The sequence below is a fragment of the Daucus carota genome, chromosome 1, assembly GCF_001625215.2.
Source record: "Daucus carota subsp. sativus chromosome 1, DH1 v3.0, whole genome shotgun sequence".
Taxonomy (NCBI): Eukaryota; Viridiplantae; Streptophyta; class Magnoliopsida; order Apiales; family Apiaceae; genus Daucus; species Daucus carota.
In genome coordinates, this window is record NC_030381.2 from 49,300,258 (window position 1) to 49,442,073 (window position 141,816).

The following is a 141,816-nucleotide window of genomic DNA, read 5'->3' on the forward strand; positions in this document are numbered from 1 at the left end:
TCGGAGTCTTTATCATATAATTATATATTATATTTATAATTGTTCAATTATATATATATATATATATATATATATATATATCTAATTTTATTAAATCATAATAATTAAATATTCTAAAAATCGGTCGATTAACCGAATAACCGATAATCAGACGGATTTTTAATCCGATTTGGCAAACTTCGCTTAAGTCGATGGTTAATTGGTCAAAACTGGATTAGTCAGTCAAAAATCGGGTAGAATATTAAAATTTACAAAATTTGCGGGGAAAGTTTAAAATTTTAAAAATGATTAGATATATTATTTATATATATAATATTAAATTAATAAAACTATTTAAAATTTATATTTATTTGTATTTTAAGTCATATTATCTTGATGTCTAAATGTACATATATCCTCGCTATTAAGATATTTACTAAAATATAAATAAAAAATATACACTATTTAAAATTTTATTATATAATTAAATTATCTCTCACCTACAATTATTGAATGTTTGATATAAAAAATGAGATTCTTGTCGAATCAGAGTCTTTGCCGTATATTTATATATTATATTTAAAATTATTCTAATATATATATATATATATAATTTTATTAAATCATAATAATTTAAATATTCTAAAAATCGGTCGATTAACCGAATAATCGATAAATAGACGGATTTTTAATATGATTTGGTAAAATTCGGTTAAATCGATGACTGAAATTACAGATTTTCTGATTTATGCTTTTTACACATTGGATATTTATTTATTTATTATTAAATCGTGATTATAAATATAATATACATATATATATATATATTGAAGTTTTAATTATAAGGTAATTAATGTATATTAATGATTAGACATTAATGGATATTAAATACGCGTTAGGATTAAAAGTCAATAATAACCTTTTATGTATATATATGTATATAAATATGTGTATGGGCAAAGGGCAAATTTGGCATTTCGAATTAAATTCTCAACCTTGCTCTATTAGATATATAATAAATTTTTTTAATACACATAACGATGCAAAAATATATATATTTAGATTTAGATCTGAAAAATCAATTAAAATTTAAGAGTTTGCAATGATTCTGAAGTTCTATTTTAAGAATATGATCTTTGTTGAGCAGATCATTATAATATACTTTTTTTGGCAAGAGAAATTTTTTGAAATAATTATTTTGAGTATTCCATCACAATATTTTGAAATCTATACTATACTATAATAAGTCAACATGGGTGTAATTTGTATTTCAAGATTTTAGTTATATTTTTTGGTTTCGTACTCTACTTTTGGTACCACAAGTCTACAAATGTGGAGTCTATTTCTATTAGTATTATATTGTTAAACAGTTTCGAATACTAAAAACACTCATAACAATCCATTAGCATATATTATTTCATTAAAAAAATTATAATAATGTTATAAATAAAATTATAAATATACAAGATATTTAACAAGAACCTTCATATAACTCTTTTTAACTAACACGAACCATTACATAACCCTTTTTGACTCTAATCTTAAAAGTTATTGTTGTCAAAAAAATCAAGATTACAAAATTATGTTGAAATTCGATTGATTAGATTACTGAATTTTTCAAAAGTATTACACGATCCGTCATATTTATTAGGTTTGTCCAAGAAAATATTGTCAGTTGAATAATATAATTTAATTAAAATTCACCCATTAATACTAAAATGATTTTAAAATCTAAATTATAAATAATAAATTACGAATTATATACTCGCCCATAGTACATGTAAGAAGTCAAATGTACTTCATATTGTGTAACCTATTTATGGTACCGTGAGAGAGCAAAATTTTCCCATATGATCACTATTTGACATTTTATGGGCCGAGACAAAGAAGTTGTTCTTCTTTATCCGTTTGTAAATAAGTACAAATATTGAGAATGCTAGCTTTTATAACATTTTATTTTTAGACACTTTATTAACTTATTTACTTCTTTTCTGCTTCACTTCTTTAGTTTAATTTAAGTAAAAACTCATTTTTCTTAAGCTAACCCAAATGACGTCTATATATATGGAAAGAAAGAATTATATATATTATATTTTAAGATACATTTTAACAGCTACTCCTATATGTTTAAAATACATATTATTTACTTACATGCAATATTATAAAAATATGTGTACATATGCTAATAATTTATGAATCTCATATGAAAAAAAGTAATATACATATTTTCATCACAAAATTTATTGTTTAAATATAAATTTATCTACTTAGTGTTGTATATCCACTAAACTCCAACCCTAAATCATAATAATATATTTACTGTTGGTTTATTTTCATTCAGATTTTCCTTATCTTGTATTGATTTTGTTATAATTTTCTAATAATATTTGTTCTTGTCCGTAGGGTCTTCCTCATAATCGTTCCCACGGTGTCATCGCTGTTAACAGACAACATTGAGATGATGAAGAAGTAGAAACTGGCACCAAGACACAAGTGTCTGCCAGAGTACAAGCATTCTTATTTCTAACATTTTAAGCACACTCAGAACACAGAAGCTACACCCTCGTTTTTCTGAATTACTGTTGTCAAACCTACTCAAAAATAGTGAAGAAACATGTGCTATTTCAAAAATACAAACATTCAAAATATAAAAAGAATTATCAAGAAACGGATGGAGAGAGTAAGAATGTGCAAATTTTTATATGATGCAATTATAAAATATGATATAATTAATCTTAATTACCTTGATTATTTCAATTAATCTGCATACTTTTTTTTTTGAATAATTAATCTGCATACTTAAAGAGGCGTTTGATTCATGATTAATAAAATCGGTTAACAGAATCGTAATCTCAAAATATATGTATCTGAATAATTTTGTATTTTGTATATGAACCGCCACCAATCTCATTTGGAGGATAAAACATTTCTTAATATTTACTCCCTCCGTCCCGAAAAGATTGAACTGCTTTGACTTTCACGGAGATTAAGAAAAAGGTAGTAAAAGAAATTAAATTAGTTGAAAAGTTGGTAAAGTGGTGGGACCCATCAAAATTTTAATAATAGATTTGAGATAGTTGAGAAAAGTAGTGGGGGTAATAGTGTTTGTATTATTATAGTATAGAGATAGTGGAAGAAAGTAATGGACGTAATAGTGAAAAATAGTGTTCAAAAATAGTAAGTTTAATAGATTCATTGTTTTTGGGGCGTCCCAAAAAGGAATAAGTGTCAATTAAAATGGGACGGAGGGAGTAATTATTTGAGACACCTGTTCTCACAATCTTCCTTCTCATTCCCGCGGGATGGCAATATCCGACACGACCCGAAACCCGACACGAACTCGACACGAACCCGACCCAACCCGAAACCTGATTTACTGAGACAGAAACCCGAAAGTGACCCGAAAATCACTCGCTGGACCCGAAATGATCCGAAATTAGAATTTCATTTCTAATAACTTCAAATTTCAGTTTTATTCAATTTTAAGTGATTTTAGCTTGACCCGAAATCGATCTGATTGCTGACACGAACACGACCCGTTACCCGAAATTGCCACCCAATCCCGCTCATGATTCAATTGCCCTTAATATATTAATTTTTTCCGTAATATTATCAAAGTTTCAAATCTTGAGGGTGGATACAACTTACAAGTGTAATCATAGAAAAGTATTTACTCTATTTTATGAATTCATAGTCATGATCTTACGCGTCCAATTACCCAGCCAGTCAACCACCCACTCAAGTTGCAGATAAACTGGTACAAAACGTACGAAAGAGCAGTGGAGTATTTGAATCAGTATCAGGTTTGTGGCAATAACAATAATGCATGCTTGATGCTTCACTATCTTCACCACTCACTCTCTGGCTAGCCTCACACGTTCACGTCTCTCAAGCGAGGGCCCTCTCCTTCTAGAAACGTATCATCACCTTTATACGTGCAATATGGGAACACTGGTGAATCAAGTTTAGTATAGTTTGTGTGCGGAACCTTAATCTGTTCGAACAAATTAAATATCGTAGGATATTTAACACTTGTCATCATACTATTATATTCTTGCAAATGTTAAAAAATTCGAGGATACGGAATCAGGTCATGACATTCCTCTGCATGTGGTCATCAGTTGCTATGTTTAAAAAATAACACTTCTACTATAATATAGTATTATGCCATTCCTGAACATAATACTTAACCATGGCAATCTCGTTAAGAGAAGAAAAGGGTAGATTTACACACTGTTTTCCACGTAAGTAGGATTGTTCAACAAAAGCTGCCAGCGGGAACGAATAAAGTTTGTGAAGATAAAGGGATAAAGACGGTGCTACTAATTGAGTGGCCAAAGGGGAGACCGGAATTTTGATATAGGATTATGCTATGGTAGATTACTAGATTGGTGGTAGTCCCTTCATAATATATTATATAAGTATGCCGATAATTCGGCTGACGGACCAAACTTTTATATGGATGTATATATACACCCAAAAATAAAAAAAATAATATTTTAAAATAGATAAGAAGTGTTTTTTCAACAATTATATCATTGCTTCAAATATATAATATATATACATTTCAGTTAAATAACTAATTACAAATCATAGAGGAGCCGAAGTAATACAATTTAAATCCTAAGCATAATTAATAATTAATATTGATTTTTATAAGACAGATATGCTGGCACCATTTCAATCGCCTTATTACATTTGCACATTTTGTTTTGTCTATCCTTAAATTTTTATTAGCTTAAACCAATAACTACCATAAATACTACCATAAATAAATGAATAATAGTCACTTCATTTGTTAATCATTTAATTTAGTATTATATATGTTTTTTATTAGTTGTCCGGCCAATTTAATTTGGATGATTAAATTGATTAACATTTGATTAAAATTTTATATTATACTGATAACAGATAAAAATTGAAAGTTACATCTGATTCATAGCATGTAATTTTTAATTTTGTAAAATGAAAAACGTAAACTATAACTTTGATCGAAAATATGAATTTGAAGGAGCAAGTAATTAGAACGGAGGAGCATCTCCGATCATAAAAAACTATTAGCTAAAATGCGAGTTGATAAAATAAAAATATAATCAGCCTTTACAATTGTCGAACCTCAGATTTCTAGGAAGATTACACATAATTTATTACCATATTGAACTCATATATTATATTTTAACAATTTAAAATATTAACAATACATTATTTTTAAATTATAACCAACCAATATAACCAATATCATTGAAACAAAATATCTTACAAATTTTGCAAATTTTACATAATTTATTATATATCCGAATATTTAACCAATAATTATGTTCAAGTCTACTCGAGATGCTCTAACCTTACAAATATCTCACGCCCAATGACCAAGCATCCCCGCAGAGTGTACATTAAAATTATACTCGAACATATTCATGTGCTAAGGTCCAACCAGAAAAGTGTAAAAACAAAACAAATACTTACTGCTATAATATTTCACTTCAAGTCACCATCAAAGTTTTTGTCTCTATTTTTTGAGTTTCAGTACAGGTAAAGACAAGACGAGCATGGATCCATTCACCTTTTTTGGGCATCAAATTGCACTCAAAAATGGAACAATTTTGAGGGAATCTTTTTCAACCGTTCATCAAAATTCAGCCCTTCATTTGTCATAAATTTCTGTGATTGTTTTATATAGTACTAGGCTGAATTGTTACATCTCACGCACATATTCTGAGTAGTGCATTCAAGTACCTTCACTTTTCTTGAACATAAGTAATCATGTTGATGATAATTATACATCGGTTTGACTTATTTTACAGATTTTTCATAGATTCCAATATATGTATTTTGCAATTTAGTAGCTTTAGTACATAACATTAAGCAAATTGATCTCCTGAGCTAGTATAAGTGTTTTGATCAATATTCTCTTGTAATTATCGAGTATTAAATTCGCAATCGCATGAAATTTATTGCGTTGCAAAACCTGGGGACGTGGTTTGAGATACTCCATCTGTCCCATTTAATTATATACGTTTTGTTCGACACGCATTTTGATGTTCTTATAAAATATAGTTCCATAACTTATTTTTCAGATTTTCTTTTTCTGAATAAAAATAGAACATCCAAACTTTAATTCAGAAAAAGAAAATTTTAAAAATAAATTACACAACTATATTTTACAGGAGCATTAAAGTCCGTGCCGCGTCCCCGTCCCAATGTATACAATTGAGGGGAACGGAGGGAGTATATATCTAGAAGATGTGCATAAATTTCAAAGAAAGAAATGATGAAAGCAAAAGGAATTAAACATCACTGCAAGTGAATAAAGCTGCTGTTGCTCATGCAGTCACGTTAAATTTAAGTGATGGTCAAAAAAAGACTGTTAAAGCAGCTTCCCAGCTCATCGGCCATGTTAGCATATAGATCTCATAAATGGTTAGGATTATGATGTAAACATTTGGTTAGCATATATAAATGGTTAGGATTATGATGTAAACGTAAACCTCATAAATATATAGATCTCAATTTTAGATTATTTATAACTTTTGCTAGCTAGCTTGCAGTTGCAGGTGTCAGCAAACGCTTCTCGTCTTAGAGTGAAGACCGAACTACGGGGATGATGGGGGTTGTTTGGTTTTAACTTAAGCCTCGACGTGAGAGAGGGTTGGTTTGGTTGGAATTTGAAGTCCAATTTCTGGGTTATAAGTCGGAACCAGCTGTATATAAAAAATTTATAAATCAATTCTTGATTTATAAGATAGAATTGGACAAATTGAAAATCCTCATTTTTTTATGTTTATTTTAATTTTTGAAATTTGATTTCACAAAAATGTAGAGGATCATTCTAAAAATAATCTATAATAATTTATTATTATATATATTAATAATTTTTATACATAATAAATTGTAAATAAAAAAATTTATCCGAACACATAAATTAAAAATTACTTCTCATCCGTAAGTAATAAGCACTTTTTATAAATTAAGTCAAACGGGCCTAATACTTGTTGGCTTTTTATATTGGCTATTAGTATAGTTAAATTAAAAATTTCACAATTCATTTTAAGTTGATATATACTATTAACACTAACTTATATAAAATTAATAATGCTTATATTTAATAACCATCAATAAATTTTTAAATTGATATATCAAAATTTATCTTTCATTTATTAATGACTTCTTACTTGTTTATTAAAAAAATGAATGATTTTAAGAGCAATACTCCTTCCGTCTCTTAATATTTTTCCTATTTGTTTTTATCACGTTTGTCAAAACACATTTCTGATTGTTAATTTCATATTAATATTAAATATAAAATTTTGCCGCTTATTAAAGTACTCATTAAATCCAATCATCAAATCCAATAAGATCACTCACGACTATAGAGCACTTCTACTCCTAACTTCTACTTTGCTTGGTATGTTTATGTAAATAATCAAAAGTATTTAAAAAAATTGAGAATGCGAGTTTTTCTCTTAGAGCTTACATTTTTTTTCTAAACAAATTATAAACTTGTTTACTTCTAATTTTTAATCTGTTCTTTTATTTTAAGCAAAGCCCAAACCATCCCATGATAAAGATCTGTCGACTCTGTATCTGATCTGTGTGATGAATTGATGGCTGCAAAGGAAATCTAGGACCCAGTTAATTATTTTCAGCTAATAACGCCATCACCCATCAGCTGGTAGAAAGACAATACAATGTGCTTGTCCTCCCAATAATAGATGCAATAATACCTACTATGAGGTTATACAATTGACCGGGACAGAGGGAGTACTTAATTACGTCCATATCCGGTGACTTGAGGTGAGCTGTCACTGTATTTTAGATTAGTTAAAAAAAATAGAATGTTGGTCATTGGTGTTAAGTTTCGCCACAAAGTAAATTAATTTATTAAATTTAAAACACGTAATTTTCTTTCGGTATCATTTATTCATCCTAATCATTCCGATAAGGAGAAACCTGGAACATATCAATATTAAATTTTTAAGTAGATCTCATGTTATTTTTCTAATTATTGAAAATATTATTAAATAAATACTTGAACAAGATTAAATAAAAATCATTCAACTTCCATTTTTCACAGATATTATATTTTCAGAAAATATTTTTAATTCAATTTGTGATCCTTAATAATAATAATTATTCATTAACCTCTTAGGTGTTCATTCAACACCATTCTCAACTAGCTAGTTATTAAGTTATGGAATTGTTTTTCGAGTAAATTCAATTGGGGTTTATTGTTTGTGCAGTGACTAACGTGTTTTGGTTGTTCATTGTTTGAGTCTACATACTAGTATACTACATACTGATTATTAGTATTCTCAGATGATATTGTTATGGTCGTTGCAGAAAATTTAAAAAAAAACACAGAAATACCTCTCCCTCCGTTAGATTCGTTAATGTGGACTTGACGGCAGCCACATTTTTAAAAGACGGAGCTCGAGCCACGTTTTTGCTATTTTTAAAATTTGGCCACAAAAATACGAATTGATGTAAGATGTAACTACACGTTTGAAATTTACTCTTGTTTTTCCGTGACAGTTTTGTATTTTACCATTAAACAGATTTTATATGTAAAATCTTTATAATATATATAATAGCAAGTCCAATAATGTCCAACAAATGCCTTATAAATATAATAAAAAATAGCGTCTTAGTGATTTAGGTTATCATTTCAATATATCAACTCTAACAGCATGTCTTATTATTAAAATAGTAATGTATTTGAATTATTGATGGAGGAAAATGAAAAGAATAAAGGAGATGAGAGATGTCTTGAAATGAGAAAAAACTAATTTGTTATTAATAGAAATGATTTGAAGCATGCATACTTGTACCTAAAAATATGACATTTGTTAGATGTCCTAATGTTTTAGGGTACCACTAAAATATTGTTGAAACACGTATTTGCTCCAAATGACTGGAATTATGATGTATGACATCTAGATCTAGGGCATCAATTTATGACGCTTTGCTCTTACTATTAAAAAATAAGTTGGTGCACAGAGATCATCGTCACGTTATCTACATTGTCTGAATGGAAGCCCAGCCCCTCGACGTCATACTGTTGTGACGAGAAAAAGTTTAAAAAGTTACTCTTTTTTTTTTACATGACATTTTTGACTTGGGTACATAATTTAGGTGGGTTGATCGGATAGTAAAAATTATTATTTTTGATTGATTTTTTTTGTGAATTAAAATTTTTGATTGCATACTTTTATTTAGAAAAAGAAAAATTCAAAAATAATACTTTTAACTACCCGATCAAAGCACTTAAAAATGTGTACCAAAAAGTCAAACGTCATATATTAAAAAAACAGAGAGGGTATCATTTTAACTCAAATAGGTCTTAATGTTTTTTTTTAAAAATGACCTCAACTGTCACTTCAAAACATTACTTGAAGTTGCGTTTTGATTTTTCTATAAGAAAACATGATTTAAAGTTGTATTTTCAGCTGAAAACATGATTCGAAATTGCGTTTTCAACTAGAAAACACGATTTGAAGTTGCGTGTTTTTTTGTTTTGTTTTTAGAGAAGATGTGTTTCTGTTAGCACAACATGAAGTTGCGTTTTAAAGTGACAACTGAGAATATTGTCTCAAAAATTGATAATTAAGTACATTTGCTACTAAATAATGATATTTGGGACCAACATCTCCATTGTGATCGTGCGGAGTGAAACCACGAAAAAAAACGAGTTCATCTTAATTTAGGGACTGGAGTCAGTTGTAGCTGTGAGTAAATGGAGGCTCGTAGCTCATATATGGTGTGGTTTGTTCAGACCAATTGCATTTGCAACAAGGTGGTGGACATTGGACAATGGGATTTCCATTTTAATTTTCATTCTTTGTCCAGAGGTTTGGAGACATGCACATTCACCAAGTGGAGACGTGGCGTAGAAGAAAATTAGGAGTAGCTGTGGGACAAACTGAAAATGGATAACCCGCACTCCCGCACTCAGGAGGAAGGGCAGCTCCTCGACTCGTACACAGTACCCCATTTTACTAAAATTTATTTTTGAATTTTTAATATATTTTTACACAAAAATTATTGATCATATAGATTTTTCTTTCTCGAGGGATTTTCAGATAAATTGTGCAGCTTAATCTATTTTTTTTAAATGACGTGGCAAATTTATGAATAATTTAATTTAGTAGTTGATATGCATACATAAATTATATTATTATTAGTGTCAATCGAATGATTGTTGCCAACTAGATTTTGAGAAAAAAAATATTGAAAACACTCTTAAATTTGCACAGTGCGCGGAGAGCTATAGTACTGTAGTAAAAATGTGGGGGTGCTGGCCTGCTGGGGGTAATTAGATTTTATCGACTACTTACAAGATCAGCCTTGAGCCGTATCTTTGGGCCACCTGATTTGGGCTATAAAAACTCAGAAAAATCCCAACCCAGTTTGAGCCTCGGATAGCCCTGGTTGGCTAAGTCATCTGCAACGCGCTAACTTTTCAACTAATTGATCGACAAAAGGCTCGGGAACTAATTAAATATAGCCGTTGGGGTTAACTTACTAAGTGGTTCTTGCTTAAAAAAAAAAATGAAATAAAAATTAGAAGCAAATTAAGACTTATAAATTATAAGTGATAAAAGTGTTTGGGAAAGAAGTAGATGTCATAAAACAAAAGTTAGTTTTCTTAGCATTTCATTTCTTAACATTTCACACAAACAGTACAAACAAGTGTTTCTAACTTATAACTCAAGAAGCCGAACTTAAAAAACCGAGAAAACACCAACATAATCCCCAAATTAATATAGTTAGAAAAAAATAGTCCCGATATCATTTATTAATATAAGATGATCTCGTGTTTCTAATTTTGAAGGAAAATGATAGATCGCTTAGTGTTTTGTTCTTTTAATGACAATTACAAAATGCTACATGAAATAGCGTTTTGTTTTCTTAACCTCAACAAAACGCTACATCGTATAGCGTTCTTTAAATATCACACTTTACATGATCTTACAAGTCCAATTTAATTATCAGGGCCGATTTTAGACATGTACTGTTGCATTGCAGGTGCACCAGCACAGGCCCATAATTTTGAACAATATTTAAAGACCCCTTTTTATAGCTATTCACTTATATTTTGTAGTATATTGATGTAAAATATAACATAGTATCCCTACCTAATTTTTATTTTGTCACCCCTATTTTAATACAGGTGCATGGAAGTATGTAATAGTTAACTTTCACTTTTATATCATTTTTTTGAACACTCATCAGATCCCCTGTATGTCTCTTCTAATTCCCTCTCCCCTAGAGTCCAAGATTGGCGATTTCGGGTTCGGATTGGATTCTGGGTCAGATTTTTTACCCAATCCGAATCTGATCCAAAATTTTAATGGGTCAGAATATTTCGAACTCAACCCACTTTATACGTGGGTAACCCGAACCTGACCTGATGCATAATATATATTAATAACAATATTTTTTTAATATTAAATAAATGCTATTTTAATTTAAATAAATTAATGTTCAATAAATTAAATAGTATTTGATTAAATTTAACTTAAAAGTATTTTAAAAATAATATAAATATATGCATTTTATATAAATATGTATGATTTTTAACAAATATATTCATTTATAAACGGGGATTTAATATGTGCATAGCGGGGATTTAATTATTATTAACGTGAATAAAAACCAATTAATTATTAACAAATAAAATTTATAAAATAATTTGAGATAGCTAATATTTTCTTACTAATGTAAATAGAATCAATCAAACATCGTAAAAAAATTCGATTTTCCTTTTTTCAAATCTCTAACATTTTTTTTTCATATGAAAACTTTTTGGTTACATCATAAAGTTCATCCACATATTACTTGCAGAAACTGTAATCAGAATACCAATCAATTTTTTTCCCGTGATTAATAATATGATCCTCATTGAAATTCTTTCTGTGACATCTTAAAGACCTTAGATGATTTTATTATTCAACGAATCAACATCATATCACCTCTCAGATTCAGATTGGTTATAATAAATTTCGACTCTTTACATCCTGATTTTCTTATAATTTATCCCAAAATGCACTCATATTTTATTATTTGACACCAAAAAATATATTTTTATATTAAACTTTTTTAGTAGAATTGGCCGTTTTTAAATTATATTTGATTTTTTGATACATATTTTTAAATGTATTGATCTAATAGTTAGAATTATTATTTTTATATTTTTAGAATTATAATACAAATTTTAAATATATATTTTAAAATTTAGATATGCGGTCAATATTTCTAAAATTTTATGATAAAAAATAAATATCATTTATTTAGAAATAGAGGGAGTACTGTGAGAGCAACCCCAATGGTGTTACCTATTTTGAACCCCTAAAATATAATAAATTAATAATTACTTAAGCAAAAACTTATTTTACTCCAACAGTATTCCCTATAATCATATTTTATTAGAACTTTTACTATGACGGGGCTTGCTTTCCTATCCCCTAAAGAAGGGGTTTTGTTTTCTCTCACCTAAGGAGAGGATGGTTGGAACAGAGAATTTTTACTCAAATCTTTATTTTTGTCCACGTAGGCTCGTTATAGGTAAGGATGATATTCCATTGGAGTTGCTCTGATAACATAACTGGTAAGCTCATCTTATTGGTTACTATTTTATTTACTACTTAGATTCGGACATTCCTTTTCATCATCGTGAACTACCTAGCTTGGCGCTCAAATTTCACAATTATGATGCAGTAATTTTGCAAAGAAAATGAGAATGATTGACTAGTTTGTGTTTTCGTACATTAACAGATACATTTTATTCATATGAAAAGGTTTTATTAATACAAAATTTTGTATATGCAGTGGCCATCAAAATTAAAATTAATAATAATTCATTATCTAACTAAATTTTTTTGTCAAAATTAATATTAATAATAATTTTTGAAAGAATTTATGATATTTATTAGTAGTATTTATTATCAAATAAAAAAAATACTATGTCAACGTATGTTCATAAATATACGTTGGAAAATCGATCGTTAAAAACGAAGGTCTCATTCATTCGAAGTCAATACCAGCGGCGTATCGCATCTTTTGTCGCTCAGAAATTTTCAAAGCAACATTAATTTAATACTCAAGCCTTTCAAAGCAGTTGGCTATAGTATAACATTAATGCAATTTATATGAGAGACTTCGTCAATGCTAAAAAAAACTTGCTAAAACCGGCGAGATGGACTTAAATACTAATTTATAATTAAAAGTAGTTTTATATATATTTTTGTTTTGAAATATACGTCACTCCCTCCGTTTCAAATTATATGTACACTTTCAAAAAATCACATAATTTAAGAAAAGTGAATTTTGAGAAAAAAGACATATGGTTGATCTTGAAAATATAAATTAGCAATATGTGAAGGAGAGTTGATTTTAGAAATATAAATTTACATTGAAAGTTGAAATTAAAAAGTATTTGAAATAATTTTTTTCTAAAATGGACATGTATTTTGAAATAGAGAGAGTATTTATTTTTTTTTATATATATTTTTAAGTTTTTAGCTGTATTATTTAAAATTATTATTTTTAAACTTTTTAAAATAAATATATATAATTACTGTTAATCTTTTTTAAACGATGATTTTAACAACACAGTCAACGGACTATGTAAAAAAGGCAAGTGACCTACTTCAAAATGGAGGGGTGATGTATTGGAGAGGAAATTTTAAGCATGTGTGTGTATATATAGTATTTAATTAATCTTTTTATTATTCATTAAATATTTAATAATTGAAAATTTAATAAATTATCTTTCTAGTGAATATATGCTATTATAATTTATAATTTACATCGAAACAAATACAACTAAATTCCAATTTTCAGTTATTATTATTTATACTTTTTTACTTTGATCAATTTCAAACCTTTCAAATAAACATTAGTTTTTTTCAATTTAAAGTTAGAAGTCACTTAAAAAAGCTTTCATCACTCGTTCAAACAAAGGCACAACTAATTTCCAGCTATAATAGCAGGTAGAAGAATATTCTAAATTGATACCTAAATCAAAATTTATATGAAATTGTTACATGATTTAGATGCACATTATACTTATTCTCACTTTCTACGCACGCTTTTCATAATCGATCGGGAATTATAATTATTTTTAAACTTCATTTACATGATTCAGATACACATTATATTGGTGCTCACTCTCTCCACATTTTTCATAACTGATAAAGAATTTTAATTATATTTATATTTCATATTATACTTGTTCTCATTCTCTTCACACGTTTTACATAGTCGAGCAGAAATCATAATTATTTTTATATTTCATAATATATAATCATATATTACTAAGGAGTATATTTTACTAACATTATGTATACAGTTAGCTAGATAATTCATCAATTATCGACCGGTTAATTATCCAGAAATTTATCTAGTTCAAGAGTCTAATTTCTTTGTTTAGCAATATAAATAACGTCTTTATTTATTGTACATGTTTTCGAGTTACCGTTTTGAAACTCGACCTTATTTCTAGATATCTCGGACCATCTCACAAACCATTATAATCGAATAAAGGGACATTTATAATTTGATAGCATTTTTTTTTATAATTTCTTAAATATCTTTTATTATGTCTTATTTTGAAAAATAACAAAAAAATTATATAAATAACAAGAGATTAACTTGTCTCTGCTTCCTAACTTTTAACATGTTCTATTCTATTACAAACTAATATTGGATATATTTTATTTATATTAATAATAATGAACCTTTTTATAGACATATCAATCATCCCAATCAAATTAATCTGTTTTAAAAAAAATTGAGAAAAATTCAGTACCAACAATCTCAAATATATCCTTGAATATAGACCAGTTCCAAGCTCTTACTCCCTCCGTCTCAATGAATTATATACATTGGGATCGGACATGGAGATCAAGAAAAAGCATAAGAAATGAGTAAAGTTATATGAAAAGTGGGTAAAGTGGTGAGACCCACATATGTTTTAATAATAAATTTGAGAAGTGCAGTAAAATAATGAGTGTAATAGTGTTTTTTTTTTTTTAACGTAGGAACCCGCAGCCGCTACCCTTCGGGTGCGCACTGGGTAAACCCACGAGCTCACGCAATAGCCTGCAAACTACGTGAACCAAGGTAAACCGCACCTAAGCGCGACAGGCTCTGATCCAGGAGGCATAATCACAAATTCTGTTTTTATTATTATATAATAAAACGGTTTTTTTATGGTGTGCCCAAGGGCACACACTAAACACTAAAACTTATAAATTTGGGAGATTTTGATTGGTTTACACTCTTTAATAATGATGGCCCCCCTTGCATTTACAACAACCACACCAATTAAATCCCTCCAATTTTATAAATGTTACTGCTTAGCATGTGCCCATGGGCACACACTAGACAAACCCATAATAAAAATAGTGTGAAAATGTAATGGGTGTAGTAGTGTTTTATATCATAAAATAAAAACTTGCTATTTTAGAAATTTAAAGAAATAATAGGACATGCGTGAAAGGAAACTGTATACTATAATTGATGGGGACGGGGGAGGATGTATGTATATCTTATATTCATCTTCGGTTCTATATTCCAAAACTGGAATTGCAGAATACTGAGGTCACAAAATCTGCCGGGAAAGCTCCCACCAGAATTTGCCAAGCTACCTTACCTCCAAGTTATGTGAGTACCAGCGTGTTACCTCTTTTATTTTATTTTATTTTTACTTTTTCAATACTCATTTATAGGTGATATATTCTGATTTCTGTTTAAATATGTGCTGATAAATGCAGAGATTTGAGCATCAACTACATTGAGGGTACTCTACCTCTACAATGGGCCTCCTTGAGACTTCGTCAGATGTATGTTATATTCTTTATCTTTTAACTAGTCCTCATTTGTAAAATGTAATTTATAGTCTTACAAATTACATCTATATCAGTATCAAACTGTTGTAATATTCATGGACAATTGTCCAATACAGTAAGCTACGTGACGATATCTTTTTTCTCTCGTTTTGAGAGTCGACTCCCGTATTAGGGTTTCAGCCGTAACTTCTCCGCCTCCCAGATCTTCATCTTCTCATCAATTAACCTCTTCGTTCTCTCATCCCCTCTATTATTTTACTAGTTTTTCAATAAAACCAAGATCTAATCTTGTTTGAGTACCTTGTTATCAAGGTTGTGTGCCCATTGTTTTGGGATGTCAGTGTGTGCCCATCTTTTTGGGATGTCAGTTTGTTATGTTTTCGTATTTTTATGTGTCTTGATGTGTCGTTCAATTATCAATCTGAAAAGGATTTATACGGTATTTTGGGAGATCGGTAAGACTCGCATCGATTTCGGAACGATGGTGGATACCGCAAGAGCTCACCTTTCACAACAAATAATTGTTCATGTTTTGGGGACGTTTGGTGCTCCAGGATCAGTTGATTTGACTGATAGTTCTGAACATTGGGCTACAGATGATGCTTACGTGAAGGTCAATTGCGAGACTACTAGTTTCATAACTGATGTAGGTTGGATTGCTCGAGATATCGTTGTAACACTTTTTAGATCAAAGAATATGAATATTCTATTTGTTAAGCGATCTGAAAACAAAACGACTATTTGTTTAGTTCGTTTTTTGTTTCACAATCAGATTGTAGTTGACAGTTCGGGGGTTTGTCCCGGCTGGGTTTACGATTCATATTAATAAATCCTTTGTTTGTCAAAAAAAAAAAAAAAAAAGTGTTTTTTACTAGACTAATCCCAAACTCATAAAAAATACATTAATTTATAGTTTTATAAGTTCATCCAAAACAGTATCATAATAATAATACAATTACACTCAACTGACAAGTAAAGTATATACTTATGTCTCATTCAATCCTTAATGTCAATATGTTTAATGAGATTGGTTTGAAATTCTCATTTTAAATTATTCGAATTATTCATATATTTTAAACTTTAAAAATATACAAATTTTATGTGAGCCGAGTCGAGTTAGACAAGTCTGAGCCGAACCTGAACTATACGAACCGAACTCGAGCTAAATAGGCAAAAAGCTCGGCTCGGGTTCACTTACGAACCAGACGGATTTTTATGTTCAAGATTGGGTTCTTTTAGCAAACGAATAGAACCGAACTCACTTACACAAGCTGAGCTTGAGTTTTGTTCACGAACGACTCTGTTCAAATGCAGCCCTATTGGACCCTATCGGAGATGCTCTTATAGCCTAAGCCCTAAGTTTTGAGCTCTAATACCATATTAAATGACAACTCTAAGGGTGTTAGGGAAATTCTTTTTACCAGGATCATTATATTCCAACAGTGTGAAGTTATAAGTTTATCCGTACTTATGTCAGATTGAGCTGGCTCAAAATTACTTATTTATCATGTTGTAGTTGGTGACATATCTCTGTATATTTTTGTGATACACTGATGAGTATAACAACAGCTCACTGCGTGGGAATCGCTTGACGGGTCCAATACCTGAAGAATATGGAAGCATTGCCACATTGGAAAAACTGTAAACTTTTGGCATTGTCTTCCTTAATTAGAATGAGTCAATTACTGTTGAATAAATTCTGACAAAGCGTTTTCTTTTTTCTTTTTGACATTTATCTACATTGTTACAGCGATCTGAACGCCAATCAGATGTCAGGTAATATTCCACCAAAGCTTGGCGATCTTCCTGCTATTTCGGCAATGTAAGTTTCTGCTTGTACGGGTTTACACTATATGTACGATTGCCTGACCATTGTATTTTTTATGATGCATAAACCATTGTATTTTTTATGATGCATAAAGGTGTGTATCAATCCTTAACTGCTCATGCCTATACTCTTAGTTAAGATTGAGATTTGACTAGTTCTCTTAACTATTGGCAAAGCTCTCTGTCTTCCAACTATTTTACTGGACCATTGCCCAACACACTTGGCAGGCTGACTTCTCTGACGGACTTGTAAGATCCTAACTCCATATGCAGTCCCCATTTATTATTATTGTTTTCATAAAATAAATAGGAGACTTGAGGGGAGATGGGTGTTATTCTGAATCCCTGTTCCATGTTATAAATGTAAATATCTGATGGTTAAAGTTATTATCTTAATGCAAATGCAGTCGAATCAGTGATAATAACTTCACAGGCAGGATACCTAGCTACATACAGACTTGGACAAAGCTTAAAAAGCTGTAAGAGTTTCGCCTGTTACCATGATCTGCATGTTTATGTTCTGTGATTCTACCGCATTTTTTTATATGCTCAAATAATTAAGTTTCTCAATGCAGAGAAATCCAAGCTAGCGGTTTGGATGGGCCAATACCTGACTTTAGTCTTTTGGCTGATCTAAAGGACCTGTCAGTTCTACCATTCTATTTAATAGCTTTATTTGTGTGATTTGAATGCTTATGGACTTATGGTACTTTCTCAATGCTGTTTATGTATGTAATATGCAGGCGAATCAGTGACTTAAATGGAAACGACGGAAAATTTCCTTCCCTTAACAAATCTAGCTTTGGAGAATTCCAAAGATTGTATGTTGCTCACGTATAAAACTTTTTCATAATCGAAATTATTAGTTTTTGTTGAGTGACACTTCTTTGTTGGCAGGATATTAAGGAGTTGCAATATTGTAGGACAACTACCAGAGTATCTTGGTGAAATGCAGTACTTGACGACGCTGTTAGTAGATCTATTTTTCTTCTTTCTCTGTATTTCTTGCAACTTCTAAAATTGTTATATGGGCAATAGTTTTTTAGTTTTTTTTTCTTTTTTTGGTATTAGCCCATAAATTCATAACACATGTTGAAGTTCAGATCTGCCACGGTAGTAAAAAGTTCAAAGGATGCATGAATGGGAAGAAAGACCATTTTGTTATGTCAGGGCTGCTATACAATATACATTACTTGCGGACTGACATGCGTATTATAATTAAATTTATACATTCACAATGACTTCACCATAGTAGCAATTCGTCCTGACTTCAACACAGTAGTATCTCGCTCTAGGTTCATACTCATAGGTCTACTCTTAAGAAAATGCACACTCGAGCTGAAGAACTTTGCTTGAGACTTTTACATTTACAGAAAATAACAGTGCTTCTGAATTGTATTAAAATGTCAGTATGTCACAGCTAGTTCTTTTCAGAAAACATAAAGCGTTGGAGTTATTAATGGTTGACTAAGCTGCGTTGAAGTTGTTAACATATACAGAACAGTTATATTAGGATTGTATTATGAGATAGTTTCATTAATTATGAGTTTCCTTGTGAGTATAATATTCTTTATTTCTGTTATTTAGATGTTTGTTATATAAGCCTCTATTCTATTGTAATAGAGAACAAGTTGTCTATAATAAAATGCTAGTTTATCTCTTTTCTCTCTTCTTTATCAAAAGTAACAGTGAAATTTATTGTGTCCATAAACAGACAGTTCTCATTGACCAATGACCGCAATTACAAATGTGAAATGCTTATTATCTGTTCAGGTTCACCATCTTTAGTAATATGCAATCATTATGAAATGATTAAATATTATCACGTATTGATCTTATCTTGCAGAGACCTTAGCTTTAATAGACTAAGTGGCAACATATCGAGCACTATGAGCAATTTAAGTTCCGTAAAAAATATGTAAGAACTCTGATCCTTTTTTTATATTTTTTAATTTAGAATTTACCGGTGTTAACTTCTTCTACACACAAGCAGAAGTGCACCAAGTGTAACAAAATCCATTATTAGCTGTTTTAAGTTGCAGACTAGTGCAAGGAACTGATCCAACAATCACCATTAGAGTGACTTTTAGTCCACTTATTCATGTTGTGATTACTCAGTTTGTTGAGCTGTATTCTAAAGTCTAAATCACTAAGTTGTAATTATAATTGTTGTGATAATCTGTGGGCTTTACATTTTTTTTGATTCGGCAATCCTCAGTTGCCTTCATGGCTTTTCCATTTACACTAAATTGGTTACCAAATGAAATAGTCAAATATGCATCTTAACACATTATCCAAAAGATGACCTAGTTTTGTGGTTAAAAGAATATAGGAGATGTTAAAGGATCAGTTCATTCACTCAGGTCATTGGCATAATAAGGACTACAAATTATAGTGGCACGAAGACATAGAAACGAAATCAGTCTGCAAGACCAACCTATCATTCTAATCTATGAGTTTGTATCTGTTTAGTTATTTTGCAGGAAACTTGCTCTCTGGATCCTTGCCTGATTGGATATTTAAATCAAACAATATGTAAGTTTCTTTTAATCCTTTTAAGGTGTAAGTGATACGGAAATGTGACTGGTTTTTTACTCCTCGTTTTTTGTTTAATTCTTTTACAAAATATATTTGCTTTTATGCGTTTCTATGCATTGTCAAGTTATTGGCACACCATTGCCCCTTGACGTGCTACAGGATACGTATCCATAATTATATATGACATGCCATCTTCTACTTCTCTCCAACTATAGAAGGGGCAGTGCCCTGATGCCCTTATTACATTAAAGAGAGCATGGATAATTCAACGAGTCAATAGCACTTTTAAGCAGTTTGCTTTACAAATTGAAGTCTTTGTATTGCTCTAACTTAATTAAGATAAATTCTGAAACTCTCCCTGTTATGTTAGGTTAATAGTCACTGTAAGATATATGCAGCCAAAAAATAGGACATAAATTCTTGATTACTAAATGGTAACTTCTGCAATATCATTTAGTAACATTGAATCAGTGAGTTCATGCTGTTTAACAGGCATGCTTTAAGCCATAAATGTAGTTCCTGGGCTCATATTACTCATCTGCTAAATTGTGTGCAGTGATCTTTCATACAACAACCTCACACTTGTAAGCTCAGAGGATGATAACTGTCTGAAGGAAGGGCTGTAAGATTATATCTTTCTTTCTTAACCTTGTGAAATTCCTATTTACAGGTTTTTTCCTGCTATTTTAATTTATCAGCAAAGTTATTATTATCTAATAATTAATTTATGTATTTGAGAACATTTTTGTAGGAACTTGTTTGGAAGCTCTTCAAAAAGTAGTCCATCGTAAGTTTTACACATATATTTGAACTCCTACTATAACATACCCCTGATTCATTTTTTGTTTGACATCATTTTCCCTTTTATCTTAATAATAATTGACAATAATATTATGATGACTGTTTCTTGATTCACCTTATTTGCCAGTGGAATGGTTTCATGCCTGCAAAGCCAGACTTGTTCCAGATGTAAGTTATATTTGGTTATATTCTGGATCAATCAACTTCAAACATAAATCTACACATAATTGCTACTGGTCGATTGAAGAAAATTGTGCCAGAGTACTATGGTTCATGCCAGTGGAACGGTTACATGCTTAACAGTTAGTTCTAATGCTTGTTGTAGTCTTGTATCAGACAACTTCTTCTTTTTTTTGGGTTTATATTAATGTAAGTGTTAGATGTAAACTAAAGAATCTGAGAGAATATTTGAAAACCTAAATATCAAGAACCTGCCTTTTTTGTTGAACAATGTTATTTGTTTACAGAATTTTGAATATATTTAAATAATACATACAACTTCTTAAAAAAAATTATCGGTGTTCATTGTATCCATAGATTGGCTTAAATATTAAACTTTCAACTAACATCTTATATTTAAATTATGCTCATCATTTTAAAAATAGTATAGAAATACTTATAAAAAGTATAGAAATACTTGTAAAAAATTAAATGATGTGCATGAGGGTGACCTTAGGTAGCTACCTGAGGTCTTAAGGTTTTCTAGCAAATTCATTTTCAAATGTATCTGAAAATATAACCCTGCACCCATATTATATTTTTTAAGTTCATATATATCATGTACTTTCAGATCAGAATTAATCTACAAAATATATGAGACTATGTATTTACATAGGATGATAGGATCTTCCTAAAAATCATTATCTTATTAATTTATTAAAATTTCTAAAGTTCTGAACTGGAATAATGTTTTATGAAAGCTGATCCAATAGTTCATGTAGGCTAAGACTTGTATCGCAGTAGGGGTTCTTGTTGTGGTAGATCATAGGCATGTAGAACGCCAAACATCCATTTCTTCAAATTGTTATTCTTCATATTGCCCCATACTTCTATTTCTTCGCCTTAACAGATGTTATTATCTGTATCAGATGTGGACTCTTTCTATATCAACTGTGGAGGTAAACAAACTAGTGTTGATGGAAATAAATATGCTGCGGATAGACAGTCATCAACTGAACCTTCAAAATTCTATCGCGGGGAGAACTGGGCATCTAGTAGTACTGGCTCCTTTGTGGAAGGGTACAAGTATAATTTTACCAGGACAAGTAGTAGTTTTAATGGCGACCATAGAGAATTGCTAATGGATGCACGACTTTCTCCATTGTCCCTGACTTATTATGGTTTTTGTCTGGCCAATGGGAAGTATACAGTAAAGCTTTACTTTGCAGAAATCACGTTTACTGACAACCACACGTTCAGCAGCCTTGGCAGGCGAATATTTGATATTTACATTCAGGTAAATGCTAAAATGATTAGACCTTTTTTTAGAGTCAAGTATCTGCCAAGTTATTAAACCTTAGATCTAATTATGCAGGGAAAGCTGGAGCGCAAAGATTTTAATATTAAAGATGAAGCGGGTGGAATTAATAAGGAGGTTGTAGTGGAGTTTCCTGTCAGTGTAGATAATCATACCTTAGAGATCCGCTTTTACTGGGCTGGTAAAGGGACAACTATAATCCCTCTTCAAGGCATATATGGTCCTCTCATTTCAGCTATAGCAGCGTCTCATGGTAAATATTTAAACATTTTCCTGCTTCTTTCTTCCTGTATACATGAAAATGGATGAGTTTGTAAGTTTAATTTCCATATTTCTATCTTATTCTTGGTCACATATAATGTGTAGTTTAATTTTTTTTTTTTTTTGTGCTAATGTTTAAAATTTTGGCATGCCAGTCTTTCTATATTCCTAAGTATCAGCTTGTACTTATACTGTTTTCTTCCATCAAAATATTGTTTAAGCACCAGTAAAGAGAAATGTATCTGTGGGTACTGTGGTTGGTGTGATGGTTGGTATAGCATCTGTTCTCCTCCTGCTTCTAGGTATACTTTGGTGGAGAGGATGTCTGTGTCGGAGAAATACAATGAGATCAGGTATTTGGAGGACCAACAGAACTCGTTTCATTGTGATTAAGTAGCAGATTATGTTTGTTTCAACTACACCTTCATTTGTTATGTTTTTCCTATTAGACTTGTCAACAACGATTTTAATTTTCTTTCATATCAAATGACACATCTTGTTAAAGTTGTAGATGTAATCATGATAATAGAACTCTTTAAGCAAACTGGTACTGATTGTAATAACTTTGCTCCACTAATGTCTAAGGCATCATTTTTCCAACAGGACTACAGGGTCTAGATTTGCACACTGGCTCATTTACCTTACAGCAGATTCGAGCTGCAACTAAAAATTTTGATAGTGCTAATAAGATTGGTGAAGGTGGCTTTGGTCCTGTTTACAAGGTAACTTACACAAGAATCAATTTTTACTCAATTTATTGAACTATAATAATTCCCTTCCAATCTTATGAAGTATAAACCCAACAGATTTCTCAATTTATAGGGGGTTCTATTAGACGGAACCGTGATCGCTGTGAAGCAGCTTTCTCACAAATCAACGCAAGGGACTCGTGAGTTTGTAACTGAAATAGGCATGATATCTGCTTTACAACATCCAAACCTCGTAAAGCTGTATGGATGTTGTGTTGAAAGAAATGAGCTAATGCTAGTATATGAATACTTGGAAAATAACAGCCTTTTCCGTGCTTTATTTGGTAATTTTGCAGCATCATGCTTTGCAATTTTTCCCAGCAATAATGCTATTTAAAATAATTATTTATATGGAGTCACCTCTGACCATAAAACTGAACACTTTGAAGGCCCAGAAAGAGATCGTTTGGAATTGAATTGGTCAACGAGGTACAAGGTTTGCATTGGCATAGCAAGAGGTTTGGCCTATCTCCATGAAGAATCGAGGTTGAAGATTGTCCACAGAGATATTAAAGCTACCAATGTGCTGCTTGATAAAGATTTAAATCCTAAGATATCTGACTTTGGTTTAGCTAAACTTGCTGAGGAGGACAAGACACATATAAGCACCCGAATTGCTGGAACTTTGTGAGTCACCATGCTAATATTTTTTGTCAACCGGCTACTGCTAGTGATAACAGTAATAATCTATATTGATATTCTTGTTTGGACGAAATTATAATATATATGTTAAAAAACTCTACTGAATATGTGACATGATAATTTATCCTGTTTTAGTGGATATATGGCACCTGAATATGCAATGAGGGGTTACCTTACAGACAAAGCTGATGTTTATAGTTTCGGAATTGTTGCCCTGGAAATTGTAAGCGGGAGGAGCAACTCTAACAGTGGGCCAAAGCAGGAGCCCATTTACCTTCTTGATTGGGTAACTTTATGAACTTGCAATATGATCTGAGAAAGGGAAATATTATGTATGTCGTACTAATTCTTTTGCTAATTAACTACTAAGTTGTGCTTCGTTGCAGATAAAAATTTATCTTTTGTGAAAATAATGGTATCTCAAGGATATATATTTATTGACACTGTACATGGAACATAACATTCTATGCTGCTTTCTGTTTGAAATTTTAGACTTCTGTTTCGTTTCCTACAGGCTTATGAACTTGAAGCTGAAGGGAAGTTAATGGAGCTAGTCGATGAGAGTTTAGGGTCGGAATATGAGGAGGAGGTACTGTTGATGATTCATGTTGGTCTTCTATGTACTAATGCGACATCAGCAGAGCGACCTGCTATGTCGTCGGTGGTTAGTATACTTGAAGGCAGTGTTAAAAAAAAGTGTGGATGAATAGAGAACTATACCATAACAGTGACTTCACCCTGATAACTAACAGTAATGGATCATGTGTCTACTCAATACATATATGTAGTATCGTGTGCATACCTGAGCTGAGAGATGACATCTTGTATAGGTTACAACTGTGGGTGTATCCTCCTGATGCAACCTTGTAAGTATAAGTCTTCTGTTGTCTCTCTCAGCAATAAGGATGGAAATTATATTTGTAAGGTGTTAACACTGAAAAGACAACAGGGACCTAAACCCTTATTTATATGCCTCTTAGAAATTAATGGCAAGAGAATATAAATCGTCCATCACAATGTATATAGCTCTGTACCCATAATAAAGAGGCAACTGTTTATTTTCTTCTTTTACTAAATAACATTTAAGGCTTTAATATATTATCAATCCTCAAATATTACTCTATTAAATCAATATTCTGTAACATGATTAAACATAAGTAGTATAGGCCACAAATAAATATTCTAACATTCTCCCACTTGGCCGTATTACTACTTATATTTCAAAACATGTATTTACATCTTTAACTTGGCCAATTATTGATTTAATATCTTCATACATTCTGCACAAGCAAAAGTATTATAGCAGACCAATGCAATCTATTTGTATCACAGTGAATACAAGACCCTCATTGATCATACCAGCAACACTTCCACAAAGAACAAAATTAGCATTAATCATAATGGTATGAATAAGATTTTTTAATAAGTGATAATTATCAAATCCATTCATATGGTCCTCCCTCATGTTTGCTTATAAATATAAATTCTCGAGTGCACACAAAATAGTAATGAGAACAGCAAACCAGTAGTAAAAAGTGAAGTACAAAGTTTCGACAAAATAAGAGTTTACTTAACATTAACTTTACATAACAAATGACTATTAGTGGAGCCTTTTAGTCAGACCCATGTTAGAGACATGTTGAACAAAAGCTTTAGCTTGTAAGCCTTTAGTGAGTGGATCCGCCAACATGTCATATGTACTAACATGCCTGATTGAAATACTTTGATCTTCAACTTTCTCTCTCACAAATAAATACTTGGTATCGAGATATAGTCCAGCACCGCTCGAACTTGTGTTGTTTGAGAAATCAACAGCTGACTTGTTGTCGCAATAGAGTTTCAGTGGTCTAGATATAGAATCAACAACCTTAAGTCCAGAAATAAGGTTCCTCAATAGTATGGCATGACAAGTTGCATGATAGCATGCCACATACTCGGCCATCATAGTAGAAGTTGTTGTTAATTCCTGCTTATGACTCCTCCATGAGATAGGACCTGCTGAAAACATAAAGATGTACCCCGATGTGGATTTCTTCTCTTCTTTACATTTAGCAAAATCAGAGTCAGAATAACCAATAACTTCAAGGTTATCTGTTTTCCTGTAAGTGAGCATAAAATCCTTAGTGCCTTGTAAATAACGCAAAACTTTCTTGGCTGCCTTCCAATGATCAATTCCTGGATTCGATTGGTATCGGCCTAACATTCCAGTTATATAGGCAATATCCGGACGAGTGCAAACTTGTGCATACATAAGACTTCCAACAAGTGATGCATAAGGAATGAGATTCATCTGATCACGTTCCAACTGGTTTTTGGGACATTGATAAGATCCAAATTTGTCACCTTTTAAGACAGGGGCAACATTAGGGGAACAATTTTGCATGTTGTACTTTTCAAGAATCTTGTCAATATAAGACCTCTGGGATAAACCTAATAGCCCAGGTCTTTCTCGATGAATTTCTATGCCCAAAATATAAGAGGCTTCACCAAGATCCTTCATATCAAACTTGCTTGATAAAAAACGTTTAGTGTCATACAACATATTCAAATTATTACTTGCCAGCAAAATATCATCAACATACAAGACAAGAATAACAAAATTGCTCCCATTGATTTTTAGGTATATGCATTGATCCACAAGATTTTTCTTAAAATCGAATTTAGTAATGACTTCATGGAACTTTCGGTTCCAACATCGAGAGGATTGTCGCAATCCATAAATGGATTTCTTTAACTTGCATACCAAATGTTCTTTTCCTTTAACCAAAAATCCTTCTGGTTGTGTCATATAGACATCTTCATGCAAGTCACCATTAAGGAATGCAGTTCTAACATCCATTTGATGCAATTCTAAATCATAATGAGCTGTTAAGGCCATTACTATACGAAATGAGTCCTTTCTTGAGACAGGAGAAAATGTTTCATTATAATCCAAGCCTTCCCTCTGAGTGAAACCCTTTGCAACCAATCGAGCTTTATATCTTTCAACGTTTCCATTAGAGTCTAACTTTGTTTTATAGACCCACTTGCAACCAACAGGTTTTGCACCAGGTGGTAATTCTACAAGCTCCCAAACGTTATTAAGCTCCATTGATTTCAACTCTTCATTCATGGCCTCACGCCATTGAGTTGATTGAGCACAAGTTATGGCTTCATTATAAGAGTAAGGATCATGAATTCTGCCCGAGTCAAAATCAATTTCATTAAGATATGTTACAAAATCATCATAGACAATGGGCTTCTTGGGTCTTTCAGATCTCCGTACAGGCTGCATAATTTCAGGAGTGTCATTATCATTAATATCGGGTTCATTAGATGGTTGTAGCACAAGTCTCTTACTAATCAACTCTTTTGGAGGTTGTTGTACATTAGCCTCGGGTAGTACAGTATTGAAATCATAATTACTGTTATTTTCAAGGTTGATAATTCTTGGCTTATCACTCCCACTCAAATTACCACACTCCCAAAATTCTGCATGTCTAGTCTCAATAATTCGAGTAGTATGGGAAGGACAATAAAATCTATAGCCTTTAGATCTCTCAGGATATCCAACAAGGTAACAACTAATAGTTCTGGAATCGAGTTTATTTATATCGGGATTGAAAATTTTAGCTTCTGCGGGACAACCCCACACACGTAAGTATTTTAAACTGAGTTCCTTTCCTGTCCAAATTTGGTAAGGAGTTTTAGGAACAGATTTACTAGGAACCCGATTTAAAATGTGTACAGCTGTTTTCAATGCCTCTGACCATAAAAATTGTGGCAAAGTTGAGTTACATAACATGCTCCGCACCATATCCATAAGGGTACGATTTCGTCTCTCTGCCACCCCATTTTGTTGTGGGGTTCCAGGCATTGTATATTGAGTAATAATGCCATTTTCCTGACAAAATAAGGCAAATGGACCTTTTGCTTGTCCCAAGTCGGAGTGTTTACCATAATATTCTCCGCCTCTATCTGATCTCACAATTTTAATATCTTCACCTAGTTGTTTTTCAACTTCTGCCTTAAAAATCTTAAACACGTCAAGTGATTCAGATTTTTCTTTAATCAGGTACACATAACTATAACGAGAATGATCATCAATAAAAGTTATGAAATACTTATGCCCACCAATTGCAGGGGAAAAAGGTCCACAAATGTCGGTGTGAATTATTTCAAGAACTTTGTTACTTCTAGTGGCACCTTTCTTATTTCTCTTTATAAATTTTCCTTTTATGCATTCAACACAATGGTCAAAATCAGAAAAATCAAGAGGATGTAGAATTCCTTCTCTTATCAGACGCTTCATCCTATCTTCGGAAATATGGCCTAAGCGTTGATGCCATAATTTGGAAGAATTCTCGGTACCTCGTTTTCTTTTGGTCCCACCAGAAATAGTATTTTCATTCACATTCATTGCTATAAGGGATTCAGCAAAGACATTATCCAGACTTAATTTATAAAGTTTTCCATCTAGAATACCAGAACCAACAACTTGAGAGTAATGATAAATAACAATTCTTTTATCTCCAAACAAAAATGAAAAAACCATCGTCATCAAGTTTCGATACAGAAACCAAATTACGAGTCATACTTGGAACATAAAGAACATCATTTAAATTCAAGGTGAAACCACTCTCCAAAAGTAACGGAAGAGTTCCTACAGCTTCAACTTGTACATTCTCTCCATTGCCATTTCTAATGGTTCTTTCCCCCTTTCGGAGTGTCCTCCTTAAATGGAATCCCTGTAATGAATTAGTAATGTGAATCATAGAGCCAGTGTCAACCCACCATGTGTTAGAAGGAACATCAGTAAGAAAGGATTCATACATAACATAATTATATGATATACCTTTCTTTTCAAGCCATTCTCTAAACTTTGCACAGTCCTTCTGAATATGCCCATGAGTTTTACAAAAATGGCATTTCGGACCTGCATTAGTGTTACTACCTGAAGATCCAGCCTTATTTGCATTAGCGGAACCCACGTTCGATGATCCAGACTTATTTTTGTTTGTATTAACCCCTTTTTCCTTGTTCCTAAAGCCTTTACCACCTTTGTGGAATCTTTTGTTCTTATGATGCGTAGTGGTTAAGTGAGCAACATCAGGTTTTTCAACCTTTAGCCTTTCTTCTTCTTGGACACACATGGCGATTAATTCGCTCATCTTCCATTTTTCCTTTTGCGTGTTATAGTTGATCTTAAATGGACCAAATTGCGCAGGAAGTGATGTCATAATGAAGTGAACGAGAAAACCTTCAGAAATCTCCATGTCCATGCCTTTTAACTTAGAGGCCATGTCACTCATCATCATAATGTGCTCACGTACTCCACTAATTCCATCATATTTACTGGTGAGCATCTTTAAAATAAGGGTACTAGCATGAGCTTTAGAAGAACCCTTAAATTGTTCCTCGACAAAAGTCAAGAACTCTTTTGCACTTTCAGATTCAGGAATTGCACCTCTAATAGCAACAGAGATTGAGTTCTTCATAATCATAAGGGACATGCGATTAGATTTCTCCCACCTTTCATAATCAGCCTTTTGCTCAATAGAGCTGGTGGCCGTAGGTATGGTGGGAGGAACTTTAACACGTAATGCGTAGTCCAAGTCCATGACGCCGAGAACAATATTTATTTGCTCTTTCCACGCAGTAAAATTAGCTCCATTCAGTGGTTCGATTCCAGAGAGACAGTTACTTATAGTAGTAGGATTCAATGCTGAAAAATTATCAAATTCATATAAAAGCTCACATAAAACTTAATAATTCCACAGGCACAAGTAAAATAAAATAACCAACAACAATACAACAGTTAGTCATATAAATCTATTTTTAACACCAAAAAAAAAATAGATTAATGAGAAGTCAGTGTATGTTATTAATCTTTCGTTGGTCCGATCAATAACACACTTATGACAACCCCATAACATAATGCAAATATGTTTATCTATGCATCACCGTTGGGCAAAAAACAAGATGAACACACTAATGCAAAATTCCACTTAATAACTACAATTTTTAATTTTCCGTTGGGTTAAATCAAAATTGCATCTATCAAATGTACATTATGTGACTATCAACAATTTAATTATTTCAATTAATAATCTTTCCGTTGGGCCAGACTATTAATCTCAATAACCAAAGTCACTTATATGCATAAAACTTTCTGGTACACTAATACAGAGATAGAGAGATAATAATATTATAAGATAATCAATCTTATTACCTAAAGAATCCATAAATTAAAAAAAAAGTTTTTTTTGTAACGTATGATACCTTCTACAAAAAGTGATAGCAGCATGAAAACACATATATGTATGAATAACACTGAATTAGCTCTGATACCAGATGTTAAAAAAAGTGTGGATGAATAGAGAACTATACCATAACAGTGACTTCACCCTGATAACTAACAGTAATGGATCATGTGTCTACTCAATACATATATGTAGTATCGTGTGCATACCTGAGCTGAGAGATGACATCTTGTATAGGTTACAACTGTGGGTGTATCCTCCTGATGCAACCTTGTAAGTATAAGTCTTCTGTTGTCTCTCTCAGCAATAAGGATGGAAATTATATTTGTAAGGTGTTAACACTGAAAAGACAACAGGGACCTAAACCCTTATTTATATGCCTCTTAGAAATTAATGGCAAGAGAATATAAATCGTCCATCACAATGTATATAGCTCTGTACCCATAATAAAGAGGCAACTGTTTATTTTCTTCTTTTACTAAATAACATTTAAGGCTTTAATATATTATCAATCCTCAAATATTACTCTATTAAATCAATATTCTGTAACATGATTAAACATAAGTAGTATAGGCCACAAATAAATATTTTAACAGGCAGAGCTGACATTCAAGAGCTTGTTCATGTTTCTGACCAAACAATGGAGATGAAGCAGCAGCACCAATCTCCACAAAGTATATCAATCGAAGAGGATTCCTGGATAGCTTCCTCTGCATCTGGTACTGATCTGTATACTGTGACATTCGACACTGATTACATGTTGAAGAATGACTCAGGCCGCTAAGCTGAGGTATACTTTCTAAATCAAGTGCATGGTACTTGTTTATTTTGATTGTATAGATAAACAGATTATATGAATCAAGTTTTACTGCTGTAAAAATTGTTGGTATTTAAAACTCGAAGAAAGGATAAAGTCAGATGTGAGACAAGTTCTAATTTCAATTTACATAAATTAACAAAAGTGAATGTGTTTATAATTTATAGAATCAGCGGGAAAAGTAGTTACAGAAATCCAATGGAACAATGACATGTTCAAACTTCAGGGCTCAGTCAGTTTGGACAGACGATTATGTGATTGTTTAAAATATATAGTACCTCACTTGGTGCCTCTGAATTAAGAAGCAAATCTGAGAACATACATTTTTGGATGAACCCGGACATGATTTTTGTTGAGGGTATGGATATAGAACTTATATGCTCAGATATTTTAGCCCCATTTCTTGACCTATTTTAGCCCCATTTCTTGATGTTAATTATTGGGAAAAGTATCAATATTAAATATACCAAACTCCCAATCATTAGTGTATTCAATTATACTCTCTTCGTCCTTTTTTAGTTGTTACATTTCTATTTTTGTTGGTCAAATTGACTAATTTTTGACCAAAAATTATAAGTCACTCTTTCATTATTTTAAAAAACTGAAAATTACATCTTAAAGTAGATTAAAAATTCTTTTCAGTGACATTTTTTTTTATTTTTTCACTTGATAAAATATTAATAAATCAATTTGACTGGCACAAACTCAAAGGTGACAACTAAAAAGAGACGGGAAAGTAATAACATCATGTTATACGGATAGGATAGTATAGATAACTCATATCATTGACAAGAGAAAATAATTTATGGCATAACAAAATCATAACCTTGCTTGCACCCCAGACCGCGGTGAGTCAATACCGCACTCAAACATTCAGATTTGGTTGATCCAGAAACATGTTTTCTAACGACAAATAAACTTTACACACACTAAAAAGGAAATATGACACCCATATACATCTTTACATAACTAAATTACCGGCAAAAAACCTGTAAAAACCAAACTTTTATTCCTTAAATTCAGTTCATTCTACTTTATGTTAAAGGTTTCTATTTCTTCCAATCCATCACTAGCCACCTTTGCGTTGCTTTCGTATCTTTCACTCCATTCCATCTTGTAATGTAACTGCAATTGTCTATATATAAAGCAGAGTCTTGCTTTAACTTTGTTATAACAAACTTGCTAGAAGAAATAGAAGATCAAACTGAGGTAATGGACAATAATGGGGATTATGGAGTACCTGAAGATCATTGCACTGAAGAAACTTACCTCCTGTTACCGAAAACAGTAGAGCGATCCGCGATACAGAACGCCATAAGCCAGACATTTCAAAGCACGGCGCATTTGGCCAATCTTTTACCTACAGGCTCTGTTCTTGCTTTCCAGCTGCTAGCCCCCATTTTCACGAACCAAGGTAACTGTGACCCGGTCGGCCAGTCCATGACTGCTGTGCTTATCGCGCTTTGTGGGTTGTCGTGTTTTTTTCTGAGCTTTACGGATAGTTTCAAGGACCAGATGGGGAACATTTGTTATGGTTTTGCGACACCACGTGGCCTGTGGGTTATTGATGGGTCTACAACTTTGCCACCCGAGCTTGCAGCCAAGTATTCTCTGAGATTTATAGATTTCATGCATGCTTTCATGTCGATACTGATTTTTGCAGCTGTTGCACTGTTTGATCAAGAGGTCGTAAGCTGCTTCTATCCAGCACCATCGGATGAGACTACAGAGCTTCTCACAACAATACCAGTTGGAATCGGGGTCATCTGCAGTATGTTATTCGTTGTGTTTCCTACACAACGTCACGGAATTGGCTTTCCAGTTACTTCAAATTAAAGCTTCTTGTTAACTGCAACTTAAGACAACTGATTATTGTGGAACATTGTTTTGCCAATTGCACATACTTTTCCCAACTGGCCATCTGGCCTGTCCAGAAAAAAAAAAAGCAACAAGTTCAGCTGTAATAAAATTCTAACTATATGCGATAATTACATGCCTTTGCATATCACTTTCTATAGTGTTTGTTGCTCAGAGGTATCAAAATTTAGAACAAACTGAAAGTCCATCACATAGTTTGGATGGCTGAATGAAACATGTGTTTTAAACACTCAGGCAGGCAGGCGAGAATGTTCAGAGCCGAAAATTTCATATAGAAATTTTTTACAAATTACATTACTAAATGATGCAGAGCCAGAATTTCCAGGTAGTTACAGAGTTGGAAAAAAAAATTAACTATATAAGTAAATAATAACTAAGATTAAGAGCCAGAATTTTCATGTAGAGAAAAAAATTAAGTCCAAGCTGGAAAATGAATTGTACAGTACAATAGTCCTTGCGTGCTCAGTCATTCCGTCTATCTTGTTCCAGTTGCCTACACAAAATTTACCAGTATGATATATATGCAGCCCTTCACCTAATCAGAAAGTAAAACAACAGGGCGTACTAGGGGCACCGTAGCAGTGAGTCAGTGACTAAAGTCTAACACAAGCTATAACAAAGATTACTATAGGCTGCGACCACTGCAATGGCTGAAAACTGAAAAGTAATCAACATCACCTCTAAAAATATACAATTGTAAAGTTATCTTGATTTTGGGGCAGAATCAATTAAAAAATTTAGTACACAATTATGCTCATTGACTAAAAGGAGTAAAAGGAACAATCAACAACTAGTATTTATGCCTGCGGTGCAGGGGTTTTGTATAATAAATAAAACTGACATTAAATTATCTTACGATGTTTACAGACATATAGCAAGTTTGAAACATATAGCAGCTCATTCCTCTCAGAGTCCATCATCCTATTCCTCGCGGAATAAAAGGTTCTCTCAGTCGAAATTGCTTAGCCGCCTGAGCCGTCTCGCATGTCATGTCCTTCACCGCGCCTGCCTTGTGCGAAACATAGCTGCCTGTTTGATCCTTGGACTCCACTGTTCGGTCCTTGGCAGATCCAACTATTTCAGAGGCCTTGTCCTTGGCAGCTTGGGCCTTGTCTTTCATTATATCAGCCATCTGTCCATTCTAACTGACCAACATATGTAATGCTATCTAAATTTTACTCCGATATCACATGCAAAAACAGAAAACTATACCAATTTTTTCAAACTTAAGCTAGGAGTGGTGAAATAATACATAGTAATGTGTAACTGCATTCTCAACCAAGCTACAATTCTTACCAAGTAATTGCAACAGCTATTGAACAATATATCCTCTAACAGTACTGCAGACAATAGAAAGCAATTCGGTTTACCTTGTAACTGAAGTTGTGCTCCTGTCCTGCATCACGTATATTGCATCGAGAAAATAAGTTTAACTCAGAACTCCAGGCTGAATCAAGAATGTTAGAAAATGGGTTAATTATCAAGTTAGTCACTGAAGTGGGCTTAATGTATCAAGTTGGTCACTGAATTCAAAACGGTATCAAGATGGTCACTAAAGTGGCCATAAATATCAAACAAGTACCTTGAAATATGAGTTCAAGCAGTAAAAATATTATTTATAAAGTTTTACACATTATTTTTAAATGTTACCAAAACCAAGTAAAAGGTTATGACTTCTAATATTTATGACAAAAAATTTAGATTTTATCAAGTTTATTTATTATTTATTTTTAATTAAAACAAAGAAATAACTATATAATAAAATATAAATAATAAATAAACTTGATAAAATATAAATATATTATTTTAAATACTAGAAGTCATAACCTTTTAGTTGGTTGTGGTAACATTTAAAAATAATGTGTAAAACTTTATAAATAATATTTTTAGTGGTTGAACTATATTTCAAGGTACTTGTTTGATATTTATTGCCACTTCAGTGACCATCTTGATACCGTTTTGAGTTCAGTGACCAACTTGATACATTAAACCCACTTCAGTGACCAACTTGATAATTAACCCGTTAGAAAATAGGCATATAAGGTTTTGAAATCATGAGCCAAAAGCAATGGACCATCACTGGTTCTCTATTTCAACCCTGCTGAACTTGTCACTGAAAATTTATCAAACCTGCTAGCATATAACTTCAATTACTCAGTATTACCCAGGGTAAAGAAGAAATTAGAATGAAATCTGACAAAACCTCCATCCTTCATTCAGAAACTCCATAATTGTCCTCATCACAATAAAAATATTGTAAAGTGTAATAGACGGGGAAAACCCATAGTTACATGGGTCGAGGTTCGATTCGATACGGGGGACGAAATCGGATACGCGAAACATTAGTTTCAGTGAATCCGGTACGACGGAACGTTTGGGTACGAAGGAACGTACGGGTACGATGAGTTATTTTAAAAAAATTAATATATTTACAGTAAATATACAGTTTAATCAATAACTTATACATTAATTAATATATTTTTAAAATTATATTAAATAAAATTGTTTTGAAATATTTTTTATGATTTATGAAGTGATTGGGCCGAAAAGGGCTATCATCAAACAATATGTATTTGCAAGTTGCAACAGTCACTGTTAATTCATTTTAAAATGTATTGGACTTGGAGATAAAAAGCCCAACACATATACCCTAGTAATCCTTTTATTGGCGGCCGATTGTGTTGCATATACTTACAGTACAGATATACACACACCCACCGTTCCTTTTCATCTTCACTCATTTTCTTCTTCTTTTGTGCATACAATCACAGCAAACGAAAAGTCAGAATCATCTAAATCATAGATCTGTTTATTCCCAGCAAGAACAATGGTGCGTACATTAAATCTGATGTTTTTCTTCTTAAAATAAACTTGGTCGTCGGAGTTTGTATGGGTCGCCGGAATTGATGAACCGGACGCGAATTATGGCGACCTGGGTCGGAAACGACCCTTGTTCCGGGTCGAACGAACTGGTTCGGGATACGTGGGGGCGTACCCGTTTCCTTGTAACTATGGGAAAACCAAACTACATGCTCCAGGGTTTCTTGTCGGCTAATTGTATTGCATACTCACGGACACTAAAATCAAAATCCCCTAACAAAAATTCGAGAAAAGGAAATAATTATGGTTAACTAAGCCATAACAGTCTAGCGCAATACAACAAATCCTAACTTCCTAACCCGACTATGCTAAAGCAGATAGGGAGTTAAAAATTAAATCAAATCGAACTACTCAACCCCTATCCTAATATGCACAGGCCTCATTTCACCATCATGTTATCACCAAGAGTATGCCTCCACATCTCCATAATCATGCTTGGCATAATATATAAACAAAATATTACATTACAATTAAGATCTACTAATATAACAACATAAACATAAAACACACGTAACCACATAATTATGATTGTTAAGAATATAAATGTCTAAATCATAAGAATTAATAAGCACAATACGAAAAAGCATTGTGCTTATTAATTCCCTGATAATATAACAAAGCTTAATTCAATACTAAAATTATCAAGTAGTTAATGGGATCTTGTGTGGTCTCTTTCATTTTTCAATTAACGAATTAAATTCTCATATAGCAGAAATAATTCTCATACGGCATCTGAATCTGCTCTGCTCATAAAATTCTCATGTGAAACACTCCACTCCACACAACAGACTCACACGCGAACACAAAATCGAAAGCTGAATACCTTCAGAAATTGCTTCTACAACCTTCCCCTTGTCCCCCTAAGCAGCAATGCGAATCTCCTAGACTAATTAACCTCAACAGAAAGATCTCCCATCTACAATAACAAAAAACACAATCTCAACATCCAAACACAAATTTCCCTCAACTTTATTTATAAGTTCCTGGTTCTAGTAAAAACTAAATTTAAATTGTTAAAGAGTTCCGAAGCAGGAAAACAATGTTTAATTACACTATCAGCTTTGCATTTGCCATAGCTCGCTCTTTTAATAGCAAAACTATTGTCTCGTACATTCACACTTAGTCATTATTTTAATTAAATTATGCAGCATTGAAATCTTGTTATGATACCAATGTCATCATACCAATGTCGTCATCTTGGAGATATTTGTTTATGTGTACATTCTCAGATGACATTTCAGAAAAACGGCTTCTTGTTTTACTATCCAAATTAGCCTGAGACCTTCGAGTCTTTGACCTTGTGCGACAGGTTCCAACAATGTTACTAATGTCAGACAACGGAGTTCTTGTTGTACAGTCTATGTTCTGTGGTGTCCTAGTTAAAGAACTCTTCTTCTTAAGACCTTACAAACAGACAAAATCATTTATTCTAAAATCAAATAAACATTGTGCTTACGCATAGACCGTGCTATAGATATTTATACCTTCATCTGATAAACTGGAGATGCGTTGATTAAAAGTCCCAGGACTTGCATGTTCTGGTGGAGTCCTGGTAAAAGAACTCTTCTTCTCAAGGCCACAAACAGACAAAATCGTTCAGTTTAGAATGAAATGAACATTGTGCTTTCACAAAATTAGTGCCACATATATGTGTACCTCCAACTGATAAACTGGAGATGCCTTGATTAACAGTCCCAGGAATTGCATGTGTTGGGTATGATGTATTTGCTAGAATTATATAAATCTGAATTAATTCCATTACATAATTACATAATACAAATTGTTTAAAAATCCAAAAGATAAGAATTTGAAAATACCACTGTTAGGAGGAGATAGCGGAGAAAGAGGATAACTAAATCTATTAGCCGAATTTCCAGAGATATTCTTTTTCCCTCCATATTTCTTGCGCTTTCTAACACTCTTTGGTTTGTAACCTAACAGATAGACAAAAAAATAAACGAATGCAGTTCACAATCTATGTATACCGCAAATAAACAAAAAATCGAACCTAGGATTATATCTTCGGAAGTAAACAACTGCCATGGTCTGGTGGAATCTTGATCATCCTAGCAAATGACAACTAACAGTTAGTACCAACAAAAATAAAAATAAATGAAATGAAATCCAAACATATCATAGATAATAACAGAATAAGAAGTTGTCTATTTCATTCAATTAAATTTGACATTGTATGATTTTCAAACAATTGAGCAGGTTGATTAACTGTAATATGTAATAAGGAGGAAGAACATAATGAGTAAATCAGAACTGATCTACACACTAATTTCAAATTCAAATTTGATTTGGTTATAATATTGGAAAGAATTACCAATTGCAGGTGCTGGGTTGTACTTGCAGCCGGCGGAGAGAAATCTTCCTGGAGAAGCCTTGCATTCGCTTCTATGCTCTGCAGCTTCGAGGTAAACAATCTGTGTGTGTAGGTTTTGTGTGCGTGTGAGTGCACGTGGGAAACAATAACGTGGTAGACTGATGTCCACTTATTAGCATAGTAGTAACGGTGGAAGTATTGTAATTCTTGGCAAGCTGAAGGGTAAAGTTTCAAGCGGGTGAAGCTACGGTAGCAAAGAGGCAACAGAATTTATTATATACATAGATGCATACTTCTACACAAAAACACAAGGTACTAAGAAAAAGAAAACATAGAATAAAATCTAAGAGTACAAGTGTAACTTACAGTGAAGACGACATTATACAATAATTTTTGTCACTGTGAAGCATGATTGCTGAAGTTGATGTAAATCATATGAAGTTCATAACGCATCTATAATAAAATAACCTGATACATCAAAAGCATCCTATTTATAAATGTTGTAAACAACACAAGTAGAACAACAGTCTTTCAAAGATCCAATACTCTTATAAAGGTGTTGGACGAAACCTTGTTCTAAAAAAAAAACTTCCTACTAATGCTTTAGGCCTCTCAGATTCAATATATTTTTCAATCAACTCGACCATTACCGATCTTCCTATACTTTTCTTCTGTCCAAAACCCCACTCCTATGGACCTCTGAACTGTCACATAACGAAATACATCCATCAATCACCACCTCATCTACAACTCGATCAGCCATGTGTACTTATCTCTTTTCTCATAAAACAATCAACAAGACAATCAAAGGTTGCATCCTCCACAGATATTCCTCTAGTGTTCATGCTTATTAAATATAAGTGAAAAACTCTATTTGGGTCATTTTAACAAAACCTGCATACTACTCTTTGTTTACACTAGCACAAAGGCTAGTATATTCCGACCTACAATACTCACAATCATGCAAAAGATGCTCTCCTTTCTATCATTGCATCACAAAGCCTTGCAGCATCCACGTTATCTTTAACATTGTGAACTCTCACAATATTTGCGCCCCCCAAAACCCCCATGGTAACTGAAGCAACAGTTGCTGGATCTCTATCACTTGCAGCAGATCGAGAACATATGTCTCCCAAGAATCTCTTTCTGGAAGGGCCAATTAATAGAGGCGCATGAGAAACAGCCAGGCTCTTCCTGGCAATCTCTGTTCGAATAGTTGGCAAACCCATAAGGATGTCCAAATTATGTTCAACTTTCTTTGAAAAACCAATTCCAGGGTCAATTATAATCTTCCAAGCTGGGATGCCCGCCAACTCTGCATCTTGAACACGCACACATAGTTCAGAAGCAACATCCTTACAAACATCATCATACTGAAGATTTTCACTGTTTTGCATAGTAGAGGGGTTACCCCTCATGTGCATTGCAACATAAGGAACCTTCAGTTCTGCAACAACATCAAGCATCTTCGAATCTAACAGACCACCGGAAACATCATTCACAAAATGAGCACCTTTACTGACAGCCTCAGATGCAACTTGCGAATAGAATGTATCCACAGACAGAAGCTTCCCTTCTGCCTCGGGCATTTTTAATATGGTCTCTAAGACTGGAATTAGTCTATCCAGTTCCTCCTCAGGTGAAATCCTAGATGCCATTGGACGGGTTGATTGCGCACCAATATCAATTATATCGGCCCCTTGCAATATCATCATTCGAGCCTGTGAAACTGCATCCTCCACAGACTGGTACTTTCCTCCATCGCTAAAGCTATCTGGAGTAACATTTAATATACCCATGACAGAGGTTTTTACAGACCAGTCCCATAAGCTATTCCCAACTGGTAACACCCTTTTCATCCCATCCTTTCCAATCAAAGATTGGCCACCAAGTTTTTCCCATGATTCAAAAATCCCACCAGGATGTATTGAATAGGAATGCCAACAGGCGACAACATCACTGTCTACATTAGATCCCAATAAATCGACCAGCGGAGCCATCACAAATGGTCTTTCCCATATTCGTTCGTGGGGAACAATTAGAGTTTCCGAATGAATCCTGTGTTTACCATATAGCAATATATCCAAGTCTATTGGTCTTGGCCCATATCTTATACCACCGGTACGACCCATATCCTTCTCGATTTTTTTAAGCACTCCCAATAACTCGTGAGGACCAAGTTTTGTAACACCTCTAATGGCAGAGTTGAGGAATCGAGGTTGCTCAGTAACATAAGCAGGCTCAGTTTCATACAGACAACCATGCCTCATTATATCGATTCCTGATCTCCTCATCAGCTGAAGGGCTTCATCAAAATTGTTAAGCCTGTTACCCACATTGCTTCCCAAGGCAATTACTACTTCCTCTTCTTGTGAATGTACTTCCACTGTAGAATCAGGGGATGAGTGAAAGAAAGAAGCAGGTGCTGCATAAAAGTCGGTAAATAATCATCAACAATACATGTCATTTTCTAATAAAACCTCATAGATTTCTGTCATAAAATTGTTAAATGAAAAAAAAAACAATAACAAAGGCCATGCTCTCATCCAAAGTCCTATGAAATTGATACGTTCCTGGTTAAATACGAAGACAGAATAATTTTTGATTGGATATGTGACGAGAAACGCAAACAAGTTACAGTATGGTGAACAATAAAAGGATAACATCAGAATTCATAATCAGTTCATAGTCTCCGCATTAAATTTGAAGTGCATTAGCCAAGACAAGTGAATGAGAACTACCTTTGCGAGATTTCAAGACAACGTTAGTCACACATTTAGTGGTGGGAGTCAGCCGCCTGAGAATACCTATGCCAGACATAATCCCTTTTCAGGACAATGACAACAATACAACAACTTCTCCGAATCTACAAAATTAATCCAAGGCACTGCAATTTTTAAAAAAACACATTACTCACCTCAGAACTCTTTAATGTACAGGAATATAACCGAAAAACAGATTCAACTTTATCAAAACTAACATAATGCATTCATTGCCTTGTAATTTCAAAAATTCAGGGTTCGATTAGAAAAGCAGCAAAATGTTTATGTATCTTTCTAGTCCTCAATTGGGTCAATATCAAAATCAATCAAGATTCAAGATTAGAAAGTCTAGAACAGATGCCTAATTCATTATGTTGTTATAAGCAAAATTTTATCCATCACAACCTAAAAGAGTATGTATATATTAGTATATATGTGTATATATAAATGTAAGTGAAGAACACATGGAAAGTAGAGACTGAATGATTATTACAGCACATAGAAGTGGGTGAAACACAGATAAAAATCCATTGAAGAAATTACCTTGAATATTTGTAGTAACCTAGTACAAGTGCAAGTGTAAGGAGTAACACACGATTCAAACGGCAACTAAGGCCACCCATGAGTGTTTGGTTTATTGGGACTGCCTGACCTCTCTGTTGGATTAAATTATAGTTTTCTTACCATTTCTGTGAAAAAAGAGGGGAAACATATTTTTTGGAATAAATTTTTTAATAAAAATTATATGCAGGGCCTTCTGGGTGCCCTGTGCAAAATTATAAATATATGCCCCAACAACAAAATTAATAAAAATTAATCATTTTTTATTATTATTTTGACATAATTATAAAATTAAAAAACTGGAAAAACAAGTAAAAGTTAGTAAGATATAATAATTATAAAAAAATATAATCATACAAAAACTAATTTAAATGTAAAATTTATTAAAATGTAAAACTCTAACTAGCTGATTAATTAATTCTAATTTAACTTTGTCATTGAATATATAAACATTAAATAGAAACTTAATTTAAAATAAATTTGAAATCCAAAAATTGAATTATTAAAAATAATATAATGTAAACGAGAACTAGTGTTGACCGTTGTATTTAATAAATTAAATTAGCAGTCTAAATTACTAATCAAATAGAATAATATTCTTATTACATATTTTCCTCATTAATTTTATTTTAAAAAAATTATAAATTACTTTATCATTAAGACTAATATAACTTTTTTTAAAATTTCTAAGATGATATTTTTTTCAATTAATAGATACATATACAATGTGCCCTCAAAAATATGGGCGTTGTTCAGTCTAACAACTCGCATACCCTCCGGCACGGCTTGATTATAGGTAAAAGAGGACGAGATAGTATTAAAAAAATTAACATGTGAGAAAATTATAATACTTTTTTTTTGACGGAAAAAATTATAATATTTAAAATTTAAAATTTGTCATCAATAGAGTTATTATGATATTTATATATATTGAATGTTTTATTCTTTTAGAGTACTGAAGGGGCATTATGTTTGACTCGAATTTAACAAATTTTACTGTGGGCGATGATAGTCATATTTATATACTTTTTAAAAAATTTAGTTTAAAAAGATTTAATCCAATATGACATAACACCGTGTGTCAAAATATAAAAAATGTATAGATATGATATTGTATTAGAATTATGTGTTTAATATAATATTGAGTCATTAATTTTAATTGATTTGATTAATATTTAGTAAATTTTACATTAGGTACATATAATTATATAAAAATGATAACATTAGTAAAATAAAAATTAATTCCTAAACATCATACACATTTACGTCTTTTAGTTATTCATCCAAGAACAAGAATAAAATATCTTGAAACAGGATGAATCGGTTTTAAATAAAAATATTTGAGACTCTAAAATGTTTGTAATTAAGTTCACACGAACATGTAATCGGTCCATGATTCGTTGCACCTGAGATCGAAAGATACTACGAATACTAGAGAGATTTTACATGCCGTAAGTTTGTAGCTTTTTTATAGATTAAACCTTAAAGCCAATGAACATTCAAGAAGCAAGAAGACACTAGTGTAGAACCAGGACTATGAACAACAGGACACAACTCACAAGTCCAAGAAAAAACAAGAAACCTTAAAATTTCAAACCCACAAAACAGATTTGACTGATTGATTTCCACATCCTCAAACAAAAGTTTACATGTCATTCAACCCAAAATACCAAAAAAACCCAGAAAACAATTAAACAACAAATGGACCACTCACATCAAACCCCTTAAATTAACTACTCTCCTTTAAAAAATAGATACTCACAAAACATTGAATGTACACATATGCATGCACATGAACACATGATAGTAAATCCCAATTTAACTCAATCCAAATCGATTGTCAAAAATAACGTTTGTTAAATCTTGAAAATTGAATAGAAAGAATCAAACCAACCCCCCTCAAAGAAAAAAATAAAAAGGGAAATCTAAATTAAAAAATTAAAACAATGGGAAAGATTGAAATTGTATACAGAACAACACCATGTTGCTATAATTTCTTAATCACTACTTTACTTTCTACAAATTCTATTCTTGTTTGTAATTACTGTTGTTTCTCTCTCTATCTATTTCGTACTATTTTAATTTCTGTGTATATGTATATACCCGATATAAATTCTATAATTTATATATTTATCATCATATGAGATGTTAGATTCCTCTAATTTGACTTGTTGGTTTCTTGGTTATTGGTTTCTTTGGTTATACGATAGATAAAAGAGATAAAGTTTGCATCTTTCTCTGTTACAAGCCTTAAGATTTGATTTTTGAGGGTTTCGAGATCCGTTGAATTGGTTGATTTGGTGATTGATCTGTGATGGATAGTGGGTCTGATGGAGAAAGCAATAAAAACAGTGGTCAAGTTGAGGGTTTCAAGAAGCCTAAACGCCAGATGAAAACCCCTTTTCAATTGGAAACTCTTGAGAGGACTTATGCTGGTATGTTTGAATTTTTGTGTGAAATTTTGTGTTTATGTTTGAATCTGATTTTGGGTGTGATTTTTTGTTCTGGGTAATTTTTGTTTTGTGATTTTTAGCCTATTTGTGTGATATATGATTTTGGTATGTTTCCCGTATGTTTTGATGTTTGTGTTGATGGGGTTTTGATGGTTTGAGCAGCTGAGATGTACCCATCTGAGGCGATAAGGGCTGAACTCTCTGTGAGATTGGGATTGACGGATAGGCAACTGCAGATGTGGTTTTGCCATAGAAGATTGAAGGATAAGAAGGAAGGGTCAGGGTCGGGGAAGAAGACTCCAGCAGCTGCAGTGGGTAACAAGGGGATGATTAGTTCATCTAGAGATATAGTAAAGATGGAAGAGCAAGGTAGTGATGGAGGGTTTGGGTCTATGTCTAGGTCAAGATCAGGGTCAGGGTCAGGGCCAGGGTCAGGGCCAGGATCTGATTCGAGTCAGTATGACGATGATTTGCCATTGGTGCGGAGGAGTTACGTAATGTCTCCACAGGAAGCGATGATGCAGAGAGTTATTGCATGCGTTGAGGGGCAACTGGGTGAGCCATTAAGGGAAGATGGCCCAGTCCTTGGCATGGAATTTGACGAAGTTCCTCCTGGTGCATTTGGGGAGCCTATAAGTGCCGCAGGTGTGTCTTTATTGGTGATATTGTTGTATCTGCACATGCATGCTTAGTTTTTTCTCTCTTAAATAAGATAGGCACTTTATACTAAGTTATTTGATAATACTAAGTTGAAGGACTATTATGAGTGCTGCAACCAACAATGCAGACATTGTTATGTTTTGGGTCTAATTAATTGCTAATTTTATATATAGGTTCATATAATAAGTTTGAAGTAAAAGGGAGGGTGAGTGAGGATTCGAACCCTTGACTTGGGTTGCGGGTGGGGAATTGGCCTCCACTAGGGTATCTCGATTTGGTGATTACTCTATTAAGTAGTATTTAATAAGCATGCAATCAGTTATCTGTCATACAGTTTCTTTTAGTTACATATTTGAGCAGCACATCCCTTAAGTTAAGTCCGCAGATGTGTTCATTTAGCAGCACACATAAAAGTTGCAGCACTACTATATGTAGCAAGATCATAGATGATTATACCAGTATGATTTATATTGTTCCATTTTTATTTGTTTTCTGTTGCTATAGAATATCATTACCATTTATTCTGTTGAATGTCATAACTTTACTCTTCACTTTACACACACACACACACACACACATCTTCTGAACAGGTTTTGCTGTTATGGTTCTGACCTTTTTTTTCTGTTTCTTTTGCAGCAGTAATTACGGAACCTTGGGGACGTTCTGGGAATTTTTATGAGGGCAAGATGGTCGAGAGATCTAAACCCAAAAAAATTAAAGTTGGTCCCTTATTTCTGAACTCAAATGCTATTTTTTTCCTTCTAATTTTATCTGGCATGTTTTGTGTTTTCAAGAAAGTGCTAGGAAACTCATATTTATTGATCATCAGCTTGTAATTTTGGTAGCAGTACTAGAGTATAGAGTAGGCAGCCTACTAAATGCAAAAACAGTGGTTTGATGTGTTGCTTTTTATATAAATAAGAGATACCTGTAGAGGCTTTGTAAGTACTAATTTCATGCAAATACTTTATCTGATGATCTTCCTTTCAGCCTCCCTGTGTTCCTCTTGGCATTTATTTATAAAAGGAGTATTTTAATACATATGCATCCTTCGCATGTTCATGATATTGTATTATCGTGTTTAGAGGAAGAAAAGATTGGTTTTCACAAAGTTGAAAATATTATTCTATTCTGAAGATTTATTTTTTAAGTTCTGAATTTGAATACTCTCAGGCTGCGGATAGAAGTTTTTCCGAACCTGCTGAACCTAGTTCCAGACCTGATTCGTATGGAAGAAGCCCATCTCACTTCTATATTTTGCCTGCTGATGTTTCTAATGTGAAAAGATCACCCCTCATGCAAGGCTCTGGACAATTGTCTAGGGAATATGGTGCTCAAGTGCCATCATCCAGTTATAGTTCGTTAAATCACAAAGTAGTTCAAGAACAATTTTCTTCACCTCCAAATAATAATGAATCTATTCTAAAAACAGAAGATGTATATCAAATAGGACAGAAGCGCAAGGTATCTGAATGTTACATACCAATTTATTTATGCATTTGCCAGGAAGATCGAAAAATTGTCTCATATGATCTAATGTGTTGCAGAGTGATGAAGTTCGAACCGGAAAAGATGTTGCCCATGAGAAAAGGATTCGCAAGGAACTTGAGAAACAAGATCTGTTAAGGCGAAAGGTTTGATCTTGTAGTTATAATCTCAGAATTTCGAATAGCACTTGTATAAATTACTTAATCGTGTCCTTGCATGGTTAACCTTTTGCTACAGAGGGAAGAGCTAATGAGGAAAGAAATGGAAAGGCAAGAGCGTGAAAGGAAGAAGGAAGAAGAGAGAATGATGCGAGAAAAGATGCGGATGGAGGAGAAATATCAGCGCGAGGAAAAACGTGAAATTGAAAGGAGGGAGAAATTTTTGCAGAGGGAGCTTTTGAAAGTAGGACTATGACCTAAAAAGAGACAACTTTCATTTTATCAGAACAAAAATTGAGATGTGTATCTCTCTGTTCTTAAGTACTTCTAAAAGTCTTTTTCCTTCTTTAATGCAAGGCTGAAAGAATGAGACAAAAGGAAGAGCTTCGCAGAGAGAGAGAAGCAGCGAAACAAAAAGCAGCTATGGAGAAGGCAGCGTTACGCAGAGTTGCCAAAGAATCATTGGAGCTGATTGAGGATGAACGTCTGGAATTGATGGAATTGGCTGCTTCAAGCAAAGGATTACCTTCAATTATTTCCCTTGATTATGATACTTTGCAGAACCTGGAATCATTTAGAGGTTAGTCTTGCTTCACAATCTTCTTCTGGCTTGTCTGCTTGTTCATTCAAATGGAATATCCACTTTTAGACAGTCTAGTCATATAAGTTACTACACTAGTGTCAAATGTTTTTATTTAGTAGCTGACCAAACATCTTGTTCTGCAGATTCTTTATGTGCATTCCCTCCTAAGGATGTGCAACTGAAAAAACCGTTCTCAATACAACCCTGGATTGATTCAGAGGACAACATTGGTAACCTTCTTATGGTATGCGCCCTCAGTTGTTAATTTTTTGTTTTAAGTGAACTAGTGAAGTGGTTGAGTAGTGCTCATGTGCATATTGATGCACACATATTGTATAATGTGGAATGTAATACCTTAATTGGCACTTGGCTGCATGTCATCTTTGGAGTAGGTAATTATAATAGTTTGGCATGCTTGGTTAGATTATACATATATGTATGAGCCTGTGGAGTATTTTTCCTTGTAGCTAGACACGAGGGTAGCCAGTGGAAAGGGAAATTCTCTTTTAAATATTAAATCTGTAATGGTAAATGCCTAACGATTTTGCTTCTGCTGCAACCTAATTTAACAGTAAGCAAAAACTATTGCAAGTTTGCAGCGTAATATATATTTTCCCGTTAACTCCTATGCTACGGGGAATTAAACTACTCTCATATGTCTATGCATAACCCCCCTTCCCCCTCATTCTTGGAAGATAAAGGACTAGGATTATATCCAATGTAGTTTATTAACTTCTTGAAACAAATGGAGTATCCTTCTGTTGGATATATGATATCTGCACATTATGGTAAGTTGGTAAAATGTTGATGTGATGCATTTGCCTGTGTATTATCAGTTATGCATGCCATAAATAGGAACTGGTTACTATTTGCAATGACTGTGACCCCATTTTATGCCTGAAGACTGAAGAGGATAATATTTTCATATTTTTAACATCCTGCTATTTGGCTTCAGGTTTGGAGATTCTGTGTCACCTTTTCTGATGTTCTTGGTCTTTGGCCCTTCACTCTAGATGAATTTATTCAAGCACTACATGATTACGTAAGTTACCTTTCAGGTCTTGGATCTGTTACATCCTAAGTATCTATTGATATTCTTGCAGCTTAATGTGTTTCTTGTTCATTTCCTTAACTTGACATCGCAACATGTCTTCTCTGCTTCACTACACCAGGATTCGAGGTTGTTGGCTGAGATACACATTGCTCTACTAAATCTAATTATAAAAGATATTGAGGAGGGTGCAAGGACTCCAAGCGGCGGAGCAGGAACTAATCAATATACTGTTGCTAATCCTGAAGGTGGACATCCTCATATTGTCGAGGGGGTAGGTTCATATCTGTTCAAGTTACTTTAGTGCATATCCATATATAGCTTTATTATGCCTTACTATGTGCAATATCTATGTCAGGCATTTTTGTGGGGTTTTGATATACGCAGCTGGCAGAAGCACTTAAACCCATTGACCTGGCCTGAAATTTTGCGGCAATTTGCACTCTCAGCCGGATTTGGGCCACAACTGAGGAAGGAGAGTACTGAACCAAAGCACATGCATGACAATGAGGTGCCTTTCTTCTGCTTTTCTCTTGCAGCGTGATGCGTTAGGGTACTTGTAGATTGGCCTATGATAAGTCATTTAGCTCATATAAATTGCGTTAACTTTTTCTAGTTGAATATGTGCACAAGGTGCAATGAAGTGGTTATAGGAAGACCCCAAAATCTTTCTGATTGGAGAAGCCAAGAGAATTGATTACATCAACAGTTTTGCTTTGGTTAATAAGATTAAGGGACATGTTTAAATGTCTGAATGGCGACTCGTGAGGAGAGAGTCTCAGTAGTCGATAATCATTTCTATCTGCTTTTCAGTATGTGGGATTTACAATATTAGTATAGAAAATAAAAAAACAGCTTGAAACTAAGACAACGAACTATAGGCTATAGCTAAATTAATACACTATTACACTCTCCGCCCCAAAATTGTTTAAAATCAAAATTTTTTTCTACGGCAAATATAGTAAAATATTTCCTCGTACCATTATAAATGGATTATGTTTGTACAAGTAGGTGGAGGCGTTTATACAGTTAACCTTGATTAAGTAATAATTGATAAAGTAATAACCTCATTAAAGTTAGTACTTTTTTCTGGCCCCAACATAATGTAGATAGTGTATTTTTACTCTCAATAAAGTAATATTTCTTTCTTGGTCCCAAAGTTGTTGCTTTAAAGAGGTTTAAATGTATTAGGATTTTTGACATAAGTAGATGAAGATAAACATATTATTTGGTTGTGACAGCTGAATTCTTTTTTCTGATTAATCGCTCATTAATATACTATTATTTTTCGTCAAAGTTGCTTCGAGAAACATATGTGTGTGTGCGCATCAAAAGTAACGTGGGGCATTAAACTACCAATTCACATAAATAAACTGTTTTTGCAGGTCAAAAGTTGTGAAGATATAGTTTCTATGCTACGCAATGGTTCAGCTGTAGAAAATGCAGTTGCTGTAATGCAAGAAAAAGGATCGTCTCTCCAGCGCAGATCGAGGCATCGATTAACCCCCGGGACAGTGAAATTTGCTGCTTACCATGTTCTTTGTCTTGAGGGTGGTAAGGGACAAACAGTACTAGAACTTGCAGAAAAGATTCAGAAATCTGGTCTACGTGATCTATCAACAAGCAAGACACCAGATGCCTCTATTTCTGTTGCTTTATCCAGGGACCCAGTTCTCTTTGAGAGAATTGCTCCTTCAACTTACTGTGTTCGACCTGCTTTTAGGAAGGATCCTGCTAATGCAGAGGAAATACTTGCAGAAGCTAGGGAAAAGATACAGAAGTTTTCTAATGGCCTTTTAGCAGAGGAAACTGCTGATGATGTTGAGAAAGATGATGATTCTGAATCTGATGTTGCTGAGGGTCCCGAATTTGATGAATTGAGTACTCTGTCCAATGTAAATAAAGACGGTGGTCTCTATGAAGTTGGCTCTTTGTCAGGAAATGCAGTTGATATTTCTTGTAATGCTGTGTCATCAGATCTGCAAAATGACCTTGATGTTCCTGGTAAGTTTACTTTGTTGCTAGGTGTTATATATTTCATAGTCTTCTATGATGAGTTTATTAATAATGAATTCTGATAGGTAATCCTATGGATAAAATATATAATTCTGGCAAAGATGTGGCTTCAAGTGATCCTGCTCAAGGAGTTGCAGAGATTGATGAAAGCAAATCTGGGGAGGAATGGGTCCAGGGACTTAGTGAAGGAGAGTATTGTGTTCTCTGTGTTGAGGACCGTCTTAGTGCCCTTGTTGCTATAATTAGTGTTGTGAATGAAGGGAACATTATTCGTGCAGTTCTAGAGGTAAGTTTCTAACAATTTTGATTAAATAAAACAGCTTAGTTAATATATTATCAGATGAGGCAATAATTTACAGCATCTTTGATATTTTTATTCTGTCTAATATCTTATGCATCACAGGATCGTCTAGATGCAGCAAATGCTCTTAGAAAGCAAATGTGGGCCGAAGCACAACTAGATAAAAGACGCTTAAAAGATGAAAATTTGAGTAAATTTCATGATCCTTGCTTAACTGATGCAGCTGATGGCAGCTACAGTCCATCAGGAGTTCCTGAAAATAAGAATATTGAAGTTGCTCTTGACACTGCAATTAAAGAAGAGCCTTTTGTCGGTCTAGACAATATCAGGAAGGAACATAATAATCTTTGTGGCACGAATTATGAGAGGAATCTAGTGGTAGAAAATACCTCCATGAATCAGAATACTCCCACAGTTCAGCATAATGGGTCTACATCGGAAAGGTCAAGGTTACAGTTGAAATCTTTTATTGGTCACAGAGCAGAAGAAATGCACGTGTACAGATCTTTGCCTCTTGGTCAAGATCGAAGGCATAATCGTTACTGGCAATTTGTTGCATCTGCTTCTAGACATGATCCTGGTTCTGGTAGAATCTTTGTTGAATTACGTGATGGTGGTTGGAGGATGATTGATTCTGAAGAGGTACTGTTTTTTTTATTGGTTCTGCAATTTTATATAGATTCCAAATGCAGCAGAAGTTTGATATATATATTTTCATTATCTATATGTCCCTGTTTGGAAATTAGAGGTTTGGGGAAAAAATTAGAGGTTTGAACCATATTAGAGGTTTGACCATGTCAATCATCTAATATTGGTTTTGGTAGTTAGTGTATTGAAATAACGGTTTGGACTCAAAAAGCTAATTTTGCAAAAGCGACTTGGAGGATCTTTTTAATTAGCGGATTGACATGTGTCTAGTTGAAGTACAAAAGGCTAATCAAATAGCTATTTACCAAACAATTTCATCCAAAGCAGTTTATTCAATCTGCAAGTCAGAACAACTACTTCAATCAGCTAGTCAAAAACAACTAATTCAATCCGCTAAGAGCTAACCACTAACCGTTAATTCAATCCCTACTCATGTTACATTTTACTTTTTTAATTAATAAGATGATATATGAAGACCATACTACCTCTGGTCCTTTATATAGGTTGTTTGCCTTTTTGCACACAATTCTCAAGGTTTTAGAGATATTTAAATTTAATCTTTATTTTTACAAAAATGTATATAAATTTAATATTAAATTTCAGATAAAGAATTAAAAATATTTAATTGCAACTATCTGTGAATAGGACATTGAATCAAGCAATTTAACAGACAAAAGGGAGTATAAGTTCCAAGACAGTTTACTAGTCAGTAATCTGGATTTTGTATTTTTCACAATATTCTGGTAATAATATGGTTTCACGTTACATTTCACACACACACACACACACACACACACACACATTGTCACTAATAATTTTATTGTTGTACAATTTGCAATAACTAGCCTTTTTTACTCATTTAGCTTTTGTATTAATATAGGCATTCAATTCTCTTTTGGTTTCTTTGGATACACGTGGAATAAGGGAATCACACTTGCACATAATGCTTCAACATTCCCAGACTTCTTTCAAGGAGAACTTGAGAAGGAATTTGCAGCTGTTTGATATTGTTGGTAATGCCAAAAACAGTACTGAAAATCAAGTGACTGAAATGGATTATTGTTCTGGTTATCTTGCTGGCCACAGAAGTCCTAGAAGTGCTGCATGTGATTCGCGTACTGCTTTGTCAGAATCGTCTATATCCTTTAGAATTGACGTTGGGAAGAATGAAATTGAGAAATTAAATGCCTACAAGAGATATCAAGTGTTAAAGTCTTGGGTGTGGAAGGAGTGCATCAATTCAATGAACCTAAATGCTAGGACAAGTCGAAGAAAAGGCTATATGCCTCTTTTGGGAATTTGTGATTTCTGTTTCGACACATTTCTTTTTGAAGATAATAGGTGTCCTTCTTGCCAGAGGACATTTAGTATTACAGGCGAGGGGTTGAATTATTCAGCATCTTTGATCCAATGTGAAGAGCAGTGGCAAGTAAACCCCAGTAAGCCAATTGCTTTGGATTCTTCTTTCCCTCAAATCAGACTAATCAAGGCTCTCTTGTCTTTCATCGAGGTGAGGAGAACTTTCCACTAAAAATATTACTATTGATGGAGTAGTTATATGCTTATAACCTTATCGTTTTACCTTAATTGGGGATAACTTTTTTATGCTGGTTTTGTTGGTTGTCATTTTTTGTGATCACAGTCATTATGTGTGTGAATGACAGGTTTCTATTCCACCTGAGGCTTTTCAATCTTCCTGGACATGCGACCGTAGAAGTACTTGGGGGAAAAAGCTGCAGAATGCATCTTCTGTAGGGGATTTGCTTCAGGTATCACGTTGCTACTTCCATTTCACTCTTATGGCGGGGAGGGAGGGGGATTTGGTCTGTTATTGTGGATTATCATTGCCTGTACAGAATGGCTGACACTACGTTATTCTATTTCAAATTCCAATATCTATTATGTCTGCTCCATAAAGAGCTTTCTTTAATTGTCTTGCTAAACTTAATAATACTAATTTTCTTGACAAGTTTTAAGATGGGAGACACATGACCTCCATTGTTATGTTAGTCAAGTGATATTTAAAGTTACTTGCATGAGACAAGATAATTAAGCTCTTCGTTAAGTACAAACAAGTTAGATCTATTTTCCAGAGATTGAATCAATGAAATGATTGCTGTTGGATGTTTTTTTTTTTTTGAATGGGCATGAGTGGGAATGTGTTTTGGAGATTCTATCGAATAGATACCGCAGTATATATTTCGTCTTTAGCAACTTGGTCATCTAATAAATATTTTTCAACTACAATACAGCCGGCTCATTTGCTAGTTTACCTTTTATTTAAAATTGTTTGGTTGAATTTCATGTCTAAATATCAGCAGATTTTCATGTAAAGCATGCACCATTTCAGGAGGATGCATGCTGCCTCCTTTTTAATTTATTTTCAAACAAAGACCTGAGGACTGTGTATCATGAAGGGCATGTAGCAGGAATTCTTTCTTAATGTCATATATGATATATATAATCACAGCATATAGACTTCTCAGTGTCAGACATTCTTTGCAGATTCTAACTCAATTGGAGGGTGTAATAAAGCAAGATTATTTATCATCAAATTACGAGACAACGGCCGAATTGCTTGGTTTCTGTACTTTATCAGGAAAGGCAGCCAAGGAGTCTGATCCTGAACTTGTTCCACAACTTCCTTGGATACCTCAAACTACTGCTGCTGTAGCTTTGCGGCTTTTAGAGCTTGATTCCTCCATTTTCTACACTCCACTTCAGAAAGCTGCCGAGACTAATAGTGTCACAGAAGCTGGGAATTTTACAGTTAAGTTCTTCTTCCATTTTCATTGTGAAAAAGGCCAAAAAATAAATAAAAAGATGACTGATTAATTCTATTACTGTATGTGGGGTCGGGTTGGTGGAATTATTCTGCGTGGATTGACAGCAATACAACTCTTAACTGTTATGGATGCTTTTTTGATCTTGATAACAGTGACAATTGGATAAAATTAAAAGATGGCTATTTATTCTAATTAAATAATAATATCTCTTCATAAAATATGTTGCTGAGTTGGCTTTATTATCTGCAGAAGCTTTCGTCAAGGTCTACTTTTTTGAAGGATGTTCGAAAGGCTGAATCAACACAGGTACCACAGTCTGGTTCCGGGAAGCAGGTGATTCGTGGTCGTGGTGGTGCTCGTCCTCGTGGAAAGTCTCAGAAAAAGGTTCCGGGTTCAAGATCAGGATCTGGCAAGCAAAGTATAAAAGTGAAGAAACCATTGACTCAAATTCTTATGCAGCCGGGAGAAAACATGCTTGTACAGAGACATAAACATGGACAGGTGCAGGAACAGGGACAGAATCATAAACGTGGTCCCCGCACAGTGAGGAGGAGACGTGAGAGTAGAACTGAGGACATGGTGCTTGGTAATTTTGGTGGCCACAGTAGTTTTGTCATCAAGGAAACACCAAGAAACTTCAATGAGAGGGAATGGATTAGTGAAGAAATGCGGTCAATGCAAAATGAGCATCCTGATAATAATACTACAGAAGAAAGTGAATCCGATGACAATGCCGACACAACTGGGTACAGGGAGCAGAGATGGGAACCTAAGTATAATGTAGCGGCTCACCCAAGTACATGGGATCCGGTGGAAATGAGTGATGAGGATGCATATGACGCTGTTAATGATTTTGTAGAAGACGACGACAATATGGAGCAAGATATAGATATGAATTACGGCTCAGTCAGAAATAACTTGGATGATGATGTAGATATGAATGATGGCTTAGTCGGAAACAACGATGAAGAGAGCTTTGAAACCTCTGGAGAAGACTATAGTGACTGAAGTACAAAATGTTGTATGACCAAAAGTAAAGTTTTCGGGTAACTTTGAGTTAGTAGCTATCCTTTTTTATTTTTTTATTTAAAGTTACATATTATAGAAGTGCAGCTGCATTAAGTGGTTGTTCTTTTGTGTATAATCATAGAGTTAGGTTTTTGATTCTTGATCCTTTCAGTGTAATAGAGGAAATAGATTGGCTCATGAGGGAAAAAAAAGAGAAAGAATGTGCCAGTTAAATTAGAGCATAATTGTTCGTGTAAAATTATTGCTGTAATTGCCTATGCAATTTGGAGTACCCCTCCTACGCCATTGAAGAAGTTAATTTATATTTTATATTAACCTCTTAATTCTTGCGTGACAATCCTGGAGAGCAAGTCAATTTGTTTTTGTAATGTAATTTGCTGCCTTTGCTGATTTGTTAGAACAGTGAGAGCCCATAACCATTTTTTTTGTAATAGCATAACATTGCAGAGGAGAAACTCGAAACTTAAAATGGCTTAAACTTGACACCAATAAAAAAGAGGGTTGCAAAAAATATCGTTGGCCCTTGGTGTCATGATGGTACGAATACTACTGGTAAGAAGATATCTTGACTTATTATTTTGTAATTCAAAATGCTAAATACACGATCTAGTGTTTTGAGAGCGTTTTACTCTTAAAACGTCATATCATGTTACGTTTTATACGTTTTATAGTGATTTTCACACATAAATACAACACGGTCTAGGATTTTTTTCCAAAAATCAAAATGCGGGATTATGATTCTTGAATAAAATCAACACGACCAATGGTCCATCAGTTCTGTCAATAATATTCTTGAATGTGTACATGATTCTAAGCCAATGCTAAGCTACGTTGCTTCATCGTCAAATTTTCCATTGATGAAGATGATTTCCTACCTGTTATCAAACTAAAAATTCACAAGCGGTCTGGTGTATCATTCCATGAAACATCCAACTCACTAATTAAGCAGTCTCTTGATTCCAGACTTCTGTTCAGCTGTTAACTTTGCCGGGAATTTAATGTTAAACTTTATCCGCAAATTTCCCCTTCTTGAAGGATTTTTAGGTATAGGCATTCCTTCATTCGGAACCACCTCTTCATAAGATGGATGAATCACATTGTTGACAGGGATTGTCAGTTTTCTCCCATCCAATGTGTTGACATGGACCGTGTAGCCAGTTAATGATTCTGCAAGCGATATTTTGTGTGTGCATACCAGATCGTTACCTTCTCTTGTAAACACACTGTGTGGTTTCTCGTCGACTACAAATATGACATCCGCGGGGACAACATTTGGCAGCTCATTACCCTTCTCCGGGAAAGTGATTTTTGTCCCACGTTTCCAACCAGGTTTTATGTCTAATGTCAGAATCTCTTCTACCGGCAAGGTCTTTCTGTCCAAGGTCAAGAGTTTTTGTCAGAACACATAGGTGTGGTTTATTTGGTTCGAACAGTTTATTATACTTTATTATAAATCAACGAGCAACAAGGCAGTGGACAGATGAACAGGCAACACAAATTACATTTCCATTGTTCGTCTGCAGTTGAGCTATCAATAGAATCAAAGTTCTAAAACATAAACATAGTAGTTTCTTGTATCACAATCAGCAAATCAACGACTATTTAAATATCTAATTGCAGCCACGTGATTTGAGTTTCTACATAAAAAGATAAACTAACATCCAAAAAAAGAAAAGAAGATAATTTATTACGAGCATGAAAAATTACCCGCTAGCATCAGCTATTTCCCTTGAGATCTTCATCTTTTTGGTTGTTCCCTTGAAAAGTTCTTCTAGGCTACAAGGCAACCTATTCTCAACTGGAGGAGCCTTCCGAGGGCCTGAACTCATTGGTCTACTACCTCCAAATGAATTAAACATATCATCGCCAAACATTCCACCCGAAAATCTTGAACTTCCGCTCCTCATAGAGGCAGGACCCCCCATACCTCCCATACCACCCATCCCCCCCATACCCCCTCCTCCCATACCTCCCATGCCTCCCATACTTCCAAATGGATTCGAGTTACCAAAAAACTCGGCAAATATGTCATTAGCATTTCTAGGATTGAATCTAAACACATTTGGCCCGTCCCCTGATTGATAAAACGCTGCTCCACCAGGCCCTCCTCCGCTACCTGATTGCGGCACTTGTCCTTTTAGCCCTTCTTCACCATATTGATCATACACCGCTCTCTTTTGAGGATCACTCAGAACCTGGAAAAATTATTAATCTCTAACATCTCCACACCATTACTCGCACACAATTTTTCACATTCAAGGCAATTTCAAGGGCATAAACTTGATGATCATTCTTTCTTAGATATAAATTATAATCATACATGTTTTCAGAATTTGATACAGAACCACACATCACATAGACTTCTTGTCATTCAATATTTCAACTACATAAAAGTAAAATATTGTGATTTATATATGTCGTAAAACTGCAACAAAATTAAATGAGTTTCTCGGAAAGGCTAAAAATTGAATTTCTTCAAGGAACTCAGAAAACATAAAATCAAACACAAGAATTGTTTGATACCTCATAGGCTTCGGTGATTTGTTTAAATTTGGATTCAGCATCATTTTGTTTGTTACGGTTCTTGTCAGGGTGCCATTTCATAGCAAGTTTTCTATAAGATTTCTTCAAATCTTCTTCGGTTGCATTTTTATCAACCTGTAATATCTTGTAGTAATCCACGCCCATCCTTTTCTTGATCCTTTTTATACATGCATGTGTCTAGTCTTATCTAATAATTTTGTGTTATAATCATGGCTCAGAGAGGAAAAATATAATGTGTTTGGACATGGTAGAAGAGGAAGGGTCTCGTTCCTTTTCCTCTCCTTTTCTTTTATGTTAGTTGGGTAGATAAGTTTTTATTAGTTAGTACTACTTTTAAGTTTTCATTTTTTTACAAGACCACGCTGCAATAAAACCGTATATACTTTAATATAAATTCATATATACATATTTTTTTATATTTAAAAAAATTATTTTTTAAAACAAAAAAATGTTAATGTAATAATAAAAAGTCATACATCATCAACACCAATGATCGAGTCGAACAAAGTAAATTGTGATCGTCTCTTGTTGTCATGAATAAACTATTAAACGATATTTTGAAAATAATATATTTACAAATGCAAATACTCACTTCATGCCTTTCGTTAAATTACTGTTACACCCTTCATCATGTCCCACTGGGGCTATAATTTTAAGCTATCTACCAGAATTGTGATTCCATACAAAATTTCATCACCAAATCGATACCACCGTTTATAATCAAGAAGCGAAAACAAAATTCTCAAGCCACCAAACCAAAATCGAAATAAAAACAAACTGCAAACAAATAAAAATAGAAAAAACTTATATTTGATAGTCGAACTGGTATAATAAATTCTAGATATCGGATGATTGATAATATCTCATTATTTTAAATTCAATATCTAAACTGAAATTGAAATTATATTTATCTTAATATTATCTAATTTTATTAAATATTTCTCCCTGTCTCTTAATAATTTTCATGTTCGTTTTTATCATGTATATTTAGTCTGATAGATAAGACGTAAATTAATAATTTGAATAAAAAAAACGGAGGGAGGAATAAATATAAGAAACTACTCGATACTAATTTTAGAAACATACTTTTTTAAGTTTTTTTAGAAATTAAAGCTTATATATATATATATATATATATATATATATATATTAACAAACAGATCCTGGGCTCCTGGCTCCCAGAACATACAAGCAAGAACACAAAAAGTGTTCATCTCTCGCCTCTCCTCTCAGCGCCCATTTCTTCTTTCAGGAATTCAGGTACATTCAACCTCGACCTTATATCTTCAGTATACGCACACGATCTATATATATGTACACGTGTGTATGTATTGATAATCTGATTAACAGATTATAGTTGAATTCGTTTAGTGAATAATTTTTTAGTCAGAATGTTCATATTGGTTAATTTTTTCTTATCATATGGTTTCCATTGATGATGAATGTACTTGATTGACTGTTATTTTGCTTAATTTTTGCTCGTTTTGCGGTGGTTATATGTTTCGGGTTTGGAAACGAGTCGATTAAGCTTAGGGTTTTGTAAAAATTATTTAAAATTAATAGATTGATGTAGCTAGTTGAAAGCTGATAGCATAAGTAACTGTTGCTTGAGCTTTGCTGGTAGTGTTAATCAAGTTACGTGTTTAGATTTCACGAGGTTTAGTTACTTTCGTTGTGTTTAGAAGGTAGTTGTGTACTGTCTTTTGGTATTTTGTTTTGGGATATGTACTTGTTGGTTGATTATGATTTTGAGGGCTTTATACGTTCTATAGACTTATATAATGTGAGAAAGTAACTTGCAACGAACCGAATTTTTATTCGGTTGACCGAAACCAAAATGTCAAAGAAATGGCTACCAAAAACTGAAATGATATAAATTCGGTATTGAAACCGAACTGGAATTAATATTCTGGTTATTCCTGAAAACCGAAATTTAATGAAAGTTGCCAGAATTAAAGAAAATAATTCAGAAAATATAAGTTTACGACAAGCCACTGAGCTAGTTTACAATCACAATTGTAAAACATCCAGAAATTAAAATTTGAGTTGCTTGTTAAGTTTACATCCGCAAACAAGAACAAGTGCCCTATGGCTGATATTAAAAATTGCTGAACTGAGGTGCCCTGCTCCTTCAAACTTCATACTGAGTTCTTCTTAGAATTGTGGACATGTAAGTCAACTGCTGCTCCTTTCCTGGCCAGTGGAGTGGTTCTGCAGAATGAAAACGAAGTACTGATCAATTGATCCTCCCTACATTGCTAATCTGCTATACAGCACTAACATCAGGCTATTACACAAAGTGGAAGTGGACTTAAGTTTGTAGTAAATCGACATGCAATAACTAGCTAGGCTGCCTAGCAGCATCATCTCTAAATTAACATAATTCATATCTTTATTAATTCTATGTCTTCAAACATTGGAACTTTCTTTTGAAATGCTTTTTGAGTCATTGTTCAGTGTCGGAACTAGAATTTAGTAATTACATGCTGCAGTAGACCAGCAGCCCCATTTTCAAGTTTATGTTTTTATTTCCCAACTTGAGTATCTGTTAACTTTATTTAAGATGATATATATGCAATTGCTAAAACCAAGAGCTCCAGAGCTTCTTGGTGGAATCTTTACACTAAAATCAAGGAAGATGGCAAATATGTATAGTCAATGCAATCTCCTGAACTGAATTAAAACACATTATTTTTAATGTAATTATACACATATCACACTCTTTAATTTGTACGCGCAGATATGATGGATGAAGATATGTCCAATTCAGCTCGTCGAATGTCGACCCGAACTCGTCGAGTCGCTCCGAAAATGGTTGCTGCTCTTGCTAGTAATGATAATCGTACCCAGGTCAGGTCTTCACATATTTGTAATATCTGTGATTCTGTGTGTCTATATGTGTGTATACTTTTCGGTGGAAATTTATTTAGTAACCGGTTTCTTGGCATATAAAAGTAGATAGCAATGCCATAATGATAGTTCTATTTATTGCAAATTGAAAGAAATTGAAATGCAAATAATTGTGCTTTTCGGTATTTACTAAATGTTGTGACGATGTTATGGTAGGCAGTTCTTGCTCGTCTTGAAGCTCTGGAAAATGATAATCCCGGATTAGAAACAGTTGAAGTTAATGATGATTCTGATGCTTCCCTTGACGATGATGATGAACAAGGTCTTATTTTAAATCAAATATTTGTGTTTCGCACTTTACTATTTCGTTATTATTTTTTCTGAGAAAATTGTTGTGTGTTAAGGAAGAGGAGATATTTTGAAGACTTAAAACGTTGCTCGCTTTTGCTTTTCACATTAGTCTTTGTAGGCTAAAATGAATCTGTATTTAGGCCAAAACTGAAGATACAAAAATATTAGAAGACTCATAATAGTTTCTACTAGCTCTTGATATGAGGTGACACGTCTGAGCTCATGTTCCAAATTACTTTCTATCTCTGGAGAGTGACATTATTATTCAAGCGTACTGTGTGAGACGTTTGTTGAGTTCTGAAATTAGTGATTAGCTTGACATTATTTAATGTAATATGGAAATGTCATGGTTAAAATATACTATGACATTCTTTCTACTACAAACTATGTCATCAAAATTGAAAATATACTTATCACTTTTAAATTTGAACAATAATTCGACCATGATTCATAATAATAATAATAACACCCACAACTTAAACTTTGGACTCTCTGTGGAGTGAAGAGAGAGTGTGGAGTCTTTGGGTTATTCTTACTTCTTTCATTGTGCTTCTACTGCAGTGAAGAGGCAGTCAAAGGGCACGAAACGCAAAACTCGTCAAGCAAAAGCACTTGAGAATGCTAAGAAAGCACCAAGAACATTTCATGAACTCTTGCATGAGGTACAATATATGACTATATGTATATTTACCCTTTTCGGATTGCATGCTGCATTTTGGGTTTGATCAATAATTGTCATTTCGAATCAGGCAAACCTAGAGTCTTTGCCTCGTCATGTGCCCACCTACTTAAGAGCAGCTGTTGGGCCTCCAAGCTCTGTAGCTCGTCGACATTTTTGCACAGTTTGCGGTTTCTCTTCCAATTATACATGTGTAAGGTGTGGGACACGGTTCTGTTCCACTCGCTGTCAAAATATACACAATGATACACGGTGTCTAAAGTTTGTTGCCTGATATGTATAAAGTTTTAATAGCTCAAATTGTGTTAATGTTCTATTAGTTTTTCGCATTATCACTGTTTCTTTCAAATTTTCACATGTACTTTTGAATTTTGAATTCAGTAGAAAATGTGATTTCATATACATCTGGGTTGATTTTTTTCATATTAAAACCGAGTATCTTCACTATTTTATGTGTGATTCATTGTCTTTTAAGATTTCAGTATCGTGTACAGAATGTTCTGTGGTAAATTGTTACAAGTTCTTATTTCTAAGGATTTAGGTAGGTACATCTGCTGGAGGCCATTATATAGACTGTAATGTTAGTATATTTTTACTGGGACTAGAATTACCAAAACCTTGAGCAACAACACTGTGGCTTTGTAGGGTAATGCAATAGTCCTTCCCGAAGATAACGGCCCATACAACGCTACCGGACTAATAAATCATAACAGACCAGATTGAAGAAATTAATACGATGAAGAAATTAATACGAAAGGGAGATTTAATGTGGATGCCTAGCATCTTTCTTTTCATACTGATCACAAGTGAAAAGGTTTTTGAGCCCGTAGTTCAACGGAAGAATTACTGTGACCCAAACTCGCAAATTCCATTTCTTGCAAACAAGATAATCTCCACCTGCCACAAACAAACTCCACAGCCTTCTCTTTTTTTTATATACTCCCCACAATAAACACTCATTTCGACAATCAGACCAATCTTGCCAGATAGCATCTTGGCTGTGAGACGAGATAAAAGCTAAAAACGTACAATCTGAGACCCTTGACATGGAACACAACTGAAATCGAACTATGTGGCATTACTTGGAACACAACTGAAATCACCTATGTGGCATTACTGTGTTTCCTGTTTCGTCATCTGTAGCTATCTAAGAATGATATAGGTGTGGTTTTTTTGTTAAGAATAATCGAAGTACTAAAATATTTGAAGACTTGTACAATTATGTTTGTGATTTTAGCTTTTCGAATACATATTTTTTATATATTTCATATGATTTTGATAATTACACAATGATTTTTTTTCCCACAATATTTGTACTCTTGAACCTGTCTTTTTTGTTAAGAATAATCGAAGTACTAGAATTTTTGAAGACTCGTACAATTGTGTTTGTGAATATAGCCTTTCAAATACATATTTTGTTATATATTTCATAAGATTTTGATAATTGCATAATGGTTTTTTTTACACTTTGTGTAAAATATCAAAAAATCAATTAAATATATGATAAGATAATACCTTAAATGTAACTTATAGTAATAAAATTCAATGAATAGGATTATAAAATTAGTTTCAAAGTTTAATGCTCCAATAAAATTGCAAAATGAAATTCACTCAACCGGCTAAAAAGGAAAAAAGTGAGTACATTGACTCAAATTTTAAAGTACCACACTTTCCAATTTGGAATCAAAAGTACTCCCAACTTTGACTTATCGAAGTGAGTGAGTTTATTAATGATGTCCTCGGATCTTTCAAATCTTTACACACACACCCCGTGCACTACACTCTTTTTCACACACACTTCAAATGCATCTTCTTCTTCATCTCTGCTTTCTTTAAACAACCCTAATCAAATTCTTTACACAACAATGTCTGCAATATCATCATTATCTCCATTCAAGTTCACACCTTCACACAATCCCCAGCGTCGATTCTCCCCATCTTCAAATCCCCACCGTCCATTTTCACCCAGGCCCATTTTCTTGAAACCCCTCAAAGTCACTTCTCAAGAATCATCACAAGCACAACCCCAGATCATTACTCCAGTAAAACCCACCATAACATACCAAAACGACGCCGCATTGGACTCAACATGCTTTGTGATCAAAGCCAAGAATAGGATTGGGCTTTTGCAGGTAATCACAAGGGTTTTTAAGGTTCTCGGGCTTGTGATTGAGAAGGCTGAAGTTGATTTTGAGGGGGAGTTTTTTGTTAAGAAGTTTTATGTGACTGATTCAAATGGGGAGAGAATTGAAGAGAAGGAGAATTTGGAGAGAATTGAGAAGGCATTATTGGAGGCCATTGATGGTTGTAATTTCGATTATGGCGGTGAGGCGGTGGGTAAGAGAGGGGTGATGAGGAGAGGTGAGATTGTGGGAGATGGCATGGGGAAGGCGAAAGCGGAGAGAATGTTTGGATTGATGGATGGGTTTTTGAAGAATGATCCTGTTAGTCTTCAGAAAAGTATTCTTGATCACGTGGAGTATACAGTGGCTCGATCAAGATTTAATTTTGATGATTTTGAAGCTTACCAGGTTGATTATATTTTGTTAATATAATGTTGTTTTACTTTTGATTTCATTCTTAGTTTGTGAAGTTGACAACCCTTTTCATGTTTCTCTTGTTTGTTAGGTGGTATTGGTGTGTGTGTGTGTGTGTGTGTGTGTTTTTTTTTTTTTTTTTTGTAAACGGGTCATTTTTAACTTTTTATAAAAGAAATCGAGTTTATGATTGATCATTCACTGAGATGGATTAGTTCTTAGTCAAAAAATCTAGCCTTCAAAGGGAGAAAAGAGAATAAATGCAATAGGAGGAGATCATATAGGTCGACCTCTCTTTTTTTGATTTAGCGAGAAATGCAGTTTCGTGCTTGGTTTGTTTATCTCATGTTGTTTGAGGTTTTACAGAACTGAATGTGCAACTGAATGTGCAGTAACAGATTTTTGAATTCTGATGTAGTTGGTGACGACATATTCTAGATAAGGATATTTTGACAATGCATATACTAATGAAGCTATATTGTGGCAAGATATTTACATATTTTGAAGGAGAACTGCACAGAATTCATTATTTTATTAAATCATTAAACTTCAACTCGATATTTGTGGATTAGGACCAGTAGAGTACTAACTTGGAATCACGCATTCCATTCACTTCTATGGCTCTTTATCTTTACATGGTTACAGACTCACGGGTATTCTTCATTTTAGGTTAGCCCCATGGATACATTTGTATTAGCATGGATAAGGATGTAATTCATGACTTATGCCTTGATGTTATCATAGTAAAAGTTCCAAGCAATTAGTTGTCTTGAAATCTCTATTAGCTGTCATGCATTGTCAATATTGAAATCACCTGATTGTTGGTCCACACAGGCTTTATCACACAGCGTGAGGGATCGGTTAATTGAACGGTGGCATGATACTCATCAACACTTCAAAAAGAAAGATCCCAAGCGCCTGTACTTCCTGTCCCTGGAGTTTCTTATGGGTAATTTTTTTTCCCCCTTATTTTGTTAGTTTAATTTTCATATATGTCACATTAACCTAGCTCTATATTACTCGGACTCGGCTAGAAGTGTCCGACATGGATACGTGTCCTGGTGTCGGGCTCAGTACTATTTTGAAAAATGGACGTGTTTTTGACCTAGAATAAGTGTCACCAAGTGTCAATGTCCAAGTGTCGAGGATCCGACACAGGTACTTCGAGGCAAAATGAATAGTCCGAGTAACATAGACCTAGCTAGTGTATGCTTTTGTGCGAATCTGATGATATCCTAGTTGTGGAACATTTCTTTACCTTAAAAAAAGGACCAATTTCACTTGTCATTCAATGTTCTTCCCATGATTCTGCTATAGTTGCTTTACCTTTTCTAATACCTTCTGTCATATATCAGGACGTACCTTATCAAATAGTGTCATTAATCTTGGTATCCGGGACCAATATGCTGATGCCCTAAGCCAGCTTGGCTTTGATTTTGAAGTTGTGGCAGAGCAGGTAGCTATATTAAGCTCTTATTCTGTGTATTTGTATTTTTCATATTTCCTCTAGTATAATTAAGCAAATTGTTAAAAAATTAAATAAGTTGCACTGCTCTCTGTAAATCCAATGTTTGGGAAAGATGAAGAATGCTATAGAAGCCTAAGAATACCTTTTCTTGTATCATAGCTCCTGCTATTAACATGTTACAAAAAAGCAACTCTAATATCCGTACATATATTTGTGTTTATGACTGTAATGTCTCCTGTCATTTTCTTCACTAAGATTTCTAGGATTCTTGATTGCAAAAACTGTCAAACAGGGTGTATGAGATTACTAATCAAGCCAGTTTTGAACTTCAGATTATTCCTGATCAAAAAAATTTGAACTCAAACTTAGCTGCAAACAAGTATTCCTGATCAAAAAAATTTCTAACTCAAACTTAGCTGCAAACAAGTCTATGTAAAACCATAAAATCTTACTTTCATGTGCGAATTCTGCCTTGTAAATGCAAAATCTCCATTTAAAATGTGAAATCATTAGAATACAAGTTCTGCAAACAATACAGATTGCCCTTCAAACTGATTGTAAATTAGTTCCTGTTTATTGAGTTATATGATAGGCTTGTTAGGAGGGATGTCTCAATGGAAAATATTTTTAAAAGTAAATTGATTGTACATATTTTCCTACGAACACATGAGTTATTGCTTTTGTTTTTCTTAGGAAGGAGATGCTGCACTTGGTAATGGAGGGTTAGCCCGCCTTTCAGCTTGCCAAATGGATTCCCTAGCAACATTAGACTATCCGGCAATGGGGTACAATATAATTCTGAAATACTCCTAAAGCTTTTACCATTACTTTCTTATTTCATTTGAAACAGTTATCTGAAGTTGTCCCAATTATTAATGAAGGCAGTAAATAAAAATTGGACTTGTCACATATTTCTTCACCATGTAATTGTGGTGCATTGTTACTCTCATTGATCTAATTGGTCTCGTCTTGCAACTTTATATTTGGTCCTTTTAAATTATTTGAGGAAATTTCAGTATAATCTTTTAATTGAAAATATAATCTGACTTTGTCCCAATTATTAGTAAAAGCAGTCAATATGAATTGGACTACTTACATAAATCTTGTTCATTTATTTGTAGTTCATCATTACTTTCATATATCTAATTTGTCTCAACTTGTTCTAATTTGATTCTTGTAAGATTTTTTTGACGAACTCTACTATCGCACTTCCATTCTTCAGTTACGGATTACGTTACCAGTTTGGTCTTTTCCGTCAGATCATATTGGATGGTTTTCAACATGAACAACCTGATTATTGGTTAAATTTTGGAAATCCATGGGAAATAGAGCGGGTTCATGTGTCATATCCTGTGAAGGTTTGCAACAATATACCATTTCTGTTCATGATTACCTATTTATTATTTACGTAGTCGTATATAAATTCCTAAAAGATCTTTGTTTTTACTTCCATTTGGTGCAATACGTATGGAATAGTTTTATGGTACAGTTAAGGAAGAATTTGTAAACGGGGAGACACGAAAAGCATGGGTACCTGGAGAAATGGTGAGTTCCTTTATGACCAAGGGCATATGCTAGTGATTAAGAGTGCATGCATTTTTATCACAGTGACAGTTTGCACTTTAAATCTTCTATTATTGCAAATAAAGACAGTACATAAAGTTCATTACACAGAACATCTAACTCTTTTTGTTTGATTTTTTGTAGGTTGAAGCTGTAGCTTATGACAACCCAATACCTGGTTATGGAACGAGGAATGCCATTAATCTGCGATTATGGGCAGCCAAACCAAGTGGTCAATATGATATGGTAATTTACTTATAATGGCTTTTTAAATCTTAGTTGCCCCCAGCTTGTAGCTAATTAAATATTTAATTGATCATGTACTGTATATGAGTATCTTGCAAATGTTTTAAAACTTTCTTTCATTACCATATGATTATCTATTATATTAGCTCTTTATTTTTTATTTTATTTCAGTATATAACTTTATCTTATTTAAAATTGAAGGTGATGTGAATGAGTATCCATTTCTCTGTCAAAGGACATTACATTGCGTTACTCAGCTATCCCTTACTTGTATCTAGTTCTTTTTAATGTTGGATATTGATTTTCAAACTCATCCTTGTCTTGCAGGAGTCGTACAATACTGGAGATTATATTAATGCTGTTTTCAACAGGCAGAAGGCTGAAACTATAAGCAGTGTCTTGTATCCTGATGATCGCTCCTATCAGGTTCACATAATATTTTTCACACTTGAAATTGTAAACTATTCTATTGTGGACACTTGTTGGCATTATTTAATTCTTGGCTTGAGTTGATCTACATTGACTCTATCCACAACTTGAGGTCTACCCTTACCCACTCATAAATTCTGACATACTTCAGGGAAAGGAATTGCGACTGAAGCAACAATATTTCTTTGTCTCAGCGTCAATACAAGATATTATTCGAAGGTTCAAAGACGTCAACAGTAATTTTGATGATTTCCCGGAAAAGGTGCTAAGTTGATATCTTGCAATTTAATATAACATCTCTACCAAGAAACAATAACATTTTCTCAGATGAGTTTCAATCTTTGGATTACGAGGGAGGATGCATTTTCTTTTCTTGGGTTCACCTTGGTTCATATTTCGCATGTGGTGCTGACCTCAGAGGTTCAGACATATATATTTAAAACATGATTATGTCCAATATATATACTCCCTCCGTCCCTCTGAGTAGTATACATTGGGGGACGGGGACGCGGCACGGATTTCAATGCTCTTATAAAATATAGTTCCATAACTTATTTTTAAAATTTTCTTTTTCTGAATTAAAGTTTGGATGTTATATTTTTATTCAGAAAAAGAAAATCTCAAAAATAAGTTATGGAACTATATTTTATAAGAGTATTGAAATGCGTGTCGAGCAGTTGAAAAGAAACGTATACAATTAAATGGGACAGAGGGAGTAGTATCTAACTTCTGCATTATTTAATTTGACTCAAATGTGCGTGTACAAAGATGTATGGTTTTAGCTCTTAGCAATTTAGGTGCCCTGTGTTGAGTCTGCTGACTAATCACTAGATACTAACACGTCTCTAACATAATATAGGGTATGAAGTGGTTTTATATCTCCTTAGTCTGAACGGCATCCTCCTAAATATAATTTATAAAAAATAGAATGACGGATATTAGGACTGTGTTTGTCTTATTACTTACTCATGCTTCTAAATTACTTTTTCAGGTTGCTCTACAGCTGACTGATACCCATCCATCTCTTTCTATAGTCGAGGTCATGAGAATCCTTCTTGATGAAGAACATTTGGCTTGGAAAAAAGCCTGGGACATTGTGTGCAAGATATCTTCTTTCACTACTCACACTGTAATACTTGAAGGACTTGAGAAGATCCCCGTGGACCTGCTTGAAAGTCTTCTCCCACGCCATTTACAAGTATGTTTCTTCTTCAAAGTAATATACAATCCCGGTAAGTTGTTTATCCCCCACATTTTTGCAGATTGGTATGACAAAGGTCATAGTTTAACTAATTCTTCTTCCGTTAGTGTGTTCGAGTTATCATGGATAGGAAAATAAATCTTTTAATGCATTCTTGTACCATTTACACGTTCCAAATAAATTTGTCAGTCAAATGCTCCTGTTATTTTATAGGCATTGAGTGATTATAGTCAAATTGTGTGTTTTTTTTCCAGATTATATATGAGATTAATCAGATGTTCATGGAAGAGTGGAAAAAGAAGATTGGCAATGATTATGCCCGGTTGTCACGAATGTCAATTGTTGAGGAAGGTTCTGTGAAGGTATGTGTAACCCGTAATATACTAGCTTTCACTTAATTGGTAATGTTTGAAACACTTGGCTTGGTTGGGGTCAGTTCTATGAAGCTTTTCATTGTTTTCTCATTAATCTACAATCTATTTATTGTAGGCAATTTTATTCATGATGATGCTAATTCTATGTCTGATTTGATTTTAACTAACTAGTTCAGATTCTGAAATAATCTGGTAGTTGTTGACGATAGTTTCTTTACTCAACTTAAAAGTGATTTTGGTAAGGCTCTGTTTGGTGGAAGGGTTAAAAGGATATATGTACCCTTTTATGGAGTTCAAGCATAATTAAACCGCAACGAACCACCCGAAGTAGTGTTTCAAACCGAACCAAAACAATTCGGTTGGTTCAGTTATTAAAAAACCGAAATGTGCAGTAGAGGAGTATGTCAGTTAGTCTTCATGCACTTATAAGTTATAAATATATAAACAGTACAAAAAGGTCTTTAACAGTGAACATGCAACAGAAATACACTGATATATATGATAGACGTGCAACAGAAGCAAATCCCAGCTGTAAATAAATTGCTGCAACGGAAGTTGCAGTGCTGATGAATGAATGAATGATTTATAAAGACTGAATAGGAACGTATTATAGATTACAAAAAATCAGGAGAGGTTTTCTAAGCAATGGAAGGCCTTTGCTTCGTATTGGAATGAAATATTTTAATCTTGTCATAATATAGTACACTATGAATTAGACAAAACATAATATATATATTTAGAAAATAATACATATAAACAATTCAGTTATTTCAGTTAAACCGAATGTATGTTTTGAAAAACCGAACCGAGCCGGATAAATATTCGGCTATCAACCAAAAACCGAATAAACAAAATTTATCAAAAAAATTAAACTGAACCTAACCGAAATTGTACATTTCGGTTCGGTTCGGTTTTGCTCAGCCCTAGTATCAGGTCTGAGTCGACGGTTGACTTTGTAGGAATTAAATATTGGTTTTTCACTCTGCGAAAGAGTATATTGTATATTGTTTTATGCTTTTTCACGGCTTATGTAAGCATGCTATCTCGTTATATTACTGTATTGGTCAAGGTTCTGGGGACAAATACTGCATTCGCAGCATCCTAGTTCTTGCGTTATGTAGTAAACATGCAACCATCTTCTCATTTAATGAATTATAATCATTTTTCGTCCTTATGGACCATTACCACAAGTGCCGTAATGGGTGTTTGTTGAGATTGTGGATCTATGCTCTTTTCAATGTTTTACTTTAGTGTTTGTAGTCTTAAAATAGGGTAGAGACATACAGTAAGTGGTAGATCTGATATATTATATTCCTTTGGTTTGGCAGAGTATCCGTGTGGCAAATTTATCAGTTGCTTGCTGCCATACTGTCAACGGTGTTTCCAGAGTTCATTCTGAAATAATCAAGTCAAAAGTATTTAAGGTAATACTCAGAATAAATCTATATTGATTTCTCCCTGCATTTAGTAAATACTTTTTACTTAGTTACTTGATAATTCTAGTGCATCATAAACTTAAATTTCACTGCTTTGGTTCGTACTTTTAGTAATATAGTAAAAAGCTGAATTGTTTGTTGTTGCCATGCTTTTGCAACCTTCTGGTGATGTATATATGTCGTATTTGTCGAGCTAAACTTTCTAGTGCCTCGAGATCTCTCTGTTACAATGTTTTTGAGGTTTATTCTTCTGTTATTAATTAAATTGCTTGAATCAAAATGTCTCACCTTGGACATTTTAGATTTTAGCATTTTATGATTACATATTTTTTTGATTATTACTGCTAGCGGTTTCAAGTTGGATGCATCTTCAGGTGTTTATACATCCTATTCTTGACATGACCTCTTGTTATGTAACACTTTGAGCATTCTATAGCTTTTCCACAGGATTTTTATGAGGTATGGCCAGAGAAATTTCAGTACAAGACAAATGGAGTAACTCAGGTATACTGCAGATAATATTAAAACATTCATTACTTGATTCACAGTACTTGTTACTTTCACTATACATTGTGTACCCCAAAGGTTTGTGATTATAAGGAATTAAAATTTCCCTTCAAATCTCTAATTTCGTTCAAAGTTTAGTATCCATAAATAAAGAATGAAGCTTCAGCTTCTATAAAACTGAAGTGTGGACAGTATTGTTAATCAATTTCTTATCACAATAGTGACTATATTTTCTAAGTTGTTGCATCAGATAGTCTGCTAGTTTCTTGTTGGAATGAGGATGATTTCAATTTTTGGCATACAGAGTATAGCTGACCTCTTGTTAATCATATTATCAGCGCCGCTGGGTTGTGGTGAGCAATCCAGGTTTATCTGCTCTAATTACAAAATATCTTGGGACAGAAGCATGGATTCGTAATGTTGACCTCCTATCAGGGCTGCGCCAACATGCATCGGATTTAGCTTTACATCAGGACTGGAAAATGGTACATAAATTTTTGTTATATAGGATTGGTGAATAATTTGTTATATAAATTACTTAATATTGTAGATCCTTCCTTTACATGGACAAACTTACTTATGAACTTTACATGTTCAGGTTAAGAAGGTTAACAAGACAAGGCTTGCAGAATACATTGAGATGATGAGCGGTGTGAAGGTCTGGGATTCCTTGAACTGCATATCTTGAGACTTATAATTTTCTTTAAAAATTTTATCGCCTATCAAAATTCATAACAGCATCGCAACTTTTGAGAAATGTATTGGATCAGGTCATAAAGATAGGGATGTCTTGGATCAACTCAGCATTTTACAATTGTATTTAAAGCAATTAGCATTGCAACTATTAACATGATTTCATCACGATGTTACAACCAAACAGGATCAAATCTACCTGGTTCTGTAATTAGTTAGCAAGAAATTGGTCTTCTTGTATCAGAAGATTTGTTAATTTTCTTCTTACACTGTATTGTAGGTCAGTTTAGATGCCATGTTTGACGTACAGATAAAACGAATACATGAGTACAAAAGGCAGCTTCTGAATATACTAGGCGTTATTCATCGATATGACTGCATAAAGGTATCTTTTTAACTTTTTGATTAGAGCGAAGCTTTAATTTCATTTAATTTTAATCAAGATGCTAGTACTATGAGAATAAAACATCTGAAGGGAATATTTTATCTCATTTCTATAGTATGCATGTTATTGCAACATATATGGAGTCGAAATATTGAACAATAAATCTCGACAAGCTAATTGATAGGTTTGAGATTTCTTTGTATATTCTTTTGTTTTTGAATGTTCGAATAAATTAAAACGGAACGACCTTATATATGATTCACTTGAAAATGGAAGTAAAATAGGTAGTATATTATATGCTCCCATATGACTCTCCTGGGGAGCAGTTTTTAGTTATCGAAATTTTAACTGAGTAGACCCTTATGGATGTAATATATAGTTATTCTTGCCCTTTTCCCATGATGTTTTTTTAGATATGTTTAATTTCTAACTGTAATGCTTGCTATAATGAGGTGAAATACCAGAAACATACTGTGCCCATTTGGCTTACCTTAGCCACAAAATAACATGTTCAGTTGAAAGATGTATGTATTTTCCGACTTATAAGTGGCTTTTAACAGGAAGCAAACGCCCCCATATCTATTTATCATTTTTCACAACTTATATGGCCTCATGTAGTCATGTTCATACATTGGCTTAAGCTAGTCTTATCTGCTATTAAGTAATAGTTGGCATTATCATCTTTTGCTTAGAATATGGCGAAAGGTGATAGAATGAAGGTTGTACCACGTGTTTGCATAATTGGAGGGAAAGCAGCTCCTGGTTACGAAGCTGCAAAGAAGATTATTAAACTTTGTCATGCTGTAGCTGAAACAATCAATAATGACACTGAAATTGGAGACCTCTTAAAATTGGTAAGACCTCTTGAACTATGAACATGCCTATGCATGCAAAGTGCATTGGAGCGGAAGCTCGAAGTGCAGCTAAACATGCAACTCTATTCTAAATTTAAAAAAAAAAAAAAAAAAAAACTGTTTCTGGGATGGAGTTTTCTTGTCTAATTTTTTTTATCTTCAAAATGATAGCCAAATTGTTCGAGCCTTCTATTGTAATTTTGTTTTTTTTTTCATTATTTCATCTCAGGTTGGATTCATTTATAGTTCCAGGTCCAATAATAAAGGACCTCGTTGTTATATAATAACAGGTGTCAATTATTTACTTTTTTGCAGGTCTTTATACCTGATTACAATGTTTCTGTTGCTGAATTAGTCATCCCTGGTAGTGATCTTTCACAACATATAAGGTATGTATTCAGTTTGTTTGTTAGTTGCTTAATGTAGTACATAGCTGTTAGTCCCCTTTCTCATCTGGTCTATACTGTTTGTTAACAAAGCTGTAGTATGCTCACTGCAGTTTTGCCTTCAGTAATTTCATGTCATATGTATTCAAATAGCATATTTACACATAGCGTGGTGTCTTTTGAAGCACTGCTGGACACGAGGCTTCAGGAACTGGCAGCATGAAATTTCTTATGAATGGATGTCTGCTATTAGCCACAGCTGATGGGTCTACTGTTGAGATTATTGAAGAAATTGGGGTAGATAACGTGGTATGTTTGATATTATGCTACAATTAACTGTAAGAACTATTTAGTGTGAATAAGTCGATACCTAAAAGTAAGATTGCTAAGGAATAGCATGTGTTGAAAAGAATATTTTTCTATCCTTCTTAATGAACACGGTAACAGAATTCAAAGGTACGATATGTATATATTATTTACAATGTTGCATCAGTGATTCACTGGACAGTAAGATTCCTCTTATGCTATTCACTTTCAAGAGTCATTGGTTTACAAGAACTTTGCTTAATCACGTGTGCGATTACTAGTGCATATGTTTGTTGTATGCATCTAATTAAGTATACTGTCAACATGTGCATGGTTTTGAGTCACATAATCAGTCTGAGAATGATATAGAACACAGTAATCTGTAAACGATTTCGATGAAGCTTTTCAAGTCTGCTGCTGCATTTTTTCTGCCAGATCAGTCTTATTTATGTTCAGTTCTCAGTTTTAGAAAGGAAATGACAAAATATTAAGCCTCCACAAACAGTTTGTGACCAGTCTTATAATTACCTAAACTTTGGAAGAAGCCAAATAGCTTGTGACCAGTCTTATACATGTTCTGTGCATAACATATATATGTGCTTATACTAATGAAGAACTTTTCTTTCTTTATAGTTTATATTTGGTGCAAAGATGAGTGAGGTTCCTGCTTTACGAGAAAAAGTAGCGTCTACTAAAGCATCTCTTCAGTTCTCACGAGTTGTAAGGTAATTCTACTTTCTTTTAATAATAACTTATTAGTCATTAACAATATCATCAAATTTTCACTGAAGTCAAAGATTTGTTCGGAGTTCGTCTCAAAACTTGTTTACTGCAATGTCATCTTTCCTTTCCAATGCCAAAGTACATTAGAAATCCAGGGAGAACGTCAGGTATTGAGCCACTTTAAAAGTCTTGCAAGTCATCCTTAATTATATATCATATGCAGGATGGTAAAAGATGGTTATTTTGGCTTCAAAGACTACTTCAAATCATTATGTGACAATTTAGAGAATGGTGATGATTTTTATCTCCTTGGTTCTGATTTTGCTAGCTATCTGGAAGCCCAGGTAAGCCACTTTCGACTTCATGACAAGTGAAGCATGTGGTTTCAACTGTCATACAATTTTTATCAAAGCATAAATTAACGGTGTAAAGTACAGGCAGCTGCAGACAGAGCTTTTGCTGATCAGGAGAAATGGACTGAAATGAGCATACTTTGTACTGCTGGTTCTGGAAGATTCAGTAGCGATAGAACCATTGAAGAGTATGCAAAGAAGACTTGGGGAATCGAACCATGCAAATGCCCTTCTGACTCCTAAAATAAAAAAACTTCCCCACAATAGCCAGCCTCCAACCGAGCTTCAGATCTTGACATGAATTGTGAAGGTAATACAGAGCACCAGATTTCGACTTCTTCATTGGACTGCCTTCTGTAGCTTGTTGTTAGTGTAAGGGTTATATTGTAACAGTAGCCTTTTTCATAATCGGTGGTGTCTATATATAAAAAACAATTCCTACTTGGAAAATTACAGTAGTTCAGCTCCTGCTTTTCCTTTCGGAATATCAAATTTAGTTAGAGAGATGCGTTAAAAAACCAGAAATTGTTGAGTAATTGGGCAAGGAGGCTGATGGCCATAAACCATGAGGTGGCTGGTTAAACGTAGCAGGTAGAAATTTTAATGTTATTATTTTAAAAAATAAAGTCAGCTAAAATCACATTTTAGTGCAATATATTAGAAAAAACACCATAAGTATTTTTAAGAGGAGAAAATATGGACGTATCTTATTTTGGAAAAGTGTACAGCACATGCAAATAAGGTATATATATTTTGCACATGCAAATAAGGTATATATATTTTTTATTTGTGCGTCTTTTTGGTGAGAAAATGCTCTATATGCCGCAATTTCCTTGAGTAATGTCTAGTTGAGAAAAATAATTTAAAATATCATTTATTAATGATGGATACTCGAGCGTTTTGATTATTGGAAGAAAATGTTAGATCGTGTTGTGTTTGGTTATAAAAATCACTACAAAACATCACACGGTTTAACGTTTTAAGAATAAAATGTTAAATAAATACTCCCTCCGTCCCTATTTATCTGTCCACTTTGGAAGTAAAAATTTGTCCCTATTTATCTGTCCATTTATATTTTCAAAACTAATTTAATGATAGTTTTTCAAATATATCTCCATAATTTCAATTTTCAAGACTTGACTTATTTAAAACTTGGTTGAATTCATGTTTTCAAGACATAAAGTTGGGGTATTCCACCATTTTCAAGATATTAATTAGAGGTATTTAATGAAAAAGTTCATACAATCAATTATTCCTTGGTATGTGTTTTTTTTCTTCCAAAATGGACAGATAAAAAGGGACGGAGGGAGTAGTATTTAAGATCTTAAAGTGCTAGATTGTGTAGCGTTAAGGGAAAGATAATAAACATTGCATGATCTAACATTTTGAATTGCAAAATAATATGTCGGGATTATCTTCTTCGGCAGTGGAGTTTTTTCTTGAAAAATTAAGGCAGTGAGGGCTAAACACCCTTTTTTGGTGGAGGTATGAAAACAATTTGAAGAAGCCGAGTTAGAAGTTGTGCTTTCAGACATTACTAGTGAGTCTTCCCAAGATGCTGCCATCATGGTTAATGATCATAATTAGACTTTTAAAACAGCACAAGTAGATTAAACGACACTCTTAATTTCTTCTGCAGACATTTATAATGATACAGTTGTGAATAAATTTGAATTAAAAAAACGTAGTTGCATAATAATGGATGAGGTGTTGTCAAATTGAGATTAGGAAGCAAGATAATGGTTGCGCAACTGATGCAAATTGAGTGAACTATCATAATCATGATGAAGATCAAGTAGTGAGGCTGAAGATTGATGGACAGACACTAGTAGTAATTCAACAACAGAAAGAGAGGGTGGCATGAATCATTATTATCATCTATGGCATGATACACAAAAGTCTTCCTGTGCCATTCATTATGCATAGATGCTTCCTAAATACCCATTTATTTCTTTTGCTAAACTACTTTGGTCCCATGCTTTATCTTTCTTTTTTCCTTGACCAACTACAACTGCACCATCAATTGCGCAACAAATTTCATGAGGAGACTCGAGAGTCAAGGCAGGAGATGAAAAGGTGGAAGAATTTGCACAAACATTGACATTGAAATTATAGAAGTATTTTATTTTGTTCAGAACAATACTCTCTCGTGTTCTTAATTATTCGTCTTTTGACTTTTTAATATGTTTGTTAGAGTGCTTTGGCTATATAGTTAAAATTTTCTTTTTCTAAATAAAAATATTACAGCAATACTTTTATTCATAAAAAATATTTGAAAATAACATTTATATCTACATGATCAAAGCACCTTAAAATGTGTGCTAAAAGGTCAGAAAACAGTCATTCAAAAAAGGAGAGAGGGAGTGTATAAGTTTGAGATTTTACTAAATGAGTGTCTCTTTTCTTAAAATGATTTAAATCTATGTATAGTTTGTCGTATAATTTTTCTCGATAACAAGAAATTGATGATTGTACTTTTAACAAAGACATGCATGTGCAACACTATCCAGTATCCATCCATGGCTCTGGACTGAATACCCTGTAGGGGTGCATCAAAGTACATGGTGAAGTGAGAGGTGGATAAATCTTTGCATTCCAAAGAAGAGGGGGAGTTAAATGAGAAGCAACATAAGTTGGTAAAAACCTTAATTGCATATGGGCAAGTAGGAAACACTAGTGTATGCAAACAATACAGAACCAGTAGTGTATCATAGATTCAGAGCTTAACCTACATGCGTATCAGTGTATGAGTTGCACATGATCTGTGTTCACTCCATATTGCAACTACTTGAAACCCCACCAAACTTCTCCATCTCATTATTACCTGCCCACTCCACACTCCTTTCTCTCCTGTGTATCCATCTTTTCCGTTAATTTCGAAACATTTTAAATTTCCAAATGCCTAAATTCATCATATTTACATAAGATATGATATTACTTTTGAACCAGGCCATCTTTCTTTTCCACCCATTTCACCTAATTAGTTGAAAAAACACCATTTCAGCTACAAACACCATCAATTTGGGTGGACACATGTCAAGTGAAGTTGATGAAATATGCTCTCTTTGGACAAAATTATGTCACTCTATGATTAAAAAAAAAAGATAACCAGAAAAAAAAATTGGATTCTTTTATTAGGATTTTCTGGCTTCTACAGTTATAGGTTTATTTATTTAGCTTATGTATATATATATAAAAAAAAAAAGAATTCTATGTTTTGAAATACAAGTCATTTGATTTTTTAACATATATTTTGAATATTTTGACCGCGTTCGCTAAATTATTAATTTTGAAATTTCTTTTCTGAGTTATAATAGTAATTTTATATATTTACTAAAAAAGAAAATTTAAGAAATAATAATTTTCATTATGTGACCAAAAAATTTAGAAATATGTGTCAAAAAATAAAATGATTTATATATTTCAAAATAGAAGAGTAAAATTAAACATGATATTTGTAATTGCAATTCCTAAATCACATGTGACACCAACACCCTTTTTTCCTACACGAAAATCACAAATTGTATGTTTGTATAGAATGGCAAGTCAATTTAATAAAAAGACCAGCACACACTTGACACAACACAACACATAAAATCCTCTATATAGAGGCAGCACCTTAACAATATTTTCCCAACTAGATACCCAACAATTCCTTTCTAATCCAGCATGGCTTCCCCTACCACCTATTTTTCTATCCTCATCTTCCTAACCCTCTTTTCCTCCCTTCATGTTCATGCAAGAGAAAGCAAGTTCTTTAGCAAATTCACCAATGACAACAATGCCAAACAGCTTCTCCCACCAAAAGAGCAAGAACAGCCCTTAAACAAACCAGAACAAGAGCCAAATTTCATCCCACAGAACCAACAAAACTCCGGGGGCTATGGCCTCTACGGACACGAATCAGGCCAACTCCCTCCCACCACCACCACCACCGAAAACCTCCCCTACACAACAGAAACAGAAAACTCATACAACAAAGAATCCATCCCTAGTTCCAACAATGGCCAGTACTACAACAATGATGCTCAAGTCAATACCGAATCCTACTCAAACAATGACCAGTACTACAACAACAATGCTCAGGTCAATACCGAATCCTACTCAAACAATGGCCAGTACTACAACAATGATGCTTATGTCACTAAGCCGCAAGGCATGAGTGACACAAGATTCATGGACGAGGCCTACAAGCCCTACACGACTCCCATCAACAACAACGACAACAACAACAACAATTATTATAATAACGGCAATATGTACAACAATAGGCAGCATGGGATTGGTGAGGCCAAGCTCGGAGTGACTAATGACAACAATTACAACAATGAGAAGCAGGGCATGAGTGACACAAGGTTCTTGGAGAACGGAAGGTATTATTATGACCTTAATAGCGAAAATAATTACAATCTTAATGCTAATAACGTCAATGAAAATTCAAGAGGGTTCAACTCAAGAAATGAGTATTACAACAATAGAGGCAATTATGGAAACTCATTTAGGCAGCAGTATGGGAACAATGAGAACTCCAACTCTTATGAAGCTAACAATTCCATGGAAGGGTACAATGGGAATCAAGAGGAGTTCCAGGAGAGCCAAGAGGAGCAATTCAATCCTTGAGCTTGAATGTTCATTAGTTACATGAAATGAAGTCTATTTATTAATTGTGATTTTTAATATATATTTGTAATATAAATGTTTCACCCGGAGAATACAGATGAACTTGTACCGGATCGAATTGTTATACATTATAATCTGATTATCTATGTGTTCGTGCAGAATTGCAGATTGCAAAAGCAATAAATAATATTTAAGATGAACTTGTACTGGACTCGAAGTGTTATAAATTATAATCTGATCATCTACGTGTTCGTGCAGAATTGCAGATTGCAAATGCAATAAATAACATTTATAGTATTATAAATCTCTCCGCACAGAGTATGGAGGCTTTAGAATTGTAGGTCGCGCGCAACACCTATTTCCTTCATTTAGTATGACATTATTTGCTCGGAATTATTTTTTGGCTTCCTCCAAAAGACTTGATACTAGTAAAATTCTTCGACCGTTCATATTCAAAATAATTTATTTTTTTATCTTTACGACATAGGACTTGGATTGACACTCACTCAATAAAATTTTCACCACAAAACCAAAAACTTGCTGCCCCCTTTTCTTACTTTCTTGTACCACTTGTACAGTTGTACCAAAAGCCATGGGCATATTCATGTACTACTAGTTTGGATTCACCAATGTTGCGGTAACGCTTAACAAACCGTACTAGCAGACCTACATGATCAATACTCAGCATTATAGTCCATTATGCCTCAGGTCCACCAGCACAAAATCATGCCCCATTGTTTAATGTACACAAGTTAATAATCTTATCTCCATTGTATTTAGAGATAATAAAAGCAATTGAATTCTTGAAGTTAGTTACCCGAACTAGAGTTTATCTTTAGTTCTGTAAGGATTATCTTAAACACAACACGTGTGAGTCGTGTTTTGTTGAAATATAAGTATAAGATTCATAAAAGAGTCTCCTCGAATACTTTAAAGTTTTAGATGGAATGGTTACCTATATGATATCAGAGCTCTGGTTTACGGGAGGTGTCAGGTTCGAGTCCATGCCACCCCTAATAATCTCTGCTGACTTGTAATTGTAATTTGGGCTCCTTGGATGTAACCTCCCTGCTGACTTGTAATTGTAATTTGGGCTCCTTGGACTAATGATCTGCATCAGGTCACCTGTTTCCACTTTTGGTGCAGAGGAGGATTATGTTCCGGTATCCAAAGACTCTCAATGATCCAAATTGTGTTGTTGTCTAAGCGACATGATCAGTTAAAACACGTACTCCCTATGTCGCACTTTATTATTATAAGTTTATAACCACGCATTCGTAAACTATACTTATTTAACATTTATTAACTATTTTTATGTGGTTAAGATTAAGTCAAGTATCCATTTTTAAATTAAAAAAAATGAAGAAAAAACGTATTCATTTCTTAAAAATTGTGTTAATCAAACAAGCTCATACAAATCACTGTACAATGTTTGAGTTGATTGGGTGAAGTGTGTGAAATGTTGAGTATATAATGTTTTAAATTTTTTTTAGTAAAGATAAGAAAATTATATTTGCAATCATATTTGCAACTACTGACAATCTTATATACAATTACAGATACAGTCTTAAAAACTATTGAAATTAATTTCAATTAAAACAACCATAAATACAACTTCAATGAATATCCTTGCGCAACTGAATCTCAGTTATCAACCAAAAACAACTAATACAATAACTTCTCAAAATAAAAAAACCAAATCAACTAAAATTAATAATCTCAATTCTAATACAATTCTAAAAGCAGTCATACAATTAAATGTTACTTTATGATCAACGAAAAGTCATATTATCGTCACTTTCTCACTCGATTGAATATGTACACACATACCACATACAATTATATTAAAGAAAATTTAACGCACGATTCTTTAATTTCCTTCACTATATTGATTTTATACATTGATTTTATTTGGAAATTAAGGTTTAGTTATTAGTAGACTGAATTAGATTTGTTTGGAAGTGTTGTACGAAACTGTTGTAATGTTAGTAAAAGTGCTGGTAAAAGAAATTGATGATGCAAAACTCATATAATTGTCTAGTAATTTTTTTGAAAAAGGACATATTTTGATTTATAATATTAGAAAATAATGATATTGGAGGGGTGTGATACTAAAGTCCATTGCAATTTCCCGCAAAAATTTTAAAAAAAATTAGCAATTTTTTTAAAAGTATGGTATACCTACTTTCTCTAAAAGCAACTTTTGAGTGAAAAGGTGTTCCGAATTTTTTTTTTTGGATTTACTTAAAAAATTTATTAGTTTTTTTTATAAACAGCTGTTCAGTCAGTTTTTTGTATTTTAAGTAGACACGTAGCAATCTTTAATTAAAAAAGTTTCTCTAATTTACTTTTTAAAGATTAGTATTTTTAAGTCTCAATCACTATATTAATCAATTAATCCGTTAATTAAAAAACATTAATATTAGATATTTCACATGGTGAAACGACTTTAATAGTTTCAAACCAAACATCATCATACTTATTTTTAGTACCTTTTCTTTTGTACTATACTTTTATCATTTAAATAGGAGAACATGGTTTTTCTTAACCTTTTTATTTGTACACTTTTTTATGAAAGTAATTATTACAAGTTTATCTATAGTGTCATATAAAAATATATTAACTCGAACGTATTTATTAATTATTTATTATTTAAAAAAAATTTTTCATTTAAAGACACGTATAACTCTAACATTAATATATTTCCAATAGCATATTAAATATTAAAACACATGCGATAAAAAAATATTAGAAGTCGCCCTTAAATCCCGACTTGTAAACTAATTTGTTTACAAGACTTTTTCTGAGTTTAACTGATATAAACTTATTTGATGTGCCGAACAGATATACATGTTTATTATATTCAATATAAATATACTTCATCTTTGTATTTTAATAGGCTTTTTTTAAAAATAAAATGTTTCATAATATTTGTCTCCTTCTTTGTTTAATGTAACTTTATACAATTATTTTAATAATCGTGTTTTTCAAAATAAAATGTATCATAGTCTCCTTATTTGTTCAATGTAACTTAATACTATTTTCAACATTGACTATCAATAATTCACACAACTTTCAAAATTCTCTAAACAACTAATTATGAAATTTCATAAAATTGATGAAAATTTGGTTATATTCATGTTTAGTTAATGCAATTTTAGTGATGACAACAATAATAAGATATCACGTTTAATATTTTTTTAATATGTGTGAAATTTGTAAAGAAAACTATTAAAATGGGCAGAAGGGAGTATCAACTAAAATATATCATTATTTATTTAACTTTATTTTAATTTTAATATAAAGACATATTATTCTCATATAATTATATTTACAAATAAAGTAAACATGTCATCCGGTCCAAACGAATGATGGTGGTAATGGTTGAAGGTTGACTTGTATATACGTATCGATTTAATAAAAAAATTGAATAATCAGTAAAAATTACCAGCGCAATCATTATATATTACCGGTGTAATTACTAAATATTATTGTTTTTCTAATTTTCATTTGACTTATGTTTCTAGTGGAGTCAATGATTTATAGTGGTATGCTACGAATCTCTATATAAAAAGGACTTATATATTATATTTCCTCTCTTGATTATTGTTGCACAGCGGAATTCGTAAACTTTGTTACAATATTACGAATTTGCAATATTTTTCGATTGCTGCCTTCTAGAACTCAGGTTGGAATTTTTTATTCTGATTTTGTCTTGTCACTTGAGTTTCTCCAATTTACACGGTAAATCTTGTTCAAAGATTCCACTTACTTTATATCGAGAAAAGCTGGAGCTACTTTTGAAGATATAAATATTGTGGACAGTCAGCGTACTTGTAATTCTGTGAAATATTTTATATAGATGTTGATTGTGAAAGGAAGGGCTACCTTTGATATTTATCAGAAAAAAGTAAACGAAAGAGTATTGTATACGTTACTTTTGATTAAGGGAATAAAATGAAACGATTAATCGAGGGTGACATTAAAATGCTGATTACAGATAGTAAAAGTATTTTAAAAGTTATGGATGACATAGTTGTAATTGACTATGATTTACCTATCGAGTCATAAAAAATATTTTTGTGTGAAAACACACATTTGTAGTGATCAACTTCATCACTAATATAAATGTTGTGGACTTTTATAAAATACAAGATTATTACAATTTTGTTATCGATTGTATTCCTCCACAATTTCAGTTAGATTTATTTGAAAATGTTCTGTTTGATGTCATGTGAAGTACATACATGCCTTTTAGAGAATTTTGAAGACCAAATATTAATTTGCAATATATAGTATGGTAATTTTTTTGTGATTTAATCAAAAAAAATTGAATAATAAATAAATATTACCGGCGCAATCACTACTTTTTACCGATTCAATTACAAAACATTATTGTTTTCTAATCTTCATTTGACTTTTGTTTCTAATAGAGTCAATGATTTATAATGGTATGCTACGAACCTTTATACAAGAAGCACTTATGTATTATATTTTCTCTCTTGATTATTGTTGCGCAACGGAATTTGTAAACTTTGTTACACTATTATGAATTTGAAATATTTTTCAGTTACTATCTTCTATAACTCATGTTAGGGATTTATTTTTTCTGATTTTGTTATGTCACTAGAGTTTCTCTGATTTACATTGTAATTAATCTTGATCAAAGATTCCACTTATCTCGAGAAAAGTTGATTAATGTATCCGTAAACATGAATAGGGATCCTTTTATTCTAAGCACTCTTGCTGGTGATGAGATTTATATTGCAAAGAGGGGAGAATTTCAGTGTATGAAGGCTTCTTTTAACAATGGTATTCTCACCCCGGTCTACATTGGCTTGTTGAATGATGAGAGTCTATTTATGATTGGTATCCTCACTCCGGTCTACATTGGCTTGTTGAATGAAAAGGGTCTAACCATGTGGAAGATGATGATGTTTTTGTATTGTTTGGAAGCTCCTATCTATGGGAAATATTTACACCCATTGAGATTAATGCATGATGTTTGTATAGAGGGCATTTTCAACTCCAAATTGTGATATCTAACGTGTACAAGCTAATTGTATCTCCTTTATCTCATGGATATATATTAAAATTAAGAAAAATCCGGTACAAACATTAGATTGTCTAAGATGGAGAGTAACATTACAAATAAATATTTGCTTGTTCAAATCAAAAGCTACTATACCATACATACTAATATTTGGGAACGCAAACATGATTTATTTTTATTTAAAAAACATATGGTGGATTATGATTTGATTTCTTGCTAGTTATACTTGTTATAAAGAACTCTGAACAACAGCTCGTATGATCATATCGGTGAAAGAAATTATAACAATTTATTTGAAGTGGTTGTACTTTAACTAGCTGACTACTGAAATTTCACATGAAATATATTTTTTATTTTTGATATTTTTATAATATCATTAAAATAAGTATATCTCAACATCTATGCGGTTGGATCTTCAAGAAATATGTAAAAAAAAATAAGATATTAATTGAATTTTTATAAAAAAAACAAATTTTTATAAACTACTCGAACTCAACTCGGTTCTTAACGAGTTCGAACAACAAATATTGTTTGATTAGCTTAATGATCAAACTCGACTTGTCAAGAGAAAACTCGAACACGATAAGTAAAAACTCGGCTCGGTTCCTTTACAACCCTAACTGAGATGGAAGAGAGCGAATAAAATGTATGTTTTTCTCACTTTTGTGAAGGTTTGGTGTGAGAGTTTTAAGCTCCGGTGTTAGCTCTAAGTTTATCACCGGAAGAACTTATTTGGGGGAGTTTTTTCCTGAAAATTTAAGGGCGAGTTTCTATATAAAAAAAGTACATATTTTTATAATTTTTTAGATATAAATATTAAGAAGATGTTTTATATTTGTTATTTAGTAAAATATAAGGATTTATTCAAAAAAAAAAGAATTATATGTATTTTTTTTTCCAGAGATAAGGTTTTATTTCTCAAAACCAAGTTTAGTAAAACGAGCGCCAAGCACTTTTAATAAGAAAACATGTTTTAAAAAACTCCCTAAATTGAATCAATGACTTCACCGGAAGCAAGGCAACGATAGAAATTCAGTTAAAAGGCCTTCTGTACAATTCAGGGTAGCAACTGAGCAACTCATCATTCATGTTCAGCGGTTATTGATTATTTAAAATCTGTTAAATATTTTGACAGTGCAAATATTATATTTACGAGTACAAACTGACGGAAGAACATCAACTTTTCTCCCTCACCAACAGCAAAACTATTGATGCATTTTATCATGTCACTAAAATTATATGAAAATGGCGTCGTATTCCTTAGACGACATCAATTACTACTTGTCATTTTATTACTACATACACAGCTATGAAATAATGAAATGAAATAAAATAAAATAGTATCACAGTTGCAGAGTAAAGAGGCATCATATTAATTTTTCAGTACTACTGATAGTGAAGCAACACCATACTATTAATTATATAATTATTAGTACCCTCCAAACAACCTAGCAAGTAGCAAGTGACCCATTTATACATTAAACTATTTAAAACCATAATTCTATATTGCTGGATTATTGTTCATCAACCTCTTGTCCGAGTTTATTTTAAGTGTTAGTCACTATCTAATTAGCAGACTTAAAATTATTTTTAGGAAAATATGTTCAAACTGGCTATCCAAAATTACATGCACAAATATACAATGATGGCTTATCATATATTAATATAATTAAGAGCCAAGAATGAGAAGAAAAAACTAGAGCAAATACAAGAGAACAGAACACAAGGGTGACTAATATGCTAGGAGGGGCCCAAGAGAATGATTTATGGTAATGTTTAAGGAATAGTTCTAAGTTTGTTTGAAAAGTAAGCCTTTACTTGTATTAAAAACGAGTTTGGTTGGTGATATTTGGATTGCCAATCATCTCCTCCTTTTTGCAGCTCTTATGAATACTCAGGTGAGTTTTTTTTTTCATGGCTTTTGATTGTTCTCTAAAAGTCCTGCTGATTTAGAGTCTGGATTCTGTGAAATTCAAAGCATTTTTGTATCGAAATCTTTGTTGTAGAATTTATATGATCTTTCTTGAGCTCTCTGATTATTAATTCTAATAGCAACTAGCAAGTGCTTGTGCATTTTTTCTGTATGATGAATACCATAAGCTTTCTTTGATATGATATCAAAGAAAAAGCACAACTGAAATGAATGATTAAATTTGATATAGTCACTTTTCCAGATGCTGCTGATTTTTAACGTGACTTTTCGGGTATAATTTTGGTAACAGATGGCTCTGCAGGATAATTTGATGCGAAATGGATGGCCTCTTGGGCTCGAAAACATGAACACCAGATTGCTCCAAGCTGCAGACAGCTCACCGCAGGCTGCAGTGGTCGCATCAGAGCCAAGTTCTTTACATGTGCCATCTTCCAGCTTCTCATCATTCTCATCCTCCAATCTTGACACAGAGGTACTAATTTTTGTGAAAATAGACTTGTCATTTATAATTTCACTCTGAAATCATGATATTAATTTTAGTTCAACATGTTTGCTACAGTCCACAATATCATTTTTCGCAGACCACAGTGTGACACTAGGGCGGTTGATTGGAATCAATCCGAGGTCCAGGCAAAGCTTGCGCTTCACAAACACAATGCAAGCTGAGACGGAGCAAGAACCTGGTAGCATTGTCTCTGCTAATGGTGAAAAGATGATGTGTCGGGGGATTTGTGTTCCTTTGCTGCGAAATATAATGGTGATGAAATGCAAGAGCTACTAGCAAAAGACATGATTTATATAGTGAAGTATTAGGTTGTGTTCACTTGGCATGAATGGAATGGAGGGAGAATGGAATGAATTTTGTACTCTAGAATGGTGTTGCTTAAAGAAAATGTATATAGTTTTCATTCCTTCAATCATTCCAATCATACTATTTTAACTATAATTCTAACCCACATGTTTTGGAAGGAATGCTCATTCCATCTCTACATCATGTTTCTTTATCTACTTTCTCACAAGAAATTTAACTGCATTCATATTTTGTCCCTATTATTTCATACTTTCTTTTTTTTCTCCTTAAAACCTCTATATAATTTTTCATTCCATTCTCCCTCGCTGTGTTCATTTCATGGAAAGGAATGAGGGGAGAATGGAATGAAAAATTATATAGAAGTTTTAAAGAGAAAGAAGAAAGTATGAGATAATGGTGACAAAATATGTATGTACTTAATTTTTTTGTGAGAAAGATTGTGAAGAAACATGATGTTGAAATGGAATGAGCATTCTTTCCAGAACATGTGGGTTAGAGTTATAGTTAAAATAGTAAGGTTGGAATGATGGAAGGAATGACAATTATATACATTTTATTTGATCAACACCATTTTTGAGTACAAACTTCATTTCATGCTCCCTCCATTCCATTCACTCCAAGTGAACACAACCTTAGTGTTTTGGTTGTTGTCAATAAAATTTGTAGCCGGCTGAGACCTGAGTGTATGCAATTTGTAAAGGCATGGGCCTTGCTCGGTATAATTCAAGTCCCGGAGAAAACCATTTTTCCTTGATGAACCCGAGTCAATATAAATAACTGGTCAAGTCAATAAACATAACTAATTAAGATGGACTCTTCCACGATAACCGGGAATTTTGGGAAACAAAATCTACAATAAAATCTTTATAAATAGAACAAGAAAATTGGAGCGGAATTGTTGCATTTATTTATTATGTTGTAAAACAGATTTTTGTATTTTCAGATATTTAAAGTTTTTTTAATTAAAATAACTATAATTTTTGAAAAATATTGTAAAATAAAAGATTATTTTTAAATTATTAAAATTATATTTTATCCGATTTTAGAGAATGACTCAAAATGAGGATTCAAATTTTCTTTTAAATATGAACTTCATCTATTAATATATTTATATAATTTATATAATGTAATATGGTTAGCTTTGCAAAAGATAATTGAAAATTAATTAAAATCTTCACAAAAATTCTAGCTTTACTTGAAAAAAAATGATAATATTTTTTTATGGGTAAAAAAAAAAGAATTGCAAAACCCCATCAAAACCCTGAATTGCTTTCTTCTTCACAAATCGACTTTTTCACAGAGAAGAACAAACATGGCCGCCATTGCTGCTAGATCACTCCTACGTTCCGCGCGTTTGGGAAGCACAAGATTCGCCAAACCCACCAAGTCCCCTTCTTCCCCTTTTCATCTCCCCAAACAAAAACCCCCCTCTTCATTCATTTCAAGGTCACTTTTAACCATATAAATCTACACACATCTATGTATTATATACACACTTATATGATTATGATGTAAATTTTGAATTTTACAGGATGCCAGTTGAGATGAGTTGTGCTATGGATTCGATGTTACCGTTTCATACAGCTACAGCTTCTGCGTTGCTCACTTCGAAGCTTTCTGTCACTCCCAGGATCAATTGGGCCATTGATGGTATACTAAAATAACCCTTTTCTTTGTATCGGTTTTAGTTGATTTTACAAATGCCCTGTTGTTTTTTTTAATTGATAGTAGTAGATTTAGGAAAAAGAGGTTAAAGTTTGGATTTTAGATATTTAAATTGGACAAGGATGGAGATTCTAATAAATTATCAAATTCGAGAAGAAAGGGGAAAAACCTAAGCATTAGGTTTAGTAATGGGCTGTTTTAGTAATGTACCTTGTATATGACACATCTGCAAAGCATTTGATAGCTTCTTGGCTTGGCCCTCTTCACATATGTATTTTTTTACCCATTTAGTGCCCGACACCAGTTTGCATAACATAGGTCAAGTGTTCTTTTCGTATCTTAGTTTTTTCGTGGCAGTCGTAAGTTATAGACATAGATAAAGCATAATAATGATAATTTGAGAATGAGGTTGGATCGGTAATTTGAATGAGAAGAATTATCATGTGAAACAAAGAGATCATCTAATATCATGTGTGTTCGTTGTACTTTTATTGTAATTGTTGAGCTAAGTTACCATTGTACCTTTTGGTAATTAAAAAACTATGTGTTATATGTTTATTTTTAATTATTTAAATTGGGATTAAATGATAATATTTTAAAATGATATGTGGTGTAATTAACAAATTTGGAATCCTGGCTTTTGTCTTGAGTCACCGGATTACAATGTTTTTTTTTTTTGAAATAAAGGACCACTGTCCAGGTTATAGTCAGATTATAGTGACTGGCACATCTTTGGGTTTTAAATTATTAGCTTGCTGAGTTTTGCAACTCCCCCCTACAATTTTCAGGTTATATGGATTCATAAAGGTTGATTTGGATTGGAAGGATTTTTTGCATTGGATTATCTTCTTTAGACAATTTGTTTATAAGCAGCGCCTTTGGTTGCTAAGCTTAAATATTGTAATAGTTACTTTGTAAGAATTTCGGACTAAAAAACTGTTTTGTATATTAGTTTGATTACATTAGCATTTAGCCGTCTATAAAAGTGTGGCATGTTATATTATTAGAGATCTAAATTACTTTTCACTTGACTGCCACTTAGCTTGACGCGTGGGTAGTAACTAGTGAGTTTTTGAGATTGACATGTCATGACTTTTTCTTGATATAGGAAAATTTGGAGTTCTAATACTGTAACATGCCACACGTTTAATATATTGTTGCTATATCGTATTGTTCAAAATTATATCATCTCTAGACACATTACTTCACCCCACTAATTGGATTGGATAGTAGCTTGCTGAGTTTTGCAACTCTTTACAAATTTCAGGTTTTATGGATTCGTAGAGGTCGATTTGGAATGGAAGGATTTTTGCATTGAATTGTCATCTTTAGACCTTTTCTTTTTAGCTGAGCCTTTATATTGTGAGCTGACAATTTATAGAAGTTACTTCTGTAAGATAATATTGGACTTATAAATTGGGTTGTATTTTAGTTGATCAAATTAACAGTCTGAAAGGGTGCGGGTTGTTACAGTTTTCTTGAACTGAATTTAGAATTAATCTCCGTTGAATTAAGGGCAAGTTTAGGGGTTTTGAAGTCAATTTGTGAATGATCTGTGAAATATTAATTCTGTTAATTGAAGTCAGTTTGGGGAACAAGTTACATGAAACTAACTGAAAATGGGAGGTGAGTGTAGTCAAAAGCAGGATACCAAAGACCAGAATTGTATTTCATACCATTTAGATTTGCTTATCATTCTACGGTGGATGAAACTTACTGAATATGGGAGGTGAGTGTGGTCAAAAACAGGTACCAAAGACTAAAATTGTGTTTCATACCATTTAGATTTGCTTATCATTCTATGGAGAAACGAGATATATTATAATGGATGTATGTTAGTATAATGTTAGAACATAATTTTGTATCAATAGTAATTAGTTTGGGTCAATAGCTATTGGTTGGGGAATTGGGGAGATTTTCATATACATGTCAGATTGGATGAAAGGATGGTATGTTTTGATGAGTGGTGCCCTAAATCAGTTCCAGATGATTAATGATTTGTTTCTTCCTAAGTTCTATTTACTTGTCTAAGGATTCTATATTGTTTGAAAAATGATATATTCTTGTCAAATTTGGTTTCTAGTAATGTTAACGAGCTTTCTTTTAACTAATAATAAATCTTTTATTTCAAAATGGTAAAATATTGAAAGTTCACTCTACAATGATTAGTTTGTGTCATTACCCATGCTCTTGAATTTCACTTATATGATCACATCATGCCATGCAGTTTTATGTGACAATGTCAAAGTTATTTTTTTTATTCTATAATCGATTTCTTTCAGGATCTTTGCACTAATGTTATTGCACTTCAACCTGACGAGTCTTCATATTATATATGTAACTACATAAACTTTTTACTTTTGTCTCATAAATTTTCTTGACATGTATATGTGATAGACCTCTATAGATTGATTGTTTATGCCGAAGAAATACTGGTCTGTGTTGGAAAAGTTAAGTGGGTCTGCTACTATATTACATGTCTGCTATATTATTGGTTCAACACACTCAGAACTCTCTTTCAGCTGAAACTGCTTGGTTAATAGACCATGATTATTTTGGATAGATACTATTCTCATCGTCACATTTACATATATGTTAACATATATATCTCTGTTAAAAATCTTGACCGAGACACTCCTCGTTTCTTTTCTTTTTGGTTTAGGGGTGTAATACTGAACATGGCTGAATATTACTTGGAGAGTGTTCGTTATATTTCTGTGTTTTGTTCTACCAGTTTTGGAAGTTTATAGACCTTGGCCACCGGCCAGTGACTGATAGTCCAGGACAAAAAAGTTTCTGTATTATTATCAGTTTGCAATATTTATATTTCGTGGCCTTCAGATTGCAAGTATACAAACTTGCAACAAGGTTTACGTTGTCGTATCGTAAGCATATATCTTCTTGGTTTGTGAATCCTTTTTTTTTTGTAGATGATTGATTGTGACTCTGTGAGTTGTGGGGATGTGCTGCATCTGGAGTATGTTACAACTTACAAGTATAAGAAGTGAATAGAATTGGTCCCTTGAGTTAAGAACACAAATTTCTTATATGTTTCTACTAGCATATAAGTAGTATGTTGAAGGCTAGGGAAATGTTCCTGACAAAAAATAAGGCTAGGGAAATGTTTACACCGGAGAAAGAGCAATTCAGATGTTTTATTTGGTTTGAATAGAATGCAGTGAAGTAGCTAATTCTCTACAAATTTCTCACTCATATTAGTCATCAACTTTATCGATTACAAGTGAATACACTGGTGACAGTTTATATAGTGCAATAGTGCACATCTCTGTTCAAGCCAAACTGAATCTTAAGTCCGGTTCCTAGGTCCTGAATTCTATTCTTTCGTAATATGCAAACAAATTATCATTAGCAAGCAATATGCAATTCAATTTTCTCTGCAGAAAATATGGACATTATGAAAAATATAATGTCTCTGCAGAACTAAACATGCAAAAAGTGTCATGTTTATGTATTTTGAACATATACAACGATGTAAAAAAAACATGTATTTTGATTTAGATCCTAAAAATCTATTTAAAAGATAGGGGTATTTTAGTGGTTATATGGTTTTATTTTAAGGATTAATTCTCTCGCATTAGCCTGTACATATATATTTCAAACCCCGGGCTAAACAAGAAATTGCAACTTTTTATAAAATTTTTTTAAAAAAAAAACTGCTATCACTCTAACAAAATTACTTTCATGATGTTAAGCATACTATCAATATAAAATATCACATATCATGTTCTTTTTATTGTAACTTTAATTAGTAAAAAAATATTAAATTTACATTAATCTCATCAACCTGATCACGTCAATATATCACATCACTATTAACATATATTTTATACTCCCTCCGTTCCAATTTATCAGTTTTGTTTGACTTTTTATGGTCAAATTGACCAAACTTTAACTGAAATTTGTATATATAAAATAACTAGAAAAAATTATAAAAAAATATATCACTGAAATCTACATCAATTTTATTTTAAAATGTATTTTTTTCAATTTTCAAGATCATGTAAAAATAATTATTAATTACCAGTCAAAATTTGATCAATTTGACCACAAAAAATCAAACCAGACAGATAAATTGGGACGGAGAGAGTAACAATTTTATATCCAATACACATAACACTCCTTTTAAATAATTTTAGTCCACTCTTAATTACTTAATTAGTTAATTATCATTTTTTCGTTATTGCCTTACTTATTTCTTTTCGGTGATATAATAGACAAAAAATGGATAAAATATCGACATTTACAAGAAAAATTAAAATTTAATTTTTCAAAAAAGATTGCGATAATAATTTGGTCTGTACGAGCTAAAAGCCTAAAAGTGCAAAACCCCAAGAAAACCCTTGAATTTCTTTCTTCTTCATCATCAGAAACTAGTTTCTTTGCACAAAAACATGGCCGCCATTGCTGCAAGATCAGTCCTACGCTCCGCGCGTCTGGGAAGCACAAGATTCGCCAAACCCACCAAGTCCCCTTCTTCTCCTTTTCTCCTCCCCAAACAAAAACCCCCCTCTTCATCCATTTCAAGGTCACTTTTTAGCATCCAAATTTACACACATTCATGTATGTATACACACACTTATATGATTATATTGAAATTTTAAATCTTGCAGGATACCAGTTGAGATGAGCTGTGCTATGGATTCAATGTTACCATTTCACACAGCTACGGCTTCTGCATTGCTTACTTCAATGCTTTCTGTCACTCCTAGGATCTATAATTGGACCATTGAAGGTATATTGTGCTGACCCTTTTGTATATAGAGTCTGGTTACAGTTTTCGTCAACTGAATTTGGGTTTAATTTTTTGTGAAAATAAGTGGAAGTTTGTTGTTTTCAAGTCAATTTCTGAATAGTCTTGGAATGTTGGTGGAACTTTGTTGATTTGTGGAATAAATTAGGTGAGGTCTAGACAAGGGAGCGGCTGTGTAGATTGTCTTCATACCATTTATATTTGCTTATAATTGTACAATGGATTGAGAATGCTTATAATGTATGGGGGATAATGTGATGCTAAATCATAATTTTGTTTTGGTAGTAATTGATTCGGGTCATAAATTGATGGGTGTGGCAAGATTTAATCATGCATCCTGGGGTAAGTGCTATTTATGGATTGTACAATTGCTTACAGTAATATAGTTGGGTGATTCATACCGGGGGGGGGGGGGGGGGGGGGGGGGGGGGGGTTAAAAAAGGCTCAATCACCATCAAACAGGAGACCAACTTTCAACTGTGAAAGTATGAAACCATTAAATGGTTTTTAATAGTGTTTGGCTGTTAAAAATTGTTAGAAATCGAAGGAAAGTTGATGTAGAGTGCTGATGTGTTAATATGTTCTAACTTATAAAGTAGATAGCATGACAGAGAAAGTTGCAAGAGATTACTAAATCACCATCAAACAGGAGACCAACTTTCAACTGTGAAAGTATGAAACCATTAAATGGTTTTTAATAGGTTTTGGCTGTTAAAAAATGTTAGAAATCGAAGGAAAGCTGATGTAGAGTGCTGATGTGTTAATATGTTCTAAAGGAGATAGCATGACAGAGAAAGTTGCAAGAGATTACTAAATCACCATCAAACAGGAGACCAACTTTCAACTGTGAAAGTATGAAACCATTAAATGGTTTTTAATAGGTTTTGGCTGTTAAAAAATGTTAGAAATCGAAGGAAAGTTGATGTAGAGTGCTGATGTGTTAATATGTTCTAAAGTAGTAGCATGACAGAGAAAGTTGCAAGAGATTAGGGGGAATAGGATCATGCTCTGTTGTATCAACAGAAGAAGATTGAAAACAGACCACCCTTGTTTCTTGAGTTACGGAGAAGGTAGAGGAAAAGATTATGGTGCGACTCCAGGAGTTAGTTGGGAGCAAGATCTGCATCCGTCCTCATAGTTTTTGTATCTTTCGTGTATGTTATCTTTCATAACAATCACATAAGTACCAAAATTAGGAACATCGGCTGATTTAATTTGTGCTCTGTAGTACATCGAATAGGATGGTGTAGGCATGTCATTTGTGTGGTTCCTGTTGCTTTTGACTGGTAGATGGGGTTGATATTTTTGTGGAAGGATGACCTTTTTTTATTAACAGATTACTTCCAGGCTGTTCCAGCAAGTAAATGGAAACGAAATTTTTCTTGCATTTAATTAATTAACCGACTACAGGTTTTATCTGATTGAGTTGTCAATATACAAGCTTTTGAGTGCATACCTGCAAACTGTTCCCCTGTTCAATGCTGGTTTATCCCTCAACCCCCCAAAAAATGTCTGACGTTTAGAAATTGACAAGCAAAAAGTTCAGACTTTTAATGGAAGAATTAAAGGCTAATGAAGGTGTAAAATGGAGTGGATTGTTATTTACAGGCAATACTTTGAGCTGGCTCCAATACTGAATATAGTCATACGAGCAAGTGCTTGTTTTATTTTCGTAAGATAAGATTTGCAAGTTCAATAAAGCTTAAAACTTCCTAGTTCTTATGACAACGTATAGAATATATTGGAATTCTCATCGTAAACAATTGATTCAACACACAGCTAACTAATCTCCGTGTAGGTTTTCGCGTTCAATAGAGTTCATGAGTCCATGTCTTGTTAATTATCTCTATGATAAGTCATTAGATGATATGATCTAGTCAATTTATATTCTAGAGGTGTTAAAGAAGTATCCTTTCAAGGAAAAACGCCCTTTTTTTTATATCAAAATTGGGGATATACCAAATGGTTACAATATATAAATGATTTGTGTTATTCACCCAAGCTCTTAACTTTTACTTGTATAGTTAGAGCATGCCATACAGTTTTATGTGTTTATGTCCACATTTGTTTTTATTGTTTTCTTTATCGATTTTTTCAGGGTTGTGAGCACTAATTTTGTCGCACGTCAACCTGAAGAGTCTTCAGTCTATGTAATTACATAATCTATTTACTTTGTGCTCTTAATTTTTCTTATCATGTATATGTGAAACCGTAATAGACCGCTGTAGACACTGATTGCTCAAGTCGAAGAGGGTACTGGTTAAGTTGTAAGGTTCATTAAGTGGGTGTCCTACCATACGACCTGTCTGTCATGTGATCGTCCAATACACTCAGAAATTTCTTTCAGCTTAAACCACTTAATTGATAAATGATAAACCATGATTGTTATGGATAGATACTACTGTCACATTTACATTTCAATAAACATATATCTTTGTTAAAATCTTGACCAATACACTCCTCTTTTCCTTTCTTTTTTGGTTTAGGGCTATAATACTGAACATGGCTGAAATTGACTTGGAGAGTGTTCATTATATTCCATGTTTTGTACCGTCACTTTCGGAAGTTTATAGACCCAGTGGCTGATGATCCAAGAAGAAAAGAATTTCTTTTTTTATTATTATCATTTTGCAATATTTGTTCTCTGGCCTGCAGCTTGGAACTATATAATCTACCAACAGCATTTACTTTGTCATAAATTTATACTGTTGGTTTTTTTGTTTCCTTGTGAATTGTAGATGCATGACTATGAGTTGTGGGGATGTGCTGCATTTGGAGGCAATTCAGTGGATGGTGGGATAACAATGTAATAATACAACTTTAGGCAGTTCAACGGTTAACTGTGAAATCAAATTGTTCAACTGTTCCTTTTTCTGGGAAGTGCAAGTAATCATATTTAAATCAGGGACGCATGCATGTAGTATTAAATTGCTGGCACAATTACTAAATGTTGTTTAATTTCAAAATTCTTTAAAGTGGTTATGCTTCTGGTGCAAGTCGAAAACACTTGGTTCTCCCAAAATTGCATGTAGGCATACGTCGTGGCCAGTAAGGGCAACTGTGAACGTTCACTTTTTTAGCACTCAGATAAATGTTGCACTGTCTTTCCTGCATTTTGGGAGAACACATTTTTTTTTTCTTGGATCTCTCATTTTTCTCTAGGGCAGTGTTACAACTTACAATTTTTGCTTTTGCACTAGTATATGAAATTGATCAAAAATTTCACTTCATCATCCGGTGCTAGAAGCTATGATATATGGTTGTAGCCTTTGTATATACAAAGCTGGGGCCTGGGGGTTGTGAACTTTGAAAAAGAGAATTATTCAAATGTTGTGTTTGGTTTGAATGGAATGGACCAAAGAGAAAATGTCATTCGTTTTGAAGGGGGAAATGTACGAACAAGCTAATACTCATAAAACTTTTAGTCATATTATAAATCAACTTTATCAATCACTTAAATAAGTGCAATGAATCTACTGACTACCAATGGTGTTCATATCTCTGTTCCATTTCAAACGACCAAGTGCAACATCCAACATGACAGGAACACACAATAATAAAACCAACTTGAATATGAAATCTGAAATTGGTCTTTAGTATTGTATACTGTTCAGCCTATGATAAACTTAATTACATAAAACTTTCAACGTTCGCTTGGATGGAATGGAGGATGATACAATGAATTTTGTACTCTAATTTGAGAATAATTGAACAAAATATATATAAATATATCTTTCATTCCTTTAATCATTTCGTTCCGAACTATTTGAACTAGAATTCTATCTCACGTGTTTTGGAAGGAATATTCCACTATATTTCATAATTTTCCTTGCACTCTTGATCATAAAAATTTAGACTCGCTCATATTTAGTTACTAATATCTCATACATTCCACTTTCTCTATAGAACTTCCTTTTTAGTTCATTCTCTCCTCATTCCTCGTACACTCCACTTTCTCTATAAAATTTCTTTTTCAGTTCATTCTCTCCTCATTCCATCCAAGTCAGATAAGAAAGTGAAGAATTAAATTGGGAGGCAAGCACAGGTTAAGGTGTATTAAATATAGTTGCTAGTGGCTGACATTTGTATTAGAGTTACATTCTATTTGTTCAAACTCCACTAATTCTTTCCATTTTTACCGTCTTTCAAAACTTTGATATCTGTTTTTCTAATTTTTGTTTTTAATCGCCACATTTAGTCTTATTTACTTTTTAAGAAAACATGTATAATAAAATATTTATTTTAATATAATAGTCTATACTCAATTTTTGCATTTTTTATAGCTAAAAAATAACAAATAATAAGGAGGCCCCCCCTGCATGCACACTAATTTTCTAACTAAAATTAGCCTTCTAATTAAAATCAGCCAATTTGATATTTAATAATAAATTTATGATTTTATCATTTATATATTTTAATATTATTAAATATCAAATTGGATGATTTTATTATTAAAAATTCATAATTTTATCACTTATATTTTTTAATATTCACAAATTTATTATTAAATATCAAAATAGCTGATTTTAATTAGAAGGCTAATTTTAGTTAGAAAATTAGTGTACATGCAGGGGGGCCTCCTTATTATTTGTGGGATGAAATCAATTTATATTTTTTATACATATATTTGTTATTTTTTAGTTATAAAAAAATGCAAAGATTGGGTATAGAGTATTATATTAAAATAAATATTTTATTATACATGTTTTCTTAAAAAATAAATAAAACTAAATGTGGTGGTTAAAAAATAAAATTTAGAAAAACAAACATCAAAATTTTGAAACACTAGTGTCCTGAGGGCACCGAGTGTCTTTAATACATCTTAACCTATGTCCTGAGGGCACCGATAAAACATAGGTAGATGGGACAGCATTCATAGTATTTTTATGGTTGGATCATAATTTCCATGGCTCCCTCAGTTCTATTCCTAAATACAGAGCTCAAATCTCAACAGTTTTGACAAATGATACTCCATTGCTCTTTCACTCCAGGAAATTACAATACCTCATTTGTTCTCTCTCCTTTAACTTCAATTCATAATCTTTCATCTCATTCCGCTCTCCCAAACAGAGCACAAATATGTTTAATTTGGGCAACCAAAGGGTTTTTCCTCGACAAATCATGAAAATGAACATGAAAAGCCTCAAAAAGGGCCCCTGCCATTCAATATACTCTAACTAAAGAAAATTAGGTTGCTCATATAAATATCCTACTTATTGTACAAAGATTCAAATTTATAATTACTAATTCATTTGATTAATAGTTCACCTAGTCTATAATGCTTGATCGCGTACAAACACCAAGAACCAAAATTACACATCCAATTATTAGAATTTGGAAACAGAGGAATTCAATATCAAAGGAAGAGTAAGTCGATGTGTCACCTACTCATTCATTAGCTTCGGTATCAGAAGCAAACAATCAAACAAGGGTCATTGTTACATGCCAACTACTCCAATTACTCATATTATCAGCTGAAAGACAGAAACGACTCCGAGATATTGGTATACCAAACCCAGTTGTGCCAGAACTTTATGTCAGTACATCTTATGGCATAGACAATGACATAGCTTGAAGGTGAGGAATCCGGATCATCACACTTCGACATTAACCAACTCATACTCAACTAGAGAGAGATTGTTATCTTCTTTGACATCAAATTTTGCAGGTTCGGTTACTTCCACGAGGCCCCACTTGTCAACAGCTAGCCTCATAGAACCCTTAAACATGTCAATCTTAGAATTACGTATGATAACTGTCGTTCCAGGCTTCATTAAGTCAACTGCCACAAAATGCAAACAAAATTCAGTTATTCTCTGTGCTAATAGACATAATGAAAAAGAATTATGTAAGTAAGTACACGTGTATCTTCTTTCGAACTCTGTGCTAAAACAAAAACTTGTATCTTCTTTCAAACTCTGTGCTAAAACAAAAACGTCAACATATAGTTACAACTTGCAAGCAAAGTTGAAAACTTTTTGCTAACTGTCATCCTATGTAGCTTAGGGCAAGAATGCATTTTCACATATAGTACCCAAGTCCTAACAATCTAACAACATTAAAAGTAAATATGAAACTTGGTAATTTTACACGTGGCCGGTATATTCTACATATACCACTGTTCCTTTACCTCCCCTCATACCTAGTGTAGGACAAGCTGGTTAAACATAGATCCAGTAGCCAAGGCATCTAATGACCGCCTTTATGTATAGAAAAATAATCACTTGTAATTACATATCACTATTATATGATCGCTTTTGGCCAATACCGGTCAACTTATTTGCTCAAAATTTTACTAAAATCAGGGATAAATATTGTCGTAGGAACGTCACAACTTACAAAAGTAATCGAAGTTGCTCATAAATACTGGTCCTTATTTATTATTTTCATACAAAATGATATACATTGCTTACTTATGATAGTGAGTCTTACATAGCTTATTTTTATTAACCAAATTCCCACCACACACAATAGATAATAGATAACATGTTAGATATATAGCTGTATATATTTTTCCACCTATAATATTTTATCCCAAATATATTAGCTACAGACTACTTTACAATAAATCAAGCAAAGTTTTTGGCCATAATAGAATAAAGAAGAGGGGAAAATAAGAGTATATTAAGCGAATAAAGAGAATATTGAACAAAGCAATTAAGGAAGAATAATATGCAAGAAGATCGTCGGACAAGGAAGATGCACCATTTACGATTTAGTTTAGTTGCTCAGGGAAAGGACTCGCAGCTAGCATACAAACCAAATTAGAAATAATAATTCCAATGCATGTCGAACAGATGGGATCAAAAATTCAAAATATATATGGATTAGGCAACGCAAAACTGATTCCAGTAGGCCGCTGAAAAAGACAAGTACACCTCTTCATTTTTTTACCCCTTTACACACTTGTCAAGAACAGCAATTAAAGAGCGAAATATATCTATCTGAACATACACGAGTTTTAACCACATTTTCCTGCTTCCTTTTATACATTAAAAAAAACACACAATTTCAACAACACTTATCCGTGTTACAAAACTCAAAAAACATCTCATAATAAACAAATTCACTAGCATTAATCCGCAAAACTTACACACAACACAACAAACATTTCCACCGCATCAATCCACGATATACAAGCACATAACCTAGATCTGACATCCATCACAAATTCATAAACAACACAAAACACACAGACACACACACGAACACACACAGAGAGATAAAAATGAGACCTTGTTGGTTACGAGCAGTGAAGAGAATAGAGGCAGTATCATCAGCAATAAGACACTCAGCAATACGAGTGTTACCGGAGCTCCGAATTGACTTTTTGTCAAGAACGGTGGTGGAGGAGACGACTTTGACGATGAGATTGTGGCCTTTGGTGCCTGGTTTCAAATCATTCACTTTCACGAACACTGGCTTTCTCTTTGCGGGAACGCTACTTGCGCTTCCTTCTTGTTTTGTGTTGCTCGCCATTGAAATGAAAAGATGAGGCTTGTTTGGGGCAAATGTGGAACCCTAACCCTAATTTTAATTTCGCCTAATTCAGAGATGGTGTAAGTGCAGCTTCACAACTCGTTTATATATATTGCCCCATTTTTATTTTTATTTTAACAACTCGTTCTATATTTTTATCCAATCTAGATAAATACATGAGAAAGACACGTTACGCTGAACTTATTTTTCACAAATAAAAATTTATTTTATGTAAAATACTCATGGTATATATCATTTTCAAATAATATATTTATACAGGTTAAGACTTTTGGAGTTATATATATGACATCTTTATGTATATTAATAAAATTTTGTCACAAAACGTAACATAAAAGATATTTTAAAGATGAACTGAAATTAATATATGATCTCCAATACTCTAAAGATTTAAGGTTTCCATAGAACTTGATTCTAATTTTATAACTTATTTTCTAAAAAAATATATTTAAAATAAAAATCTGGATGTTAAATTTTTATCCAAAAAGAACTTAAAAATAAATCACATAATTATAATTTATTTTTTTATAAGCAAACAGAACTATAATTTATAGGAGCATTAAAGTGAGTGTTTGTGCATGTCACCTAATATATACTTACTCGGGGGACAAAAGGAATATCTTCTACTGCAAACATCAAAATAATACATTCTTATTATTGCTCCCTCCGTCCTATCCAAATGTTTATATTTAATTTGAGTATGGAAGTTAAAAAATATGTAAAGTAAGAATGGAAAAGTAATGAAAATGAGGATAGCAAATTAGCAATGTAACCGTTTGATTTTAATATAAAAAATATGTGTAATAAAGAAAAGTAGCAAGTATATTTGATTTTTATATTATAAAATTTTAATATATTTAATAAGATTTGAAATATAAAGAATTGGATGTTACACTTTAAAGACGAAAGTATTAAGAAGTTGTTAGTACATTGGAATAAGTTTTATGGGACATTTGTTAAGTAACTATTTTTATAAAAATAATCGAGAAAACAAAACTTTTTCTCTAATTATAGCATTATTTAATCGCATATATAATACTCCCTCCGTCCCATTTTAATTGACACTTATTCCTTTTTGGGACGTCCCAAAAAGAATGAACCTATTACACTTACTATTTTTTAACACTACTTTTCACTATTACACCCCCTACTTCTTCCACTGTCTCTATTCTATAATAATATAAACACTATTACACCCACTACTTTCCTCTACTATCTCAAATCTATTATTAAAATTTTGATGGGTCCCATCACTTTACCAACTTTTCAACTAATTTAATTTCTTTTACTACTTTTTTCTTAATCTCCGTGAAAGTCAAAGCATATCAATCTTTTTGGGATGGAGGAAGTATTATTTATTAAAGTTTATATTCGCGTGTTACCTTCAATTTTAGATTTATATAGTGTCTCCGCATACAAACACAAATATCAACTATATTCGCATAAACATATTCAAAAACTATGATTCATATCAACTATATTCATATAAAATCAAATATTCAAGTTTAAATATGTCTTATAATTAAAAACATATACCCCTCACTCTCAATCATTTGTATACATTTGGTTGAGATACGAAATTCAGGAAAAAGTGTAAAAACTGAATAAAGTTAGATGAAAAGTAGGTATAATGGTAGGATCTATTTATAAGTAATAATAGATTTTAGATAATGGAGGAAAGTAGTGAGTATAATAGTGTTTATATTACATAGTAGAATGGAGATAGCAAAAGAAAATATGTGATGTAGTAGTGTTTTATGTTATATAAGTTTACGGAATACATATAGTTGGTAGTGGGACATCCAAAAAGGAGATTGTATATAAATGAATGGGACGAATAATAAATTTACTGAGTCATACTTTTTTAGTTAGCAAAAAAGAACATCTCTTTTTTCTTTTTAAGTCTTTTTAAAGAGGATTTAACACTCTACGAACCACAGGTTCTCATTTCGGCAACCTGTCGGCCAAGGGACATATCATATCCGAATCTTTCTTTAGAAATCAGCACATGCATATTACTACTTTTACCATTAAAGGTTCAACTACCATATTATTTCACTCAAATAATTTTATTACATTCTTGATTCTTGTCAAAAAAGGATAATTAAAATTTATTTCATTCGATTAATTTAGAGATTGTATACCCAAATCAAGCAAAGCCTACCTATAAACAATAAACAATCCTGCAAAGTACAAACACCACAAATATATATATAAAAATAAATATAGAAGATAAAAACAAAGCTATACATACAAAAGAATTGTAAAACAAAATTGTCTATTTTTTCAAATAATCCATTTTGTAGAAATGGATTCTGAATATTGGACCTCTCGGCTAGCGGCGGCCAAGCGTCATTTCATTCATCACCACCATCAAAACAACACCTCCCGTCTCTCTTCTCATATGGGTCTCAATTTTCTTGACTTTTAATTCATTTTTTCATTCTTGATATATTTATTTATGTTTTTATCACATGGGTATTTTTTAATTTTGTGTTTTGTTGATCAGATCGTTTAAACATGGATGATTTTGTTGATGTTGAAGAAGATGGTCGTCCTGATTTCCCTTGCCCTTATTGTTATGAGGAATATGATTTGGCTACTCTTTGTTTGCATCTTAAAGATGAGCACCCTTCTGAGTCTAGAGTCACTGTGAGCCTTTTCTTTCTTGTCTTGATTATTGTCAATTTTTTAAGATATGTTGTGTTGTAATCTTGTTTTTATGTTGTAAAGTTTTGATCTTTGAGCTTAATTGCGTTATTATGTGATCTTATTGGCAGTTGTGTTTTAATTATACTTGATTTCAAGGGAATGGTGGAGAATGGAGATATTGTTTTATGTTGTAAAAGTTTTGATCTTTAAGCTTAATTTATGATTGTTATGTGATTTCATTGGCTCTTGTCATTTGATCACAGATTAAAAAGAAAATTTGCAAGTTTGTTTGGTGTGTTTCTTTTCTTTGGATATTTGCTAGTGCCAACATGATTTAACAAATGTTAATAAAATTTATTTGAGGTGTTTAGAGAGGCGGAGCCAAGAATTCTTGTCAGGAACCTGAGTTCATGATTCTAGGTACAATAAATTGCTATTTCCATGAAGGTGAACTCATAACTTAGATACTCACAAACTCATATTCGAGTGAGACTTGACTCCTCAACTTTTTACAAACAGAGATATTAACGACTGGCTACCAAAGCCGGGAAAGGAAATATAAAAGTCAATTGTGCTGTGTTGTGTCAGCCTGTGGATGATTGCTAGTTAGGGGAGCTTTATACGATAAGGTTGTGTATGGCTTCTTCTTTTTTTGCTATCAAAGTCTTTGGTAATCGTAAAGTGATTGTGAAGGGGAGATGTTATGAGCACTGGTTCATTTAGGTTCAATATGGCAGGAACAGGGGATATTGCATTGGCCTCAATTAGGACTCAGGGTGTGTGAATGGTTAATTAGCGTTTTGAGTATATAGATCGGAAACTACAGGTTTAGTTACAATTGCTGCATATTTATATACATACATACACACACATCTTGATTAAAAATTGCAATTAGCATAAGAAGAGTGGTATTGCTGCATATTTGTTTACATACGCACATGATGGCTCCCAAAAATAAACCCGCCATTACAGCTTGCTGCCCTACGGAACGGTAGCCTTAATCCTCACGGTCCAGAACGGAAGATAACCACAGAGCCGAAGGAGGCCTACGGAAGCAAGCATGTTTCCAGCTTGACACCTGTCAAGCCAGGCGTTGTGTTACACCCACCGTTAGTCATTCCTTAATTTCTGGGATACATGACACCTAAAAACCTACTTTCAGATCATCTGGTCTACCTACTAATAGGTCTAAAAACATGTCATTCCACCCCGATAATTAGGAAGGAGTCGGCACCTCTGATAATTGACTATAAATAGTTAAGAAGCCATGGAGATAAAAGGTAATGTACAATGTTATTAAGACACTAATCTCAAAAAACCTTCTGATGATGGCCTTTGAAACCCAGGCGTGATCCCTACGGCACCCAAATAGGACATTATGGCCATCAACACACATCTCGATTAAACATGCAATTAGCATAACAAGAGTGGTAGACTTGTACGGCTCTGCCAAGAATCTCAAAAGTTATGGCAAGTGAATAAGTGTAGATTTGTATTTTCACATGAACAGCACTGAGGAACATCATTGTGTTTCATCATTGTTGGGACTCTCACTCGTAGATATATATACTGTGTTTCTGTTAGGTGGAGAACCTTTGCGGCTTGGCCCCTCTTTTCCTCAAGAAACTCACATGCTATTTCATCTTTTCTCTCCATCCCTTTCTGCAATCCCAAAACTCACAAATTTTTTGCAGCCTACCAAATAGAACCTTTTCATGTTTTATGGTGTGCGCTGCTCGTTTCCGTGTTTGATTGATATGCACTTCAGTAAAACAGGAGGTATAAATATTTTTAGAAAATATTGCTTCACCGTGCTAGTACAAAAAATAAACTAAGCTTTTTAAGTTGTTATATATACTGGAAAACATTTATAATCTATCATGTGGTTGGTTCACTGGAAAACTGATTGGAGGGTCCTGATTATCTCTAGTTCCTTTTACTATATGTTTTTTCTTGATTTACTAGGTGCAAATTGCAATGGATGAATCATTTTAAAGTGTCATTTACATTGTTATTAAATTGCTCCAAGATTGTGAAGTTCCTACTAGCAATGTTATTTGAATCTTACAAAGAATTCACAATTTCTTTGCAGGTTTGTCCCGTATGTTCTGTCAAGGTTGCAAGGGACATGTTAACTCATATAAGGATGCAACACGGGCACTTGCTTAAGATATCCTTTTGAATGGAAATGGTTAAATTTTAAAGTTTGTAGCAAATTTGTTTGATAGCTCATTATCTTTGCCTTATGCAAGTGTTCTCCTTAATTGACCAATACTTGCATAGACGTCGTAGATTACGTAGAGTTGCAGTTCCTGACAGTCAGACACTGTCTCTTTTGGGAAGAGATCTCCGCGAGGCCCATTTGCAGGTGCTTCTCGGAGGTGGTGCCTATCGATCAAGTACTGCAACCCCATCTCCTGCAGCCACTGATCCGCTACTTTCATCGTTGATTATGAACTACCCTACTTCTGAAGCTGAAGAGATCACAAAAGTAGTAACATCATGTGCTGAGGATTCATCTACGAATACGGCATCACAACATCTATGGAAATCAAGGTATATTACATTTGTTCATGGTGTACCTCCCTTTCTTATAGTTTAGTATTGTTTCGCCTTTGTTACTTTCTGCTTGTAGTTTGCTCACGTGCTAATAAAATGGTGTGCTGATCAGAAAGTACAACTGATAAAAAAATCTTAATATACCCTCATGAGTTATATTTAAAAGTATAGCCAGAACTTAATTACACACAGACATGTTCAAACTCCTTATAGATGCTATGTTGTACAGACAGAATGTAGATATAGAGCTATATTTCCAGAAACGGAAGTCCTGCAATCAATATATACTGTATTAGGTTGTACAAACAATTCTATGTGAAAAATTTAAATACCCTTATGCAGTCAGAACAAGTACTGAAAAGAAAATTACTATCTTCATATTATATACGGAGTATTAACTTTTAATTACTACTATTATTATAGAAAAAGTTCTTTAAATTCCCAGTGCCTCGAATATATGTTTATACCACTATAGGGTCTCAGTATTTCATGGTATCTGGTTGCACGTGGGTAGACATGATTATCATTTGGCTTTATGCGCATTTGTCAGGGCTCGGGGAATTGGGCATAGTATTTTAGAAATTATGTCATTTATAGCTTCTGAGTCAATTGTGTGCCCTGTATATTGCCATTTATATAGTTTTTAGTATGTTTAAATATTTCTGACCCTATTTCCCCCTTGCAGTTTTGATCCATCATTGAGTATTGAAGAGCGACAAAAACGAATTACACAGGATGCTAGAAAAGCAATGTTTATGCAAGATCTGGTTGTCTCAACTCTGTTAGTTGAGTAACCAGAGATGCAAGTTAATTATGCATAACAAACTTAGGTAGAGTTTTTCTGTGGTACAGTAAAGAGAGAACATGGTACACTTTCTGGTTGCTTCCATTGCAGTGACATCTGGGCATTGTCACAGAGCATTTCTCTCGTCTGCCCCAAGAAGCAGAGTTCTATTGCATTACAGCACAAGTTGATCATTTTATTTTAAATTTTACTTCAACAAGACAGTTTATGTTTCAAATATCAACAAATGGATTCTTATTGGTCTTCTGACGAGGCAGGTTTAAACGAGAGAGAAACTAGAACCCTGGACATGATGGCATTATCATCAGTATGACGATAATTCATGTCTTGAAACTAGAAAGATTACCTATATAAGATCATAAAAGGTTAGCCCACACAATTTGTTGTATATTTTATTTTATTGGATCAAATTTCATAATAAGATTATGTACTTTCTCAGTAGCGTCACATTTTTAACTGATTTGAATTTTGAAGTATTCTTGATGTATTTATGTATGTGCTGGTAGTTTGACTATTTCCCTATTTATAATTAACTCCCTACATCATGCAAACATAATTAAAAATTAATTATGCAGTAGGCCAGTAGGGCATGTTAAATTATAGGAACCGACGATTTTCTCAATGTGGACATCGACGAGGCCGTCGGTTTGTTCGATCAAGTGCGTACAAATTTCGTGAGAGGTTGATTGCAAATTGTTGGGATTTTTTCAAACATCCCAACAATTTTTAACAACATTCCAAACAGAACCTTAACCGTTAACCCTGAACAGACTAAACATAAAAATATACTAAAAGAGGAGATTTTAGGCTATACTGTGTGAATATCTTTTTTCAAAATATATAATATTTAAATTTACTTAAAGAGGTCTTAAAAAGTAAGATTTATTCCATAGCACGACACAATTGTTCCATATCTGATCGTGTTTGGAGAGGGAGAGATGTCAAGGTTCAAGTCTACCGGTCTGTTAGGATGCCTCAGCTGCCAGGTTGAGGAAGAGTTACGGGACGTAAAACAAAAAATACGCAGACAGGGGTCGAGCATACTATTTTCATTATGTGTTGTCGAACGATTTGTGCAGTTAATAGAATCTTGACATTTACCGGCAAAAAAAAAAGAGTAAGATTTGTTAAGAAACTTCTTAAGAAAGACGAAAAGATATCTTTACAAAGTGAACTGCAGTTTTTCTTAAGGATTGCCATTGTCTAGAATCACCAGGTTATCATTTTTTTAGTAACAACTATATAGTTGTATAAAATATCTTTCTTAAACACCATTAAAGTGTGTGAACGTGTTATACACACGAATTTGTGAAATAATAGTGTAGTATTATATACTCTACGTGACTCCACAATCCATATTCTGATTATATGGTGAAAATATTCATTTCATATTTGATGTTGAGTTCGAATCTTCCATCAAGATGGCACGTGATTATTGACTTCACATATTGTATTATTTTCACATTTCGCTTCTACATCATCGCCTAACTTTCTGTCTATCTATACTATATTATAATAAGCCAACATGGGTATAATTTGTAGTCCAAGATTTTAGTTATATTTTTTGGTTTGGTACTCTCCTTTTGGTACTATAACTATAAGTCTACAAATATGGAGTTTATTAGTATTATATACAATTTCAAATACTAAAAACACTCATAACAATTCATTATCATATAATATTTTATTTAAAAAATTATAATGATGTTATAAATAAAATTATAAATATACAATTTTGAATATCTTCTTTTAACAAAAATCTTCATATAACTCTTTTTAACTTTAACATGTTCTATTTCAATATAAACATGAACCATTACATAACTCTTTCTAACTCTAATTTTAAAAGTTATTGTTGTCAAAAAAACCAATTACAGAATTACACACAATCGGCTATGCTTACAAAATTGTTCTTTTTAAATCTACGTGTACTAAATTCGGATTAAATGCATTAAAATTCTTTATATATATATATATATATATATATATATATATATATGTGTGTGTATATATATTTATATTAGGGTTTGTCCATTTTCAAATAATCGGGAGAAAATATAGTCAGTTGAATAATATAATTTAATTAAAATTCGATCCATTAATACTAAAATACTAATAAATGATGTTAAAATTTGAATTATAAATAATAAATTACGAATTATATATCCGTCCGTGCTTCGCACGGGTTAAAGGCTATATTATATAAAAAGAGAAACTACTGCCAAACATTTGTTATTACACGTTTATCAGGTAGTTTATATTTTCACGAAGTGATGCAAGTAGTTAGGGAATTGTTCTCCCAACAATTTCCGATCAACTCATTTTTACGCTATATGTTAATCTTAATTTTTGACATATTTAGATTTTTTTTAATTGTATCATAAATATTATGATCTTTCACCAATCTTTTTATGAATTAAATTTGATTTTTATATTTTACTTATGAAAACATTTTTTTAAATAATTATTCTGGTTGTAAAGTGAAAGAATCTATAAACCTATGGTATGAAGTTATAATAATAATTATAAATATGAGGGGGAAGCATTAAATATTTTTAGTACAATCCAAAGAAAACTTAATCAATCTCGAAACGTGTAAACTGCTGCACTAGCTTGGCTAAGTATTTGAAGTTCATCTTTTAAAGTGTCACCAAATCTCGCAACAAACATAAGCAATGTCAAGATTCCTCCCACTAGAAATCATTTATTCATTGTGTAGCACACGTATCCATGGCTCCATAACAAAGCACATGGCCAAAGCGTAAATTAGTTTCCAAATCTTATGTGTAGTTGGATAGTCACTATTTTCCTCTTTTTTATATCCTTGCTCATATTAAAATTTATGACATCAAATATTATTTATAATTATTTACTGGCTCATAAATTATATTAGAAAGGAACAAAGTGATACGCGGTAAAATTTAATTAAAAGGTTCAATCAAATAAAAAAGTTGCACACCCAAAAGATATAATATTGTTTTTTCAAACGTAATACTATGTATTCCGGATTTGTTCCAATTTTTTTCAAATAACATGACACACATGATTGATTTTAAGTAGATAATTTATATGTATAAAATATTTTATTATTAGTAGTAGTATAAGTAACCGAATCATATAATATAAATAAAATTCCAAAAAGTTAAAAGTAATTTTTGAGTATTTAATATTTTTCAAAAATATTACTCTAGGCTACTCCCTCCGTCCCAATGAATTGTATACAGTTTCCTTTTTGGGACGTCCCACCAATTGTATACATACCAAAAGTAGTAACTTTTATGATATAAAATAACATTACACCAACTACTTTCTTCCACTATCCCCATTCTATAATAATATAAACTAGTTACACCAATTACTTTCCTCCACTATCTCCATTCTATAATAATAAAAACACTATTACACCCACTACTTTCCTCCACTATCTCAAATCAAATATTAAATATAAATGGGTCCCACCACTATACTCACTTTTCATCTAACTTTACTCATTTTTTACATTTTTTCTTGGTCTCCGTGTCCCAACCATTTGTATACAAATGACTGGGACGGACGGAGTATGGTTTAGGTGAAGTGCCGGCTGCTTAAGACGTGTGGGGCCGACAAAATGGCAACATGGGTCAGCAGATGCCTCTACTGCCGTTGCTTCTGGATTGTCCAATGCACCACCACGCAACTAATCCTATATTTATACTAGTAATAATAAAAATTGACACATGCCAGTTAACAAGATTCGTAATTCGCATTTATCGCTTGGCGGTTCCGTGTCACGCATCAGTCTTATTCGTCTTAGTCAATTCGGGGTGTTACCTACATCACGTCTAGTGCAAATGATGCACATTAATCTTTTTTTCTTGCGTTCATACTGCCATGATGTCTACTGGAGTATAATTTTAGATGTATTGCTCGGGAAATAAGAAAATGTTCTAACAGATTTGATACGGTCTATGTCCCATTTCCTATTGTGAACTTCCCACTCAATTTTATACACTTTAAAAGTTATAAAATATATATACAGATTCATTATTCCCACTACGCTTATTTTATATATTAAATATTAATTGATATCATCACTTTATTATTTTTATTATTCTTTTTATTAAATTATGTTTTTTCTTGGAGCAATATTTTTCCTCCCCCTCCTCAAATCTCAAGTTAAGAGCCTGAATGAAGAGCCTCCTGGAGATGCTCTTATGCTGCTAACTTGAGATTTGAAGAGGGAGAGGCAAAATGCTGCTCCAAAAGACTCTTTTTTTTTTTTGACGAAAAGCAAAAAATTTTAATAGATAACTGAAACCCAGCCGAGACAAACCCTCGAACTGTCAATTACAACCTGATTAAGAAACAAAAAACGAGCTAAACATATAGCCGCTTTGTTTTCAGATCGTTTAACAGATAGAATATTTAAATTCTTTATACTAAAAAGTATTACAATCAAATCTCGAACAATCCAACTTATATCAGTTGTGAACATAGTAGCATCGCAATTGACCTTCACATAAGCAGCAGCATCTGTAGCCCAATGTTCAGAATTATCAGTTACATCAACCGATATTGGATCAACAAATGACCCCAAAAGATGAACAATTTTATGTCGTGAAAGGTGAGCTCTTACGATATTCACCACCGTACCATATCTGATACAAGCCTCACGGATTACCCAAAATATCATGTAACTCCTTCTTAGAAACATTACCGAGACCCATAACAAAACACACAGAAACGTCAAAACAGACACAAACATCCCAAAAAGATGGGCACGACCTTGATGACAAGGTACTCAACAAGAACTCACCCAAAAGGATTAGATCTTGGTTTTATTGATAAAACTAAAAAAATACGAGAGAAGATGGAAGAACGAAGATGATTAATCAGAGGGGATGAAGGATGAAGAGCGGAGAAGTGGGGGTTAGAGCTTGGAGTCGACTCTCAAAACTGCAAACCCTAATTTTGAGAGAGAATTACTTGAAGTTGAAACTCTCCAAAAGACTCTTAAGTGGCTCTTAAATCACTAAAAACCTTTTGTTTCTCTCTCTCCTTTCTCCTCAAAGTTAAGAGCCACCACAAGGCTCCTAACTTATTTTTTCACAATAAAAAAATTCTTCCCTCTAATTAACTTCCATTTTTCCTTCTATTTTTGTTTTGTTTCCCAATATAGTGGAGCTCAATCTATACTATACTATAATAAGCCAACATGGGTATAATTTGTAGTCCAAGATTTTAGTTATATTTTTTGGTTTGGTACTCTCCTTTTGGTACTGCAAGTCTACAAATGTGGAGTCTATTAGTATTATATTGTTAAACAGTTTCAAATCCTAAAAACACTCATAACAATCCATTATCATATAATATTTCATTAAAAAAATTATAATGATGTTATAAATAAAATTATAAAAAAATTATAATGATGTTATGAATAAAATTATAAATATATAATTTTGAACATCTTCTTTTAACAAGAACCTTCATATAACTCTTTTTAACTTTAACATATTCTATCTCAATATAAATACGAACTATTATATAACCCTTTCCAACTCTAATCTTAAAAGTTATTGTTGTCAAAAATCCAAAATTACAAAAATTATGTTGAAATTCGATTTATTTACTAAATCTTTCAAAGGTATTACACGATCGGTTATGTTTGGAAAAGATTTGAATTTTCTGATTTTTTTATTTTTAAATCTACTTTACTAAATACTGATTAAATGTACTAAAATCCGTGTGTGTGTCTATATATATATTAGGGTTTGTCCATTTTCAAGTAATCGGGTGAAAATATAGTCAGTTGAATAATATAATTTAAATTAAAATTCAATCCGTTAATGCTAAAATATTAATAAAATGATGTTGAAATTTAAATTATAAATAATAAATTACGAACTATATACCCGCTCGTGCTTCGCACGGGTTAAAGGCTAGTATGAATAAAATATGAAATAGAGAAGAGATATAAAGAGCATTGTTGGAGTGTACACTTTTAACTTTGTACTGAATTGCTAAGAATCATATTGTTTATATTGGGGCCGTTTGGCTAAACTTAAAATAAGTGCTTTTTGCTTAAAATAAAAAAGTGAAGTAGAAGTCAGAAGCAAGTTAAGACTTATAAGTGATTAAACTGTTTGGGAAATAAGCAAAAATTCTGAAACAAAAGCTAGCAATCCTAACTTCTTTTAAGTGCTTCTTAACTTTTTACACAAACGGTACAAATAAGTGTTTATAACTTATAAGCCCAGAAGTCGACTTATACTGGGCAACCAAACACCACCATTATATTTAGGAGGCAACAAGAAGTCTCTTGGAGATGCTCTAAACGTAAGTGCAAGTATATGCAGCTGGGTTGCCGCAGATTAAACCAAAAGAACACACCGAAGCACTGAATCGAACTAGGACAAGAGTGAGTCACTCATTATAATTGGAAGCGAGCTCGTAACTTCTCAATTTAGTGATATGATATAAGTGAATTAACAACAGGCCCACAATACATGGATCGTTATCTTACACGTTGCTCATCATATACTTCTCCCGTCTCCACCGTTACCATCTTTTTTTTTTTGCTAAGTCCACCGTTACCATCTTTATCAACATTAAACAATTTCTCTATTGACATATTCCGGTGATTAAGAAGGAGTATAAATAAATATTAAACATAACGAAATCAAGACAAAAAATACTAAGCAATCCCTCTCATTTTTTTATGTTATTTTTCGACATATTTTATAAGTCTTATTTAAAGTATAGTTTCATAAGATATTTTTAATTTTTTTGTAAATAAAAATTTGATATTTAAACTTTTATCCAGGATAAAAAGAATTTAAAAAAAAAATTATGAAACTATATTTTACAAGAGTGTCAAGATGGGTGCAAATCGTGAACGTAAACAACCTACCGGGACTGAAGAAGTAATAAATTAAAATTAGCTTTACAAAATCAGTAGGAAAAAAGGCCGTTTTTTCGGTGTCAGGATAAAGTATACAACCCACTTAACACTGTGCGGTGTGTGGTGCGCGGTGTTGAGGATAAGGGGTGTGTTGTGGACTGAGGACAGAAAGCAATTGATTGAAAGGAGCGTAAAGAGCACGTGTTGAAGAGACACGTGGTTGATACAAAATGTCGGATGAAAATGAAACTGGGTGTAAAAAAAGAAAGGTGGTATTTCAAAACCTTGGGCTAGGTTTCCTCTCTGTCCGACACCACACGCTTTAGGCTTGACGTGGGCAAGTAAGTAGAGTGGGGCTTAACAAACCCACGCGGCGAGAAGCCCCAGCATGGCGACAACTAAACCAACGTGTGGCTGCTATACTTGTGCTAAGTTTACAATACGCTTTCACAGGCACACTCTTGCACACCAAAAATCAAAATGATTTGTAGACCGTAAATCAGATTCGCAACTACTCTCAATAAATTGTATACGCTACTTTTTGACACATTTTTTAATGCTCTTTTAAAATATAGTTTCACAATATTTTTGAATTTTTTTTTCTTAAATAAAATTTGATATTCAAACTTTTATTTAAAAAAACAGAAAATTCTAAAAAAAATTATGTAACTATACTTTATTGAAACCTCGAAATGCGTGCAAACAGTGAACGTATACATCTCACTGGGACGGAGGGAGTAATCAATTAGTCTAAGAATTTAATAAAGATTTATAAAAGAATTTTATAAATATTTTAATCAAGTTATAGCATAATTTGATAAAGTGATACTGTTTTTTTAAAGATTAATCAAATAGTAATCCTGTATCTTTAAAACACACGCGAGACCTCGCGAGCAAGGTTAGGTTATGATCAACGAAATTGAAACATAAATTTAGTTACGTGCTGCCAATGGGATGGAATGAACTTGTCATTCTTACTCATCCTATTTCAAAATATATTTTTTCTCCTTTACTGAAATAATGTGTATACAAATACTCCACTTATATTAGTTTGAAAAAGAATTTGTATATGGTATTATACCTGATGAAGTGAAGTAGGGCTCGGCAAGATCTCGACTGCCATAAATATTAAATAAAAAATCACATCAATATAAACAGTACGACTAATTATCAAACTGGGCAAGACTTATAATAAGTAAAATCATACTTCATTAGTTTAATTTAAATTTTCATATCGAAGTAAACTCATTAGAAAATCTTGCAAAGAGCACCAATCGGTTTAATTTATTTTAATGACTAGGTTAATGACATACATGAGAGATGTTGGGGCCGTTTGGGCAAACTTAAAAAAAGTGATTCATTGCTTAAAATAAAGAAATGGATTAGAAGTGAGAAGTAAATAAGTTAATAAAGTGTTTGGAAAAGAAGTAGAACTGTAAGAGAGTAGTTAGCATTCTCAGTTTTTTAAAAGTGCTTTTGCTTTTTTACACAAACGGGTCTAAAGAAGCAGAAGCCAGAAGTAGCTCCGGCTTCTTCCAACCAAACAGCCCGTTTTCTAAGAGCAAATGAGGAGGGTCCTAGTTTAATTCTTAAATATAATATAAAAATAATGTTTTTGTGAATTTGGACATATTTAACTAAATTCAACTATAATGTGCCTTATATTTATATACGTTTAATATTTTATTATTAAAAATAAATTCATCATTAAAGTACAATATAAAACAGAGAGGGAAAGAAAGTGTGTAAAAAAATTTATTATAGAATATTGGATAAGTCAAAAGAAATATGCCTTATAAATAAGGTTTAAGAGGTTGTCTTAATGATATAGAACATCAATTAAATATTATTGGACCAATATTCATCAAATGTTCTAAACCATAATTTAGGACATGTTATAAGTTATTTCTTGAACTTGCTCTGAGCAAAAAATAATTCATGAAAGATTAGTACATCTGCTGATCTGCATCATGCAAGCAATATCTGATCAACAGCATATTTGGATATAATTTATCTAACTCTACTTATATTCCAGTTTAAGTTTTAAAAGCCTGTTTCATTTCAATGAAAATCCAGCATTTGAGATTAAATTGATATACTTTCAGTGAAAATTCAGCGTTGCCGTTTAAGATTAAAGATCAATATCCTTAAAGACAAACCTGGTTTATTTTCTCGAATCGGCATCATTATACAGGACTTCAAAATAGACAGAGCTTGTGGGAATATTACAAGTAACATCATCCCACTGGCGGTACTCCACAAAGTCTATGGGGTATGTCCTTGTCAAAACTTGCACTTTAAATTGTTTAACACATTTTACGGCACGCAAACACAATTCTTACATCCTAAAATTATTGTTGCCTGCCGTCCGTATATACCTCTGCACGTCCATCTTGGCCCGTTCAGCTTATTTATTTCTTTATTATCTTTGATAGGTCAAGTAAATAATAAACAGAATTGTTTTTTCCAGTCCTTTTATTTTGTGCTTATGGACCAAGACCAACTTGTCCTTTTTAAAAATGAAAGATATTTTTGCACATGTGCGAAGAACTCCTCAGAACGTCATGTCTTCCGGAGCAAACTAAAAAAATTGAAAATTTTATATTTTATTTATAAATTTTTAAACCTTGATTGTCTAACTTACTTAATTAATCAGCCAGAGAAACCCTAAAGAGGCTAAACAAATCACGGCTAGAGATTGTTATAAAATTATTTTTTTGATAATGCAGATTTATATGTCATATAAATTGAGTATATGTTTCAATAATTCTCGGGATAAGCCAATATCAAACCCGGATATCTCGGATAAACTAACCGCTGGATTATCCAATCGTGATCAATGTATACAAATTATTTCAGAAAGAACATTTGAAACAGTGATAATATACTACTCCCTCCGTCCCTTTTTACATGTCTCTTTTGAAATTTTTTTTTGTCCCAAATTACTTGTCCACTTCTCTTTTCAAAGCAACTTTTTGTATGTTTTTTCAAAATGTAACAACTTCCAATGTTTGACTAGCATATATATATACACAACTCTATCTAATTCATTGCATTTATTAGGGATATGTATGAAAACAAGATATCCACCTAACATTTTCTTAAGATGCGTTATTTTTTCAAAAGGGACAAGTAAAAAGGGACGGAGGGAGTACTTCACAACACCCATGTACAAAAAATACGGCATAAAATAATGATGCCACCAACAAAACACTGGTTGCCACGTGGTCCCCCACCATGCAATCCATATTACACAAATGCCATCACACACGTCTAGGGCGGCTATATCATCCTCCGTATTATCAGTCAACACACCCCTCTCCATCTATATATACACGCACTTCACACACATTTCTCCACCACCTCTCCTCCATTCTCTCCCCTAAAATATCGCACCCTCAAAGATCAAATTATTCAATCAAATTTTTAACTAAAAATGGCTCCCAAGGAAAAGACGGCGCCACCATGCAAGAAACAGACCAACGTCGACGAAGTACATTACAGAGGTGTCCGAAAGCGCCCCTGGGGAAGATACGCCGCGGAGATTAGAGACCCGGGGAAGAAAACTAGGGTTTGGCTGGGGACGTTTGATACGGCGGAAGCGGCGGCGCGGGCTTACGACGCTGCCGCTCGCGGGTTTCGCAACAACAAGGCGAAGACGAATTTTCCGACCCCCGATGAAATAATGAACGTGAGCGATTTCAAGAAGATCGATACGAGTAAGAAGGTTGGGAATGAGTATGATGTGAAGCAGAGCCAGAGTCCGACGAGTACGCTGGAGTCGTCGAGTCAGGAGCGGTTTTTGTCGTTGGATCTTAACGTTGCCGCGGACGGGTTCGGGTCGGGTTATGGGTCCGGTTTCGGGTCACCGATTTTGTACCCGTTTCAAATCCAGCCGGTTCAGATTTTTGGGTTTGTACCGGCGGCGGGTTACCGGAGCTCCGACGGGTCGGGTTTTAGGGTTAGCAGTGGGTCCCAGAGTGATTCGGACTCGTCTTCGGTGGTTGATGTGAATATGAATCGGAGAGGGATTATGATTGATCTGAACGAGCTTCCGCTGCCTGAATATTTTTGAATAAAACAGGGACGTCGTCGTTTTGATTCTATATGAAAATTTGGTTGTTAACTTGTAATTTTAGTGATTTTATTGTAGTATTTCTAGAAGACAAGGCTGTGATCTTTTTTTGCGACGGCAAGAGATTCTGTTGAGAATTTCCGACCGTTTGTTTCGAGATTCACCTGTAATTCTTCTATTGACAACTACTGGTGATGATTATTATATTAATAAAATTTGTTTGTAAAATTTAGTGTGTTTGATTGTGTTTACAATTTCACATGTGAAAGGAGTAAGGTTACATGCATGTTTAAGCTTAATTTACCAGTGACATGATATGATGAACTCAAGTTGAGTTGGTTTCTTTGGAATACAAACGTGTCGGCCGGCAGTTTTGTCTCGTGCAATAGTTGATTTATTTTAATCAATAGTATTAGAGATTCCCACTAATATTCAATACAGTAGAAGTTGCTTGATTTTGCGCATCCAACGACTACCGAGAATAGTTGTGGTTAAATAAAATGAGCCTATAAAAATTTGGGATCTTTTTAAAAATACTCATCTGTAAAATTATTTTTTTAAAAATACTACCATCTTTTTCATTGTTTTTAAAAATACCTTTTCATAAAATTTTTTTTTCAAAAATACGATTTGCAACCTTTGCAACCTTGGGCGGCGCAGCCGTAAAAGTTGCAAATGAGGTTGCAAAAGTTGCAAATAAAAATGGAAATGAGGTTGCAAAAGTTGCAAATGAGGTTGCAAAAGTTGCAAATAAAAATGGAAAGTTGCAACTGCAATTGCAACTAGTTCAACTGAAAACTGTAAGTTGCAAAAGTTGCAAATGAGGTTGCAAAAGTTGCAAATGAGGTTGCAACTGCAGTTGCAACTTTTGCAACTGCAGTCAAAAGTTGCAAATGAGGTTGCAAAAGTTGCAACAATGAGGTTGCAAAAGTTGCAACTGCAGTTGCAACTTTTGCAACTGCAGTTGCAACTTTTGCAACTGCAGTTGCAACTTCATTTGCAACTGCAGTTGCAACTTCATTTGCAACCTCAGTTGCAACTAAATGCAACTGAAAACTGTAAGTAACAACAGATGTATGGTGTGCCCCTGGCGGGGCCATTAGATTACAATAGAATCAACTGAATGCAACCATATGCAACTGAATACAACCATATGCAACCATATATCCAATTACAAATCCTGATTTCAAGTTCCAGTTTTCAAATGTCGTTTTCGACCTCATTTTCGGAATCGATATATATATATATATATATATATATATATATATATATATATATCGATTCCGAAAATGAGGTCGAAAACGACATTTGAAAACTGGAACTTGAAATCAGGAATTTGGTTGCATATGAAGTTGCAAAAGAGGTTGCAACACGGCTGGCGCCGCCTGGAGTTGCAGATGAGGTTGCAAAAGTTGCAAACAGTATTTTTGAAAAAAAGATTTTATGAAAATGTATTTTTAAAAAGAATTCTGGAAGGTAGTATTTTTGTAAATAATTAAAGAAAAGGTAGGTAGTTTTGTAGATTTCCCTAAAAATTTTGTAATTTATATTTGACTATATTAATTTAATTTTAATGTATCATATTAATATTTAATTCAATTAATCGAATTGGTTGGTTTAACAAGTGGCGGTTTCATCGATTAGAAATTTATAGTTTATTTTAGAAAAATAAAATATTTAAATGTTACTAGTCATCTAATTCAATACACATACATATAAAACAACCCTTTTGTCTAATACAAAAAATAAGGATTAAATATGCAAAGAATTTAGAAATTAAAGTGCTTCGATCTTCTCACTTCTTGAGATTTCTGAATAGGTAATTAAAAGGAAACAGAAAAACAATCTCTAATTTCTTAAAAAAGTATAGGGTTTGACATCGTCTACGAGCACCGGCCAGGTATTAGTCTGCGCTATACTACAAATTGAGTGGAAAAATTTTTCAGACCACCGAAGTTTCGTACTTCAGACCATTTAGATTCGGTGAGATAGGTTTTTGCCGCCAAAAACGATGACGTGGGGCAATCCTGCTGTATATTAGTTAGATTATTATTTTTCAAAGTTCAACACCCTAATTTCTATTTTAATATTATTAAAAAATTTAATGATATTAAATTTTGGTCCAATCTTTTTTCGGATTTATTGTTTAGGATATAACTTACAAATTTTAGTTTATTTTACAGAATGAACCGAATTTCAATAATTCTAGGATAATTGTTACTATAAATTTTCACTGGTTTTCTTTTTTGTAGGACTTGCCATTCAACCCTACTTATCTTTGACTCCTCCATCGACCGCGGCTCATCTTTCCTGTACTCTTCTTTCAAAGGCCAATATGCTGTGTTTGATTTTCAAACTAATTGACATGAGCCAGCGCGCATATTATACTCAGGATAAGCATCTTGAGAAAAAGAAGAGTATAAATAAATACGTGTTTACCTTATAATGGAGGCAAAAGAGTGGGTCCAAGATTAGCGGCTTCTGGGTAAAGACCGACCGGATCTAAATTCATGTTGACCCATCAACGTAGCAGAAGAAGCAAGGCAGCCAGCCACTTTCGAGATTCCAACTATTATCTCGTCACGTGTAGTGTGCCCCTCTCGTTGTCTTTCATTTTCCTTGCAAAAGAATCAAATGTGTTTTATGCGGATTATTATCGAGAGTAATGGTGAATAACAATCAATACTAAATACTCTCTATTTTTAATATTTGACGCTTTGATTTTGAACACGTAGCTTTAGGTGTTTTGATTGAGTAGTTAAAATTATTATTCTTAAAATTTTCTTTTCCTGAATACAAATATATAATTGAAATTTTAATTCACAAAAAAAAATAATTTTTACTATCCAATTAACTCATCTAAAGATGTGTGCCAAAAGTCAAACGTCAAATATTAAAAAACGGAGAGAGTAATATATTACGCTTAACATAAAAAATTTGGTGGATGATATTATATTTAAAATGAAATTATTTTGTTGAAATATTTGATAATTTTTTACATTTTCATAAAAATCAAAAGTTAATACAATTTTATTAAAAAATTATTGATAATATACTGTACCATATGTGACCTGTCCCTGTTATTAATTACTCCCTCCGTCCCAAAAAGCTTTTCTCGTTTGATATGTTGGGACTGTTCATAACATGAGACAAATGACTAATTTACGTCTAATCTATAATACTAAATATAGTCATGAGTGATCTTGTTGGGTTCGTATTTATGAGTACTTTAATACAGTGAAATTTTTATATTTAATACTAATATAAAATTAAAGATATTAATGATCAAAAGTGTGTGTTGGCAAACGTGAAAAGGAGAAACATGAAAAGTATTTAGGGACGGAGGGAGTATACTAATACTAAGAGCATCTCCAGCAACATCTTAGCCCATTCCTTAAATATAATATAAAATATTGGATCCTAGTGACTTAAGATAATAATAGTTATTCTCACCTCCAACAATATTCCTCGTATTCATTCCTTATATACTATTTTATTATTAAAAGTTAACATGTTTGTATTCAGAATTTATTATAAAATAAGATTGAGGAGAGGAGAGAGGTTAGCTAAAGATAAGGCATGGCTAGTGGATCTTAGTGATTTAAGGAATCACTAAGATACTGTTGGAGTGGATTATTTTCCCATATTCCTCATATTTTGGTTTAAGACTTCAAACAGGGAAGCTGCTGGAGTTGCTCTAAATACACTAGTGGGACTGTGGGAGTAAAAAATTTGCCGAGGGATTATGAGATAGTATTAGGTCCACATACACGCGGGCGGCGCAAACAAAAGCGCGGCGGGTATTGTTTATGGGACCCGTGAGATGGTCCTCTAAATCTTTGGGGAAGATTTTGCTTTTGAATTGGACGACTCTTTCCCGGTAAAGCTGTTCACCACTAAACAAGTACTGGTAGGTTATGCAGATATTCTTACGTAGGTCAATTTGTCTTTATGATTTCATCGGCAGCAAAATTTACTACTCCGCAGATAAATAATTTCGTTAGGCGATCTATTTTATGTAGGATGTTTGAGCATTAATTTTATTTCCGGAAGATATGACAGGACTTATAAGTTCAGTTTATGGCTCATAAATAAGAAGTAGTTTATTCGTACATTTGTGTAACGGAAATTACGAAATTGTACATCAGTTTCTAATCTATAAATAAGATTTTAAGAAGTTGTGAGTCTTAATTTTTTTTCAGTGATTTTTTTTAGGTTGGAAAATTGATTTTACAAACATGCAGAGTATCATAGATGATCTATAAAAAATTTCTTATTATATTAATAATTTTTATACCCAAAAAATTGTAAACACCTAAAAATTATCCAAACACATGCAATAAAAATTAATTCTCATTCATCAGTGATAAACATTTTTTTAAATCACGCTAAAAACACATGTATGAGCTGGATTCGTTTTATTGACAAATTTATTTGTGCTAAATTTATATCTACACATAGGTCAAGTTTTTGTTAAATTACTTGAGCTAAGTTTATTAACAAATTTATTTGTGCTGAATTTTGTTAAATTTACTGATGACAACCTAATTGTTAAAACAACATATATATCTTCGATAAAACATAGCTATAAATAAAATAATAGTAAAACAAGAACAACTCCAATAATAAATAGTGAAAAATGAGGAAGATATAGTGCCTCTTTGTTTAGCACAAGCTGGAGTTGCTTATGGCTTCTGCTTTTTATTGACCCGTTTGTGTAGAGAAGTAGAAGCACTTTTAAGAAGCTTAGAATGCTAGCTTCTGTCTTAGAGCTTCTACTTCTTTTCCAAACACTTTATTAACTTATTTTTATCTCATTTCTGATCCACTTCTTTACTTTAAGCGCAAAATCACTTTTTTTAAGCTTTTTCAAACGGTCCCATAGCCTCCGTTTGGGGTTTTTTGCTTTTTTTTTTTTTAACCCAAAAAATTAAGAATTTTTTTTTAAGAAGCTGTGAGAAAGAAGTTGGAAGTACAAAATGCTAGTTCCCTTTATAACTTTTACTTACTTTTCAAACACTTTTAACAACTTATAGTTATTAACTTACTTCTCATTTCTACTATATTTTTTTACTTTAAATAAGAAGGTACTTATTTTAAGCTAACTTAAGCGACCCCATACTTTATTGACGAACATCATCAACATGCTCTCGAGTATGGGATGGGTATTCTGTTTAAAGTTATTTTATTGGCTTGTTTCGTTTTATCAAAGTTTTATGGAAGGATCATCTGGTATAAGAGTCTACTTGGAAATGAGAGATTCAATTCGTGTGAGATGTCCGCACTTATTCGGTTCAGGTACGAGTTTTAGTTTCGTTAGATTCCGGGGACGGAATCCTTTTTAAGGGGGTATATATATATAATATACGTAGTTTTAGTAATAAATAGAATAGTAATGATTAAGAGTGGGGAATTTTCAGTTATGTTTCGTGTTTTTTAAATGAATTTTAGAGAGTAGATTTTGGGGGGATTTGGAATTTGGGGACCAAATTCTTTTTAAGAAGGGTTGAATGTAATATCCCGTGAATTTTTAGAATAATATTAATTGATTAGTATTAATAAATAGGGGATTAAAATTGGATTATAATTAGGATTTAAAATTGAACTAGGATGATGGACTTAGAATTTGGATCAGACTTGTATTCCGATTATGGATAGGTTTAGAATTAGGGTTTCAAGACTCTATATATTGATTGTATTCCTCCATTCTTTTATATACACTTTTGAGAGCCACCCAACCTTCTATTCGTTTTTATTACAAAAATTCGCAGGGTTTTATTCTCACAAATCAGCTGTCTTGTAAAATTCGTAGTAAATACAATTCTTATCGGAATTCGATGATTCTTGATGTTTCGGAAAGCTTTTTCAATATCCTACAACTTTCGTTCATAATGTTTTCTCAGATTATGTTTCGAACTGTTCTCAAAATCACAAAACTTATTCAGACACTGTTTTTTTCGCTTCGAATCTGAGTCAGCAGACGTTTTATTTAATTCCCGATTCGTTATGAGTCCGTTTTTGATGATCCATACCTTTTCGGAAAGGTCTTTTCTTTCTTGGATGAATATCCGGCAGTCGGATTATAACCTACTTCCAATGCTTTTTAAAACTCTTGACGAGATTTGTCCAGCGTTTTCTAACCGTTAAATCGGATTTTTTTCCAGTTCAGCAGTTAAAAAACGTAGGACGTATTAAATTTTTGTTTTTCATCCAACTGTCAAAAAAACCGATTGTTGTTTAAAATGTCCATGGCATACCTGTACCTTAAACCAAATATCAAATTCATCACAATTTAAACCAAATTTCTTAAGAAAATTTCCACTTTTACTTTAAACTAACAACCAATTAATATAAAGACGACTTAAATTTGTTAAATTCATCCTAATTCAAACTATTCTCATCAACACCCTGTCTATCCAATGAACACGAACAAACCCCAAGTCCATAATTCTTCCCTTTACATTTAACAAAATGCACGACAGGACCCCAAAATTCACAAATCTCTCTTTCCAGATTAATAACCAAAGTCCACCTATAACAAAGCACTCAGCCGAATAACTTAAAAAATAAATTTAAAAAAAAACACAGTTGTTAGCTAGAAAGCAATGACAAACACAATTTACAAAGAACAGAACCCTTGGGGCTTGGGGGTCGACTAGTTTCCTCGTGATATGGGCGGCTGGGGGGACGACTTATGTATGAATCTGTTACATGCATATCAGTGTATGTATGTATTGTTGCAGTCTGAGCTGACACCACCTTCTCATTACACTACTTTTCTTACCTAATGCTAATAATAAACCAAATTTGTCAGGAACCTTCCCATCTTCTTGTACGGATTCTAACTTTAATAATTTTGCTCTAGGTCCAATCGGTTCTGCTGAAATAGACAAGAAGAATCAGAAGGCCAGCAGCATTATACAATTCGAAATTTGTTTAATTTTATATCCGGTTTGACAAGTTGTGCATGTCAAGAGATTATCTGTTTGGTTTGAGTGAAACTAGAACCGGACATATACTTGAGTACCTAGTTTGAAGCTAAACAAGGGAATATTTTATTGGGGATTTGAAATAAAAAAAATGTTGCTATTAGTTGGCGCAATCTAGAATCTAATGACCCGGTCCGGTGTATCATGTATGCAACCCTGGTCAAACAATGGTATTGCCTTGATACCGAGTATGCATAATTTCATACTTGTGACTTGTGACTTGTGACCTGTGAGTGTTCGTAATTTTTGAATCAGGTTTTATTCCTGGTCAAACAGCAATATCGCCTAGATAGTTAGGAGTAGTACGACATATAACTCTTGTTCACCGATGCTTTTTTGTCGTGCAATGTGGCTTTTCTCGTGCACATTCAAGGTACTATTTCATTTACTCTTTCTGTCCTTTTTTTAAGTTATCACATTTTTATTTTTTTTGATCAAATTGACTAATTTTTGATCAAAGATTATAAATCACTATTTCATTATAGATCACTTTTGACTTGGGCATGTACCTTTAGATGGGTTGACCGCATAATAAAAATTATTATTTTTATTTAATTTTTTTGTGAATTAAAATTTGGATTACATATTTTTATTCAAAAAAGAAAATTTTAAAAATAATGTTTTTAACTACTCGGTCAAAACACTTAAAAATATTTGTCAAAAAGTCAAACGTCATATATTAAAAAACAGAGGTAGTATAGATTTGGGACAAATGGCATAGGAATCGTTGCGTAATTTTATGAATTATTTTAATTTTTGCTTTCTGAAACAACAATTTAATATTCAACTTTTATTGAAAGCAAAACATTTATAAAATAAGTCATTGAAGTATGTTTTATAAAAATCTCTAACAAATATTTAAACAATTATGAGAAAAGATTTTGAAATTTAACTTTCTTTTTTATTTTTAAAAATAAGTCATGGATTAAATAAATATATAACTTTCATAATTATTTTTTGAAAATAAGTCTTATTAAACAATTACTCCATGAGAGAGGTTTTTATTATGGGAAAAAAATGTGGCCAAGCCGTATGCATAAAACATTTGTATATAGTGTAATGACTAGACTTTTTGTGTGGAGTAATTTGGTTGGGTTTGATAAAGAAAGAAACGAGCACGTAGCATCGAACTCTGCGTAACGGCGCCGTGAAAGTGGCGTGCGATGATTACAACGAACAATAAAGAAGAAGTGCCGCATGATTAAACCACCGTCAACGTTAGTGCTGTGAAATAAACGAACGTGACGGAGTCGCCGCGACATTATAAGGAGTACTCTACGTTTGCAAGCAATTTTTGAGATAGAGTGGTGTGTGATGCGATGCCTCAACGGCCGACATATCACTCTGGTGGGACCCTTCATCTCTTTCACCTTTGACTCTGTACAGCTCTTGTGGGTCATTGATATCACTGCTGCCATCAATGGCGCTGGTTTTAATTTTTACAAATTATTTACTTGTTTATAAATAAATATTACTCTAGTGGATATTACTCACTCTGGACTAGAATTAGAAAAGAAAATTACATTTTATAGAAGGTTCAGAAACAACCTATTGAACGGAGGAATACTCGTAGTTGGTATATTTATATAAATCTATAGTATAAAGTGATCATCCAGAAATACTTTAAAATCTTGATTTATCAATATAAATCATCATTCGAGAATATTTTAAAGATCTTAAATCATCGATAAAATATAAACTAAGGTACATCGATACACGTAAAATGTAAATTATGCGATATATCCCTTCTGTTTTGAAATATAAGTCGTTTGATTTTTTTGCACGCGTTTCTAAATCTTTTGACTGCATGATAAAAATTATTACTTTTGAAATTTTTTTTTTTTGAATAAAAATATATGATTGATATTATTATTCAATTTTTTTTTTCAAAAACTATGATTTTAATCATACGGTAAAAAAATAAAAAATACGTGAAAAAGATCGAAAAATTTATATTTCAAAACGGAGGAAGTAAGTGTCAATTTTTTCCAAGTGAGTTATTTCAACAATAAACTTTAGAAAGAACATTTGTGAAATTTGTCTTGTCCATGCGCCACTTCGTGACCAGACATAACAAATAGAGGGGGTACTCCATAAGAATGCTCATCCACTTATTATTATACTCCATGGGAAAAGGAAGAAAGCGATAAAAATTAAATGGCGGGCGGCATTTATGGATGCTGCTGCCCCTCTTTTGGTTGACTTGTACAACTCGCCTCACAAGTCACTATTTTATCTACCAAATTGTTTTATTTACTTTGTTTATTTACGTAAAAGCGAGCGGTCAGTTTCGCGTGTTTCATTTCACCATCTTCTCCTGTTTCTGTATTTCTTGCCTAAGATTTTAGTAATTCCAAGAGACGGCCTACACGGTCTTTCAATTTGGAATATAACGAGATTAAAATAGCTCTCTTCCTCGTTTAGTTCTTAAACATGTTGAACCATTTTTATATTATTTTAAACTCAATTACATATTTATATTCCTTCCGTTTTAATTTTTTCTGTCCCAATATATTTAATTTAATATTATTATATCATAATATACGTATGTAAGGCCGCACTTAAGATAGAAATCATCCTTGAAATATAAATTTGTAACCACTAAGATTCCGCCACACAACTCTAATTTATTTTTTTTTAAAAAAATCAGGATCTAAAAGAACAACTACAAACATTATTTTTTAATTCCCTGCCGAAGACTAAGCAATCGGTAACTGAACTTATGCGAACAATTATAAATTCTATTCATCTGATTGAAACCAAATGCTTATTAGATAGATGACAAAAAATATAAAATACCTGCTATCTCTGTCCCTCAATATATATAACTCAGGGGGACGGAGGGAGTACCTTGTTAAAAAAAAAATACTCCCTCTGTCCCACTTCTTTTGTCTTGTTTGAGTACGACCAAATTTTGACCGATAATAAATAATTATTTTTACATGATTTCTAAAAATCAAAAAATGCATTTTATAATAAAATAGATATAAATGTTTTCAATTATTTAATATATATAAATTTTAATCAAAATTGAGTCAATTTGAGTAAAAAAAGTTAAACTGGATAAAAGACTTGGGACAGAGGGAGTATACTGATACTTCACAGTGCACCCGGTTATAGCTTGGTTCACAACGCTGCGCTCAGGGTTGTTCTTGTGCAGCCAACCATGCCCCTAGCTCTTGTTATCTGCTTACGTTCCAACAAGTTACGAGAAAAGACTTTGCTAGCAAGAGGGATGTCACCCATATTCTTGTTGTTGACTTGTTCACTTCCGAGTGACCAGCAAATGGTGGCCGTCCCAACCCCTTTTTATTTCTTTAACACAAGTTACATCATATTATATTACAATCATAATCGAGATTATTCACTAATTAGACAACGTGGCAACAGAAAGTTAAGGTAGACATCTCATATTAATCTGCATCTGTGTTATAATATTATACACTTACATAAGATAATCCAATGTTGATAGTGCCACAACCATAAACTTATCCATCACACATGATCATAATTATTGCTTAATCTAGGCACGACATGTACATTTGTGAATTAGAGTATAATATAATGGATTTAATTGGTAGTGGTAATTGCTTTACGGAGAATGGTCTGTAGATACTCAATAAGCGTACATTACTTTAATGGTCCATTTGTTTGTGTAAATTACAAAGTCTTGGAAACTTAATTATTTGACACTAGTAAGGACGGCCGGATTTTTGACTTTGTTATCCTTAAGAAATACGGCTTCAACTATAGATAATTTATTTACTATTGCTTAACAACACGGTCTTGTATCCTAGTACGCAGGAATGAAACGATGTATGTGAAGGACCACCCACAAAGAATACGGTTCAGGAGTAGATTTTAATATCAATTTTTTATACGTGTTTCTGACTTTATATACAAACGAGTTAAGAAAAAAAGAAACCGAATTTCAAGAAAAAGAAACCGAAAGCAAGGACAACCAAACATGCACTATATACGTAACCATTTCAAAATTAAATTTCCATATAACTTTTTTCATTCAAATCATTAAAAATTTTACGACAGTGATCATGATTCTATAAATCAGTAATCAGATTAATCAATTAATTGTAATCAATAAGTTAATAAACTATATTATAATTTTTTTATATTATTTTTAATAAATCACATATTTTTATAACACGGTATTATGTGCAGTGGGCTCCAGTTAAATCCACCCGATTTGTGTGCCGGCCACTGTAACTTCAAATTAAGAATGGTTGGAAACTTAAAGAAAATGGTTAGTAATGTTTCTGATTTAATTTTTCATTTAAGCAAAAAATATGGTAACACTCTCTAATGGAATATTTCATCACTCGTTCTTTGCAATCATTCTTGATCAGTTGATCTATGAACGCCACCCAATTTCATTTTAGTTCTGCTAGGTATTGCTATGCTATGCTAGCTAATTTCACAATAACTTAAAAATACAAAAAAAGAAAAAGAAAACCAAACAATCAGAAAATTTGCATTGTTTCTTAGAAAGAGACCAATATTTACATACATTGATACTACTGCATAGTGGTAGTAGTACATGCTATGACATAATAATACTCCTGAATACAAGATTACAATATTGCTACTCATCATGCAAGCCAAAGAGGAGGTGGCTCATTCAAATCTATCCCCAACCCACGTCGCACTATCCCCAGATACGCCGCCGTGTTCGAACTCTCCGGCACCGGAGCTCCCCCACTCCCCACCACCCCACGGTGGCTCCTACTCCCCCCTCCCATACTCTCTCCCAGAAAATCACGCATCATTATCCTCCCGGAGCTCCCTCCCCACCGCTGATCCGACGGCGCGTTCAGGTCCAGACCCAACCCATTTTCCGGCGCCGGAAAATTGGTCTTCGCTTTCGGCCCTCTCAGCGACCTGGCTGCGCCGTCATACGCTAACGCAGCCTCCTCTGGCGTGTCGAACGTGCCGAGCCACACCCGTGTTTTCTTCCACGGGTCGCGTATCTCGGCGGCGTAACGGCCCCATGGCCGCTTTCTCACTCCTCTATAGTGACCTTCTTTAGTGGACGCCATGGGGGTTTTAGAGAGAGAGTAAGGTGGGCCCACTGAGTTAACGTTTGATCGTCGGCTGAGTATTAGATGGAACAAGTGCATTATATAGAAGGGGCTTGAAGATGTTATTGTCTGCAGCTGAGGAGTTTGGGGAGGTAGTGAGATGTGAGCCGTTGGATTTCATCGGGGGATTTTTTGTGTATTTATGGGAGTGTGTTGTGTGTATTATTGGGCCGTGTTTATAAACGTGTGGTATTGTTTGTTTCGTTTTTTTCTAAAGTTGTGAAATTGATAGGTCGACATTTGAAACGTTTCAGTTTCACACTTGGTTCCGTTTTCTCATTTCGAAGAAAATAAATATTAAGATTATGACACCAACAACAATTACATGTGTTTCCTCTTATTTTTACTGATAATAATCTGAATCAAATCTTTATTTGATTTATTAGATCGAATACGACTTTTCGAATCTTAAATAGGATCTAATCAACAATCATCCATATTTTACTCTTTTTCTTACCATTAATACTACATAACTCAAATTCTTTTCTAGATTTTCTTCCAAGACCGAACCACAATAGTAAGGGAGGTATCTATATCTTTGAGAAAAAAATTGAAAAATTATTTTCGATACATATCATTTTCTTCTTTCATATGACGTTTTAGCTGACACACGTTATCTTTAAATACTTTCACCTAATAGCTAAAATTATTAATTTATTTTTACTAAAAGTATGTTATTAAAATTTTAATTTCACAAAAAATTAATTATATATGATTAATTTTACCATGTAGTCAAAAATTCTGATCTACACCTCAAAAAACAGGGGAGAACTGAAATCGGGTGTTATTGTCATGTAAAGAACCGTTTGCAAATTGTTTGGCTAGGCAAATAAAAAAGCAGCATAGACATGTATAGGGTCATGTGAGTTGCGCAGAGATGGTGGTAGTTGCGGGGTGGTGCGAAAAGTATAAAGAGGGTGCAGGGCTTACGTATGAGCCTGCGGTACTTGTGACACAACAAGTCTCCCCCATTGCTAGCTTCTAGCCTATATATACAGATGCACTCTCTTAGAGTCATTAATAAACTGCTCTGCAGGCATCAAAGTACAAAGTATGCTGCAGCATCAAGGTCTGGATTAATATTTCAGATTTGATTATTAGTGAAACTTCAGAGTATGGATGGTCGTGTAAGCAATCAGGGGAGTGGTGTCTCAAGGTGATTGGCAGGTAGTGATGGGAATCCTGTAAAGATAGTATTAAAACCCTTGCAGCTCAAACATTAGAAAAAGGTCTCTACAAGACTAAACTCCAAGCACACATATGCATGCACTTTTGCAGTCTGCAGGTTTGGTAGTGTGTGTGGACTCTTTCAGAGTTTCTTCAGACGTTCCCACGTGCTTACAAGTGTGTATAACCATAGATGGAGATAGTGTTCTGGTTTGCGGAGACAGCCATTTTCATTGTGTATCTTATTTTTGAGTGAGACATATTATTAAACACTGGACACCGACTTTCGAGTGAGATATATCGGACACTGAACCCATTTCAATATTTTTTTCAAAAATAAATTACGGAACTATATTTTACAGTAGTATTAACGTGCATATCACGTCCCCCTACCACAATGTATACCATGGAGGGTAAGGGGAGTATTGATTTAAGCAAAGAACTTTTTATCCTATAGACTATATGGAGTACAAAAGGTTATAGCAAGGTGGAGAAGCTATGGAACATCTGGCATGTAGCAAAGTAGATTATAGATCAGAGGTACCTATAATTTATTTTACAAGAAGAGATATGATATAGGGGAATGCAACTATGCAAGTCTTGCAGTTAAGTTAGACAGCCCATGCAAAGATTATTAAAGAATAAAGTGAATAGCTCAAGTACAGATTCGGGGTACATGTGTAACTGCACATTTTAGTATTGATATCTATCCAAATGTTGCTAAGTTTTGGATAAAACTAAACAGGAGGGGATGAGGATAATGTACAAGATTCTGAAATACTACATGATTGTGATATGAGACTAATAACAAGATGCTTTTGACAAAGGAAACCCCAAGATGGAATAAGAGGAAATTATCAACCTACATCAGCAAGCGGGATACAAGGATCGGTAGCCTTTCGCGTTCCACAGGTGCAAGCATCTGGAGTTTGTTGGAGCAGTACTCAGGATAGCAAGGGTGGTCCGTTCTCGGAAGCAGTCCTAGTATGACCAAGGCTTTGATTCCTTATCATCTGCACATCACGGAGAGACTGCGTTCTTGCTTTTGCATAAGGAGCCTCTCTTGCTGCAAATTAAAAAGATAAAAAGAATAAAAAGCTGTAGAAACAACGAATGCTAGACATGCCCTTATATTTTGAAAAACCTTCAGTTATTCTCTTTACAGTTGTTATTTTCCATAAAGCAATGTGTCTTTTGAAATTTCAAAGAATCTTTAGCAGGAAATTATGTTCTTTTAACCCCATCACCTATTTCACTGGAGTAGACTGTCCTACTTGTTTCAGAAAGGATTCCAATTTACATTGGTGATAATGAAAACAAACAATAAAACAAATATTTTACAAGTTTATGATTTTATCATGCCATCAATTCTTACTAACAGCTCTTGTGACAGAACCATTTTTACTATCCAATCAATATGGATAAAGACTGTGGATACATTATTGCACAATTTGGCTGCTTAACATTAGCGAGGATACTGTTACCTGCAATTCTTTGAGTTCGGAGAATATTCTGCCGTCTCTTCCACCAACATGTTGAGCAGATGAGCAAGAGCATGAGTGCAGCACATGCTCCTAGCCCAATGCCGATTTTTCCTCCGATGGACAGATGGGTCCCACATTTTGGCAGCCCGGGTATTCCACATAGACCAGCATTATCTGTAAAACTAAGAATATGCAGGGTAACTATCCCAAGTGCAATGCATCACAGATTAAAAAGATATGTGCTGCGTTTCAACTTTCAACTGATGAACATGATTGAAATGCCCCTACAAATAGTACTAATTTCAATTTATAACCTCCCAAGTTATTCCCCCCAACCAAACACAAGACAAGGGGATTAGGCTCACCTAAGATGGTGAGGATGCCTCGCTAGAAATTAAAAATAAAATAAAATGAAAAGAATAAGATTATTGGCTAGTCAGCAACTTGGATGTGAAACAACAATAACCTGATAGTAATACCACAAAGCGTAAATGTAATAATAGTAAATCTTGATGAACTGCGTCATCGTTTTGTAGATGTGCATCAAAGACCTCATGGCCAGCAGAAACTCTGGCATGGTCTGTTGCTGGAACACCAGGGTAGTAGTACTTGTCTAGCTAACATTACAAGGGAGACAGAACATGGGTCAACACTCAACACAACCAATTGCACTTCCTTAAAAAGCTTACTAATGCCATGGGTATAAATGAACAAGCCACAGGCCGAATAGGTCACTGGATGATAGACAAATTTTATACGGTGATCCCAGAACTCTTAAAGCTTTTGGTGATTTTAACACGTCCACCAACGCTATCCTAACATAAGTTCATTTCAAACTGATAACATATCTCCACTAAATGGAGTCTGCTCTTTGGAGATGTTTGGTGTTGCTCAAAGGTCTTGATTTGCATTCAAAATTTATAGCATGTACTTAGTTCATATGGGGCGTTTGTCCTCATGTAGTCATGTAACCCTGAATTGCCCTTTTACCAGGATTCTTCAAGAAGTAACAGGACAGATATAAAGTACTTTCTGAATGAGACTAAGAGAAACATACTTAAAGCTAGCTCTGTGCAAAAGCCTTCCTCCTAAAGCAGCTGGGACTTTTCCATGGAGGGAGTTGCCATTAAGATTCCTGAAAACCAATTAAACTACGTGTTATAAACACCTATGTTGTTGCAAATTATACACACACTTCGATAATGCTTGGCATACAGTCTGCGCAATGATGTCAGTTGTCCGAGACTTTCAGGAATCGATCCATTGAGAAAATTGTACGACAGATCTCTGCAGTGCCATGTCGGACATAACATCAGTATGCTAGCCAAAAGTAAAAAATAAACAATCAATCGTGCCTCCACTAATATAAAGAACTGAAGGGGGAAATATCAACGAAATGTGTAACTCAATAGAATTGGTTAACCAAATATAAGATCTGATATACTGAATATTTGGAAAAAAGAAAAAGAAAAAAATTAAAGATATTGCCTTACTGTCGTGATTGTTTATATCGACTTTTATGTACATATCACTCATGCCACAAACAAGTTTATAAACATTTTTTTTTAAAAAAAAAGAACGGATTGAGGTCTTACCATCACTATGTCAATATTATTTAGTTATTACCCTGTAGATTACTGGTATTAGCGTATATTATTATCGCAGATATTGACATATAATCTGTGATGAAGAGCTAACATAAAGACTAAAGTGATTTAGTACAGTAAAAGGCTGGAATTAATTGAAATTGTGGGGTGATTTAGAGGCCGATATTAAGGAATTTGTTGGATGATTTGGAGCTCTAATTAGCTGTGTTGTGCTTACCTATAGTTACAGTGCTTGTTTGTATGAAACATGTTCAAATCCAAAACACACTTCTATCTTTTCCATACTATTCATTTCTTCCTCCACTTTCTTCACAACATCTGAGTAAAGTCCATTTCTTAAGTGAATTCATTTCACTCCAAATAGCAAATATATACTCGTTTGATTTTCAGGCTCGTATCCTTCACAAATCCAATTTTAAACCTTTACCCTTTTGTGCTTCTTTACTATCACCTCCCATGTCTTTCTCTTCCACCTCTGATTTTTTTCAAATTTCCATTCCATTCCCTCCTTTATTTCACTTAAACTAGTCAAATGTAGCATAAGGGGTCCCCATTATAAACTTAATAAAACACTCTACATGAACAGAAGGTGCTAATATTTGTTGTATAGTCTGTTGTATTTGAGTGCAAGTACCCAGTCTACATAAAAAGGTATTAAAGAATGACGTAAAACTGACAAAGTACTTTTTAAGCCTAAATTTATATAATTGGTTCTCACATGTGATATAATAAACAATTGCTTTATAGAAGTAGTAATTGAATGCAATTTCTGTTCGAGGTAGATCATAAATGCTAGGTACACTTACAGTACTTCCAGGCTGGTAACAGCTCCAAGTGAAGAAGGGATAGTCCCGTGGATGCTATTCCCACTCAAATTTCTGCAAATAACTAAAAAATCAGATAGAATGCCACAAGTTTTTGGTTGTAGTTGTCACAGACTCACAACTAATGGTGGTTGTGGAAATAACACTAATTAATGTAAACCAGGGTACTATAACTCGACTTGATTTAACAAAGTTTTTGCTAGCTAGTAAACTCTAAATTGTAGCATAATCCACACGAGAAATGCTATAATCATGACATAATATAAAGAAGAATAATTAAACAACAAAAAGGCTACTGGCAAAGAGAATAAAATGAAATTGGCTGATAGTAAATCCACTCTTGTCATGCTGATGCTAGTAATAAAGGCAGCAATTGTAACTCATAAAAAAGGTGCAGTCTTTTAGACTCCATAGAAATCACCAGTAGATTCATCCATTTATGGGGACCTATAGCCTATAACAGAGGTATTTACAGACGAAAGTGAAGCACTTACATATTTTGTAAATGTTGCAGCCGAGACATGTCATGTGGTAAGGAACCCCTCAAGCCTTGATTGTCAAGTCCACTACTCTTGCAAAAGGAAAATAAATTGTTATTCACAACTGATTACACTAGAATTTTATACGTTTACTCTCTGGAGTTGACGAAAAAGGGGTAATAAAAACTTAACAAGCACAACTGCAATATATTGATCTGTCAAGTTATCCTAATGGACAAGTCAAGTAAAAAACTGACACACTCTAGCAATGGTAGAAATAGAAGAAGATACCGCTCAGCATGCAATTAATAAAGAAAAGTTATTCGTTTATAAAATTAAGGAGCTTCACAAATATTATCCATAAAAACAAGGTTCATATTAGGCCACAAACATGTCTGAAACTTAAGCCTTCTCACTAAATAAGATCTGCTAATGTGCTCCACACTCTCAGGGCTCTAACAAGGCCTGCCAAAATAGGAGTTGACATGGTAAAGCTTCATAAGTTCACATTCTTACACACCGGAGGTCACTAATAAATATGATTACTGATATCTTAGCAATAATGATCACAATAATATGGTAGTTGTAAGTATAAATACTAATCCACAAGTAGATCTGAATTTCTTTAGAAAAAGGTTCATATATTCCAGCTTGAAATCGTTTGGAACAGAAATCAGATTAATCCACTTAAGGCATAGCCATCAGTAAAATAGGTGTGATCAATACCAGCTATCTGAACCATCAGGTGAATGGTAGCAGCAAATCGACTTTAAAATGAAGAGTCAGAGTAATATGGAATTATGGATCATAACATGAAATGACAGAAGATGCTAAAGCTCAATAGTAAAGACCACAACCCTTGGATTGTTTGGGACATGTAACAGATATCAATAAATAGCTTTGAAAGTCCCTTCAAATATAAATTTTAAACAACCACCAATCTGCAAGATCCAGTGAAAACTCATGAACACAACTATGTCTAGTGGTTAATTATGGTGAACTGTATAAATGTGGATCAAATTAACAAGAGAACAAGTCATATGGTCAGGGACATAGATGTCAGTCTGTATTAATTGTATAAAAATATTGTTGATTCAGCAATACATATTTATGAATTTTTAGCAAGTCAAGCTCCATTGGCTTTTTCTGTTTGCAGAATCATTGGAATAAGAAGAATATTGGTAAAATACGACTCGAATAACTTAACAATGATTAAAAATGAAGCAAAACATATTTAAGAATCTAATTCCATACAGTCCATCAATGACCCATTTGCTGCTTTCTTCATCAAACTGGCAATCTGCTCCGCTCCATGGATGCAGTTGTGGAACACAGGGATCACCATTCCACCCAAGACGACGTGGAAGGCCCATTGCACTCTTCAGCGCCTGCAAGGCCCTAACTATAGAAAAAAGAGACATTACTGAACTATTCGTTTTCTGTTCAAATTTTAACTACCACTTACTTCTATTGGAGCTTATGCAAAATAAGTATGATGAACTACCATATTTGTCTTGTTGTCCTAGTTAAAGGGTGCATGTGATTTTAAGCTGGTTACCCTAGACATGTTCGGAATCATTTAACTATCTTAACAATTTGGGTTCCAGTAGTCCTCCTACTTGTAACCAATACTGCCTAAAAAAATCATATTCATAACAAAAAATTTGAAAATCATGTCAACCAATTTCCTATTTGAGAAGTTAAAATCAATAATAACTAGCAAAAAAAACCAACAGAAGTACAAAACCACAAAGCCATAGTAAGAGAACACATTTAAATACACAATAGTTCAAAACAATCATCGAGAAAACAAAAAATTAAAAAAGGACAAGCTAAGACAACTCCGACAATGGATACATTTTTGTCGGTGGATGAACATTACATGTATAAGCCAACTTTCTCCCAAAACACCTTTGATCTTTCAATTGAACCTTTTTTGTCAACACAAAATGTCAAATGGATATGGCATTTCAAACCAACATAATCATCTGGATTGCTTCTATGCATTAAGTTATATGTAAAATCTATTTTACTTAGGTTTCTGTACTATGAATTATGAAAGCAACTTCATAAAATCTTTATTCCAGACTAACTGCCAGGTTAGTTAAAACAATATAACATAGATTAAATAGAGGACAAATATATATCAAAGATATAAACATAATGAAAAATTTGTTGAATGGAATTAAAAGGGTTAAGTTCTTTTGTTAAACAGAACAATAAAAATTCTTTTTTTTTTGGTTGAATAGAACTTCAAAATAAAATCACATTTTTAATATACATGATTTCATAATCCATGATGCCAAACACAGATACTTAAGCTTAAGGAACAAAATTTATAAGTAAATAATGCAATTAGTAAATTGTACAAAATCTTTACCATCTCTCCCTTCCCGGTTTCTTAGTAATCTATATGCATGATATCATATCATGCAGGGGTGGGCCGAAGCCAACCCAACCCAACCCACACTCTCTAATTCGGTAAGCCTTTACCATCTCTGCTTCCTGGTTTCTTAGTAATCTATAATTCTATATGCATGATATCATATTATGCAGGGGTGGGCCGAAGCCAACCCAACCCACACTCACTAATTCGGTAATTCTACACATTAAATGGTCAACCCTTAAATTAAGCAAAGTGGAACATAACTAAGTAGATGATATACCTTCTTCTAACATGGTCTTGGACTCAGCCAAGATGACCTCAAAGATTTCAATACCACTGATTATTGCATGACTGCCTTTTGTCGGGCGTAAAATTATTCTCAAACTCCTTCCAACAACAGCAACGGTTGTGTTCAGTACAAGAGCGCTGTGAATGTCACCAGTCATGTTTACAATGTCAACATCTTTAAATAATATATTGCCATTTATCTCAATATTAAAAATCCTCTGTCCTGATGACTTGATTGAAGGATCAATCTCAGCAAAGTGCAACCAAATGGAGTAATTTCTGCCGGGATCCACATCCATTGTATATGATAAATCAGATTGATTTGTACTAACAATAGCAGTTTGATATAAAGCTTCTGGAAAGGAGTTGGGTGCATTTGAAGCTTGTTTGATGCTACTGTTGGTCGATATGGCACGATCAGAATGTTGACCAAAAGAACTAAAAGAATTCCAGAATCGATTACCACCCCAGCGATCCCCATTTATGTCGGCATCGAATTTTGGTTTCTGAGCACCACAGCTCAGTCTTTTGCCAGTTCGTAACATTGTTACCCGGCCAAACTGCGGACCATAATTGTATGCTTTATTATCAACCTGAAGAATTTCAATTGCGAGTACAGCAGGATCTCCATGACCAGTGCTATGGAAGCATAGAGAAGCTGAGTAATCAGGAAGATATAAAAGAGCTTCAACAAAAGTCTGCTCGTCATCATGATTGCTCCAACCAGATGGCAAAGAATAGATTAGGGTTCCCTCAATAGACACATCGAACAAAGGTTCGCTATCAAAACTGGGTTCTTTTACCAATCCAAAAAAGACTCTCACAAAATAGTGACCTTTGGGTACTTTGCTGATACTGTAGCAATTTTCAGGACCCTCAGATAAGGGAAAATAGCGAAGTGTGGTAAGGGCTGGTGAAATGGAACTTGGGAGTGTTGCATTAGTATTTATTCCTCCTGTGTATGCAATATCTTTATGCCATTTTGTATTCTTGGGGGGAATGTGGACATCGTCACGAGCTCCACAACTTATTCGCAAAGCATAGGGTCCTGCAGTGTGCAAAAAAAAGAAAAGGATTCTAAGATGGACTTTAAATAAGATAAGATATATCACTAAATAAGAGAATTTCCCAACTCACAGTATCACATTTTCTAATTAGAAAAATTGAATGCGTCATTGTTGTAGCTGATATTGCATATAGAAGAATGACATTCTCCTTTAATAACTCTATGAATATCGTCAGTTAACTACTCTATTGTACAATGAACAACGAAACTTCCGTCAACTGTTATATTCCAGTTGGCTGGAGGGAATAGTATCAGATAGGAACTCAAACAAACGCAAGCTATGGGTTTGTAATTTTCAAAGACAGCATCATTATAAATATATGGGTTCCTTTTCAGATGTAACAAATAATCAAACACAAGATAATTGATCTATTCCAATGCATCTCTACTACAGACACAAAAATCGAATCCTCCTCTGAAACTACAACACCAGAATTTCACTCATAGCAAAATGTAGATAAATTAACTTTTTTAAAAAAGTGCTCCACTAATAATTGCAATGCAACACCAACAAAAATCCTAATCATCATCAAATTTCATAATTTATAAACCTCACCCCACCACTCAAAAAAGGTTCACAAATTCAGCAACCAATTAAGAGATTCATAATTCCTTAAACAGCTGCAGTGATTCAGGAAGCATTATAATCAACTTTTACAGGAAAACTAATCAACCACAACAAAAAAATTGCACAAAACTAACCATGGTGTCTGCTAAATGAAGGTGGAATAGCTGAAAACAAAGCAAACAACAGCAAGAAGAGCCTGCACATCTTCAAGATTCAAACAAAACCAAACCAATCTCACTCCAGAGCTTCCATTTAAAACCCAACGGTCCAAACCAAACTAAACAACTTTCTTGATACAGAGAGAGAAAGAGAGAGAGGGTTTCTAGACAGAGGGTGTGAATGAAAAGCAGTAAAGCAACCACATTTCAGACAAGCATTCAATAATATATTTGGGTTTGGGAGAGAGTGGAGAGAGATTCGGGATGTGTGTCTGTAAATCTATCTAAGACATGTTAAATTCGATTATTTGCAAGTACAGTAAGTGGGTGTGTTTGAGTTTAGTCATATTTTGACCCGTGACACTGAAGCATCTCTCACCACCCTTTATTCAATTTTATCGTTTATATGCTTGAATAGTGTTAATTATGTAGTGTTGTTAATCTTTAAAATAAAATAATAAAGCTTGTTGCATGGGATGTGGACTTTTGAGCCTATTTAGCTTTACTTTTGGATAGTCTAATAATGGCCACATCATTTGGGCACCCTCTATTCCTATGCAAGTTGAGAAGATCGTAGCAGTAGATTACAGATAATACTATAAAAGGAACCAAGTGCGCAACAATTACAAGCAAATTATGAAATGTTGTTCAGAATCGAGTCAACGAGCATGTATCCAAGATAGAGTATGGACCGTGGAGTAATCTATCCGCGACTCGTTTCTTTACTGTTTATTTAATTATTTGATATTTGATATTTGATATATGTTTTAGAATTTATATAAATTATAATTATAATTCTAATATAACTTCTAAATTTTCTCTTTCTATATATATTTTTTTTTGACTAATATGGCTTATAGCCTTACAAAGTGAGTATCTGTTCGAAGATATTCTCGGGGTGAGCCAGAGTCGAACCCATGACCTGGGACGACAGAGGATAAATATTTGACGGAACATAAAACTATTAGACAAAAATAACATCTTAGTGTTACAAATACATTATTGATAAAACACCTTTGAGAGAGACTAATATATTATATTGAGAGATGGATAATTTACAAGCACCTAATAGAGCCTTTATATAGGCTATGTACAAGAGAGTTACAAGAAGGCAAAAAGCCAAAAGACACAAGTTATGGGAACTAGAAAGTCAAGGGACCATTTTCTAGAAAATTCTAGACATCCATATTACAACACTCCCCCTTGGATGTCTAATTTTCAATAATCGTGCCTCGTTAAAACCTTTCTAGGAAAAAACCCATTGGAAAAAATCCTAGTGAAGGAAAAAGAGTACATCGATTTTGAAAATTTTATTTCAAGTCTTTAAGTCGACGCATGCCAATCTTATGTACCAATTTTTCAAAAACTGATGGTGGTAGCGACTTCGTGAATAGATCTGCAAGGTTGTCACTTGAGCGTATCTGTTGGACTTCAATTTCTCCATTCTCTTGAAGGTCATGTGTGAAGAAAAATTTGGGCGAGATATGTTTAGTATTATCGCCTTTGATATAACCTTTCTTTAGCTGCTCGATGCATGCTGCATTGTCTTCGAACATTACTGTTGGTGTCTTGTCATGATGCATGCCACATGACTCCCGAATATGCTGACATATTGATCTCAACCAGACACATTCTCGACTAGCTTCATGGATTGCAAGAATCTCTGCATGATTAGAGGAAGTAGCAGCCAAAGATTGTTTTACAGATCGCCATGAGATGGCTGTATCCCCA

The 141,816-nt window shown here is 33.2% G+C and overlaps 16 protein-coding genes and 1 long non-coding RNA gene across 49 annotated transcripts; 12 read left to right on the plus strand and 5 right to left on the minus strand.

Annotated features, from left to right (window-relative positions):
- Positions 1–15,473: 15,473 nt before the first annotated feature.
- LOC108204644 (probable leucine-rich repeat receptor-like serine/threonine-protein kinase At3g14840) lies at positions 15,474–31,213 on the plus strand. 7 transcript variants are annotated; one of them, XM_064085872.1, is made up of 23 exons: positions 15,474–15,645; positions 15,756–15,824; positions 17,400–17,471; positions 17,581–17,652; positions 17,886–17,906; positions 18,065–18,136; positions 18,233–18,301; positions 18,401–18,478; positions 18,555–18,626; positions 19,504–19,575; positions 20,130–20,192; positions 20,752–20,817; positions 20,947–20,982; positions 21,124–21,164; positions 22,085–22,452; positions 22,531–22,726; positions 22,956–23,087; positions 23,338–23,456; positions 23,557–23,767; positions 23,873–24,110; positions 24,261–24,411; positions 24,640–24,805; positions 30,964–31,213. In XM_064085872.1, exons 1-23 carry the CDS (start codon positions 15,518–15,520, stop codon positions 31,149–31,151), a joined length of 2,700 nt encoding a protein of 899 aa, XP_063941942.1. In that variant the 5' UTR covers positions 15,474–15,517; the 3' UTR covers positions 31,152–31,213. The 7 variants fall into 7 exon arrangements, with proteins under 7 accessions (XP_063941942.1, XP_017229672.2, XP_063941941.1 ...); XM_017374183.2 differs by having other exon boundaries at positions 17,835–17,906; positions 22,962–23,087; positions 30,964–31,212; XM_064085871.1 differs by having other exon boundaries at positions 17,835–17,906; positions 30,964–31,211.
- Positions 31,214–32,162: 949 nt separating this feature from the next.
- Positions 32,163–33,172, plus strand: LOC108196743 (protein DMP4). Its single transcript, XM_017364170.2, has one exon. It carries the CDS (start codon positions 32,397–32,399, stop codon positions 33,018–33,020), a length of 624 nt encoding a protein of 207 aa, XP_017219659.1. The 5' UTR covers positions 32,163–32,396; the 3' UTR covers positions 33,021–33,172.
- A 571-nt stretch (positions 33,173–33,743) lies between these two features.
- On the minus strand, positions 33,744–41,687 carry LOC108205055 (folate synthesis bifunctional protein, mitochondrial-like). 19 transcript variants are annotated; one of them, XM_064085878.1, is made up of 9 exons: positions 41,577–41,687; positions 41,013–41,158; positions 38,272–40,696; positions 37,951–38,008; positions 37,760–37,876; positions 37,599–37,670; positions 37,427–37,491; positions 36,766–36,858; positions 33,744–34,509 (listed from the first exon to the last, which is right to left on the minus strand). In XM_064085878.1, exons 2-3 carry the CDS (start codon positions 41,089–41,091, stop codon positions 39,231–39,233), a joined length of 1,545 nt encoding a protein of 514 aa, XP_063941948.1. In that variant the 5' UTR covers positions 41,092–41,158; positions 41,577–41,687; the 3' UTR covers positions 33,744–34,509; positions 36,766–36,858; positions 37,427–37,491; positions 37,599–37,670; positions 37,760–37,876; positions 37,951–38,008; positions 38,272–39,230. The 19 variants fall into 19 exon arrangements, with proteins under 19 accessions (XP_063941948.1, XP_063941947.1, XP_063941956.1 ...); XM_064085877.1 differs by having other exon boundaries at positions 37,427–37,508; XM_064085886.1 differs by having other exon boundaries at positions 33,744–34,203; positions 34,433–34,458; positions 37,427–37,670.
- A 1,663-nt stretch (positions 41,688–43,350) lies between these two features.
- LOC108203312 (homeobox-DDT domain protein RLT1) lies at positions 43,351–55,104 on the plus strand. 2 transcript variants are annotated; one of them, XM_017372153.2, is made up of 18 exons: positions 43,351–44,029; positions 44,210–44,692; positions 45,347–45,426; positions 45,881–46,171; positions 46,255–46,341; positions 46,433–46,597; positions 46,711–46,933; positions 47,080–47,180; positions 47,892–47,978; positions 48,109–48,261; positions 48,346–48,498; positions 49,373–49,991; positions 50,069–50,289; positions 50,407–50,946; positions 51,833–52,462; positions 52,617–52,721; positions 53,458–53,721; positions 53,988–55,104. In XM_017372153.2, the coding sequence occupies exons 1-18, from the start codon at positions 43,909–43,911 to the stop codon at positions 54,744–54,746; spliced, it is 5,082 nt and encodes a 1,693-aa protein (XP_017227642.1). In that variant the 5' UTR covers positions 43,351–43,908; the 3' UTR covers positions 54,747–55,104. The 2 variants fall into 2 exon arrangements, with proteins under 2 accessions (XP_017227642.1, XP_017227637.1); XM_017372148.2 differs by having other exon boundaries at positions 43,352–44,029; positions 45,344–45,426.
- Positions 55,105–55,354: 250 nt separating this feature from the next.
- Positions 55,355–57,605, minus strand: LOC108196321 (uncharacterized). Its single transcript, XM_017363557.2, has 3 exons — positions 57,291–57,605; positions 56,475–56,962; positions 55,355–56,140 (listed from the first exon to the last, which is right to left on the minus strand). The coding sequence occupies exons 1-3, from the start codon at positions 57,453–57,455 to the stop codon at positions 55,705–55,707; spliced, it is 1,089 nt and encodes a 362-aa protein (XP_017219046.1). The 5' UTR covers positions 57,456–57,605; the 3' UTR covers positions 55,355–55,704.
- Positions 57,606–58,477: 872 nt separating this feature from the next.
- Positions 58,478–61,638, plus strand: LOC108194027 (SWR1 complex subunit 6). The gene is made up of 5 exons (XM_017360920.2): positions 58,478–58,571; positions 60,052–60,161; positions 60,378–60,483; positions 61,074–61,174; positions 61,262–61,638. The coding sequence occupies exons 2-5, from the start codon at positions 60,054–60,056 to the stop codon at positions 61,463–61,465; spliced, it is 519 nt and encodes a 172-aa protein (XP_017216409.1). The 5' UTR covers positions 58,478–58,571; positions 60,052–60,053; the 3' UTR covers positions 61,466–61,638.
- A 1,261-nt stretch (positions 61,639–62,899) lies between these two features.
- On the plus strand, positions 62,900–75,036 carry LOC108205464 (uncharacterized). Its single transcript, XM_017375429.2, has 22 exons — positions 62,900–63,722; positions 64,563–64,677; positions 65,084–65,184; positions 65,890–65,981; positions 66,419–66,554; positions 66,673–66,741; positions 66,904–67,005; positions 67,333–67,431; positions 67,586–67,696; positions 68,426–68,632; positions 68,890–68,997; positions 70,338–70,433; positions 70,893–70,949; positions 71,291–71,437; positions 71,551–71,610; positions 71,926–72,030; positions 72,723–72,884; positions 73,200–73,273; positions 73,456–73,579; positions 74,210–74,301; positions 74,523–74,643; positions 74,737–75,036. Exons 1-22 carry the CDS (start codon positions 62,922–62,924, stop codon positions 74,893–74,895), a joined length of 3,138 nt encoding a protein of 1,045 aa, XP_017230918.1. The 5' UTR covers positions 62,900–62,921; the 3' UTR covers positions 74,896–75,036.
- Positions 75,037–78,222: 3,186 nt separating this feature from the next.
- On the plus strand, positions 78,223–79,483 carry LOC108205892 (protein E6-like). The gene has a single exon (XM_017376016.2). The coding sequence runs from the start codon at positions 78,322–78,324 to the stop codon at positions 79,270–79,272; it is 951 nt and encodes a 316-aa protein (XP_017231505.2). The 5' UTR covers positions 78,223–78,321; the 3' UTR covers positions 79,273–79,483.
- Positions 79,484–86,065: 6,582 nt separating this feature from the next.
- On the plus strand, positions 86,066–87,823 carry LOC108197749 (uncharacterized). Of its 2 annotated transcripts, XM_064085894.1 has the most exons (4): positions 86,066–86,223; positions 86,548–86,730; positions 86,818–87,071; positions 87,706–87,823. In XM_064085894.1, the coding sequence occupies exons 1-3, from the start codon at positions 86,212–86,214 to the stop codon at positions 87,037–87,039; spliced, it is 417 nt and encodes a 138-aa protein (XP_063941964.1). In that variant the 5' UTR covers positions 86,066–86,211; the 3' UTR covers positions 87,040–87,071; positions 87,706–87,823. The 2 variants fall into 2 exon arrangements, with proteins under 2 accessions (XP_063941964.1, XP_017220934.1); XM_017365445.2 differs by having other exon boundaries at positions 86,818–87,823.
- Positions 87,824–88,309: 486 nt separating this feature from the next.
- LOC108215171 (protein NUCLEAR FUSION DEFECTIVE 6, mitochondrial-like) lies at positions 88,310–92,008 on the plus strand. 3 transcript variants are annotated; one of them, XR_010288134.1, is made up of 3 exons: positions 88,310–88,515; positions 88,601–88,719; positions 89,523–89,702. XR_010288134.1 is itself a non-coding variant. In XM_017387569.2 (3 exons), exons 1-3 carry the CDS (start codon positions 88,382–88,384, stop codon positions 91,670–91,672), a joined length of 261 nt encoding a protein of 86 aa, XP_017243058.1. In that variant the 5' UTR covers positions 88,310–88,381; the 3' UTR covers positions 91,673–92,008. The 3 variants fall into 3 exon arrangements, 2 of the variants coding, with proteins under 2 accessions (XP_017243058.1, XP_017243043.1); XM_017387569.2 differs by lacking the exon at positions 89,523–89,702 and adding an exon at positions 91,665–92,008; XM_017387554.2 differs by lacking the exon at positions 89,523–89,702 and adding an exon at positions 90,002–90,206 and having other exon boundaries at positions 88,311–88,515.
- A 1,052-nt stretch (positions 92,009–93,060) lies between these two features.
- Positions 93,061–96,487, plus strand: LOC108207879 (protein NUCLEAR FUSION DEFECTIVE 6, mitochondrial). 3 transcript variants are annotated; one of them, XM_064085895.1, is made up of 4 exons: positions 93,061–93,280; positions 93,366–93,487; positions 95,604–95,655; positions 96,244–96,487. In XM_064085895.1, the coding sequence occupies exons 1-3, from the start codon at positions 93,147–93,149 to the stop codon at positions 95,609–95,611; spliced, it is 264 nt and encodes an 87-aa protein (XP_063941965.1). In that variant the 5' UTR covers positions 93,061–93,146; the 3' UTR covers positions 95,612–95,655; positions 96,244–96,487. The 3 variants fall into 3 exon arrangements, with proteins under 3 accessions (XP_063941965.1, XP_063941967.1, XP_017233806.1); XM_064085897.1 differs by lacking the exon at positions 96,244–96,487 and adding an exon at positions 95,992–96,229; XM_017378317.2 differs by lacking the exon at positions 95,604–95,655.
- Positions 96,488–98,808: 2,321 nt separating this feature from the next.
- LOC108204635 (uncharacterized protein At4g28440) lies at positions 98,809–101,127 on the minus strand. Its single transcript, XM_017374173.2, has 2 exons — positions 100,741–101,127; positions 98,809–99,287 (listed from the first exon to the last, which is right to left on the minus strand). The coding sequence occupies exons 1-2, from the start codon at positions 100,982–100,984 to the stop codon at positions 99,100–99,102; spliced, it is 432 nt and encodes a 143-aa protein (XP_017229662.1). The 5' UTR covers positions 100,985–101,127; the 3' UTR covers positions 98,809–99,099.
- Positions 101,128–103,250: 2,123 nt separating this feature from the next.
- LOC108204634 (protein DEHYDRATION-INDUCED 19) lies at positions 103,251–107,460 on the plus strand. 2 transcript variants are annotated; one of them, XM_017374172.2, is made up of 5 exons: positions 103,251–103,410; positions 103,512–103,654; positions 105,747–105,824; positions 105,930–106,210; positions 106,899–107,460. In XM_017374172.2, the coding sequence occupies exons 1-5, from the start codon at positions 103,311–103,313 to the stop codon at positions 107,005–107,007; spliced, it is 711 nt and encodes a 236-aa protein (XP_017229661.1). In that variant the 5' UTR covers positions 103,251–103,310; the 3' UTR covers positions 107,008–107,460. The 2 variants fall into 2 exon arrangements, with proteins under 2 accessions (XP_017229661.1, XP_063941968.1); XM_064085898.1 differs by having other exon boundaries at positions 105,747–105,818; positions 105,924–106,210.
- Positions 103,661–105,291, plus strand: LOC135149898 (uncharacterized). The gene is made up of 2 exons (XR_010288135.1): positions 103,661–104,101; positions 104,174–105,291. It is a non-coding gene; the product is annotated as an uncharacterized LOC135149898 (long non-coding RNA).
- Positions 107,461–117,216: 9,756 nt separating the features above from the next.
- Positions 117,217–118,201, plus strand: LOC108206684 (ethylene-responsive transcription factor 4). Its single transcript, XM_017377067.2, has one exon. It carries the CDS (start codon positions 117,335–117,337, stop codon positions 117,971–117,973), a length of 639 nt encoding a protein of 212 aa, XP_017232556.1. The 5' UTR covers positions 117,217–117,334; the 3' UTR covers positions 117,974–118,201.
- An 11,368-nt stretch (positions 118,202–129,569) lies between these two features.
- On the minus strand, positions 129,570–130,016 carry LOC108193628 (ethylene-responsive transcription factor 12). Its single transcript, XM_017360368.2, has one exon. It carries the CDS (start codon positions 130,014–130,016, stop codon positions 129,570–129,572), a length of 447 nt encoding a protein of 148 aa, XP_017215857.2.
- Positions 130,017–131,831: 1,815 nt separating this feature from the next.
- LOC108204831 (receptor-like protein 4) lies at positions 131,832–140,499 on the minus strand. 2 transcript variants are annotated; one of them, XM_017374466.2, is made up of 9 exons: positions 140,062–140,499; positions 138,286–139,341; positions 136,874–137,021; positions 135,635–135,706; positions 135,123–135,194; positions 133,925–133,996; positions 133,767–133,844; positions 132,710–132,891; positions 131,832–132,291 (listed from the first exon to the last, which is right to left on the minus strand). In XM_017374466.2, the coding sequence occupies exons 1-9, from the start codon at positions 140,129–140,131 to the stop codon at positions 132,170–132,172; spliced, it is 1,872 nt and encodes a 623-aa protein (XP_017229955.1). In that variant the 5' UTR covers positions 140,132–140,499; the 3' UTR covers positions 131,832–132,169. The 2 variants fall into 2 exon arrangements, with proteins under 2 accessions (XP_017229955.1, XP_017229956.1); XM_017374467.2 differs by lacking the exon at positions 131,832–132,291 and having other exon boundaries at positions 132,743–132,883; positions 140,062–140,444.
- Between the last annotated feature and the right edge of the window lie 1,317 nt (positions 140,500–141,816).

What these genes read in the sequence shown, in the direction of transcription:
- LOC108204635 (XM_017374173.2), bottom strand. Translation starts at nt 100,984, where the DNA reads ATGGCGAGCAACACAAAACAAGAAGGAAGCGCAAGTAGCGTTCCCGCA. An exon ending in CACTGCTCGTAACCAACAAG is followed by an intron (nt 99,288 to 100,740) that starts GTCTCATTTTTA and finishes ATTTTGTGGCAG; the next exon opens with TTGACTTAATGAAGCCTGGA.
- LOC108196321 (XM_017363557.2), bottom strand. Translation starts at nt 57,455, where the DNA reads ATGGGCGTGGATTACTACAAGATATTACAGGTTGATAAAAATGCAACC. An exon ending in AAATCACCGAAGCCTATGAG is followed by an intron (nt 56,963 to 57,290) that starts GTATCAAACAAT and finishes TAATTTTTCCAG; the next exon opens with GTTCTGAGTGATCCTCAAAA. An exon ending in GAAATAGCTGATGCTAGCGG is followed by an intron (nt 56,141 to 56,474) that starts GTAATTTTTCAT and finishes GACCTTGGACAG; the next exon opens with AAAGACCTTGCCGGTAGAAG.
- LOC108205464 (XM_017375429.2), top strand. Translation starts at nt 62,922, where the DNA reads ATGATGTCCTCGGATCTTTCAAATCTTTACACACACACCCCGTGCACT. An exon ending in ATGATTTTGAAGCTTACCAG is followed by an intron (nt 63,723 to 64,562) that starts GTTGATTATATT and finishes TGGTCCACACAG; the next exon opens with GCTTTATCACACAGCGTGAG. An exon ending in TTAGACTATCCGGCAATGGG is followed by an intron (nt 65,982 to 66,418) that starts GTACAATATAAT and finishes TCCATTCTTCAG; the next exon opens with TTACGGATTACGTTACCAGT.
- LOC108204634 (XM_017374172.2), top strand. Translation starts at nt 103,311, where the DNA reads ATGGATTCTGAATATTGGACCTCTCGGCTAGCGGCGGCCAAGCGTCAT. An exon ending in CCGTCTCTCTTCTCATATGG is followed by an intron (nt 103,411 to 103,511) that starts GTCTCAATTTTC and finishes TTTGTTGATCAG; the next exon opens with ATCGTTTAAACATGGATGAT. An exon ending in CTTCTGAGTCTAGAGTCACT is followed by an intron (nt 103,655 to 105,746) that starts GTGAGCCTTTTC and finishes ATTTCTTTGCAG; the next exon opens with GTTTGTCCCGTATGTTCTGT.
- LOC108205055 (XM_064085892.1), bottom strand. Translation starts at nt 41,091, where the DNA reads ATGTCTGGCATAGGTATTCTCAGGCGGCTGACTCCCACCACTAAATGT. An exon ending in TGTCTTGAAATCTCGCAAAG is followed by an intron (nt 40,697 to 41,012) that starts GTAGTTCTCATT and finishes ACTTTTATGCAG; the next exon opens with CACCTGCTTCTTTCTTTCAC.
- LOC108215171 (XM_017387554.2), top strand. Translation starts at nt 88,382, where the DNA reads ATGGCCGCCATTGCTGCTAGATCACTCCTACGTTCCGCGCGTTTGGGA. An exon ending in CCCTCTTCATTCATTTCAAG is followed by an intron (nt 88,516 to 88,600) that starts GTCACTTTTAAC and finishes TGAATTTTACAG; the next exon opens with GATGCCAGTTGAGATGAGTT.
- LOC108196743 (XM_017364170.2), top strand. Translation starts at nt 32,397, where the DNA reads ATGGACAATAATGGGGATTATGGAGTACCTGAAGATCATTGCACTGAA.
- LOC108204831 (XM_017374466.2), bottom strand. Translation starts at nt 140,131, where the DNA reads ATGTGCAGGCTCTTCTTGCTGTTGTTTGCTTTGTTTTCAGCTATTCCA. An exon ending in CAAGACCATGTTAGAAGAAG is followed by an intron (nt 137,022 to 138,285) that starts GTATATCATCTA and finishes TTTTTTCTATAG; the next exon opens with TTAGGGCCTTGCAGGCGCTG. An exon ending in CTGACATCATTGCGCAGACT is followed by an intron (nt 133,845 to 133,924) that starts GTATGCCAAGCA and finishes ATTGGTTTTCAG; the next exon opens with GAATCTTAATGGCAACTCCC.
- LOC108206684 (XM_017377067.2), top strand. Translation starts at nt 117,335, where the DNA reads ATGGCTCCCAAGGAAAAGACGGCGCCACCATGCAAGAAACAGACCAAC.
- LOC108193628 (XM_017360368.2), bottom strand. Translation starts at nt 130,016, where the DNA reads ATGGCGTCCACTAAAGAAGGTCACTATAGAGGAGTGAGAAAGCGGCCA.
- LOC108203312 (XM_017372148.2), top strand. Translation starts at nt 43,909, where the DNA reads ATGGATAGTGGGTCTGATGGAGAAAGCAATAAAAACAGTGGTCAAGTT. An exon ending in ACATTGGTAACCTTCTTATG is followed by an intron (nt 47,181 to 47,891) that starts GTATGCGCCCTC and finishes ATTTGGCTTCAG; the next exon opens with GTTTGGAGATTCTGTGTCAC. An exon ending in TTCAAGCACTACATGATTAC is followed by an intron (nt 47,979 to 48,108) that starts GTAAGTTACCTT and finishes TCACTACACCAG; the next exon opens with GATTCGAGGTTGTTGGCTGA.
- LOC108194027 (XM_017360920.2), top strand. Translation starts at nt 60,054, where the DNA reads ATGATGGATGAAGATATGTCCAATTCAGCTCGTCGAATGTCGACCCGA. An exon ending in GTAATGATAATCGTACCCAG is followed by an intron (nt 60,162 to 60,377) that starts GTCAGGTCTTCA and finishes ATGTTATGGTAG; the next exon opens with GCAGTTCTTGCTCGTCTTGA. An exon ending in TGACGATGATGATGAACAAG is followed by an intron (nt 60,484 to 61,073) that starts GTCTTATTTTAA and finishes CTTCTACTGCAG; the next exon opens with TGAAGAGGCAGTCAAAGGGC.
- LOC108197749 (XM_017365445.2), top strand. An exon ending in CCTCCAATCTTGACACAGAG is followed by an intron (nt 86,731 to 86,817) that starts GTACTAATTTTT and finishes TGTTTGCTACAG; the next exon opens with TCCACAATATCATTTTTCGC.
- LOC108204644 (XM_064085871.1), top strand. Translation starts at nt 15,518, where the DNA reads ATGTATGTATATCTTATATTCATCTTCGGTTCTATATTCCAAAACTGG. An exon ending in CCTTTTCCGTGCTTTATTTG is followed by an intron (nt 23,768 to 23,872) that starts GTAATTTTGCAG and finishes AACACTTTGAAG; the next exon opens with GCCCAGAAAGAGATCGTTTG. An exon ending in CCATTTACCTTCTTGATTGG is followed by an intron (nt 24,412 to 24,639) that starts GTAACTTTATGA and finishes CGTTTCCTACAG; the next exon opens with GCTTATGAACTTGAAGCTGA.
- LOC108205892 (XM_017376016.2), top strand. Translation starts at nt 78,322, where the DNA reads ATGGCTTCCCCTACCACCTATTTTTCTATCCTCATCTTCCTAACCCTC.
- LOC108207879 (XM_064085895.1), top strand. Translation starts at nt 93,147, where the DNA reads ATGGCCGCCATTGCTGCAAGATCAGTCCTACGCTCCGCGCGTCTGGGA. An exon ending in CCCTCTTCATCCATTTCAAG is followed by an intron (nt 93,281 to 93,365) that starts GTCACTTTTTAG and finishes TAAATCTTGCAG; the next exon opens with GATACCAGTTGAGATGAGCT.